Source organism: Micropterus salmoides, unplaced genomic scaffold (assembly GCF_014851395.1).
Source record: "Micropterus salmoides isolate LMB-PRFRI ecotype aquatic unplaced genomic scaffold, ASM1485139v1 Ms_hic_scaffold_9, whole genome shotgun sequence".
Lineage (NCBI taxonomy): Eukaryota > Metazoa > Chordata > Actinopteri > Centrarchiformes > Centrarchidae > Micropterus > Micropterus salmoides.
Window position 1 is genome coordinate 26,261,830 of NW_024044681.1, and position 110,762 is coordinate 26,372,591.

A 110,762-nucleotide genomic window follows, 5' to 3' on the forward strand; every position below is an offset into this window, starting at 1 on the left:
ACAGAAACAATTTCTTTCTGAAATAAAGCACGAATGTTCTTATTATTTCGAGGAAGTTGGGAAAAACAGATTTTACCTACTGGTGATTCAGCCACATCGGGGAGAGAGACAGAAGTAGGTGGAAGTCTGCCAGTATGTCTAAAAAGCATGATTGTGCCTGATGGAATGGCGTCAAATACAATTGCAAATTCTCTTGGCGTAACTGGAATGTTGTATGTTGATAAAAATTCTCTATAGGAGAAAAGTCGCCCCTCTCCATTAAATAGCTGGTCCACCAGCAGAATCTGGTTGAGTACCCAATTCTCAAAAAAGAGTGACTTGTTTTTATATATCTCTATTATTCCTAATTAGATACCTGTGAGGTGAGAAGTTATGCTTATAAATTAGAGACCATGCTAAAAGGACCTGCTTGTGAAAGGTGGACATTTTAACAGGGAGAAGCCTGCACGGACGGTTCCATGTAGGCCCAAAAATGGTCAACATCCTGTGACACCTCGTCGCGCACGTTAGACGTAAGCGTATTGCTTAGATTATAAACTCTCGAAGAATCTAAAGTCAGTGACACTACATTGGTGTTTGGGAAGTGAGTCTAGGTGGGATAATTAAACAGAGTTTTGATTAACAGATGTCAACATGCCTTCTTGTGTGGCAAACAATCATCAAAGACTCCTCATTTTTTCAGGCAAGTTTAATGGAATCACAATTAAGACTATGCCTAGATAAATGAATTAATTAAGAGTCACAAGATATTTATTGTGTAAGATTATACCTGCATTAGCTATGGCATACACACCTAGTTATTTAACCATAATCTGTATATAAAAAACATTTAACCTTGATTTATCAGAACTCTTGGTAACACGTGTACAGGACGGCTGTGAGAATTTATGTTAGCATTGGTACTTCATCATTGTTCCATTTTGATCATTTGAAATGTATTTAATCCATATAAGTAAAATGGTTTTCTTACAAATGTTGCAAACCAAGTTGTTCTTATCATACTAAATCTATAAATAATTACAGATATAATTACTGAACACACATGCACTTGGGTTTTTATTCAAGATTTCTTTCCCTTGAAATAAGGTGAACAGGGTGCAATATGAAATCAGCACATTGTACCTTAATTGTCCTGTATCTAACCATGCTTTACTGTAAAATACTATCAACCACATCTCAAAAAAACAATTTCACAGTACATTCACAAAATGATGAAAGCTAAACTATGCATATATTTGTTGTAAAAATAGGAAATCATCTTCATGACAAAACAAATTTGTCACGTTGTGATGTGTATTTGTCTTTTTTCCTTTCAGGTTCCCTTTCAGTGACAAAGACAGGTTGCAGCAGTGAATACACAACATTAACACAAAGGACTGGACACCAAACCAACATTCTCGCCTGTGCTCCCTTCACTTTAAGCAGGACAGTTTTGTACATCGTTGGAATAGAGTTTGTCTTACTGCTGATGCAGTTTTTTCTACCCACATTGCCATTTCAAGCCCAAAGTGCGGCGCACCAGAGCGGGGCAGAACACAAAGGCCAGTGCTGACACACAAGCTATTGCACTCACTGTTCTCACGAATGACCACCACCATAGTGACCATAACTACGCTCGCAGTGACCATAATCGTGCTTGCAGTGACCATAACCAGGCTCACAGTGACCACAACTACGCTCACCATCAAGAGCCAATGATTATTGAGATGGATGGAGCCAGTCACCATAACCATGTTCCCAGTGACCATAACTACGCTCATAGTAAGTGGAAGTGGAAAACTCCCCTAGACATCTTAAGAGGAAGGTCTCACTTGTTCAAAATAAATTGTTTTCTTGCAGGAGGGGACTGAGGCTTCGACACCAGAGAGTAAGAAGACTGAAAAAGAAGGTAAAATCTCTCTCTTCAGTTATTGCTGATATCAAAAAACAGTTGCTTGTTTCCACTAGCTGTGGAGTTATGCTGGAGGCTTCGTTTGAAGGAGTTGCAAAAGAAATCCTTACTAGGGCAAAGTGCAGGAGTAAATCTGCCAGAATCTCAGATCATCTAAGGTCTTTTGCTATGCCTTTCCATTTCTACTCTGCCAAAGCCTACCAGTTTGTCTGTGAAAGCTTTAATTGTGTTCCTCATCCTCAAACAATCAGATGATGGTACAGCAGCATTCCTGCAGAGCCTGGCTTTACGGAGGCATCATTTTCTGCCCTCCAATCCCACATGGAGGAAGGAAGATAGGTAAGGAGACCATTTGTGCTCTCATGATGGATGAGATGGCTATTAAAGCATGTGGAATATGCTGAAGGAAAATTTTATGGTTATTTAGATTTAGGCTGTGGTAAAGTGGATGACTCATTGCCAGTAGCCAAGGATGCATTGGTCCTTATGGTAGTAGCTATCAATGCGTCTTGGAAAATCCCTATTGCTTATTTTCTAGTGGATGGTTTAAGTGGAGAAGAGCGAGCTAACATCATCTCTCAGTGTCTTCATAAGCTGCATGACATTGGAGTGCGTGTCGTTACACTCACATGTGATGGACCGTCTTGCCACTTTGCCATGATGCAGGCTCTTGGAGCCAATCTCAAAGTTGACAACATGAGACCATCATTTCCTCACCCTGCAGACCTAATGCAGGTTGTGCATGTAGTTTTTGATGTCTGTCACATGCTCAAACTCTTGAGGAATACTTTTGCAGATGGATGCATTTTCCAGATAGGCAGTGGCAAAGAAATTAAGTGGCAGTACCTTGAGGACCTAAACAAACTCCAGGAGATAGAGGGCTTGAAGCTTGGCAATAAACTGAAGATGGCCCACGTTAAATGGAGAAACCAGAAGATGAAGGTCAATCTTGCTGCTCAAGTTTTTAGCAGCAGTGTCGCTGATGCTCTTGAATACTGTAACAAGGAACTTCACTTGCCTCAGTTTCAGGGTTCGAAGGAGACCGTTGAATTCCTGAGAACAATAGATTTAGCATTTGATGTTCTCAACAGCAGAAACCCTGTGGCAAAGGGTTCCAAAGCTCCTCTAAAGAGTTCAAATAGACTTCACACTCACAGTCTCTTGGAGAGAGCTGAAAATTTCCTCTTACAGCTCAGAGACAGCACAGGGAAACATGTGCACACAGGTCCCAGGAAAACAGGCTTGATTGGGTTTATTGCCAGCTGTAGAAGCATTTCAAACATCTTTCAAGAGCTGGTTGAAACACAGGGTGCACCTTGCAGGTACCTCCTCAACTACAAATTCAGCCAAGATCATCTCAAGCTTTTCTTTTCTGCTGTTCGGGCCTGTGGAGGCTATAACGACAACCCAACAGCCAGACAGTTTGAAAGCAGCTTACAAACGTCTTCTGGTGAGGCATCAGGTGAAGAATGGCACTGGAAACTGTCTCATAAGAGATGGCACCAACATGTTGGCAGTGATGGTTGGGTCAGCTTCTTGGAAATTTGACATTACACCAGTACCACCCCTGGATTCTGACCATAACTACAGTGTCTACCAATATGTGGACTGCATCTCGGAATTTAAAGACGCCGCTATACATTATATTGCTGGCTTTGTCGTGAGAAAGATGAAGGAGAACATCTTGTGCATGCCTTGTAGTCTTGCACTAGGTTCGGATGCTAACATTCATGCTTTTGTAGCCTTGAAGAACAGAGGAGGCTTAACAAATCCATCAACAAGCATTGTTGAGGTCTGCAAAGCTACTGAACGTTGCTTCCAAAGACTACTTAACAACAGTGGTGGAAAGCTTCCTCAGGGAAAAGGAGTCACATCGTCCATTGTCATTCAAGTTCAGTGTGATTGTGCAGAAAAGAATCTGTTCTCTGAGTTGCACAACCACATGTTTGAAACCAGTGTTGTGGACAATCATGTTCACATTTTGGTTAAGATGGCAGCCTCCATGTACTGCAAAATATGCCTGCATCATTTGGCAAAAAGAGAAACCGAAACAATCACTGGAGCTCTTGTAAGAAGGAGGATGAGCAAATTAATACTTTTCCATCATTAGTAGTGCTGTTTCCTTATCTTCCTTATCTATTATGTTTACATATTAAGTAAAAGTGACATTTGTTCATTATGCTATAGTTGATTTCTGTTTACCTTTTTATGGACTACTTCTGCCACATAGCAGAACGGAGTTGCAAGCACCATTTTGGTTTACAACTAGACAAGACAATTAGAAATATCCTTGTGTCCTTCTGCGTGTCTTGTCCTATGTCCCCACTCCCTGCCTGCACCTTGACGTGGTGAGTGGGCTTGAAACTAAGCCAGGCCAGATGTTGAGAGTTTATTAGAGTCAAGATGATATTAATAATTTTTTCTGTGTTTCAGATATGCTTCGATTGTTATCATTGTTGCCAGACATCTTCGTAGTTACAACCCTGACTTCATAACCTTTTATTGTTTAACAGTGTTATGTCAAACAATCTTATAATGAATTAAAATAAATATAAAATTTGACCACTGCTGGAGTTTAAGACTCTCATACATACAGCAAATTGTTTTTCAACCATCATTACCCAAGGGGGAAAAATGAACTTCATCAGAAAGAAACAGTAGAGTACTGTGCAATTCAATGTGAGTGTCAAGTACTGGACACCCCATCATAACAAAGACAAAGGTAGCCATCCCACTTTTCACCCAGAAGGCCAGATCTCCACCAGCGTGTCTGGTTGATTGCAGACAGGTCAGTGAAACAGGACACCCCGGCTGCTATTCCTGACAAGAAGGAAAGAAGAGCATGCCATCTAAGTTTACCCCAGCCAAACCACTGGATCTGGGCCTACAAACCAAGATTGGTCCCCAAGGTCTTGCCCACTCTCTCCCCCATGACGAATATAGCTGTCCCTAACTATCCAAACAGTTGGACCTGTTAAGATGGTGAATTACATAGATCTCCTAATATATAACAGCAATGTTGACAACACAAGAACACAAGAATAGGATACGGTTATGGAATTATTTATTTCTACCATATCTGATGCTTTATTTAATTTCTTTAGTCTTCATATTTTAAATGAGATGCATACTTTTCTAATACTTTTCTACAGATTTGGTTTGGAAGTGCCTTACCTGTGAAATGCAGCTGCATTGTGTTATGTGTGATTCCAAACATCTGCGACGAAAGCAGAATTAATAAAAAGATAAGTTCATAAAATCATAAAAATTATCCACCAAAATATCTCTGATTACAGAAATTTAAGATGGTCACTTATCTTGTGATTAGCAACAACTTGCTTTGACCTTGACACCACAAGTTAAACACTTGTTACTGTCTTTGGTGACATAACATTATTTTATATGAGAAAAACAACTGAAATATGTATATAATGACAGGGATACTGTCATCTTGTTATGTTATCTGGCAATATGTGCATCTGCTGAACATTGCCGTTTAGAGCAATCTAATGTTTACAGACTGACATCGCTATCTGCATAATGTCACTATGCTGCACTTGTCATGCGTGGACTTCCAGTGCTCAAGTAATTACTATGCGCTACTTAAAATTGTGTATTTCACAGAGTATTCCCAGCTTATTCTACCACTGATCCGTAACATTACTGACAATTTATTAAGTTAAATAATGATTATATAATTATATAACGTTATCACTTTATAACATGACTTATAAACTGCATTTATCTAATATGTTGTACTGCCCTTAGATTAGTTTAAATTAACTATACCAAAAGCAATAACTCTTAACAGCTCAGTGAATCAGAACACAACTGGAAGCACTCAAAGTTGCTAGTTGCTCTACGTCATTTAACTGCGTCTTATGCTGCGCGATCATGCACGGTAGACACTGGTGCCAACAGGAAGTAGCCCTGTAGTAGTATTTTATTGGTCCAAAACTGGCTGCACTGCTCTCCATCATACAGTCTATGCTCTCCATTCAAACCAGCGGGGTGGCTTCGTCCAGTAATATACTGTCAATGCTTCCGCCTTTTAGCGAGCAACGGACGAGAGTTTACTGGACAGCACTGGAAGCGAAAAAACATTTACTTTGTTCTTGTAAGTATCTGTGTCTTTGTTTGACATGTCTTCATTACTTATCTACATTATTAACGTGTAGGAACCTATGGTAGGAACCGTGACATTTCAGCGGGTAACAGTGTAGAGTAAAGGCCCATTTACACTCCTGCGTAGGGTCTATGTGCGTACCTACGCCGTAGGCTACGCACGTAGCCATGCATTTACATGTGCGTAGGTGTGTCCGTCATTCTGCAACTACATCCCCAAACGCTAGCGCTGCAGCGTCCACCGTGTTGACTTTTGCCGGCCGAGCAGGCTAACTTCCGGTTTAGCCCTCCGCTAACGTAAATGGGGGTAAAATTGTATACGTGCGGCTGGTGTAGCCTTTTCAAATGTTGTCGACCGACATGTAGTGACATTTTTGAGGAGGTGCACGTCAGGTGATGGCGTAGCCTCTTGCCTACGCCATCACCTATGCCATTGATTCGACACAGAAGTATAAATTACGCTTAAGGCATGTTGTGGTTAGCTTAACATGCTGCATGCAAGTGTAACTTAACGTTACTCCATGATACCCACCACGTGTTTACTCGTGCCCTTAAAACTCATACATTATATTATCTGAATTCAGAGGGGGTGAACATGAAACATGTGCAACCTTACCTATTATAATTAGTTATGAAAGCCACACATATTTTACTCACTAGATCATTATGATATGAAAAAAGAGTTACAGAGAGAGTTTTTTTAGTTTTGACACTAAATATTTATTGCAAATTAACCAGCATACAGTCAGCAAAACACAACAATAAATATTCAGAACAGAACACTTACATTCACAGCACATAGCACTCTCAAAAGAATAAAAGTAGTTTTCCCAATTGTCTATTTGGTTGTTCTAATGCAACATGATGGCTAAAACATGTGATCTGTTCCATAGAGATAAATGGGTCAGTAATAAATAAGGGCTTTTAAATTAAAAAGGAAAAAAAATATATAAATGGAAATTTTTTTTTACCTTCATTAGAATGATAATTAGAAATAAACTGTATGTTTTCATTTAAAATAATTTTTTGATAGTAGTCATGTCTTAACAAAACAGTGAACATGGTCATTTATAATACTTACTTATATTCATATTCTTACATATTCAACAGTTATGGATCCCATTTACCCGAGAGACCAGCGCAAACTGAGAGACCCGTCTGTTGCTCTTGCTGCATCAAGTAGAAGCTTAGATGAATATCTAGGTTTGGATGTAGGACCCCATTTTTTTGGTCATTATTTATGTTTTTATTACCGCATGTTGTTAAACTGTCTTGTATTTATAATGAGATTTTATTAATAATTCCTTTATATTTTCATCAGGTTGTATTATGTTAAGTTGTCTACTTTGTAATCATTTTTCTTAATAAAATCTTTGTATTTAATTTGTTTGGACAGATTACCATTTATGAGATCCTGTTATGTTTGAGTAAAAAAAATCCTTTAGCCACTATTCTGTTGTCTATTAGAGGTAGATATGTAGTCATTCAAAAGCTTTGTATTTGGTCTATTCTTGGGCTATGGTTAGACATCTGTTAACTTTTCACTAACAGCCCAAATTCAACCTTGTTTTAGCCTCAACCCATTTTCACCATCTCATACACATCTATATGTAGCTGTTCAATGGTGGTCTAATTGATGACCAGACTATTTTTGGGATATGGTGAGACGTCTACCAAACTTTCAGTGACAGCTCAAATTCAGCCCTGTTTTAGCCTAGACGTCTGGGCTATGTTTAGACGTCTATCAGACGTTTTTTAACCCTTCAATTGCTTGCTGGGATATCTCGCCATGCGATAGGCTCGCATAAAGGCAATACGTAATAGCACTGCTTCGTGCACTTGAGCAGTTATGGTCTGGCAGGACGCACTGAGAGCAGGAGCTAATCCATCCACGTCATCCTTTGACATGTCCCCCGTGAAGCTCGACAGTTCAGGTACGCCTCCACAATTTTGCGGATGTTACACTGCCAGCCTACAGTGAAAACCGAGCCGTTTATTCACCTGTTGATGCTTTTAGGGCGCAGTTAGCCTATTAGGTAACTGCAGGCGGTCGTATCGTTAAAACTGTAATTTCGCATTTGTTTCCATATTCATAAAACAAAGGTTGCTGTAAACTGTCGGTTTATATCTGATTTGCCTGCGGCTGTGGAGTTGACAGCGCAGATTAGCGATCAAGCTTGATCTAGACCGTGTGGGTTACAGGACAGCCTGTTCTTCCAGCTTTACCCTGTTTAACCCGTGTCCGATTTCATTATTACAGGCGGCCGTCTATTCAGTAGGGACAAGAAAGCAGTTTTTACGTTTTTATTAAGTAAACCAAGTATTAATAGACTGTAGGAAATAGTTGAGCTCCAGTCAAAACGCCATGACTGTCAAAAAGGCCAACAGCTAGGCTGCCTGTCCTGGGAGACTTTTGTTGGATCATTCATATAGGCCTATGCATTTACCGGTCTTCATGTAGGCTAGTGTAATTATTTATGCTGTCAAAAAATGTTATTGTAGCAAACCAAAGATTTCATAAATAAAATACTCTTTTGCTTCAGGAATAATTTCCATCACTAGATCTCCAAAATAAATTATTATATGCGAGCACTATATATGCCCTGAGAAATACTGTATATTAATTTTACACTCCAAAAGACCAAGCCACTCCCTGGCAGTACTGGGGTGAAGGGGCGGTATGGCTTCAATCCGTGGTAACAGTGGAGCTGACTTTTAAACAGTAATTTTAGTCACATGTCTTTGTTAACACTGGAATCTGCCATAATGAGTAGCCATCATTCAGTGGAGTTTTGTGTTAAAGGTTGTTGAAGAGGAACTTCAGCAGACTCAAACTTTTCCCCAAATGCAACAAGCGGCATGTTTACTGCTGCTTCTCTGTCACATGCACCACAATGAAGCAGTCGGTGGTATTTAAATTCTTAGATCTCAGGCTCCCTCCAACAGTGCTCTTAGATATATATAATATTACATAATCACGAGAAAAATCTAATTACATTCTAACACATGAAATAATGCAGCAGCTCAAATATTGGAATATAATATAAAGTATAATACTGTGTCAGAGGTAGGTGAGAATTTGTGCGTGTGATTTGTGCACATTACTTGTCATTTTCATTATGTTTATTGGATTCTTTCATCTTTAGTCAAACGTATACCGAGTACCCCATTGTTTTTATTATGTTTTCATTCCAAATGTTTTTTTTACTTCAAGTTCATGCTATAGTTTGTGTCATTTTGACCAATTAGCAGCTAGTACAGTAACTTTCACTAATTCTTAGGCAAAGGAGAGAGGAAAAGGTTCATTTTAATACCTATTAATCATAGTTGTTACTGTAAATATATACAGTGGGGAGAACAAGTATTTGATACACTGTTGATTTTGCAGGTTTTTTATCATAGGTACACTTCAACTGTGAGAGACGAAATCTAAAAGAAAAATCTAGAAAATCACATTGTATGATTTTTAAATAATGAATTTGGCTGCAAGTGGTGCCAAAGGGAAGGACCTGCCATTGGTACACTGAAGGTAGACCATCGTTGTTCATATCACGCTATAGGAACCGAAGGAGGGGCTTGTCTTGTGGCAGCAGACAGATCTGGTGAAACATACCTTTAATGTCCCCACTTATTGCTACAACATGTTGCCTGAAGCGTAGCAATACCCCAAGGAGTGATGGCCCGAGGATTGGTCCTGGTAATAGATACTTATTGAGGCATTGTCCTTGGAAGTGAATGAGCAGTCAAATACAATGCGATCGTTGTTGTTATGCGTTACCATATGATGGTACATTCAACACTCAACATTGTAGCGTAGGGGAACTGAAGGATGTGAACAGGCATTGGACAGGCTGTGAGGATTTCTCAGACTGAAAGTCTCTGATGGGGCACTGGAGTATCCATCCTAGCAGGGTTTTGACAGCTGCAGGTGATCCAGAAGGGCCCAGTCTGACTGGAGCAGTAGGAGTGCGGAGGTGGATGTGAGCCTATGAGCAGTAGTGGTGATGCTCTTTTAAAGGATGGTAATGGGATGACTTGTAGATGCCTGTATTTTCTTTGAAGAGATATTACAGGATAAGTGTGGTCTAAAAGCGCTAATTAGCTTGCAGTAAAGGCATGATTGCTGGTGAAAGTCTTCTCAGGGTATGCGACAGGAGAGATCTGAAAGCTGACAGATGAGCCATGAAGATTCATCCTGGCGGACTGCTCTGAGTGACAGTTTGTCAGCTTCATCATCCAGACAGAGATTTTGAGCAGCTGACTGCAGAAGAATGGTACGTTGAGAACCATCATCAAGTACAGCATGTGTTTCTAAGATTTTCGTTCCATTATGGAGAAGTACCTTTACAACTTTCAGGAGTACACTATTGCAGTCACTGGGTTGGTCAAGATACAGTGTCCTCACAGCAGGACTAGTATGATTGTTGGATCTTTGATTTACCTCACACAGTATTTGCAGAAGTCTTCCTTTAAAGGTGGCACAGGATTTCTTCAGGTCACACCAAGAACATTTGTTGTCCTTCATCCAGTGTACCTTTTGATCCTTTGTCATATCTGTAAACTCAGGACATTTGCTGATATTATGTTCAGGTGATCTGCAGTATGCACAAGTTGCTCTGGACTTTGGAAAATGTTCTGAGGATAGCAAGGGTTCACTGGGATTTTATGTTGCATGTGGAATTGTTGTCAAAGCAGGTATAGACATACGTGGGTGTTTTTGCTGAGTGGAAGATGAGATGGGAATTTCGATCCTTGTTTGACACCGTTTCAGTTTGTAACCAAGATGAGAATATAAGCAGATCATATTTCAAGGCACCTTGGCTCCTGTAGACATGCCGTTTAAAGCGACTGTGTTCTGCAGGGAGCTTCTCCAGGAGACGATCCACATGAGAGCCACAGAGGATTTCTGCATGTCCTGCATTTTACATTGTACTAAGCAGACCAACAAGTGCTTGTACACGAGGGGGGAAGTTATCAAGAGCATGAACATCACCTGCTCTGATAAGGGGAAGATCCATTATATTCCTAAGCTCCTTCAAAGCCAGTTGGAGAGGGTGCCCATAACATTCATCAAGAGCATTGATAGCTTGGGTGTATGGGTCAGAAGCATAGGAGAAGGCAAGAGCTAATTGCTTGGCTTGATCGACATGCAGATGGTCAAGGAGAAGGTGATATTTAAATTGCTCCGTCTCATTAGGGTCAAGTAGATTACTGAGTGCCATTCGTAACATCGTAACAGAAAGAAGGGCCCTCAAGCTTGTATATATGGATTCTACCAGTAGGTAGTGCTAAAGGTGGCTGTTCACAGTGGTCAGAGAGGCTTAGGCAGACCAGGGAATTGCAGCATCAAGGATTGATAACTAAATAGGTCACAGCAGAGGAAACAGCAACAGGATGGCGGCTGACCTCTGATGGACAAGAGGATGACTGATGTGGTGGTTTAACCCTTGGAAATGGAAAGCCTTGCTTAATTACTGGTGGGTTACACAGAGTGTCTGCTACCTGCAGATGACGCAGACTTGGATGAATGTTTAGATGAATAAGGAGTAGATGGTCTATTCATGAAAATATCCCTCATTGTCACTAGAATCTCCTTCATGATTTCAACCTGATCACTAGGTACAGGTTCATCAAAATCAGTTAAAGCCTCACTGTCAGGCTTCTGTCTCCGTTGATCATCTAGGTCATTCTGCAACCCATGTGTGTCTGTAGTATGCAACATGCATTCTGTTTTACATGCAGCATGCAGGTGGTCAGCTTTCATGACCTGAACGTCAAAGGGCCCCATCTAATGACTGTGAATCCATGACAATAGTCTATCTCTGGCTCAAAGGACCATGTAAAGTAGGAGGTTCAAAAGGTACATTTACTGTCATCATTGGGGACATTGGTCAGAATGCATAGAAATAAGCCAGGAAACTTGGGAAATCCTTAAAGGTTACATTTGTCAACATAATCAGGGAAAAAAGACACATAAATTGTTAAGTCTGAAAGAAAACAATCATGAGATTAGAAACTAAACTCACATGTCCATCTCAAGGAAATAAGGAAAGATAAACACCTAAGCTACGTTTTCATAAACATGGGCACTGGCTAAAACTAAAGAGTAAAATAAATTTCTCTTACCAGAACTGCCGCTCTATGTGAAAGTGAAAGTAAAGTGTGAACAGGTGAACTCAATCAGGTCAATGAGGAGGAATGAAAGGTGAAAGCAAGAGCCAATCAGTGATGAAAAGTAAGTAAGTGGAAGTAAGGTAAAGGAAGTGAGGAAACGAAAAAAAGAAAAACTAGAAATAAATAGCGGGTCTTTACTACAACCTGGTTCCAGATTATATTTGGATCTTTTAACTCCTTATAAGCCATTGAGATCTTTGGGCAGGGGTATTCTGTCTATTTTTACAGTGAGGTATTAGTATTTTTATTTTTTTTTAAATGATCTGAATAGGCCTAATTTGCTTACCACTAGCTAATAAAGCCAAAGCTTCTGGGTGCAAAGGGGTTGGAGAGTTTTTGACTGCATCTATTATCCATTACACATCAAATGTTAATCATCCGTTAATCATCCTCTTGAACAGCAATAATTATCATCTAGCAAACTTGAACCGGCGCACACACCACATCCACTCTCAACAAATGGGGACAGTATGGGTGCTTGGTGCTTGAGTACAGCTGACACATGGTCTACATTAATTTAAATTGACATGGCCATGGTAACAAGTTGTATACAAAGGACTTTAATATAACTCAGCTCCGCCGCTGTAAGGGCCCATGTTCACCAAAGCGTTTTTTGCCATCTGAAAACGCCAGCTGCTCTTCTGAAAACACCCAGCAGGGAGCGCTAGCGAGCGTTTTTAAGGCACAGCGTTTTTTCCGGCTGCTTTGGTTGCTATGATACATTTGTTGCAAGTAGTTCTACCTAACTTTACTGGATGTAAAAATGTCAATACAGAGTAGAGTACTTGATCTGGCTCTTGATCTGTATGAAGAGAAGGCTGAAGCTGTAGAGAGAGAGGACGGACTCCCCGTATGTGCGTTGTAGCAGACCTAAAATTTATAGTTATGCATTTTAATAAATTTATGAGAATTGATACCCAATTATGAATTTTTTATAATTGAATATGAATTTTTAATAATTGAATATGAATTTTCATAAAATCTAGAAATAGGCCACACACACAGCTCTTGATTATATTACAGTGAATTTATTCTCTAACTAAGGTGATAAAAAGATGGTTGGATACAGGGAACATAAACATTTGCTGAACAATGAGCCTGGAGGTTCGATTGTGGGGAGCCTTTGACTCATACGGCATAGAAGTGCTAATGAAAGTAAACTAATGCTATAATTTAGGAGTTAAAATGGACATCTGATCACAGAACGTGTGTTAAGTCTTACTGCTTGTCGACAGCCTGCTTTTGGCCTGTTGCACGGGTCCCACGCTAGCTGCCCGATCCTGGCTTTTTGCCAGGGTTCTCCGTGTCTGATTGAAAACGCCTCCTCCGTCTGGCAATTCGGCTGTTTTCAGGTTTCCTTCGTTGTAGCTGGCGAGACCACGTGGCTTGGTCTGACCTCGGTGAAGTTGGCTCGACGGAAAAGGCTTAAAATGGAACTTGGTCGTTCCTGAATTAGTCCAGTGTAACTTAACGGACTGATAACTTTAACAAACAAAAGAAATAAAGAAATTAAAAACAAACTGAAGGGCAGATCGATGTCGCGGCACTTCAGGTGTGTAGCTTCAGGCGAACAAAAAGCCTGTCTCGCTGGCCGAGTCTGGGCATTGCCTGGCGAGGCACGCCAAACGCGTGCCGAAGCGTCCAGCGAGCAGAGCAGAGTGGAAGAAAGGCGTCTCAGGTTTCCCAAGGGACTGCCTCTCTAAACTTAATGTCTAAAAAGAAATCTATTTGCACGTATTATAATCAAATATTTTCCACAATCGAACCTCAATGGTTGAACGGTTGTACTGTTCTAAGCATTTGGTAACAGGAAACAATTGTCACATTATTGGTCAGGATATTTATACATTTAACGGCATTTCCAATGAGGGCATGTAATACTTATTTCGTCCATTTGGGGGAGATCAGGTTACATGAGGAAAGCTTGGATTACATTAGATGAAGGAGTGTCTTGCTGAAAATAAAAACACTGCACAAGTAACATTCTTTTCAGCACTAATATCAACAACGGATAGCAACAACAATTAACATAACTACTCAAATAGAGGCAAACATAATCAGGTAACTAAAGATTTAATTAAACTTAATTAAATGCTTTGAGCCTTTGGAGACTGCGGTCTTTGGCCATTCAAAGTTCAGTGTCTGGACCATGTCACACTTGGGTGAGACAGGGGTTTTCCTTTTTGATTAACAGTCAGGCCCCGCGTTATCAGCTTCGGAATCAAAAAGGTGCCAGTTTTATGGTCGGGCTAGCACTTAGAGAAAGCAACTTTGACCCTCCCCTTCTTCTCTATCTATCTAGCTGCTGAGAAGCTTGAGTGAAGATAAATCAACGTTGTAATCCCAAAAACTAAAGTAAAAAGCTAATTTAATAAAAGCAGTTCACCCACGAGCTCCTCCCGCGAGTAAACGGCGTAGTTGTCAGAGCAGAATCCAGTCCAACTACGGGTGTTTATTTGTCCAAAAGCTGGAGTGCTGCTCCCTGCTCCTCTAGCCCAAGTTTAGCAGCTCTCAGCCAGCCTGCAGATTTTCAATCGCCCACTCTGCCTGGCCCTCTCCACACAACGCTCTGAAGCTGTCGGTGACGTACAGACAATCTCAATGTTGATAGGCTATCGTGACTCAGCATCATGTGAATTTCTCGCTTGAGTTGAAAATATTTAACTCATGTGAATTCCTTCTTGTTGCCTTCGCGTTGCTGGCACCGCCCCTTTTGCATCACTTCGCGCCGCCCATCAGGAAATTGTGGCTCTACGCGCCTTTGCATTGACTTTGTATGTAAACTCACCGCCCTGAACGGTCGCTTCGCTTTTGGTGTGAAAGCACCATTATGGTAAAGAAAGCAAGGGCAAAACAACAGAGCAACACCGCGACTCCCCCGTAGAGACGCCGCAAAAGCAGTCAAATTTTATTTGGATCACCTTTCAACTTAAGAAAAAAAAAATATGAACACAAGTGTTGGGCATATCTGATCCATATACGTTACAGCATCCGCTGCCGCATTTCTGCCATTAAAAACCGCCAGGTCCCTGCTGCTGCTCGACTGTGGTAACGTTAATGTTTACTTTTACCTTCTGAGGAATCCCTCACCTAACACAGCCCAGGCTTGTCTCCTCGATTAGTAAATCCAAAAGCACAACAACCATCATTTTGGCTACGCAAAAAGTAACAGTGTATCACTTGCATATTGGTTAGCAGGCAGCGGAAAATCTTTTTTGCCCTCCAAGGGAATGCAACGTCACATGAAAACTATGAATACAGCCAATGGGAAGGCGTGACATTGCAGGGTCCATTAGAACCTTTTCCCAAAGTAGCATAGCTGTATCAGCGTTCTCTTATCAGCTATGCGTATGCTGCAAGCTGCAGTGATGTTAGATAGGCCTACGAGTCCTGCGCTTTTATACATTCTATCTCTTTATATTATATTATATTCTATCTCTATACATTCTCTCTCTCTCTCTGACGCATTCAAATGCGAAAGGACCTCACCTATTTATTTCCGTTATTATGCTAAATTTACATTGTGTACAACAAATCCATGTTGAAATCACAGAAACCCTGCTTTCCAAGATCCCATGATTACTCAAGTTCCCCACAACTATGTTCCCTACTGTAAGTGCAAAAAAACCCTTTGGGAGTTAGAAATGTATAAAAATGAATTATTGAATACTTTTATTTTTTATGTCCCGATGAATTACTAATTAACATGTAGGCCTATAGGCTACGTTTGTGCATTTATTTATTTATTGTACCATTTTTTCATGTTGTTTACTATTATATTTTAAAACGTTGTCATCCTCCATGGAAGTTAATGAGCAAAAGCTAATCATCTAAAGCTATGTTAGTTAATATTCTATTAAGCTACATTAGCCGTTTAACAGGTTTATATTTAGATAATACAAAATATAATTAAACTAATAAATTATAATAAGCTATTAGTAGGCCTTAACCAGCAATATAAAATGTAGCCTAGTTAAAATTTGCCTCAGCTTTAGATATGATATTCTGAAATGGACCATGAGTAGGCTACTTTTACATTTAAGTATATGCTAATTAATAGACTACTTTCGTAAGTAAGAGTTTCAATGCAGGGCCTTTTAACATAACTTTAGTATTTTTACAGGGTTAGTGCTACTCAGATTCAAATTGTTTACTGAGGTTAGGTGACCTAGTTAAACAATCTCAATACTTCCTCTTTCACAGTGTGTGTCTCACCAATTACACAACACAGCAGAAAAGTAAACCCTCCCTCTCTCGCACAAACGTACGGAAGCGCATTGCATTCACCAAAGGAAAAAAAAAAAATAGACACCTTATCTCATAATTAGGAGATCAGGATCTCCAAATTATGAGAAAAGATGTCATAATTACGAGATAAGATAGAGAAAAGATAGAGAAAAGATATGGAAATTACGAGATCCGGATCTCGTAATTAGATGATGGTAAAGTTGGAAATAGCCTATATTCACAGATTCTAGCTTCCGGGATCAATAGCTCTTAAGAAAAATGTGTTTAAAACACAAACGACGCCTCTTTAGTATCGTAGTTCAGTAGACAACAAGCTACAAGTACATTTTCACATAAATGAGTCTTAGGAGCGGCATAAATAATATTGGTCTCTACATGCAGCAGGCTGTGAGACGAGTGCGCAGGGACCGTCTACAAAGTGCAACACCGAAAACACATTCTGCAGAGATATTCAATAACTAAGTGTTGTAGTATCACAGGCAGGATATCATTAATGTGTAAGGTGATTTTGGGGGCACTACATTGTATATGTGTGAAGTTATTGAATATCACTGCAGAATGTGTTTTCGGTGTTGCACTTTGTAGACAGTCCCTGCGCACTCGTCTCACAGCCTGCTGCACGTAGAGACCACTGTTATGTGCCGATCCTAGGAAGACTCATTTATGTGAAAATGTACTTATAGCTTGTTGTCTACTGAACTACGATAATAAAGAGGCCTCGTTTGTGTTTTAAACACATTTTGCTTACGAGTTATTAATCCTGGAAGTTCGAATCTGTGAATATATTTCCGACTTTACTGAACTCAGTAATAAATGGCACCTTTCCAGTTATCTCTAATTACGAGATCCGGATCTAAAAGTAAACCCTTTATGACATCTTTTCTCATAATTACGAGAGATCCTGATCTCGTAATTATGAGATAAGGCTTACAATTTTTTTTTGTTTGGTGAATGCAATGCGCTTCCGTACAAACGCATTATGTAACGTGAGCAGTGAAATGGTCCAGCAGGACGCAGATACAGAGAGCAGGAGCTGCATCCACGTCCACCTTCCGACATGTCCCCTGTGAAGCTGGACAGTTCAGGTACGTCTCCATAATTTTAGTTCGCGTTGCCATGTTCATAAAGCAAAGGTTGCTGTGTACTGTGTCAGTTTTTCTCTGAGTTACCTGTGTCTATGTGGCGTTGACAGCGCGATGATGGGCAGTCAAGCTTGATCTATACGGTACAGTACAGCCTGTTCTTCCAGCTATATCTTGTTTAACCCGTATCCGATTCCATTTTTAGAGGCGGCAGTCTATTGAAGAGGGACAGAAACGCAGTTGCTATTAAGTAAACCTAGTAGGCCTATAGATAATAGACATGTAGGAAAAACCGTTGAGCTACAGTCAAAACGCCATGAGTGTCACATAGTCCTATGCTGCCTGTCCTGGGAGACTTGCTTGATCTGTAGATTATGAAGTAGATCAAATATCTGTGGAGTAAATATAGCCTAATGTACATTCGTATAAGTCTATTCATTTATTCATACATGTATATACGTATATATGTATATATACAAGCCACTCCCTGGCAGTACTGGGGTGAAGGGGCGGTATGGCTTCAATCCGTGGTAACAGTGGAGCTGACTTTTAAACAGTAATTTTAGTCACATGTTTTTGTTAACACTGGAATCTGCCATAATGAGTAGCCATCATTCAGTGGGGTTTTGTGTTAAAGGTTGTTGAAGAGGAACTTCAGCAGACTCAGACTTTTCCCCAAATGCAAGAAGCAGCATGTTTACTAAATTACTAAATACGCAAAACAAATTAAATAGGCAGAGTCTGTAGTTTAAGTTCAAGTTCCTTATTGTCATATGCACAACAATGAAACAGTTGGTGGTATTTTATATGTATGTGTGTGTGTATATGTGTATATATGTATATATATATATATATATGTATATATATATGTATATATATATGTATATATATGTATATATATATATGTATATATATGTATATATATATATATATGTATATATGTATATATATATATGTATATATATATGTATATATATATATATGTATATATATATATATATATATATATGTATATGTATATATGTATATATGTATATGTATATATGTATATATGTATATGTATATATGTATATATATATATATATATATATATGTATATGTATATATATGTATATGTATATATATGTATATGTATATATATGTATATATATAAGTTAAAAAACACATAATCACGAGAAAAATCTAATTACATTCTAACACATGAAATAGTGCAGCAGCTCAAATATTGGAATATAATATAAAGTATAATACTGTGGTAGAGGTAGGAGAGAAATAGTAAACAGTAGTGAGCAGTATAATGTAGTAAATATATATACATAATGAGAACAGTTGTAGACATGTATCATACAAGTACTATGATGGATAAAAAGCATTTAACAGGTAGCAAAATAAATATATAGAATGTGAGGTGCACAGGTTCTAACAGGTAGTAATAAAATGAACTAAGATGTAAACAGGTTTGTAAATAGTAAGTAACCTGGTTAGTAAGCAGGTGGAGCCCGTGCAGTGGAATATGTATGTACAGTACCATTAAGTATGGCAGTAGTGTAAAGTAGGGAAGTGTAAAGTTACATCCATTTATCAGTACAGTGAGAGTAAAGTGAAATAGTGGCGAGCTCACAAGTTCAGAAGTCTTATGGCACATTTCCAGCAGGATTTCACAGTTATTACTTATTTGACTGACAACACTGGTAGATGTAGGCCTTTCACTCACCTACTGTTCCTCATGAACAACAAAGGGATCATATTTACTTTCAAATACGTGTAATTGTAGTGCTAATGTGCAGGCATTTCACTGTTATTGACCTTTGAGACATGTTACAATAAGAAAAGTATAACCATGACAGTTTAACAGGCAGAACAATAGTGTTTCTAATGTTTTGTAACCAGGCACAAAATCTGTGAGGTTGAAGTTGAAGGAGTTATCACAATTTCATGTGCACATGTGTGATTTGTGCACATTACTCGTCATTTTTATTTTCATTATGTTTTTTGGATTCTTTCATCTTAAGTCAAACGTATACAGAGTACCCCATTGTTTTTATTATGTTTTCATTCCAAAGGTTTTTTTTACTTCAAGTTCATGCCACATTTTTTTGTGTCATTTCGACCAATTAAGTACAGTAACTTCCACTAATTTTAAGGCAAAGGAGAGACGGAAAGGTTCATTTTAATACCCATTAATAAAAGTTAAATACAGTAAATATATAAACACAGAGCAAGGTGAATGTGGAATTTTAGCACCACTTTTGTACCAAGATATGCACCAGTTTATTTTATTTTTTATGTTGTTATGTCCAGACTTTTCCAGACCAAGAGTAGAGGTTTTAAGAATTTGCTGCTCACTCTGCGGTGTTGCTTTGTGAAGAAATTAATGTGGAGGCTATTCTAAAAGAGAAGTGATTGCTTAACTTACTCAAAGAAGGTTAAAGTCAAGGGCAACTGGTCGTGGTTGAACATACTAGAAGACGACGAGGTTTCGTCCCTCATCCAAGAGACTTCTTCAGTTGTGAAATGACCAGTAGGGAAACTCAGCTATTTAACCTCTGTGGACGTCGTTTGCCAAGATCATCGATACATCACCCGCAGTCAAGTCTGAACAACCATCACTGGCATCTTCACCTGAGGCCAAGAGGTAACAGCAATATCCTCCTGAGCTCCACATCCCTGTGTTTTTTAAACCTAAGAACATGCTAAGATAGATACTGGGACCACCCTAAAGACACATATTGTATGCTCCAATGCAGTGAGGAATGCACAGAACTGTATATTGGGGAAACTAGACAACCACTACACAAACACATGGCTCAACATAGCAGGGCCAACTCCTCAGGTAGCATCTGAAGGATAAATGGTATGATAAATGTTACCTCTTGGCCTCAGATGCCAACAATGGTCGTTCAGAATTGGGTCATTTTAACGACCATAATCACTGTCGTTACAACAGCCAGGAGCACTAATGAACAAGCGGTATCGATGATCTTGGCAAACTACCCCACAGACGTTAAATAGGTGAGTTTCCCTACTGGTCATTTCAGAACTTAGGAAGTCTCTTGGATGAGGGACGAAACCTCTCATCTTCTAGTGTCTTCTACCAAGTCCAGTTGCCCCTAACTTTAACCTTCTTTGGATAACTATTACCTGGATGACTGAGAACCTTCACAGACAACCTGCTTAACTTACTTACTGTTAAGGCAGTCTGGACTGGTGCCCATGCTTATTCTGAAAATGCCTAGCTGTAAGGGGAACTCACAGTTGTATAGGTTGTATTTTACTATTTTGACAGATAAAGCTACAGCCATAGCCTATAGAATTATGTTTATATTATGTAGCCAAAGCTAATTGTATAACATTGTAAGGAGTTATATTTTATTATTTTCTACAATTTTGTATCTATGTTAATGTTCATATTCACTCATCTTAAGATTCTATAGATAATATTAAATGTAATACCTGTTTTTACCTCATTGTACTGTATAGGTCTACTTATACTTAGAGTTAAATTCACTGATAAACTCCCTTTAAATTGTAGTTGGAGCACTAGGGTGTCAGGTTTGACCTTGTGGCAATGGCAAAACAGTGGGAGCAGTGTTGAGTGAGTGAAATGCATTGTGTGTTGTCCGCTCACAAAAAAGAAATTGGGCCCCTATTCCTGATACAGTAAAACATCAATAAATAGTCTGGGCTTTTTATTTGCTTCAACTCAGTTCCCACAAAATTTTTGCTCAGCAAAGATGGGAAATACAGTAAATAACTATAAGTAAATTCCTTTATGACCACTTCAAAGATTCACCACTTTTTGCCCCTTTACCTCTTGTTTACCATGCTGGTAAAGCTGAATAAATTATAATTTGATGCTCTGCTAGACTGAACGATTAAATTGGGGAGAATCTAACTACAATGTGTAGCATGTCCACATTGACAAAAGAAAAAAAAAGACCTAAAGCCAACAGTTTGAATTGAACGCAACATCAGCAAAGATGGTCATCTCTTTAATGTCCATCTTGTTTAAAAACAATTATTATTAAAAACAATATGCGTACGATACTTTGTATGTTTGTGTTTCCTACAGATGATACAAAGCCTGGTCACAATCTCAAGGGGCTAGAGACAATTGCACCTCTGGTCCGCTCTGTAGAAGAGACCCCTGAGCCAATCTCCACTGAAGTACAAGGCACCATTCCCTCCTGGATCAATGGCATCCTCCTCCGCAACGGCCCAGGGAAGTTTGAGTTTGGAAACACACAGTGAGTGTCATGGTTTTGGGTTTGAGTGTTTTCATTTCCCATTATATTTTTAAAAGTATCCTTTCCCCTGTGTCTTTCTGTAGACATCTGTCTTTGTGTGTTTTCCTGCTTGATTGACTGTCTGCACTGCCCTAATGAGTTGCACCGGTGTCTTGGAATCTGCCCCTCTCCTCTGTATATATAGTCCTTGTGTTTCCCTTTTCTTTGGTAGTGTAGTGTGCTCCTAGTGTCCAGTCGGCGGTTGATAGCTGTATCAACCTCTTATTCCTCCTGAACTGCAACAATCCTGCTCCTTTTTGGATTGCTAATGACTCCAATTCAAGAGCTTCAGCAGTCTGTGGTTTACCTGGCTCCACAGGCACACCTGCCTATTACCAAGTTGTCACCAGTCTCCGGTTCTGCACTCCAGTCCTGCTGTTGCCGGCGTCTGGTTCCTCACTAAACCTACTTACTCCTCTCCAGCACAAGTTCCTCTCTTCAGCTCCCTGGATAACTTGCCCCTGAAACCCTCCTCCAGAACCCCTCCACCCACCTGGTTCAACTTTGTTTGCCTTGTGTTTGACAGCTAACCTGTTTTTGCTCCTTGCCTTCCCTGTTTTTCCTGTATCTGCGCTTGGCTCAAAAAGACAGTGAGTTGCTGCACAAAACAACTGAAAAGGTATTCAAATCGATGAGATTAAGCCTTACCTCTGAATTTCATCACAGCTACAACCACTGGTTTGACGGGATGGCTATGCTACACCAGTTCAAGATCAACAAAGGCCAGGTGACATACATGAGTCGGTTCCTGCACAGCAATGCCTACAAGAAGAATAGTGAAAGGGACCGCATCGTGATGTCAGAATTTGGTACCCTCTCCATGCCCGACCCATGTAAAAACTTCTTCCAGCGCTTCTTGTCTTGCTTTGAGATGATGGGTGAGTAGGCTGAATAAGAAGGAATGGAATAAAGAATAAATAGATAATATGTGGAATGTGCTATCTTGCTCGGGGGGTTAAATGAAACAACAAGCACAAACCCAGTGAAACCAGCTTGGAGGACTATAGGGGGGGAAAAAGGACAGTTTGTTCAGTATCAGTGTTTGCTTTGCTATATCTCTGGTGAGGCCAGGGGTGAAGTCTGTAAAGTACTCTGTACACAACTAGTACATAACATGTTATAGTGGGGAAGCAAATAGGGTAGTGGGAATTTCCTTGTACTTTACACTGCAGCAAACTATGTAGCAGATTGATTTACTAAGATTTCTATAAAAGTAGGAACGCTTTCATTAATTTACAAGGCCTCAGTAATCCTGTGTTTTTCTCTGCTACAGAGCCCACGGACAATGCAAGTGTGAGCTTTGTGAAATACAAAGGGGACTACTATGTCAGCACGGAGACAAATTTCATGCACAAAGTAAACACAGAGAACCTAGAAACATTGGAAAAGGTACTTTCATTATTGTCATGGAGTGATAGATGTTAATATTAATACCAGTTTATATTTAATTTTAATGCAACATAAAGACATGTTTTATTCTATTTAGTTGACCAATTATATCAGCCATAATCATCATCTACTACACACTCATCCTTCTCATTATCCAATATGTTTTGTAGGTGGACTGGAGCAAGTTCATTGCTGTAAATGGAGCCACTGCCCACCCACACTGTGACCCTGACGGTACTACCTACAATATGGGCAACTCCTATGGAAGAAAAGGTTAGTACCATTGTCCACAAAACCCACATTAAGGTTTACATAAATCAACAGCTGAATATTTTTTTCCTCATCCTCCTTTATGTTAAAAACTAAATCGTGATAACAGAATTGCCTGCACACATCTCGTATTTTATCTAAAAGATGCCAGGGCAAATGTGTGTAAAAGATTCTACAAGGTACATTATTATCCCGGCTATTCCAGGAGCCCTATATAACATCATCAGAGTACCTCCTGAGAAGACAGATGCCAAAGACACCCTTCATGGAGCCAGTATACTCTGTTCTATTGTGCCTACAGACAAGTCCCATCCCTCGTACTACCACAGCTTTGGTAAGCCAGCACTCCGGGATTTAATTCATTACAGATGACTGTATATTTCACACTACTACACTCGGCTACAAAGCTCAGTGATACCCGTCTCCTGCTTCCAGGCATGTCTGAGAACTACGTGGTGTTCATTGAACAGCCAATTAAGATGGACCTGCTAAAGATAGTCACATGCAAGCTAAGGGGGAAGGCTTTGAGCGAGGGCATCTACTGGGATCCCAAGCAGGAAACTGTCTTCCATCTTGTTGACAAGCACACAGGCAAGGTAAGATGTGGCTGTGATAGTTAGGTGTGAGGACTTACTTGAACTTTAAGAAACTTGATGAAAATTGAATTCTGCTTTAGATTCTGGATCATCTAATTGTATATTCCTTACCGCAGGTCAGCTCAGTGAAGTACCACACCAAAGCCATCTCAACCTTCCATCAGATCAACGCCTTTGAGGAGGATGGATTCTTGATGCTTGACATGTGCTGTGCAGACGACGGCCAAGCCATCAACAACTACCTTATCCAGAATTTACGCAAGTCAGGAGACGCACTAGATGAGGTCAGCATATAATTACGCACATGCAGTTACTGAAGGAAAAATCTACCCCCAGATGGTGTTAAACTGTCTTGCAATTCAGAATGTTTTTTTTCATCAGTTTTTTTGTTTTCAGTTGTACTGCTGCTTTTTACATCACATTTTTTCAGTCTGTTTGCATGAGGAGACAAAAGGAAAGCACGGTAAGAGATGAATCCCTATACTGCATTGTCCCTGTACTGTGTCCCTTCCCAGGTGTACAACACCATGTGCAGGGCTTTCCCTCGGCGTTTTGTTCTGCCCCTTCATGTGACCAGTGAAACCCCAACAGGCCAGAACATGAACACTCGACCCTCCAGTAGCGCTACGTGTGTCAAAATCAGCAAAGATAAGGTGAGTTTGAAACTGAATTTTATTCTTAAGTATGTATTTCTAAATTTACATTCCTTATTAGTGGACATACTGGATGTATTGCTCAGAAACATGTCTTGACAGCTCATATTGTGCTGTACAAAACAGACCACACTCCAAGGGATTAATAGTGGTGGAAGAACTATCCATCTTCTTTACTTGAGTAAAGGTAGCAATGTCATGATGTCAAAATATTCATTTTATGTAAAAAGGTCCTGCCGTCAAAATCTTACTTAGGTAAAAATACAGTAGTGTTATCAAAAAGGTATTATACTATTGATTATTTCTGTAGTTAATTCCACTTAATAAAGGCAGCAATTGGCAGGAATTTCCTAGAGGTTGTTACTAAGTTCTTGACTCGTAAACAGTGACTGTAACATTTCATACACACAACCAATGGGAGTTCTTTGCAAATTAAAAGTTATGCATAATTTAAGATGGCTGCTTTGAGTGACAGGTGGTTGCCCTCTAATGATGTGTCGGTTTCGAACAAGTATCTTTTAAGTGAATGATGGGAGCCGATTAAAATTTCAACATATTGCAGATGAAGAAGCTTGCATATTTATTTCTTGCAACAAATACGAATGTTACGTAGGCAGTGATCAACAGAATCGGTACTAAATGAAGTGTGGGAGCTGAAAGAGCCGGCCCTCGGAAAGGAACGGTGCCATAAGTGTCCTCTCAGGTGCCGAGACGCTAGGTGGTTCAGCAACAAGGCTTCATTCAGTCGCGCATCAGCTCCTATCCATCTATCAAATTCAAATAATTTAAATAAGATCCAGTTTATGAAACCAATGTCACTCAACAAAGAAACAGTTACGTGGTTGGATTTCAAGTCAAACCAAAATTCTTCCTTTACACATGAGCATCCCAAACTGAAGCTAATGCTCAGTGAACTGATGGAGACCTTCCTTGCATGACCATAGCAAAAACTCTTACGTTGACTATATGTAACAATAGACGGTTGATCCTCTCTTTGTCAACAGGTATTCTGCCAACACGAGAATCTGCATGGAGATGACCTCCACGAGTACGGTGGCCTGGAGTTCCCCCAGATCAACTATGGCAGATATAACACACAACCATACCGTTATTTCTATGGCTGTGGCTTCAGACACCTGGTGGGAGACTCTCTGCTCAAGATGGACCTGAAGGACAAGACGCTCAAGGTGTGTGTGTGTATACATTCTGGGAGAATGGCTTTATTTACAAGTACATAAAGTCTTCCTCTTCATGGTGTATATTGTAAGTTGTAAACTGTATGCTTAAATCATGCACAATTCTCCCATTAACAAACAGAAGTAGAATTCAGAACTTCTATTTTGGTACGATATTGTAGAGGTCAGTATGAACAGCTGCTACAGTTATTGTGGAAATTGTATGCAAATGCTTAGCACATAAAGCAATAAGCACAAAACACAGAAGAGTTGAAGTTATTAATTGTAATTACAAGGAGAGTGTAACCTTACCACAAGGCATGTGTATATTATGAGCTGAACACGCAGTGGTCACGTGCTGACATAACTCAAACTCTTGTACAACCTCTGGTTTCTTCCTAACATGGTATTCTCTCCTATGGGACTCTCATTGAAAGCATGACCAAACATGGAAAAATAACACATGCTGTTACTCAAATGCCACACCTTAAATGGAGAAGAAGCACATGGCAGAGTTTCATGGTTAATAGAATGAAAACATGAGAAAACCAGTAGTTTTACTGTTATTTTTTGTTTAATTTAAGAATAATGGTTCAAGAACAAGTTTTTGTTTTGTCAGAATGAATCGTCATCCTTTACGTAGCTTTGTCTTGTCCAAAATACAACACAACTTTAAGCACCATAGCAGAAATGTGTCTATGTCACTGACCACATCTAGTCAGGTATATCATACAAATGTTAGGGAAATCTGTATATCCGTTTTCATGCTGAGAGTTTGATGAGAATATCTTCTTATCGGTTTCCTAAAATATCAAACCAGGTGAAAACTTCTTTTTCCTGGTTTACTATGCAAAAGGTAAAGAACAATATACATCAATGCTGTTCATTTTGTCTGATGGAAGAATAAGGTTCCAGAACAATAATATATCTTACGCTATCATGGTGCATGAGTGCAGACCCAAATACTGACAGACTAGTACCGTTAATGACTTATTGCCACAGTGAAGACAGTTAATCTCTCCTTCTGGTTCACTACACAACCACAATCATGGGGAAGAGTGTCTTCTGACTTGACAGTTGTCCAGAAGACACTCATTGACACGCTCCACAAGGACAGTAAGCCATAGAAGGTCATTGCTGAAAGCGCTGGCTGTTCGCAGAGTGCTGTACCAAAGCATATTCATGGTAAGGTGACTGGAAGGTTAAAGTGTGGTAGGAAAAGGTGCACAAGCAACAGGGATGACGGCAGCCTTGAGAGGATTGTCAAGCAAAGCCAATTCAAGAACTTGGGGGAGATTCACAAGGAGTGGACTGAGGCTGGAGTCAGTGCATCAAGAGCCACCAGGCACAGATGTGTCCAGGAAAATAGTGTCACATTTCTAGTGTTAAGCCACTCCTGAACCAGAGACAACATCATAAGAGTTTAACCAGGGCTAGGGAGAAACAGAACTCCAAAGTCCTCTTTTTAGATAAAGTAAATTTTGTTATTCATTGGGAAATCATGGTACCAGAGTCTACATCAGTCCACAGTCAGGGATGATTTTGGGGTACCATGTCATCTGCTGGTGTTGGTCCACTGTGTTTTATCAAGTCCAGAGTCAATGCAGTCCTATGGATTTTTGATTTCCATGAGCTGTAATCAAGATTAAAACAAAAAAGGCCTGAAATACTTCACTTTATGTGTAATCAATCTAGAATACACAAAAGTTTCACTTTTTGACTTAAATTACAGGGAAACAATAACCTTTTCACAATATTCTAATGTTCTGAGATGCATTTATATGGGTAGAAAATATCAATATACTGTACATGTGCACCAGTACCTCTCGCTTCACTAGCACCTGACAAGACCTCTGCGATCTGACCAACCTCTGATATTACACCTACAATTTCCATATCAAGGCATAGGCGCACAGTGCATTTCGTTATCCAATGAAGGTTAAAATCAAGGCCAACTGGACTTGGTTGAAGATACTGGAAGACGTTTCCTCCCCTCATCCAAAGGACTTCTTCAGTTCTGACTGACTGGTAGGGAAACTCAGCTATTTAACCTCAGTGGGGTTGTTTGCCAGGATCGTCAATACTGCTGGTTCCTTAGTGTTCCTGGCTGGCGTAATGACAGTCGTTATGGTCGTTAGGACTACCCCAGGCCAAGACTGAACGACCATCGTTGGCATCTTCACCTGAGGCCAATAGGTTACGTTTGTTGAGTTTCCTGGGAAGTGATGAAAGGACAGCATTGTAAGTGGGGGATAAGTGGTGGCGTAGACTTTAATCTTCATTGGATAACTATGACCTGGATGATTGACAATCTTCACAGACAGTGCATTTCATTGATATGTTCCACCCCTAATATTCAGTTTCTGGTGGCTTGAAAGCAAAGGTACAAAGCACATGGCAACAGAAACTTCAAAGATCAAGTACAAAAATTTACACTAAACATTTAAATTTAGTAAACAATGACTGTACTGAAATAATAATCTTCTGTTGGTGAATATGATATACTTGTGTGCGTGTATGTGCGTGTGCCTCAGGTCTGGTACCAGAAGGGTTTCTTCCCGTCAGAGCCCGTGTTTGTGCCGTCACCGGATGCCATGGAGGAGGACGATGGCATCATCCTCTCTGTGGTTCTCACCCCCTCACAGGTATTATTCTGTTTATGACGAGTAAAGATAAAGGCTTGATTAGCAAAAAAAGCTATCTCCATTTTTATTTAATTTCTTAAATCATGTTTTTTGTGGACTTCTGGGAATTTCAATCAAACTGGTGTTGATTTATTGATTCGTACTTAATACTCTTCAGATGTAGACAAATCATAGGAGAGCCCACGAGATGGGAAGTTTAATATTTTTTCGAAGGTTTAGTGGTAAAAGTGCTGATCCTTCTGGAGTTACGTCACTGTTTGCCACTGGGTTTCTTGAGTTGTATCTACCCCCGGGCAGCAGGCCTGCTAGTCGACCTCTGAGCTTGATTCATTTTCTTTTGCAAGTCTGTTATTAGACAGACACATAATCCATCATAAATATTCATATATATATAATAGGGAGATGAGCAGAGTCATCAATATTCTATACAAAGTTCATTTCAATAGTTCAATAAAACAGAAAACAAAACTTTCTAAAGCATAGACCCACAATGCCAGAAAATTAATTTTCTGGCCATAGTAGTGGTACCAGTAATATTAAGTTAATACTTAATAATATGGTATTAAGTCTGCAGAGAGAGGGGGGGGGGATTACAGTTACATATGAAATAATTAGAATTTGCAAAGATTTCGGTCACTGGGTCACTTTTGTTGGAAATTGCTGCAGAAATAAATGTTACTTAGGGTTTGCGACTAATGTATGAACTGAACTACAGTGTTTGCAGATATTGGTCCATCTGAAAGATAAAAACAGCAAATGAGTTAGCTCTACATATTCCAAACTTTTAATTGAAAGTTAAATCCTATTATATAAGAGGCATGTAGACGAGCGTGAACCATCCCAAGGTGTTGGTGCTGTGCTCTTTTCCGACAGCATGTCTGGTGGCTTGAATCATCGCGCTACAGCGTATTATTAATCTCCTCCCTTCTCTTAACTATGCATCAGGCAGTAAGCAAGTTTATTTATATAGTACCTTTCAAGAGCAGACATCCCAAAGAACTTCACAACAAAAGACAGAAAAAAGCAACTAAAATACAGAGCAACAGACATGAAATGCTGACATAAAGCAAATCAAATGCTGAAGCACAACTGAAGCTAAAATTAAACTGTCATGATCATCAGCAGTTTGATAGTCTGTCAATCAGCACTGTGGAAGACTTTAAGAGCATGCAATGCAAATGGAAAATATTTCTAAACTGATATTTTTAATTATTCGTGTAATTATCCCTTTAAAGAACAGCGTGTTCCTAAGCAATTCTAATTTAATTGCCTCATTGAGCCACTTGTGTCAAAAATTCACCCCAAATTGTTCTAAGAATTTGTAGCCAGATTTTAATGTAGTATACAGGATGTTTGGGTGCTTTAGGCAATCGGAGCTGCACACAGAAATGTAACTCTGGGACAGGGTTCGTAAGTTCAAACTAGCTGAACAATATTGGCTGGTGGAAAAACATCATGCTTTACATGTACTGTTACTGTCATTATTCTGATAATAAGCTCTCTCTGGTTCTTAATGTAACTCCACTAAACTCTTCTCTCCAGGATAAAGGAACATTTCTCCTGGTTTTGGACGCGAAGACATTTGAAGAGCTGGCAAGAGCCAACGTGCCTGTTAACATGCCTTATGGCTTCCACGGTACCTTCAACTGCTCGGCATAAACCAGTTTCTGTCATGGTGAAAGTGTATCTGATATTCAATATCAAGACAAAGAATAGTAAATTCACTGTTGATCATTATAACCACTGTATTCCTGATGGTACTGAGTTACTGCTGCACTATATGCTGAAGATGGATGCAGTGTTCTCTTACTGGCTGAATGCTGATTAAGTATTTTACTGAACTGATTTCTGGTTTGTAAGAACATCCAACAGTAATGCCATTAAGACTGTTTGAGCCTTTAATGAATCCAAAGATACTTATAATATTATAATCAATTATATTCCTTTTGTATCACCCTAAAACTGACATTGAGTTATTATACTGTAGACTACAGCCACCAGGCCACCCAAGTGCCAAAATAACAATTTTTAAAAACACATTCTTTGTAATTTTATTTCAATTAAACAATAGTTTTTACAAGTTGGATTACTTTTATGCTCTTTATACACTATAATAAATGTTTACTTCTGTGAACGGTCAAAGTTGTGGATCGTCTTTGCATCCTAAACACACAGAGCCTCTGCCAAGATAATGTAAATGTACAGCTGTTTCATGTGCAAACAGGATTGTACTAGTAGCTCTTATTTATGCTGCATCAATATATTACATAGACAGAAAAGGGATAGCAATTTATCATGTTTTTTAAGGTCAGGGTAGCCCAATATGGCAGTTTTTGTAGAATCCCACTTTCCCAGGTTATTTTTGATGCTACAATTTATTTTTTGCTTAAAAGTTGTTTAAATAATGCCAGATATTGCTAAAGCCATCAACCTTACCCTAGATTTAAAATCCCAGCATGGACATTCTGGCTTCCTTGTTCTTAAAGTCTTTGTTTTTTTTATGCTTTTCCTCATTCAGCTTTCTCCTCAATTTCACACTATTTTTAAATCAGATTGGTCTATGAAATTTCAACACTCAGGGCAAAAAAAACAGCTCTTCATTATTAACTTAAAAATAAAGCACAAACAATTCAAGTTTACCCATAGTAAGCCTAAAAACGGACTAACTGGCTCTGCAGCAGATGTAAATATTATCTTAACATTAGAGGCTCACAGGGGTTGCTGAGAATTTTTCTTTTTGCCAATATACTGTCAGTGCACACATGGACATGGCATAGGTTCTGAATTTTAGTCAATGCATAACAGTTTATTAGTAAAAGTATATAGCTATGGATACATATTATTATTTAGAATGATTTTTAGCAGGTTTTAAATAATACACATTTCAAACAATACATTTAATACTGGTGCTTGAATATGGTGTGGCTACTCTTTAGATACATTTTTAATTATAAACATTTTAACCAGACTATCAAACTAAATGTTATTATTGTTATTAATTATGTTGTTATATTAGTAATTACCTTTAGTATTTGTTGAGGTTAAGATTTGAGAAACACTTTACAGGGTGAAGAATACCCTCTGATGGTATGAAATAAGTTGAAACACAGTATGGCTAACAAGAAGACTGATACAAGTGCAGTACAGTGGTCACTACTTTTCAAAACCTGATTACTTTAAACTCTTGAGTCCAGAACTGAATTTGTGTTATTTGAAACACCAAGAAAGACCAAACCAATATGTGTGTGCATCATGGATGAGTTTTTTTTTTTTCTGAAGTAATTTCTACATCCACTAGGTGTCAGCATGTGATGCCATTTCAGGTGCCGTCAATTATACTCTGTAATCTGCAGAATCAGAACCTAAACTAACTACTGGACCAAGATTTGTTAATACAAATTTTACAGGAAAGACAAACGTTTGCATGTTGCTTTATGTTGTTTGTTTGTGTTGTGTGCAACTTGACAACATGAAGACATTGGGTTTTTGAGCAACAATAATGCAACCTCCCCCTTCAGTGACCGTGTTGCACTTTCTGTATTGTAAGCCTCGTGGAAAGCAGCCCTTTCTGCCTTCAGCTGTATGATTGTGAATGGATCTACTTTCTGCCTCATACAACTGTTGCAACAAAGAGGGTGAGGAAGGAGCATATCTCTGAGGGAGGTGGGCTCAACATGGGCACACCGGCTATTAGAGGGATCAAACCTGCGACCTTCTGACAATTGGACAGTCTGTAACTGCCAGCGCACCCTGCCACACCAAAACATACTGCAAACACTGAAGCAGCCTGGCATTAAACCTCAGAGGGGCTATTTCCAAGTCTGTGACCTTAATAGCTGCATTTACAGGACACTTGAGACAATGTGCCTTAACTGGGGAAATAAAAACAAACACAAGACAAGATGCATGAAAATAAAAAAATAAAAATGAATATATCAAAATTAAAACAATGGATTAAAGCAGAAGACTAACTGCAGCTTTCCAATTCACTTTTCAGGCTGCGTGTGTGGCCGGAGAACAGATGCACATTTCCATAGAGGAGTGAACAAAAGGGAAAAGGGAAAAAAATACTCTGTGTTGTTGACAGCCGGTTAGAGCAACAGGAACCAAACTCTTAAAAGGAAACCTAAATCCAACAGTTTTTTTCCCAGTCAATTTAAGTTTTATAAGTTTCAGCGATGCTTCTTGAGTACAGAACATGCATTACTGATTGTTACAGCTAGGACTGAAGACAGTACATTAAGTTAGAACAATGGTGATATTTAAAAGTCAAAAATGATTTCAAGAATAATATGTTTCACATCAAGTCCTCTGAGTGTGCATTATTCTCTAATATACTAATATACTTTGTATAACCAACTGAAGGAATGGGGCATGACAAAACAAAATGAACCTATCAAAAATACAGACAGTGATGAATCACAGATTTGATGTTGATCCACTTTAGATCAACTTATTGAACAGGAATCCAACAGCTGCTTCTTTTGATTTATTCTGCGAGCAGAAGTGCTGAAAGATAATTTCCTTGTAGCAAATACCTGTTATTATAAATTCAAACTATGATGGTTTTGTATGCCATATATAACAACAGATGTTTTGCTAAAAGCATTTGACAAAATCCTTTGGTCATCACAGAATAAACATGTACCAGGGTGCAAGTAGCTGCAAGTCGAATGAACAATAATTTTCAACTCAGCGTTGGTTTGATTTTCTTATTTAGCACAGAGTGACTGCACTACAGGAAGTGGGCTCAGTGGCAGCAGTTTTGTAAAGTCTATTGAAGCAGTCAGTTACGTCTCAGGTCAGGAATAATGGTTTTCTGGCAGAGTAGTAGTTTGTGATCAGCTGTGGCATAAGAAGCACAGCATTTATTTTTAGCTTGAATCTCCTTTGTGATATGAATAGCAGTGAAAGCTGCTGCCTGTTGTGTAAACTCAAGAAATGTTTGAAGTCAGACACCACTGACAGCATCTGTGCTGCCACAGTCAGGACCCTGTTAAGACATATTATATTGTGGTGAAATTTATTTATTTATGAATGGAATTAAACATCCTGTGGAGATGTCCAACTAGTGAAAGTGAAAACACTAGTGCAGCTGTAGCACAGGAGTGTCGAAAATCTACTGTGCATACAATAATAACCTTCATTTATAGCATGCAAAAGCATCTTGTGCCTCATTCTGCAAGAGGCTATTTAAATATTTATTGTGTAATATTTCAGAGGATCTATTGACAGAAATGCAATATAATATCCATAACTGTTGATATTATATTGTGTTTTCAGTGGTGACCTTACATATTAAGTCATTTATATCTACATAACCCTGGGTCCCCCTTACATGGAAGTCTGCATGTTGCATCACCATGTTTCTACAGTAACCCAAAAGGATAAACTGCTCTAAAGAGTGCGTTTTGTCACTTTGTTGAATACGTACAAAGAAGAAGAAGAAGTAGTAGTAGTAGTTGTAGTAGTCCTCTAGTTTGTTAGAAGTAAAAAAGACGTGAAAGACGTAAAGAGCCGACAGAGCGTGTTGGCCACCATAGCTTCTCCTATGTGCATGCAAAGGGAGGGGGGAGCAGTGGCTGAGCCATTGGTTGCAATTCGCAACCCTCACCACTAGATGCCACCTAAACCTACACATATTTAGCACGAGCCGACAGAGCGTGAATCTCATCAAAGTAGGGGAAGACATGAAGCCAGACGAAGTAGGGACACATGCAGACAGATAATGGCAGAAATCAAGGATTTAATCGATGTGGATTTTCCTAGATGGAAGGCTCTGATTTGGGACAAATATTTTCAAAGGGGTGCTGAAGTTGCCTGTTTTCTGCTGAACAGGTAATTAAGTTAGTCCAACTTTAGCAATGCAAATGAAAACTGTTGTTTGATAGTTTAGCTAAAAGATGGGCATAATCACTGATAGAAGTGACGTGTTTCCCTTGTCAACATTGTAAAATATCTAGTTGAAAAATGCAACACTCACCACTTGATGTCAGTAAAACTTACACACTGAACCTTTAATAGCACAGATGCTGAAATAAAGTTTGATAAACTCACTCTACAGCAAAATTTAACCAGAAGTGACTGTGTTTCACAGACGGAAAAGACACAATTATATTGCAATTCAAATCAGCATATTTGTGGTAAAGAAGACATACTGGCCTGGTAAGATAAACTCTCCTCTGATTATTTTTTATTTCATACTTCATCCACTGTTCTTATTCACAGTTTAGACAGACATGTTGTCTACTGGTGAATGCTAGCCTTGACTGCAGCTTAGCTCAAACTTAAGGATGAATGATTATAAGAGATCAATTCCAATGTCCACAGGTGTAAATAATCAAATGAATGGCAGCTGAATTCCATTTAGCTGCTTCATCAGTGTCAGCAACCTGTTATTGTGCATATTGGCTGACTGTCATGACTTACTGGGACACTTGAAGAACGGGGCCATTGTTAATGTTATTAGTAACAACAGTGCTTTTCCTGCTATGGCAAGTCAAAACGTGCTGTAAAAGAGACCTATCCCTTCCAGGTATATTACAGTACAGCAGCTATAGGTCTAGTTTGGACAGGCCAGGAATACATGTTATACAAGCTATTTCAAGAGTCCTTGTTTTAAAGTTTTTGCAGTTCTATTTCTGCTCAAATTAAACAAACAAGCTGCAACATGTTTGTTAGTGAGCTTTAGAGGTGCTGGCTATTTTTGGCCTACAGAAAGAGCCAGGCTAGATTTCCTCCCTCCGCTTCCAGTCTTTATGCTAAGCTAGGTTAAGCTAATCAACACCCCACTGTAGCTTGGTAGTTAAAAGACGGATGTGTAAAACTTGATCTTCTCATGTAATGTAAGTCAACCTATCAACCTATCATTTCCCCAAACTATTTAAAGCAGTTAGCTTATTCCTAGACCATAACACATTGTTATAACTCTAAACAAAACTAAGGTGAGCCTGGACTGTACTGGTGACCCGCTTGCTAGCTTAAATGATACAGCATGAAAGACACTTTTGGAATATTTGGAAGATATTTTTTTTCCACTTTTGACAATTTAGCAGTTTCCGCGTTTAATTTTTTTGTGCTAAGCTGGACTAAACAAGTCCTGGACTTAAGTATCTCTACACTGGACAAAAAGTGATGGAACTGATGTCAATCTTCTCATTTGGCAGCATACAAGTTTATTTCTCAAAAATGTTGGTTTAAAACTCCAGTTCTGCTTTTAGATGACAGAGAGTCAGGCTATTACAGGAACAACTTTTGAAAACATGCAGAAAATGTTGACTCACTGAGGTAACCCTGTCAGAGGAAATAAAAAAATGTAAGATTTTTTTCCTGACAGGTAAAAAACCTATCAAAATTCCTTGACAGATTTTTTTGAGATCAATAGCATGTTAACAACTGTACAGTGTGTTTTAAATATACTACAGCACATGAGCCTTCTTTCAAGAAACATCAGACTACAACAGAGTTAAGTTTTTCACTTCTGTTTCTCTTTTGTGCGCTGCATTCTCGTGATAATCATGTACATGTGAGGAATCCTATTTCTATTTCCACTCTACACTAGTCTGTTTTGAGTTAGTTCATTACTACAGTGAGTGCGCTGTGTATGTGAACATTTTTCATATTCAAGATCACTGCTTGAACTCGAAGTACTGTGTGTGATATGTCAGTGTTGCATGTTCCCCTGGCACACACTGTGTATGGACTTACACACACATATCCACACACTAAAACCCTGCTGCAGTCTTTTCAATACATCCAGCCTGATTCACATTAACCCATAAAACATGTCTGACATATTAATCAGGTCTGCATGTGGAGGTAGCTCTACTATTGCACTGCTGTTAGGAAGAGGGCTCTCATTGGGCCATCTTACACATCCTAGCGGCCAATAAGAGAAGGCTGAATCCCTCCTCTCCTAGCAACAAGACTCCTTTTCTCTGAGTGGTGCAATCAGCAAACTGACACCCATAATTTTACAATATGAATAATTGCAACGGCTTTGCAGCAGAAGCTTGGAAACACACATTTATCCATTTCCACATCACTAGAAGATCTCTGTTTTCTGTTCTCCAAATTTCTTCGTCTCCCTCCTCTCCATCTTGGCTGCAGCTCTGTCTCCGAGTGCATTCAGGCAGCTCCTGTCTTACCATCTTAAAGGAACAGCCCTGCATATTTAAGTGTTTTTTTTTCTGTTGAGGGGCATTGTGGGTAATGGTCTGTACTTGTTGACCTCACAGCGCTGAATGGCGGGGCCTCTCTCAGGAGGGAGAAGAAATACCTTGGCACAGAGCTATCATTTCCCCAAGACACTACCAACCTCTCAGCTACGAGCTTCTCTTTCTGTACAGATGTTACACTCAAAGCTCGGCTCGTTTAACAGTTTCAACAAAAAACTGTGATAAAAAAGAAGGCCGACTATTTTGAGATACAGTATTCTTCTAAAACAGAGGTTACAAAAACAACAGATGGAGTGTATGTAATACACTGTAATGTATTACATGTAATGTCCTCTTAGATAAAGAAGAAATGGTTGAAGGTTTGCTGCAGTCTTAAATGACTTAGCTGTGGCTCTTGCACAGCACCTGTTGCCAGGCTACAGCAGTGCACGTGCACATGGCTGTCCGACCCCTGACCCTGAATGCATTCCTGTCCTTGCCCCTCTGGGAGTTGGGGAGAGCAGAGCACACGTTACATGTCTGCACAAAGGCCTCCTACAACCAGAAATACGTTGAATTTTTCGGCTATCATATTGCTTGTGGCGAGCTCAGGTATGGATCACAGTTTGCTGTGCTAAAAGAAAACCCCCAGCAAGTTTGCATGTGCTTTTTATCAGTTTTATTTTGCAAGCTGCTGAGCAAAACTAGCTAGCCATCCCACTCTTTGGATATTAGTGTATTCAAAATAGAGTAGGAAGCTGCAGGGTTGGATATGTGAAGAGAAATGCCTCAAGTACAAAGTCTCTGTCTCATAGCTGTGTGAAATTTGACATGTGGCAATTGTAGGAACAGTCTGACCTTACACTTGCTAGACTTCTCAAATTTAGCAGAACAATATCTCATGGTCATTATAGGTCAATTGGGGTGGCATGCAGAAAGCGTCTGGCAGGTTGAGAAGGAGATAATTAACTACCCATATGACCTCCTGTCCTTTTCAGCATCTTCCGTCCAGTCTCTGAATTTTCTAACAGCAGGAACAAAAGCCCCCACAAAGCTCATTTAGCCCAGTTTCAATGAGGATAGACAAGGAAAAAACGCTCTCCCTTTGAAGTGTGTTCCCTCCGTCCTGCTCCGGCCCCACCTCCTGTCCAGTGGATCAGACCGTTACAGTACGAGCGGCCCTTAACACACAACCACCGTTCAACCTTAGGTGACCCGTCCTCTCATCAGACCCGCCCTCCTCCGGAGGAATGCTGCTGATGGGAGTTTTTAATATTCCCCGGCCCTGTGTGCCCTCAAATTTGGCGGTGCGGCGTTAACACAAGCTGACACCACAGATTAGCCACAGACATCAGGAATGCCGCTGCCTTTTTGTGCCACGTGGACTTAGGCCAAAAGAGCCTTTGGTTGCAAAGCCACAGAGACCTGCGAAAAACAGGTCCATGGCAGAAAGACGGACACTTCTCGGCGTGGCCGTCTTAATGTGGACACTTTTGGACACCTACTTTCAGGTGCTGTAATCCTACTTAACGGGCCATGTATTCATGTTGCTGCAAACTGTTTGTAAATCTCTACACAAGGATCTCTATGGCTACGTTCAGACTGCAGGCTCAATTCAATTTTTTTGTTTGACAGTTCACATTATTGCTTCAACGTGACCCATATCAGCCTCCAGTGTGAATTGCCCGCTGCCTGAAAGTGACCCGCATGCACAGAAGAATAAAACGACATCACACGCAGCTCGCTGTCATACAGAAGTAAACAAGCCACACAGGTTAGCTATTGTCAGCTCCAGTTAGCTCATACTTGTTAACCCTCCCGAATATCACGGAAGACTCCCGTATTTCATTGCCCTCTCCCAGTTTATTCCTGGGGTCACATCTCTCCCGAATTATGACAAATGTTCACAACTTTCTGTCTTGTCCATGAAATTTTATTACGATTATATTTATTTATATATATATATATATATATATATATTTATTACGGTTTCGGGCACACAAATGCCCCACAACTCTCTCTCTCTCTCTCTCTCTCTTGCTCTACTCTGTCCGCTCGGATTAGCTGCATGCATGTAACTCAGAAGAGAGCTTGCGACCCGGTGGATTTCAGGTGCAAGAAAGGGACTTTGTGAGCAGCTGATGGCAATATACAGGAGGAAGAGAGCCACATGTTTAATAATGGCTTTTGGGGAGCTTTCTCGTTCATTGCGGCTCCGTCTGGCTCTGTCTGACGGGGGAACAGTTGCTGTAGAATGACGTCGAAGTAATATCAGTTCTCACAAAACTTTGCATACATGTCAGGAGTGGTGAACATTTGTCATAAGGATCTCGTGGGCATAGCAAAATGGCTCCATAGTGCCACCTACAAAATTATAAAGAATCAGCCCCGGTGCCACGTATCCTATCAAGACACACAAAAAAGCCTCAACGAACCAGACCCTAAACACAACAGGAAGTCAGCCATTTTGAATTCAAAGTGTACTTTCACAAATTCCTGCTAGAAAATTAGTCTGACTGACTTCAAATTTTTGCTGTGCAATCTAAAGGCAATGACGATGAAAAGTTGTGCTATCTGTAAGTTTTCGTCGATGGGCGTGCCCGTGGCGTGGCGTCAAAAATCGTTGATTTGCCATGACACAGGAAATTTTTATAACTTCAGTGTACATGCTCAAATCTGCACCAAATGTTACATGTATAATAAGAGTCCCACCATGAACACATCCATATGCCAACATTCACTCAAAGTCATAGAGCCCCCCACTGGTGGTGGGGGGAAGTTTCAGGTTTTACGCTGTCATGTACTACTCCTAGCAGGTTGGCCACATCCACCTTAAAACAGTCTCAAAACAGCCTTAAGACACTGATGATGCTCAAGTTTGTGAGTTTTCACATAACGGCGTACCTGTGGCATGGCAGAGAAGTTTAATGCTTTGCCATGAAACACAGGAAGTTGTTATAACTTCACTGTACATGCTCATGTTTGATAAGAGTCATGCCCTGAATACATCTACAGGTGAAAATTCCCTCATACTCATATCGCTACCTACCAGGAAGTGACCCTTCAACAAAGCAGCCCCCGCGTCCTTTTTCACATAGATGCACGAAACCTTTGTGGCACATGTGTCATCCCAAGACGCACATAGAAGCCTCTTGGAGCCATAGTCTAAACCCAGCAGGAAGTCAGCCATTTTGATTTGAATGTGCAATTTCAGGCTATTTTTTCACCTTTTACAGGGTCCATACTTTAACAAACTCCTCCTACAGAATTATTTGGATCGTCTTCAAATTTTGGCTGTGCAATCTAAAGGCAATGACAATGACAAGTTGTTATATCTGTGATTTTTTGTCAAAGGGGTTGTCCGTGGCGTGGCGTTGAATAACAATGATTCGCCATGAAACAGGAAGTTGTTATAACTTCAGTGTACATACTCATCTGTATGAGTCACATCCCGAACACATCTATAAGCCAATATTCACTTAATGCTATAACACCACCTACTGGCAACAGGAAGTAAGCCCTTTGTGACAAAAATAATTTGATCTACATCGCATTTTCAGTGTGATCCACATCTACACCATATATAATTAGCAGGTGTAGTCTAGCGCCACCTAGGGGACACAGAAAGTGATGACAAACACGCAATAATTCAGGGCTGCAACTCCCAACCTCCAGCCACTGCGCCGTAGCTGCGACATGTCCGACATGCGTCACGACGCGAGGGCCCATCCAACGCTGCTTGCAGCGTTTATTACTGATTGTATTACTGAGTATGACAGCAAATACATTCTTAGGGAAGCAATCATGGCTAGTTGAATAAAAAACATGCAGTGGGCACTGGAAGTTTCCACCAACAGAATAACATTGAATTTAATTGATTTGATTTAACTTAATTCCCTGATTTTCATCTACTGTAGCTTGTGAATAAAAACATGCACCAGAGTTTATCAAGAAGTGCCAAACTATCAAAGAGATGAACTAGGACCTAAATCTGAGAGGTACTTTCACTTTGGTTGAGTCTGAATATGATGATGATATCAGGTGGTGTCATTATGCTCAGTAAAGCTACAGTAAAGGTAATTTTCTATAGAGAGAGAAGATCTATGTGGTACAGCAGCTACTTTTACTGCAGAACTGCAGCCTGCTTACAGAAATCTACTCCCACAAACCAATTGTCGTGGTAAACCTCTGTGTTTTCGTTGTAGGTTTACAGCAAATGTATATTTTCAAACACAGATCAATTATGTGGCAAACTTGTGGTTGTTATCTGGCGAGCCTCATAAACATAAACTTGCATGTTCTGGTTTCTAGTGATTTCTACATGTTTGCATCCAGATGCTTTTAATTTCTGCAATTACAGTCCAGTAAAACACTACATTTTTAGAATTATTTTTAGTAGATTGTAGAGGTAAAATAAAATAATGTTTCTGTCCAACCTGCCATTTTTTTAGCCTTAAATTCCTGAACACTGCTGTTGGCCAACATCCAATACTGTCAGTCAATCACTGCTTTCAGGCATTAATATTAAAACTAAACATTTCACTAAAATGATAAGACTAGTTAGAAATAATTATAATTATTTTGTTGAGGCTTTTTTTCTGGCATTATCGCTTGTTTTGATAGTGATAGTAAAGAGACACGGGAAATGCAGGAGAGAGAGGGGATGCCATGCAGCAAAAGGCCAGGGCTGGATTTGAACCCAGGACACCTTGCTACTGTATTGAATAACCAAATTACCAAATGAAAATCAAAAAAGGAAGGAAGGGAGTACTCAGGGGAAAGTGAAGGAGCCTGACCCTGTGAAAACAGGCATAACAAGAGGCTGAAGAACTGACTATACAGTGCACCGGTGACAGATGTGAGGATCTTTTTCTTAAAAGTGTGACAGGAGAATCATCTGGGCGCCAGTTGCTGCAGCTGCTGTCACACAATATGATCTCTCCAGAGGCAGGAATCAATGTGACACTTTCTGCTGAAAAACTATAGAATCAATGTATTGCATTGGCTTTTCACAAATGAGAGACGCAGGATGATAAACAACTGACATGTGAAGGTGATTTAAATGTGATTGTTGTAATGACATGAAAACCTAAAAATAGGCTAAACTATTGTGTAATGGTGTAAACATAATACAAAATGGTAAAATACCAAAATGAAATGCTATTCATGATATCTTGATCTAAATGCACAACAATGCCTACAGTTGACCATTTTCCCCACATTTCATTAATAAATTATGCATTGGCCAGTTGTCGACTACAGCACTAACTGGCCTCCAACTCTACAGTACTTTAACTACGAGGAGGCCGGGAGAGCTCAGAGACAATTAAGAAACACAGTCACCAATTTGACAATACATGTACATAGCATAAAGAAAAGCATTGCAGATACAGAAAACTCAAACAGACATACTCTCCAAGTCACACAGAACAAAATAGAACTCTAAACACAAACGTTCCCAGAGAACACCAACAACTGATGAGCAAGCCCGGTGTTCATGATTTGGTGTTGGAAAATGAGCAATGTTGATTTTAGTTTTAATATTCATTAACATTTGTATTTCTTATTTAAATCTTTTATTTGTTTAACTTTTTTTTAACCAGCGAGTATCTTGAGGTACAATATCTCTTTTACAAGAGAGACCGGGCCAAAATGCCAATTTAGTAGCGTGTTCCAGGTTTAGTGTCCTGTGGAAAACTGTTTTTCCTTGCTTGTTAAATGTTAAATTAAAATGTTAAATGTGTTTATTAATTTGCTTGTATTTAATTTTTTTACAGTGTTTCCTGTGTGTCACAAAGTAGTGAAGGTGTTTTATTGTGTTTACTGTCAATCAAATCTGATCAAACCAGACAGTAATGATGAAACAGATAAGCTGAGTTTTGGGGTATTACGCTAAGCTAAAGGTGTCACCAAAAGGTGTTTTATAGCGTGGATTGTGACTTATTTTGTGATAAATAAGTAATGTTACAGAGATGTACTAAAGCAGGGGTTTTCAAAGTCTGAGATTGCGGGCCTCCCTGCAGACAAAGCTTGTTAAACAGCGCCCCATCCCCCACCACATCTTTAGTTTACTTGGTAAGTTTTGCTCAATTCCTGGGTGCCTGTGGAATCATGATTATATTATTTGATCCCATTGACACTCAACATTTGAGCCAAAATATCCTAATACTGCTGTTTGACATAAAGACTGACTACACCAAATAGTTTTAAAAAAAGATCTGTCCTAAGGCATTTATTAGTTTCTGACTCTGATGGGGGAAAACACTTCCCTAAAACTACTGAACTCTCACACATGTAGGCTATACTATGTGATCTCCTTTTGATAACTAATGCAATAGCCTAACTAATGTAATATTGTTTCACTTCCATTCATGAGCCTCCCCTGAAACTGTTTGGAGCCCCCCCTAGGGAGGCCCGCCTCACACTTTGAAAACCTCTGCACTAAAGAACTAAAAGGCAAGAATTTCGACACTCTTGGCGAATATGAAAGAGGCTGTCAGGGCTGCAACAATTAGTAGTCTTAATATTAACATATTTCACATGCATTTTAAGCCTGCACCTAACAATTGTTTTTATCATTGGTTGATCTGTTGTTTTTTTTTTCAACTGAATGATTATTCGTTGACTCTATTAAAAGTTAGAAAATAATTCAAGATGCAGAAGCACAAGGTCACATCTTCAAATCCTTTGTTTTGTCCAACCAAAATTCCAATCCAAATAAATCCAATTTAAATTGCTATAAAAAAGGTAAAAGAAAATAAATCCTCACATTTTAGAAACCAGAACCAGCGAATACGTTTTGCGTGATAAACCCCAAATTTATAACATATCTTCAGCACTGAACTTTGTGTTCATTTTGACAACATATTGTAATTTCCAACTGCGACTGAAAACCGTGGATAGCTGGAGGCTCTCTTTTCACACAGGTTCAGCTTGACTGTATGACATGCTGCATGGATTGTGGGTAATGTAATGTACCTGTAGTCATTTTTGCATTTGCAGGATTTTATTATATGAGCTGTTGGTCAAAATTAACTTTGGCTTAAAGTTCTTTGCTGCCCTTTGATGATTTATGAAGCTTATGGCCAATCAAAAGTCTGTTATACATCATATCTTCGCCCACAGGCCTGTCAAATCCATTACATGTACACATATAGAGTCTAATGGAGGCACATGCATTAGCAGTTATAACTCATCACACCACAAACATGACACAAACATATCAGAGATCATCTCCATACTCTAGATACAAGAGTGTGAAAAAGACTGGATCAATAATTTGTTTAGCTTTAGAGCAGCTGTTGGTGGGGAACTGAGATCACAAGAGCTCAGTTTCAACAGCCACGCTAGCAGCTGCACTGAGATGCTTGATGCGGGGAGGAGACCCGAGTTGGGCGGACGCCTCGTGTGGTAAAAAAGGCTCCATCTGCTCCCTCGAGTCTTGGATCATTCTTCAGCATCAGACTCATTCTGAAAACCTGCCCGGGCGTTTGTGATCTAAGTGTGCATGGACCGGCCACAGATCACCTCAGGACCTGTGTATAAAAACTGTCTGGACTGTTGAGCGTTGTGTGAATAAACATTGTCGCATAGTGGAGGGCTGAAATTATTCTCAAACATTTTCTGTTGAATTCATTGCAGCTTAAACACTTTCATGATTCTTATATTAATGCATCAAATCCGGTGAGGTGGAAACAGGCCTAGGACAAAGAAGAAATGCTGATTAAGAAAAGATGTGAGAGGACGAAAAGATGGAAGCAAAGTGCGGAGCTGCCTGTGAGGGTGGGGAAAAAGAGTTTCCCTCAGAGTCCTCTGTCATTTATGCTTGGGGGGGGGGGGGGGGGGGGGGGGGGGGGGATCACATACAGGGCCCCTGTCTCATTTCTATGGCAACCTGAAGGCTATTATCGTACCTTGCCATTCATTATGAAAGGACTTCAGTTGACAGGGAGCAAGACGGGGTGGGGAGAGGGGAGGACAGTGCGGTGCATTTTCCCTGCTCACAGCTGCAAAACAGAAGGAATAGAAATGAATGAGTGAAAGAAAAACGCCACTATGCAGTGTAGTGCAGGAGAGTCCATTGATACAGTATAGCACTTTATTAATGCAAGGGGTTTTCTGTTTTGACTGCATGTTAAACCTACAGTAGGGCAGTATTTTGTGGCTAGTACTTTTAATTTAACGTGTGCTTCACGGTTATTGGGAAATAAGAGAATCCTGGCCCACTGTCTGCTAATGAAGACAGTCAAAAGCTCCAGAACAAGAAAGTGGACCTTGATTTGATGTAAATGTAGATGTAAATAAATGTACTTGCCCCACAGCTACAGATATACAGTACAATACAGTAAATGTGCAGTTAATTCAGAACTCAAACAGGCAGTTTTTCCTGTTACTATTATGTTAAATTCAGTGGTGGAATGTACATTTACTCAAGTACTGTACTTAAGTTCAAATCTGAGGTATTCATCCTTGGGTATTTTCATTTCGATACTTCTACTCCACTACATCACAGAGGCAAATACTGTACGTTTCACTCTGCTACATGACATGTCTGACAGCTTTAATGACTAGTTACTTTTCAGATTACAATTTTTCATGCCTTACCTGTGCAGTGAAAACCATGTATCTCCAAATTTGGTGATTTTGAGTTTGAATTTTAAAATGTAACATACACATTAATGCACTGGTAATATTAATCCAAATACTTAATATATAATAGTAAAGGAGTGAGAGGGACCATCTTTCATGAGCAAAAGTGAAAAAAGATTTGGTACTTACTTAATAGCATTTGTTTTGATACGTGCCGATAATACTTACTTTTACTTAAGCAAGCTTTTGAATGCAGAACTTTTACTTGTAGTGGAGTATTTTCACAGTGTGGTATTGCTACTTTTACTCAAGTAAAGGATTTGAAAATCTGAAATATTAAAGACAAACACCAGTGTCCACTAATCATCAAAGCAGTTCGGTTTAATCCCTCTAAGAACATTTTGCCATAATTTATGACTGATTATAGTGTGAGTGAGTTGACTGACCATGATTAAAACATGTTTATTAGATAACCAACTTAAAGATGAAAACAGGAAAAGACAGATGAGGAAATCTTGAAATCTGGTTTTGTTGTTTTGTTTTCCATTTTCTGGCCTGAATGGATTAAGCGAATCAACAGATGATACATGGACCAGTTTGGTTGGGTAAATGGGCTACATTTGCCTTCAACTCTTGAGATCACGGTTCAAGTAGAAGGATTTCTAGTGGAAAGTTTTGTTGAAATTTGAACCACAGGCAAAAATACTTGCCAAATATAGTAAAGGTAGTAAATGTAGCTCAATATTCTATGTTTGTGAGGACGTTGTTTAATATAATCCATTAATTCATAGTGGAGGAACAAATTGCCGGTACAGTAATGTCTCTACAAAAACTTATGACATCTTAATTGGTGCTAATAAAACTAACTGAACATACACAAAAAGCTCACCTGGCATAAAAATGCATGCAATTTTGAGCATCTCTTAATGACTCTTTAAGTTGTGAGGGTGGTTATACCTTTCAGAGCCTGCAGTAGTGCTGCTGTTGCTAACAGCGTGAGAAGAGTGAGCAGGGTTAGTGTGACAGTGCATTAGCAGCTAGAGTCCATTCTCTGCGTCCCCAGAGAGACCAGAGCGGGCATATTAACATTCTCCTCAGAAGGGCCACAGGATCTGCCTTCATTGCCATCTGAATCCAAACAAAAGAGGGTGTGTGTGTGTGTGTGTGTGTGTGTGTGTGTGTGTGTGTGTGTGTGTGTGTGTGTGTGTGTGTGTGTGTGTGTGTGTGTGTGTGTGTGCATGCACGAGGCACAGAGACAGGCTGGGGGTGTGTGTAACTGTGTGTAAGACGAGGAGTAAAAAGCACGGAGAAGGAGCGAGAGAAAAGGGCTACAGTACGAGGAGGAGATGAGTTTCAGAACGTATGTACGTGTGTATATGTGCATACTGTAACCACCGGGCGCAAAATCAAAAATCTAACTTTTGTAAGAATTCAGCAGTAGATTGATTTTCCTGTCACTCTTCTTGGCTGAAAACCATGTTTGTCAAAGGAAAACTTTCAGGAAAAACGGCCTTATTTTTCCCATGATCCTCAGCTTGTACGGCTGGCTTTGAAGAGATGGCGGCTCCCATGGAGGCACGTGTAACGCATGAATAAGTCAAAAACAAAAAAATCACAATCTGACTCCTGATCTTCTGGCTCAACAGTAGTGATATTATATCTCTAATTTCAGCTTTTGACCACTCATTGTGATCACACCCTTGTCAACCTTCTCTGACTCTGCTAAGGTTTAGTTTTGCTTCATGACAAACAGGATTAGTTGCTATGCAAACTGTAACCTGGGAATTCATGAGCAACTCCTCTTACTTACTTACTCATGTACTGTTTCTATTTTTATTTATGCACTTCTGTTTATGTGACTTTCTTTGAAGACTGTTTTTCAAACCGAGCACATGTATTGGTTCTATAAAAACCATAATACGTGAGGGGGCCTTCTTAAATGTGATTATACAGTAGATACCTCTGCTGGTGCCTGGCTGCACCACTGTCATACCCAGTAGCCACTGCAGACAATTGACTTCCTATGCATAACTCAAACATCTGGCCTTCATCACCGACTGCCTGAAATCTTTCTACATTCCATGTGCAAACTGCACCGTGTCATGCAACCTATGTCCCCTCTGCTGCCGTGAATGTAATTTGCGACACCCTTATTTGTGACTGTAAATGACCGTAATGCAGCTTGCTAACACTTGCAGCAAGAGTAAGGACAGCAGCTACTAATCAATTTGATAATCGATAGCCTGCTGAACTTAATGTGATTTATTCATACTGCTGGAACCAGTCAGATAGCTGATCAGAGTGTGATTATAGGTTAATCTTCCATGTTGCACCTGCTCTGCTTCATAATAAAATCTTTGTTTTGATTGATTAGCTTTATTATCCCCAAGGAGAAAGCCATATGCAGTATGGGATTAAACCAGAAACTGCACAACCTTTCACATAAACGTGACAATATACAGGTAAAACAATACAGTAATTAACAAAATAAAACAACAATAACTTACAGTACTTTCAGTCTGAAATCAAATGTTGTTGGTCAGCGGAGTTCAGTTTCCTTTCCATTAAGGAAACAAGACTACAGTAATGCTAGCGGCTCTGTGAGTCTGTACTTACAATAGGCACAGCAGTGCTTTGAGACATATGCTAACACCAGCATGCTATCATGCTGACAATGACAATGCTGGAAATAATGTTTACCATGTTAACCACCTTAGTTTAGCTTGTTAGCATGCTAACTTGTGCTGATTAGCACTCAACAGAAAGTACAGCTGAGGCTGACGTCATTAGCTTTATGTGTGTAAACCTAAGTATTGGACAAACTGGAATTTTGACCTGAAGACAATCATTAGATAAATCATTATCTAGATAAAAAAGTTAAGGGTCTGCACCAGATTTCATGGCAATCCATTCAGTAGATGTTGAGACATTTACCTTAAAACTGCAAATGTCAACCTCATGGTGGCTTTGAAAGAAAAATCAGGGGGTCACTTAAGTCGTAAGGATATATCGTCAGGGAACCGTTAATGTCTGTACAAAATTCTTCGCCAAACCAGCTGATAGATGTGGAGAAATTTCACTGGGTAAGTGTATGTTTTACCTGCTGGTGGCATTGGGGTAAAAGTTAGGGGAACACCAAAGTCATTAGGATTCATCCTCTGGGCACCATGGATAACTGTAAAAAAGTTGATCAAAAGTAGTTGAGATATTTCAGTCTGGACCAAAGTAGTGGACCGACTGACCCACAGACTGACATTGTCATCCCTGAAAACAGCTGACGTGAAAATAATGGCACTCTCTGCCCATTATGACACACTCTGAACAGCAGGGAGTTGACAAAAACAGCAACATTTTACAGTACAGTTTAAAGCAATCAAAAGCTGAAGCCTGACAATATAGATTTGTGAATTTGAAAATGTTATTAAATTTTGAGGCCCTAAATTGCAGCGTTGTCTTACCATTGCTTGCTTTACTGTTATGTGTACTGCCTCAACAGCATGTCCAACATTATTTCAGTTGTCAGTAAAATATAACTGTATATCATCTATTAATAATGACAAATACTTGCTGATGGTAGCACAGAATAAGGGTTTAAACTGTAAGAACACCTTTTTCACAGGAATCATACAATTTGGGAGTTTCCAGAGCAAACATTTACATATATATACTAGCCATGTATTCATTTCTTTCTGCTTTCTCTTGAACCACATCACATTCAGACTAAATATGACTAGTCGCTGTGATTGAACAGCTGTTTGATTGACTCACAGCTGTTGGGACAGAGGGCTGCCTCCACTGACCTGTCAAGGGGAACGTCAGATGAAAGCTGACAACATTTTAACCCTGAAGCAAGGCAGTCTTCAGCCTTCCATATACAGTATAACTGCAAAGCTACAGTGCATGTACAGGATGTTCACACGCACAAGTAAACAAATAAAACTGGCAACCTCGGATGTATGGATGTATTCTCGAGAGACAGCTTGTTTTCTTCATCCTCTTTATGAGTTCATTAGTATAGTTTCTTCTTGGCAGAGTGTCTGAGAGGATCGAAGATCTTCTGAACTCACTGCTGTATCACTACCACCTACGCACAGGTCAACACAGCAATACAGTTTCCATACTGTGAGCTTAAATATGCTTCCTGGATTTGTACTTTGCTTTAATAAATGTGTATTTCACCCATATTCTGTAAAAAAAGAAAAGTACAATATACTGTGTAGTGCTTTTGTAGTATTACAAAAAAGTACAGTTAGAATTGAGAATGCATTTGTGTAATTTAGGGCATTTATCTATACAATCTAATTAGGTCCAGATTTGCTCTGTGAAAATATGGTGTTTACGAGTGAATGTGAGCATACAGACATATTATGATGGAAGTCTGCTCAGTGCACATATGGTGAAACAGAGGACTCTCTTACCACCACTCTCTCTCCCTCTCCAACACACACACACACACACAAAGATATATATATGTGCGTATGTGCTCAGCATACACTAGACTCTATAAACACAAATGCCTGCAGAATCAGGGATAGATGGTGATGCATATTTTTCTTTCAAAAAACAACAATTATCTCACAAAAAGGAGATAGCACTATTTTTACTACATGATTTGTAAATAAGTAAAATGGCCATTAGTTCACGCCTATTCGGCTAAGTCATGGTTTGGTTATTGTTATGTTTAATTGTGTTTGGTTATGGAAAGTTATTCTAGTTAAGAGTTAAGTTATTTTGGGGACATTCACAGTAAGGTTTTGATCACTGGTTTGCTAACTCAACCAGGTTGAGACCCAGAATCTCTATTTGAATATATCTTACCGATGACATGCTTTCCACTCTGTCACAATCATTCAGGTGTAATGCAACATGGAACAAAACAACAGCGGCAGGAGTGGGACGCTGGCAAACACTTGAGGCTGGGTTCGACGATTTGGTCTGAGTGCAGCAGAGGCAGGCAGACCAGCAGCACAAGCCGTAACAAGATGGCGGCGGTCTGCAGCAGAGAGTGTAGTGATCTCTGTCCAGGGAGAAAAGAGACAGAAAGCTGTAAGCGTAACCTGCTCAGGGCACCTAGGTGCCAAGTATTACAATGATTTGGAGTCAGTCCCTTCTACAGGGTGGGGCAGGCAGAGCGGAGCCAGTACCCACAGGAGCACTGATAGGTGAAGGGGGCGCGAGAACAATGGAATGGCTGCCTCCCAAACAGAGCTGCCGTACTGCAGTGATAAAGAAACAGGAAACGGGGTGGGGGGTGGGCGGGGGGTAGACACACCTGCTCCTGCTGCTGGAGCACGAGCAGCTACTGTAACAAGCAGCAGACAGAACACGACTGAGCCGGATTCAAACGTGAGTCCAGCCTCTCATCCAGCAATCAGAGGGCACCTCAGGACTCATGTGAGAGCATGAGTGAGATTACAGCACTGGGGAAGAGCTGGGAATGACAGATGAAGGGAGACGTAAAGCTGACAAAACCATACTTTCCAACATATGCTGTGCCACTCACATAACAGATGTTTTTATTCATGCATTTAGACATGAAAAATAAAAATTTTACACCCAGTGTATGCAATAGAAAATCACTGATGGCTTCTCTGTGATTTACAGTATAACATTTATTTAGTGCATTCAAACATAATCTCAACTCCTGGACATGTTATCTGCTGTTATACTGTTAAGTTTTCTGATGAATTTTGAACAGATTTTAGAAAAGCTTTCATGAAACCTCTTTAAAGCTGTTTTTCATTAAATGACAGGGCCACACCTAACTGACAGCAATAAAGAACTCTACTTAAACTGTACAGGTATGAGGTAAATGTATCTAAATATCATATACTGTTAACGGAAATAGTGACAATCATGTAATGCAGTCTACTTTTTCCTTCATCCCTAAATATGGAAGCACAGCATCTGCTTCCTTACTGACAGAAGCTTCCCCCTATCATTTGCTTTGTTTCCATGTCAATCCATTTCCACCACTGCAGGTCCAGCGGTGTGCACTATACCTGCCTGTACAGAGTAATACTGTAAAAACATTCACACCAAGCAAGATGTCAGAGAGACACTAAAAGATCAGTAGTCTTGTCAGTGGTCGGCCATTTTACAAGCTGGAAGAAAATACTAGCCGAGGCTGGGGGAGGAGGTCTTAATAATGATAATTAAGTCATGTGCACACATGCAGAATGATAAAAGTACAGTCTGAATGCTTGCACACTGCATACCTGGAAGTTAGCTGCTTTTATTTCCCCCCGCAATTACTTTTTTTGTCATATTATAGGATGATATTTGAAAACCAAACAGAAATCATACCTACAAATATTCAGTTTCTTGTTCCTTTCCTTCCTTACTGTCTGGATTCACTTTTTCTCTGCATGTTTCTGCTGAACAAAGCAAATACTGACTCCAAGACCTATCTGCTGAAGAAGCAGACCCCGCTGAACTGAGATGTCACATGACTTCATTTACATTTTACCACCAAATGCCTGAATGTCAAAAAACAATGAATTTTGCACTCTGTGTATGTAAACACATGGGAGATAAGAAATGTTCAGATAATGTAATTATACTCCCATTTTTCACCCATTCTCTGTAAGTTAGAAATCTCAAAGAGATTAAAAGATGGCATTACAATAATGCAGACAAACATTAAACCCGTGCATCTAAAACATCTCTAAAACATCCCTGATCTCAACAGGTCAGACATCCTACAGCAGTCAGATTCTACTGTACAAAATCATTTTTTGTCTATTGTTAAGCTCTGTTGCAGAATCAGGAGGTTTAGAGATGGTTTAAGATACCATATGCTTGTGTACGCTTAAAGAAATCTGACTTACATGCCACTGGAGTCATTCTGAGGCAACCTTTCTTACAACTGCATCCTTTCACAAAATAAACTGCAACCAGGCTGCAGAGAAAAACTCTATATGAAGTGCGTGGCAATGCGAATGAGTTGCAGATTCAAAGAAGTCATTGCTCATTAGAAGAGTTTGACCGCATGTAGTAAAAACGCCTATTTAATGGACCTCTAAAGTCCTTAAGCATGGGAGGATTGTACCCAAAATGGCAGCTGTTTCTTCAACCGTTCATCTGACTTGGCTAAAATGCCTTCAAATCAAAGCTGAAACTACAATCAAGAGTTCAAAGCTACCTGTCCTTCAACCATGTAATCACTGCATCATATCCCATCCAAACTAATGAAAGAATGAGGACAAAACATCAAACAGTATCACTGTTCAAACGCTGCCGAAGCTCTCTGAAAGACTGAGAGCGACTTCAGAGTGGCTGAAGAAAGAGAAGAATAAGAAGAAGGAGAAGTGGAAGAAGAAGGAGAGGAAGAAGGAGAAGGAGACGCGTAAAGGGGTTACATCCTGTAGGTGTGGAGAAAGGGAGGGAAGAGCTGGAAATGAAGCTGTTAGCGACCAATTATAGAAACAGACGTTTGCCTCCAGACACATTTCGACACTCTGAACGGTAGTTTTAGGAGAACTGTGAGCACTGAGCCAACAGTCCTTGGCATGAAACGCTGAAGACCTGAAGTGGCCCCACATACAGCACTGCATCAAAATCCTGGACCGCATACTGTCTCACTTCTTCAACCCTCCAATAACATCTGTAAAACACAGTACACACTATATCAGCCTTTTTACTGTAATTTTGCATCTTACTCCCATGAGGGTGGCACCCTGCTGCACACAATTATCAGTATAATCTGTATCCTACAATTCTTTCAATTCAACCATGCCTTTCCCTATTCAGCATCCTCATTTCATGTGTAACAAACAAAGGCGAATGCAGAGGTAGGTGCACCAGGCAGAGAAAAAGAAAGATGAGAATTTTCATGAGGTCAAACACAAGTGTACTGAGCTTTCAGGGTCACGCTCTCAACAGTACTTTGTGCTGCTCTCAAGACATGAAGTACACAAGTTCAGTAGTGGAAATAGGAAGAGCCATGATGGATTTTTGTCTTTTGTGTATTATATAGTATAATACAGTATAGCCCTGAGTACCATTATATTCGAAATGGGATTTGCACTTTGCAGCCAAAGTGATATTATTAGTGCTACAATATTTTCCTGCTGCACATAAATGAATACATGTTCACTGATTGTTTCTGCAAATGTATGACTGTGTCTACACAGTATACAGTACATTGTCTACAGCTGTCTTTTACAGACTGAGTAAGGTTCTTTTGCTGTTTGTCTATGTGTAACATTAGTCACTGTGGGTGTAACCTTAGTCACACATTCCTCATTCATTCACTGTACCTGTCCCCCCCCCCCCCGAAAAATAAAGACGCATACTGTAAATGAGACAGCGTTTTGCCGTCTCACCCCACCTTGTCTGGACATCCCTCCATCCCAGTCACATGTCCTTCATACCCACATTCCTGTATCCATCTCTCCCTCTCCCCCACCCAACGCCCTACATGCTGAGCCTGCCTCTGGGTCTAAACCCCTCCATATCCTGAATGAGACCCAATGTTCTTCCTCTTCGTTCTCTATTTTTCACTCGTGTGGGTGGATCAAAGGAACATTCCCTGTCACCGTGCCTCGCTAAAAAAATGAAGCCGTCCTTTCTTTGCTGCGCTTTGTGTCTTTCCGCCATTTCCCTTTTTTATTTTGTTTTAGGTTCCAGAGATGTGTGAGCGCCCCTCGCAGCTCCCAAGAACCCAACCCGTGCACATCACAGCAAAACGTCACAAGTTAGGGTCTCAGGGAATGAGAGAGGTACAGATTGCTTTTTGGCAGGCCTTTCCTATGCGACATACAGTAGATCATCTGCTGCACGAGGGCTATGGCTGAGACTGGAGCAGACAATGGCTTCTAGCTTCCTCTCTCCCTGGCTTTGTGCTGTGCTGTACCCTAAGTCTCAGTTTTGCCGGTCTGGTCTCAGTAAGTCGAGGTCTGCACAACCCCACCCCCGCCTTAGTTCATCCATATTGCTTTTATATTGTATAAGACAATAAGAATCATGGTATTCTGCGCATGAGTCAAATACCAATACACACCGTAAATGACAAGCAAATCACATCACACATAAAGACTCGAAACACGAAACTGAGCACATATCATCTTACTGAAAGCGAACACACATGTACTGTACACACTTGTGTTGTAGTCACCACCGAATGGCCATACACACCCAGACAGACAGGACTTTATTATCACATGACGTTCATAAGAATGGCTCTGCCTCAGCGTATATTGGCCTCACTGTCGCTGCCCCAGCCTGGCTCAGCCGAACCACGGTACAATAATCTTTGATGTCTCACATAAAATGCCAAAATCCTGCAGCATGCACACACGCAGCAGTACCAGTCAGACAACAAGGACAGCAGCAGAGACCAAAAATGGTCTGCCAGGGTCTTACTCAGATCAAAATCCCTCCCCATTATTAAAAAAGCCAAAGCTCCTTACCACCTTACATTCTCCCCATGAGATATCCCATCTCCAGACACGCCAGGCTTGTCAGTCCTCTGAGACCACACCTGTCAATCATGCAGCTCTGACTTTGTGGAGGGAAAGCTCATTCGTCAGATAGACAGAATGAGATCCGACTGCCCGCTGACGAGATGAAGAGGAGGAGGAATAGGAGGTTGGGAGGGAAAAGAGATGAGATGCGAGGAAGGAGAGAAGGGAAGAAGAAAACTCACCCAGCCGACCGTGGTGGCGGAGGCTGCCGCAGTCCTCTCTGCATGTCTGCGCCGGTCAGCCTAGCAGAGGAACAGAGGATGTGGCCAGACAAAATGGAAAGAGAGAGATCTGTGAGAAAAAGAGAAAGCTGGAGAGAGAAGTAGAGGAAGAGATTTTATTGCCGCTAGCTCAAGCTTTGTTGAATGGATCATTCGGACTAGCACACGAGGCTGCTGTAGCAGATTGCTGCTGTCTAGCCGTCTGCTGCTCAGACATGCAAGACTATACCATGCGCAGCCAGAGAGAGAGAGAGAAAGAGAGATACAAGGGAGGGCAGGTGTAAGGTTAAAGGGTTAAAGTAGGTGAACAAGAAATATAGCAGAGTTTAAATAGAAAAGTAGTAAGAAAGACTGACACCACAGTAAATTTACAAACTACTAAGGAAAGAAGCCACTATATAAGGAAATAAAGCAGCATCAGAAATGTCTTCACAAAATAAGAATACGAGAAGATGCATCGCAGTGGGCAGAAGTAGAAAAATGGCACGCGCATGGAAAAAAAAGAGTAGATCAATGGGCCTGTGCCGCATGCTTACTAGTAAAAGAGAGTAAGAACAAATGACAAATGAGCAAAAGAATGAGAAAGAAAGACAGGAAGGAAAGACCAGAAGAAAAGCAGTATTAAGGTACAGTAAGATACCAAACTGACCACTTGAATAAAAATAAATGCAAATGCACCAAACTAAGACACACATGCATGCCACATACAATCCAATAAAGAACACGTGTCCACAATCTCAGCATTCCCTGAAGTTTAACATATAAATCACAGCTTTACGTCGGACATTAAATAAATCTAAATAAAAATCAAACTGAAGTTCTTGTTATAATATGAGTTTTGCAGATATGGTTCAAAGTTGTGAAAATAGGTTCAGGCACAGAGCGCCAAAACAACCACAGTAATGAATAATAGGAAAAAATGCATAACGCCTGTTGCTGTAATGCCTCTGCCCGCAGCTACTCACCCCTCTTTCTCCATGTGACACCACTGCCCATCTTTTCTTCCACTGTCTGTCTGTCTGTCTGTCTGTCTCCTGGCTCCATCTGTGTCACATTTTCTATCTGCTCTTGCTCAGCGCTTTAGTCTCGCTACATCACACCTCTCTGTCTGTGCCTCTGTATTTTCTTTCCCTCCTGTGCCTTGCATGCTTCTTGGATTGCAGGCTCAAGTCCCCAGGGCAGAGAAACTGTAGAGCCTCTGCTTGCCCCTTCTGCCTGTTACATACAGCACCGAAACAGCAGAGGGGGGAAAGAGAAATAAATATCATCCATTCATTTCCTCCCACAGCTGAAATCACAGACTCCAAAGGCCTGCTATATGCAGAGAAGGAGAGATAAGAAAAGCTAGAGAAGGAGGGAGAAAGTGGTAAGGAGAAAAAGAGCATTCAGTAGCAGAGGAGACAAAGAAAGAAGAAAGGAAAAGATAGACAATCACATATTTATCTTACAATGTCTCTTTTCAAGCTCCTTTTCATTTAAGAAAAGAAAAAAAATCCCTCTCCAGTCGGCAAGTCCGGTATTCTGTTCCTGTCTCTCTCTCCCTCTGTGTCTGCGAGAGTGACTGGGTGTTACAGCATGCGTTTCATGGAGAAAAAGGAGGGTGGGAACAAGAGATTGAAGATTGAAAGAGAAAAGGAGGGAGCAAGGGAGAGAAAACGCACAAGTTCAGGGAGCGGTAAAGGAAATGTAACTGGAAGCCGTGTGGTGTGGTAGTCTTATATTTTATCAGTATTAGCTGCTGTAAAGCAGCAGAAAAGGCTTGTGAAAAGGGACGGGAGACAAGATGGTAAGAAAGCGAGACGAATGGGGAGAACAGGGAATTACCGGAACAGGGTTTCTCTGACGGACAACACACAATGGGCTGAGATCAGCGACAGCAGGAAAATAGCCTGTGTGGTCCCACACTATCACCATCTTTCCCTCTACTGGTTTAAATGGATGTCTTTGAGAGCAAAGTCTATTTCATTTCAAGTTCAATAAGAAAATCATAAACAAAACTCGTTTTATCTACATTTTCCATTATTTCTTACTTGAGTATTATCAGTGACTTCTCGTTTTTTGACTCAATTCCAGCACTTTTTTTAAGCAAATGCATCTCTCTGGGTCACAGACATCACATGCTGTGGTGTCTCAACACATCACATGCACTCCAGCGCAGTGAAGGGTCCGTTCATATAATCTCAGTTTTACAAAGTGCCTTTCTTTACTTCCACTTCCTCTCCAGCGACGGTGACGCTTCGAGTCGGCCACACACAGAACTAACATTAGAACAGCTAAACGGGACTATTTATAGAAATTTTCAATGAAGAGAAAAACCTACACTTAGATTCCACAAGGAGGGCGGGTGTGTGTGCTGCGGGGGGTGGGGTCACAAGGGAGAGCTGCTGTATGCCTCCTGCTGTATACTGTAACATACAGTACTACCCCATGGCCACAACAAGACATCTCACACACACAGGCATGCAAAGGATACTTTGCCAATGCCACGAAAAATCCAGTCTAGGCAGGGTAATTATGCACTAAGAAAAACACCCAATACAGAAGTGTCATGTTGTATCTACTGTAAATGACTGCCCGCTCTCTCGTACTGCAGAAGCTGCCCTGCAACCAAGGGCCCCCGCTTCATTCTGGCCCAGAGAGCTCCTTACTCCACCTCCATCAAACCCGGTGGCCTTGAGACAGAGAGCGAAGAGTTTAAGTGGAAACAGTCTTTCATCATCATGCAACTCGCTGCTCTACACATCTGCACACAGCAGCACACTGTACTACGGGGATAGCATCTCTTCCAAACAGGACTGCATCCACTGTCACATTTCATATATTAGATTAGTTCAGACTAAAAGCTGTATAAGGAACACACTTTTATAGCAGCACAAATAAAGAAGGAGAATAATTTTTCACAACTGTGTTACTCAGGGAAATCAGGAGGAAATCCTGCAACTATGATACAATTTACAGGAAAATGCTCATGATGATCCATATAATTTGGTAAATAATACAATCTTTTTTTATTATCAGCATTTTGCTTAACCTTGATTTTATTTGTATGTCACATTAGGAGGGAGCATCTACTGATAGGAGCCCATAACTGAAATCCGAACACCTTAAACTGGGAGTTTAGAAAATGTAGTCTCCAACAGAGATCCACTCTATGCATATAAAAGAAGCCTATGCAGCTAAACGTCATACGAATATGCCACAAATAAAGCAATAAATCAGCGTATTTTACATTGCTGTCAGGGACTTAGATGATTTCAGGGGTCTGTGGTTTTCTTGGTTTGAAGCAGTGAAAGTTGTTACTGGCTGTTTTGATCACAGCAGTGTCTTTCCCATATAGCTGCGAAGAGGAAATATACCGTTTTGGTTAAGTGAAACTGAACTTTGTACATAATTGGATGCCAAGACCGTGCTCTTCCCCCTGCGGCTGTATGGTGTTTCCCTTCAGTGGCATCTCTTTCATTAGAGCGGCCCACAGACCTCGCTGTAGCAGCATGTTGGTGCGTTTTCCCCTCAAATGTTCTCTTCCTCATTCTCCTCTGCTCTGATTGTTTTCATTTTGTCTTCCTGCCACAAATAATGTCACACGAGAGGCAATTTCTTTTCTTTCTTTTTTTTTGCCACATTCATGCTAGTCTGTGCAACACATATTCTCATCTCTTCCTGTGGCCTATAAAAAATGTGAAACATTAAATGAAAAATAAATTGTCAAAATTCAAAATGAATATTTCAGAGCCAGACAAGAAACCACCTGATATAAAGACAACGTATTTACAACCAACTGATAAACCCAGTGCCCTGTTTAAAATCACACAAAAGTTGGCGTTTGGTAAAAGAAGTCATCAGTGTCCAGAGCGTGTGGTGTTTCCTCAGGGAAAGCTAGGAGGCTGTACAGTTATCTCCTGTGGTGTCACTCTGAACTATACAACCTACTACCTCAACCTGCGGAACACTGGAGGAAACTGCCGGATGGCTGCGTTGTAAGTGTTGGCGAAACGGACCCAATCTATCCAGGTAAAAGTAAATCTATAATATATTCTGATAGCGAACTACATATGATTTGGGCTGCCATTATGATGTCTGGACATTTTTAAGACAATTTAGGAAAGAGTCTATAGCTAAAATAACCAGATGGGAATGTCAGTTTCTTGCTAATCCATCAAATGACATACCTGACAAATCAGATTTATGCAAACACCCCGTGTAGCCAATATAGCTATAAAGCAGTCCTGTTAATGGATTTGCAGCACTGACCCAACGGCCTAATTCAGCCAGAGATGATTTATAATGTTGTGTCATGTCGTCATATAGTCCTACCCTCCTACTTTGGGTGGGGTCACCGCATAAAAGATGGGACACGTGGTTTGTTAGTTTGTTAGAGAGTATCCTGTCCTGACAGGGTCGGCGTTTTTCACGGGCAAGGAGAGATTGGTGTTATAAATGACTTACTGTATAAACAAGAGGCTAATGAAGTCTGACAATTCCCATCTTTATGACTATCCAATCAAAACCAGCTTGGAAGATAATTACACTGAAATAGTTGTTTTTCTTTCAAGCACAGGGGCAGGCGCTGTATTTGCCAGGAAGACACATACCTATAGATACGAGCTTGTGCAGCCAGTCACCACAAGTTCGGATCTACGGGTTTGTGGCAGCTGGCGTACCCCTTCAAGAGCAAATAAGGAAGACGAAACCCACAAAACATGGAACCAGCAAGTCGTTCTACTATCTGAACCTGTAAACCCCATTTATTGAACACATCACCCTCTCAGTGGGCGCACAAACAAATGTGCCATGATGAACAACAAAGTATTTATCAAGAACCAGAGTTCAAATGTTGATGACTTTGTACATCTTCATCGTATAGCTTCCAATGTATGTAAAATAAAAAAAAATTAAAATATTGTTCCTTTCATGTATTTTTCATGTTTTATATTTAATTTATATTTATGGCCTTTTCAGTGTGGCCATAAAACACATTTCCTGTTTGTGTATCTTACAGAAAAGAGACTTGAAATTAAACCATAGTACAGTGAACAGGCCAGAGCACATGACTGTGAGATGGACGTGGTGTTTGTGTAACCTTCTGATCAAATTCCTCTCAGGTCAACATTTATTTCTGAAATGTCAGACAGAATAATATACTGTATTATACATGGGCATAAAAATGTGAAATGCCAGCAACTAATGAATGATCTGAATTCAGAAAACACATTTGTGCTGTATAAAATGCCATTTTAGGCTGCGTGAGTATTTCGTGACACACCATGAAATTAATAAAATGTCCATAACACACTCCTTTGTATTCTTAGCAAAAGTATACCTACAATCGCCAAAAGACAACAAATCCAACATCTCTAGGTAAATATTCAAAACTAAAATGAATTAAGACTGTGAAATCATATTAAATCGCACCTGTCAGAACACAAAATATGATGCCAGTTTTATTTTTGAAAAGACACCGGTAATTAATAAATGCCTTCTGTGCCAATATCTGTTAAATTATCCTTTTTTATAATGTGTCATAACACTATTTCTCTTGACCTTACTTCCATACCACCATGCACTGTGAACAGATCATCAGCTACGCATCATATGGTGCAGATTAGAAACTATACTAAACCAAGCTAACAGAAAGAAAACTATAGGTATTATAAATCGCCAACATACCAGTAGGGCACATGCTGGAACTGATGGTCAGACATCCTCTGGAATCAGGTGGAGTCAGGCTTGAGGAGTAGTGTAGGCCAATGCTTCAGGGTAAATCAAGAAACCTATAAAAACAGATACACAAATGATCAAAAACTGATGTGAACAGCACAGAAGCATTGACAGATAAGAGACCCCTGCACATGCATTCCTAAAACCACACACCTACAAACACGTGGTAATCCAAGCACACCCTTAAAACACATAAAAGATTAAAAACTACAAGCACAACAGCGATTCAATAACCGTAACAATAAAAAAAAAGGCTAAATAAAAAGCAAAAGTAAGACGATAACATCCCCTCGTTCTCTCCCTGTTACGCCCTCCTAACCCGTTGTCCAGTGCCCATTTTCCGGGTACAAAAACCTCAAATCGCCTTTAAAAAAAACGTACGGCAAGAGAGAAATGGCAAAAGGTTGAATGCGGTAAGACGTGGACGAGGAGGAGTTGCAGCACAGGGCTGGCTAAAGAAAAAGTGGAATTAGTGACCAAGCAAAGGAAAGGGTGGTGTTTTCTTTTTTTTCTTTTTTTTGGTGCTTCATTCTGCTTGGCTTTTTTGGATCCCAGCAGGATCCTTGGCTGCAGCTCTGCCTCTTCTTAGTGCTGCCAAAATTTGGACATATCCCTTTGTCTTAAACTCTGTTGCATAAAATCAAATTGAGAGATGAGAAAAGATATAACTTAAAAGAGACAAGGGGAAAGGACCGGCCAACAAAACTAGAGCGCAAGTTATTAAAGAAAAGGACACAGCATGAGTGAAAGTGCACAGCAAAGAGGAGAGAGGCTTAGCAGCTGAACGCAAGGGAAACAAAAAATCATAAAAAAAAGTCAAGATGGAAGAAGGTTTCGCGTCAGAATTTTTTCTCTGCAAACATATTATCTCCCAAGAGCGAGCTACAAAAAGTGTCTTCTGCAGCCGAAGCCTTTCCAAAGCTATGCCACGTAGTGAGAGAGGGAGAGAGCAAGCAGCCACTTTTTCCTCTCTCCAAAATGGCTGAGGGCCGGGGGAAAGCAGCTATGAGCAGAGAGGAAGAGTGGTGCTCCCCGTCCTGCTCAGGGGAGGGCTGGGCGATTCAGCGAGCATCTCTCCCTCGTTTCCCTCTCCTCACTCATGCCCTTTGTCCCATTAGCCGTCTTTCAGACCGGACGAATGGCGTACAGCTGTGTTGTCAGTCCATAAGTAACTCTACTCGGCCCACCATGCAGGGGAAGGCTACGACTGTAAACGAGTAAGGCTGATATGGCTTATTGTGTGTCTTTCACATGCCCACATACTAATGCTCCACACTGTTGTCCGTGTTAATGTGTCATCCTCCTGATGCTCTATGCTTAATGCTCTTTTTCAATGCCTCCTGAATGCTTCACAGGACAAGTGACTATTGTTTGATCACTATTTTCTATTTATAAAAAAGGAAAAAAGTATTTGGTAAATGTGGATTTATTATTTTATCTTTGTGGGGCTTATTGTTTTTAGCATTTCATCTTCGTAATTTCAAATTTCCTTTCAGAACATAATATCCTCACTTTCATTTCCTTTGCATAACCATATAGTCCTCAGTTTAAATACATGTAAACGTCTGTCAAAATCATTCTAAAATGTTTATCATGATTTACTTGAATTGACTCCTCTTGTCTTTTTTGCAGTACTTAACCTCAACACCACTTTCAGTACAAAATGTGTAGCCAGACTGCTGCAGTCAATAATACTTATCCCCCATCAGCGCATTTCTAGTGGAGTATCTCAAGGCTCTGTCCACGGGCCGATTCTGTTCATTGTCTCTTTGCTTCTGTGTTCCCCGTAAAGCTTTCCAGATTCAAGGTAAGGCCAACGACTACATCTAACTAAAAATAAAGCTTGTAATAAGGCACAAATTAGAAAAAGAACAAACGTAAGCAGACCTCAGATCATGTGCACGTGCTTAGCTTACACATCATTGATTGTAAAGACTGCACTGTATAGGGAAATTTAGTGTTTCAGCTCTAATGCTACCAGATTAATTCAACAACAATAGGCTAAAAGACAACTGGCAACATTATTTTCTCCCAGTTTAATGAAGAAATGAGCCCATCCTGGTTTTTCGCATTTAAAAAATCAGTGGGGGAAATCCACTTCCACAAATCCACTTCCACTTGTTTGTGTTGTTCTTCCTTTATTGCAACAGGCCTTCTGTTTAATACAGAGCAGTCGTTGTTCCTGGTATAATATACAGATGTGGATTTCCACTGTTTTCACACAAAACACATCTCATTTATAAAACATGTCCACCCTACATCTGAGAAATGAATCCACCAGTAAGGTAACCTGCACCAAGATTGGTGGCTCTATTTTCAGATTTTGAAGTAGCTGTTCGTGTGCATTTAGACTGTATGCACTGAAGTCCCATACCAGTAAGCAGCTGCCCTACAAAAGTGTCTTTAAGCAAGACACGATAACCCCCATCAGTGCAGTGCCCTACCTGACCCCGACTTCTGACCTCTGGAAGAACAATAAGCTAATGTGTTACAAAAAGCATTTACAAATTGTACAAGAAGCCAAGTGTGTGTGTGTGTGTGTAATATTTCACAAATAAAAGAAACACCTTAAAAAATGGATTTATGCGTGTATATCAGCTTGTTAGTGTTAAGGAAAAGGACAAATGTTGAGTTTAGGATATTAGGTGCCCTAGATACTAGTTTTGCCACAGCATGCCAATGGGCCGCTGTCTGCTCCATGGTCACCACTTGAATCTAAATGAACAGATTTGACTTTCAGGCTATTGCCAAGAACCCTGTCACAGTGCCGACACAGAAAAGGGCCTCTCCAAAACAGAAGGTTGAAGAAAACAGAGCAACCGACATGGGCATAACCCCAAACCTCTAACAAGGTAACCCCTTAAAGCCACTCTCAGAGCCTGGGAAAGAGGGAAAAAGAGAGTGGGCTGCCAACAACGGGGAAAAAATGAAATACCACATTTTTTTAATTCAGGGACATAACATCAGGGCAGAAAATGCAGTGACAATCGAACAAAAAAAAATTCAGGCCTGAGTAACATAGATTAACATTGTATTTGATTGTTCTAGGGTTTTTTTGTGATTTGTTTACTGTCGTTTTACTGTAAGTGTCATTACTGTCCATCTTGGGCCTATGTGAGCTGCTATAATGGTCTCACAGTGGCCTGTATGAGTGTTGCACATCTACCCAACTTTAAAAATGGATTATCCTCCTCCTTTCCCGTCTCACAAAATGTGTGTGAATTCCTTTGAATAGGACATAAATTAATAATTTACTTAAGGATTTACTAATGTTCAAGTGAAATATTTACTAATGCAGTGTCACAGGCGCCTTTTCGTCTGAGGAATGTGTTAGTGGCATGCTAGGAATCGTCCATTATTAGTAAAGGATGACCTTTTAAAGTAATACTCTCAGATACTATGCATAATGACAATAAAGATGAATCTAATTTATCTAACACATCTCCATATGTGTTGTATTTTCTTTAATTAAAAGGTCTTTGTTCTGCATTATCAGTGGGGCGTCACTACAGCATGTCCAGGACGCCCAACACGAAATGTTACCTTGGTGATCCTTCTGTAAGGCAGTCCCTGTTTTCAGGTTTTAATTCATGCCCTTATGTGGGTGTGTGCTGTCCTTTAGACAGATACATAACAGACTGCATGAGTTTAATCTCTTTAATCTCTACTGTACAGTATAAACCAAATTAAATAACTTAAAATGTCATACTTCTGTATCACAAGGTGTATTTATTATCGAGATCTTTTATAGCACTCAGGATTTTGGTGCACTCATGCAGTTCAGATGTTTTATGTTTTGTCGGTTTTTATACCCTCGACCTCAATTCTCATTGCAGCAGTAATTTATATTTTTTGGAGTGACAAGTACACGTGAATTTGAACAATACTACTACTACTACTACTACTACTTCTTCTCAATCTTCAATATAATAATGGATTAAAATCCATGGATATTATTTATAATTATATGTTTAAGCAATCACACACTGTATATTATTCTAATAATAATATATAGAAGATTCCTGGAAAGGCTACAACCGGCAAGTTTAATTACTTCTTTGGTAAATCTCTATTTGTGCATGTGTGCTGCAGGAAGTTTCTACAAAAACCTATACATGTCGACATTCAGGCTAGTCCTAGCTAGTACCAAGAGATGTCTGGGCAGCTGGTGCTTCCCAAAGTACAGGCTTGTCCAGTGATTTTCCACTTTCACGTGTGGTTCTTGTCTATTGGCATTTTAAAACAAAATCACAATCCTTTTCTGAGTAACTACAAGCAAAATGAAGTATCCCGGGGGCAGGCACTTCAAGCGGCTAATTTTAATTGTTTGGATACAGCAGTCAAAACATGAGATAGCCGCCCACAGTCCAGCCTGTCTGCTGTATTATTTCAGAAATGTGCAAAGTAATATAAACCTACAGTAACACCTCTGAAATGCACTGGTGCTGAGATTTCAGAAACATTAAGGCTGGATAAGATAACAGCTGTAAAAATGTATTTGGGTAGAGTATGATGGACATATTCAAATAACCTCTGAATAATGGGGCTATAATATCACAGTACTCAATCTGCTTAATCCCGACTCCAAATTACATGATCGTGAAGGTATTAAGATCAAAGTACTGGTTTGTATGTAAAGCCATTGGAGAATTTTGTTTATCAAAAATTGTTGCTGCTCACTGCAACCAAAAGCCGACATAAGGACATTAGTTGTACCCATCTGTCTGCCAGACACTTTGCTAGAAGAACAAAAAGACAAGACGTGTATACTTCATAAAATAACAAGTGATTGCACAATGATTACAGGTGTGCCTACAGTATGTCTAACGGGGACTTAAAGTCGTAAGTAAGTACAATAAGTTGTAAATGTAACCAAAGGCCTTGCATACTTGATAAAGCATACTTACCTAACCCTAACCTCAGCGTGTACTTACAAAAACATTTACTTGCTTTGATCATTCTCTTACCCGTTTTGTTTGTTTTGAACTGGACTGCGGTGTACATTTCAGCTGTCTGTGAAGGCCTTCGTGTAGATTTTATCCGCATGTTCAGTCCAGCACAACAGAATGAATGTCTAAAGCCTACACTGTACAGTGTAATCAGACAGGAGAGCAGGATAAAGCACCAGTGGGAGATTTGAGAAAGCCGCAGTATTTATAACTGGACATTTTCATTCACGCTCATACATCTTTGCTTCTTGATGTTTCAGTCCATTTTTATCTTTTTTCCCCTCTTTCATCTCACCCATCTCTTGCAGTTGCTTGTCCCTCACTGTTCCCTCCTCTCACTTCCCCCATCAAATATTCTGCTCACGCACAACTGCGGCACCCTTTCTCCAGTCCTCCCCATTAATCCACACCACAGACATCTTGGCCCACTGTCTCGTCTCTCTCTCAACGTGCACTCAAAACTCTCAAAGTCTGGGCCATTTCAGTAGAGTGCGCCTGAGCATTTTTCACAGGCCATGAGGCCCACTGTTGGACATGCTTTTTACTGTACAGACAGACTAGTAGTATATCACGCTCTCCATCCCACTGATTAGAAAAAGTAAGACGCCATCCTAGTCAAGGCAAAGGTCATATCAGGATAAGCACCACTCCGATCCTTACAGCATACACAGAGTATATATCCTCTATGTTCAGCCACACTTAACACTTTCACCATTGTAGGAAAAACATCACAAAACAAACCGATGACTTGCTTCAGCCTGGTCTGGCCAGCCTGTGCTATGTGGCTGGCTCTGCCCTGTTTGAGCCAGGTTTGGCCAGTTTCTAAAAGACAGTGGAGACGCTGGCTTTGAGTCAGAAAACAACTAAATCTTTGCCACTGGAGATAAAACTTTATCCTGAGCATGCTCCGCTTGCTTGACAAGTTTTTGATTACTAGAGATTAGCTTTTGGAAGGGAAAAAAAGTTTTCTTTCTTCATGTTTGATTTGATTGCTGATTATAGGTTGATCGTATCATTTTGTGAAACACACAAAATAATCAAGAACTTCAATAATCAACAAGTTGCCTTATCCACATCAATTAATCTTCTATTATTCTCTTCTATTAATTAACCATCTAAAGAAACATTTAAGTTCCCCTTGGCACACGTATATTAATTATATATTGAAAGTAAAAACTTTCCTTAACTTTTGAAATGTTACATTTTCTCTCTCAGCATTATTATAATATTAATTTAAGGTTTTGATAGAACAATTTTAAGTATTACTAATAATTGTTGGACTCTACCGCGGTGTTTGACAACATACTGGTAAATTGTATTCATCAAGCAGAGACAAAGTACAAAGTAAAACTGTCTATTATGGGTGGCACACTGCTTCTTAAGATGCTTTGCAGAAGGTTTTGAGAAAGGAGCGAGCACAATGACATAGCAGGGGTAAGGCTGTAGGAAGGAGAAAAAGATCTAATTACTGTATTAATTACTTAATTTCTATTCATCTGCAGGATCCACTGGCTTGTACTAATCACTTTAAGAATGCAGCCAAATGCTCAATATTAACACATCTTCCATGACAGGAGGAAGAGTGTGGGTCTATGGGGGGATGAAGAAACAAGATTTATAGGCAAATTAAAGCGACTAATGCCATCAGACTTGCAAAAGAAGCGGACATCAAGAATGAGAACTCAGGGAGGTCACATTTTTTCCCTTTCTTTGTAAAGAGCCCTTGTTCTTTGCTTAAATGCTGGCAGTGCACAGTTGCAAAATGCAGATGGTTAAAAAACGTATTTCCAGATATTCCAGAGTATAAAAATCCTGGGTGGATTGTGAGTTTACCCCCCTCCATCTTTCTCCTCTGAAATAAGGGCTCAAGTTAAATTTTCCAGCAATGCTTAGAAATAGCCCACAGTGCCTCATCAGCCACCCTCCTCTCCTGCCATTTCTTTCTTTCTATCAACCTCCACTCCTGCCCTCCATCCCTTCCATCCCCCCCTCTCTCATTCATTCAGTTTAATTTTGAACTCTGCACTGGTAGACAGGCAAAGAGGGTAGCTCCATGGTTACCTGGCACCAGGCCATCTCATTACACTGCCAATTGATTCTGGCCTGCCGCCACGTCCGCTGCCTGCCTCCCCCACACCCCAAACACCGCACCATCCACCATCTCTGCACCCCAGACTGTCTGCAGCAAAGGAGATTTCAGAACACACAGGAAGGAAAGAGGCCAACAGCTTCACTTGCGTACATCAAACTTAGCTGGCATTCATGCAGCGCTGCACGCATTAAGAGAACAAACACATAAATCCAACACTCACATAAATACAACATGAAAAGCTTAATTCAAGAGTAAAAATGCGCATTGTATTTAAGTACTCTCAAACCCTAGCGCCCATACTGCAACACCAGAATTGTATTAAAGGTAAGATGAACCAAAAAAAAAAACAAGTAAAACCTCCCAACAATACTCACTTCCACACTTATTGTCACCTATTTATTAATGGCATGTGTCTGGAGATTAAATAAGGATCTTATAAAGAGGAATAATTGAACCATCAATTGAATTTTCTTCAAAAGATTTCGAAAAATCATCTAAATTGTAGTGGATGTGGATGAATGTGCTTTTCAAGGATAAAGCTTGAGTTGTGAGCAGGTAGGAACCAAACTATTCAGTAAAAAAGTGAACACCGTCCCCACTGACAACACAAAAGTTAAAGAAATTAATATTTTTTAAACTTGCTTAATGAAGAGATATATTATAAATACTAGGAATTTATGTGATTTTTGTGCGTTCAAAAACAAAATAGACATATTTTTACATTTTTCTTGATAATCATCAAATCATGGTTGTTTGATTTCTAAGGTTATTGGACTTTTATTTGCATTTCATGATTATGGTTTCGAGATTTTTTTTCCAACATCTTTACAAAGTTCGACATGAAACAACAACATAAATGTGTACGCTGTAAACCAACAAAGACGCATTTCACGAGAGCAACTTTCAGCTCAGTTGTTACTGGCTTTTAAATGGCATCCCTTATTAGGCTACATTAAACAAACACTTCATATTAGACTTAAACACACACACACAACAGAATCCTTACAGAATATCTTAAGTGTCTGCTTCAAATAATTTTGCGTAGCTCGGAACCAAAGAAGTCAGGATTGATGTCTAATGACTCATCTCGCCCTATGAGACAATCATCCAGTGGCAGTGAATGCAGGGGCGGGTTCACTGCTGAGACTTCATCTTATAGAGCATCTGTCTAGGTGTGATTGAGACAGTCATAGTTTGCGTCTGCTGGCAGATGCTGGGGTCGTGGCCTCTAGGTCACCAGGGATTTGAGGGGATCAGGAGTTAAAGGGATCATAAAGCCACATGACTGTGTGTCTACTGTGCCTTCAGTATCCCCATATTCAACTGACATTCATTCATGCGGCAGTTAAAAGTGTACCATGGTAGTTTTTGTGTGGTGAAAACATTGTTCCAAACACCTGCAATGGTTCATCTGCAGTTCCAACAATGATGGATCTGCATCTTTAAATATTGGGGTAGCCATGTGAGCCAGTTCCAGCAGACAATATCTTACACTAGGTACTGCAACACATATCCAATGCACCCTTTTTTCCCCCATTCACACCACCGCTGCCATTACTGTAGCTGCTCAACATAGGATTTCCTAAGGCCTATTTCCACCCTGCCATGAATTTTTGCTTAGTTTAACGACTAGGTCAGAGCCTAAATAAACTATATTCTGTCATTAAATTAAATCCATTCCATATGAGTTGGCTGGCTGAGATATGTTAAAAATGAAGACATGCATGGTCTTCAACTATACTGGGAGGTGAATTTAAATAAGCTAGCCTATTTTATGGCATACGTATTCAACTATGAACAGAATATAAGATAAATGTACATTTTCACTGAATATGTTAAATGCTGCCATCCAGACAACATCCAGCTTCATGTATGCATGTATTACTAACCAAAAAGTAGGCTAAATCTAATCAATGCAAGTCTTGGAGGGCATCCCAACATCTGCAAATCAAACCCAATCAAAAGCTGCTCTTTTCTTAATTTTAGTAGGTTCACACACTTAATTTGAGAGTCAGCCTTGCTGGGAAATGACTGTAACTGTTTTCTTACAGCAGGAGAACTAAGAAGATACAAGATACAAGCATGTGCAACATTTATTGCCATTTAATCTCCCAGGTGTTTGTAGGACAATTAAAAAGCAGCCATGAAAAACATTATTGCTTCATCTTAGAAAATGAATTGTACAAAGCACTCAGACAGGCAACATACACCATTTCTATCTGCCTGCCACCGTTTTGGTAATTTCATGGCTCGCAGAGACATTACTCGGTGGAAATGGAAGGAGGAACTCCGTTAGAGAAGAATCCTCACAAATCAGGTGCACTGCGCATTGCATTATAAAATATGAAGCTTGTGCCTCCACTTATTTAGACCAGGTCTTACTACAAGCATCTAGATTATTCCCTACTTCCACATGGCACCTTTTACTTACAAATTCTTAACCAAATTAAATACTCTTCATTATTATTAATAATAACCATAGAATTTATGTAGAGACATCAACAAATAAATACATGTTTCAGTGTGTAAAGTGTATTTGTATCTTCAGACCTAAAACTGATGATGCATATCACTACCAAAATCATTAATTTAACTTCAAAACGGACGTCATCTGTCTGCTGTCAATTTTTTGGCCGCTGCACACTCATTCCTTGTGACTCTGCACTTTCAGAACAAGACCATCAATTTCAACCAAGCAGGTGCCACCCATCCATTCACCCATCCATCCATCTCAAAACAGTCAGGTGCACAGTACCTATGGAGAGATGGACAGGCGGCCCAAGTTATATATGAACTAAGTTAACTCAGCAATGTATCCAAATCAAAAGTGCCCTCAAAAACATTAAAATGGAACATTAATGTTAATCCATCATTTCCTCTGTTAATTGTTATAGATTCTGAAAAATGTGCTTTCAGAAGCCCATCTGTACTAAACATAAAAAGTCAGTACAAAAGCCAGCTATCAAAGCACCAGGGCCTTATAAGAATATAAGAAGTCTTTCAATAGTAATTATAAGGATAATCTTTCATGCTCAACCCGAAGCTTTTCACAAAGCATCACAAATGTTTTTATAATTAGACAAAGATTTCAGAATTCTGAACTTCACTACATTCTCTTAAACTTTTCAAAAAGCTTAAATATCCTAACAGATTGCATTCAGTAAAATCCTCCATTATCAAAGAATGTCAATATCAACAGCCTCAATTTCTATGCAGACTATTTGATGTGCTATACCGACAGGAACTTGCCTCTTTATTGCGCTAGTGCCCTTATTCAAACACAAGAGATTTGATAACCTGCATATCGGAAAGCATATATACTGAAAGATGAGATTATTATAAATATTGCCCAAATCACCAAACCTGTATGTCAGTTTAATAACCTTTAATAATCTTTACTTATTTTTTAAATGATTAAAATGTTACCTGAGAAGCTATCACACATGTTGTGCTTTAATCATATGTTTTAAGTATGTATGTCTATATATACACACACATTCAGATTATATATATATATATATATATATATATATATAAGTATGTACATACACTGTGTAAGTCTATATAATCAGATTACACTATTATTATAGTTGATGGTGACAGGGTTAATTAATAAAGAAAAGTCAGTGTAGAGATTTTCCAGTGCGAGTCGGTCTCTGCAAAAACTAAGGGTTAGAGATGGGCCTCCCCACTTTGGGGCCCCTTTCCTGTACATGCACACGGGTTGTTTAAGGACACAGTGAACCAGGCTACCCGATCTAGGGAAGGGGCCAGGCAGGGGGAACAGTGACGGGACGGCCAAGTGGAAGAAACTCTCATGGAATCCTAACAGCTCAAGCTGCTGGCTTAATGCTAGGGGGAGTAGTGAGTGCTGGAAGAGGGAGACAGGATTGGCTGATGTGAAAAGAGAGGGAGGAGCCCATTCCCCAGGAGGAGAGTCGGATAGATTTATGGACTCTGCCGGCAGCAAGGAGAAAAAAAGAATGAAGGTGGTGGTGAGTGTGGGGTGTGAAGGGTCTTCAAATGTGACAGTTTCTTAAAGTAAAGTTACAGGACAGATGAGAGGTACTGTAAAGCATCTATGTTATATCTCATGAGACGAGAATTTTTTTGAACATACTGTTTATAAAGACAAGGTCTCACTCAGCGACTTAATAAACAAGTGTCATTCAGATTTTCAAACTCCAGATTCTGGCTCAAAGCAAAGCAGGTTTGGGTTGGTCCAGTTTTACATGACAACGCATCACACCTGCAGTCTTGGGAGGAATAGCGAGCTGCCACACAGACCTTCTCCCACTGCCCCCTCCCTCCCCTTCTCCATTTTCTTTCTCCTTGTTACCTTGTCTCCCCCTCTCCTGTGTTCCTCTCCTTCTGTCGCTCCCCACTTTCTATGTGAGTGTGTCTGAGTCCTGCTGGAGAGGCTTTGTCTGTGAACAGTGGAGCCCGGACCGGCCCACGGGGGCCAGATCCATGAATACCCGCACTGTGAGAGCCGCTCTTTCTCTTCACACCACTTTCTCTACTGGAATGCCTGAGCAGTGAGGTAAGAAACGCATACACGCACCATTATGTGCGCGCACACACACACACACACACACACACACACACACACATATTCTCACTTTCTCTGCCTTACACTCATGCATACACTTCCACACAAACACCATACTTTACACACAAACTGAGTGAGTCATGCGGTGATGAAAAGCCAGTGTTTTGTGTGTGAACCCTCTCACCCTGGACTCACATCCTGAGAGCCTTTCTCCTCCCTCAGTCCCTGCCAAGCTCTCCCTCTAATTAAAGACCATTGGGTCCAATAGCATTGGCCCAGCTTCCCCCAGACCATGCCCCATCCCCAGCTCATAGAGGTCCTGAGCAGAGTAGAGTCTATGTGGAATGTGAATGACTGTGGTGATTAACAACTTCTCAGGGTTTCTAATTCCCCAGTTAATGGTGTGCTTGGCCCACAAGACACATGACAGCTTTACAGAGGCTGGCCCGATATATACTTCACTGACAAGGGATAGTCTACAAAAACCTCTCAAGAGATGTTTAAGTTGTTTGATCTCTTTGTTTGTTTGTAAAATGAACAATATTGCTGCACAGAATGATCAAATCCTACCCTGGAAAACCATTCAAAAATAATAAAAATTGATTTTCTTCTCATTGCACAATTTAACAAACTCATAGCCCATTCATGAGTACGGGCTGGCTACAACATAAATATAGTGACACTGTGCCTGCACCTGTATTTAATAATGACACTGAGTGAGGAGCTATGTGGGTCAAATGCTAGATATTCAGTCCCAACAAACTTTTTCAGCTCTGTCAGGTATTAAAGAAAAAGAAACATTTTTTAAAGGTGCAGATCATTCAAAAGACTGCGCAGTTGGCTCCATTTGGCCGTGATTATTGCTCCAAGACCTCTGCAGGCAAAGAAGCCAAGCATGTGAGGGAGAGGCTCTTCCATCTGTGTGCAAAGTATGCTCCCTAACTGTGACTGAATTTGGACTGGTCTGTTCGAGTACTGTTTTGGGTAGGGAGGGTATATTTGTGCCACAATATGATTTGCATCTCAGTGAATCAACCAGAAAGCTTGTGCAACTGAGCAGCAAACAATAAAGGGCAATTTGGGAAACTAGTAAACATAATAAAAACGAAAGAAATTAAAGAGGCAAAGGTAACAAAATAACAACACTTAATGCCACTTATCTACTGAATTTCATATTAGGGTGTTGAAACCTAGTATTATGTGGTTACATCAAATCACACTGTTAAAGTGAAAATGGTAAAATGATCACAGGAGGCACAAAATCATGGTTACAGGTAAAAAGCCTACTCAGCAACTAGCTCTGCTGAGTGGTGAAACCAATGTAGAATAGCATTAAGCTGCAATTTCATCAAATGGTTACTCAATACTGCTCCAAGAGGAGAACAAAATTAAAGTCAAGAATATTTGCCACAAAATGTTAAATATTAAACAGACAGCGTTTGTAGCGTGTTTGTTGGTATCAGCTATACAAAGCCCGAACAATTTCTGATCCTGTTTGTTTGTTCATACTGGATATGAACGGAGGTCGTATAAATCCTGCCTAAACCACAAATATTATACAGCAAATTACACCATTAGACACCCTCCAATATGTCAATCCAAGGAAAGGTGCGATGCAGGTTATATTTTCTAGTCACACATATTTAAAATGTGTTACTAATTTTAATAAAGGTCACTACAGGTTAAAATATGTATACAGTACTATCTATATAATTAAATACCAGACTGAATTTGGTATCAGCACAAACTATATTTAAAAAGTTAGATCATGTTCATGGGCAAAACATCCTGACCAATTCTTTAAAGAGTCTTGAATGACAGACCTCTCAGCCTCTCACTGTCCAGTCATGGTAGTTTAGTCTTGCTTGTCAAAGCAGGCTGCCTCCCCTTTGCCCAAATTTGGATTGGCAAACCCAAATGCAGGCTTGAAAACCGCCCTTCAGAAACTCGCTGGTGATGTCACAGACACTGCAGCCTTGTAGCGTCTGCAGTCTGTGGTCGCGCCTTTCACCTCTAACAAGTTACTCTTTTTCATCTTGGACATCACTCTCTGGAAGCTGCGTCACTGGGTCATTTCAATAAACAACAAGCGGAGCACTCTTGTTTGGAAACATTACACAGACATTACCAGACTGTTGACACATGTCTGCTGTTGAGGAGGAATAGGGCAGCCAATGATCTGGATCTATGAGGTAGCAGTAATTAGTCTGAAAGAACAAGAGTCGGCGTTGGTCTAGAACAAGAAACAAGTGGATATTAATTTTAACAACAAGCCTTTCTAAAGCAATAGCTGCTTCTTAACTGAAGGCTAAACTCGAGCAAGGATGTGACTTTAGCTACCTGCATCATGATAAATTATCAGTAGCAGATTCTTAGTCATCCCTTACTGGCATTCTTCATTTAACGATTAATGTCATTTGCTTGTTAGTTTTTAATTTGAAAAACGTATGTTTGTCTCAGCTTCTGACTCTTGATAAGATGAAGTAAAGGCCATTATCCCCTAAATCTATACCCATCAGGAGGTGTAGTAATTGAAGCAGGCCAGAAGAGGATTACCAAGCTTTGACATAATTTAGACTGCTGCCAGTCAACAAAGGAGATGGCGTCTGCAGCAACACTCATCTTCCTCTCTTTCCAACTACTTGTTCATGTTCCGCTTGTGAATTGTAAGATGTACTCTCTCCCATGCTGATGGCTTTTGTCTTTCTGGAGTCTCTAGGGATGTATTGCCAGTTTAGTAAATTTTTGTTTTCTTGATTTATTTTAGTTTGTAAGGTTAAGTAATTTGTTTTCTTTGATTTTGTTTGTTTGATTTTGTTAGGGTACATTTGTTACATTCCCAGTTCAGTTAGTTTTGTTGACCACCCTGAAGCCAATCCTTGCTCCATCTTTTTTTATCACATTATAAATAAACACCAAAGTCCCTGTTGCTGTTTGGAAGATCAGTCTATTTCCTATTGTTGCTTGGCCACCTCTAGACAGGGCACAGCATGAGCTACAGTTTCAACTGTTTTTCCTCATTGTCATTTGGGTTCAGTTTGGTAAGTAGTTGTTGTTTTCCCCTCTGTCTGGCAGTTGTATTTGGTGTGTAGGGATGTAATCTGGTGGTTCATTTGCTTCTGCAAAGTTTACAAACACTGAATAAGGATGTCTGATTTGATTTTTAATTGGTTTAACAAAGCTAAGAGCAGTAGTATGTACCACAAGAAATGATCCAGCAAGGACTAGACACATAGTTCACAACAAAATGTTAAACAAATAATAATTAGAACCACAAAAACAGTCAAAGAATAAGGAAAGTATTCAGAAACATAAATAAATGTTAACTCCTATTAAATAATTATAACAAACCCTAAGTATAATACCTTATTAATTAACCATAAAGCTGTTAAAATGTTAAAAATGTTGTTTAATGTTTTCTCTGCTATTGTGGTCTCATATTAAAGTATAATTAAAGCTTCACAATTTTATAAAACAAATAATATTTTTATCGAGTCTGTATTAAAAACAGAAACAAAGAAAAAGTAATAAACTTACAGCATGTGACTCCTGTTTTACTCACAATATGAACTTATTCTACTGGAATAATTTCCTTTGTATACATGTAGCCTATTCATTTAAAGTTAAACTACCAATGGAGTCACTGTACTCTTCTTCAACTGTAGGTCAGTAGTTCAGAGGAATGACTCAACATGGCCTCTATAGAACAACTGCTTTTGTTACAATAGCAATAGATCGCACAACTTTGTTGGGTGTGTCTTTCTAATATCATTTGAGACATGTTTCATGATTTCAAACAAGCACAAATATTCAATTTCGGCAATCAAATAACTCAAGTGTGAGTGTATGTGAGTGTGTGTGTGTGCTTACGGCACTAGGGTGTGTAGACACAACTGTGGTTTCCTGTACTATTGTGTCTGTGTTTGTCTAACGAGTCAGTTGCACTTTCACTTGTGGTGAGCACATGAAACAAACTGGTCATTCAACCACATTTCCACCAACAAAACTCAGACTGAATCATATCCTCGACCACACACACACACACACACACACACACACACACGTACAACAATTAAGCACATCTCTTTGTCATTGACTTGTGCGGTAGACAAGACGTGAGACACAGATCCATCTCAGTCTGCACTTCAGCTTTTCCAGTGCATGTAGACACACACACACACACACACACACACACTCCCCTGTGAGTCATGAACTATAGATGTGAGGCTGGGAGGGAAGGGCAGATACAGACAGTGGGCAGAGGGACTATGGACTGCATTGTCTCTCCTCCATGCAACACCAACACAATCCACCAATCGCATTCCTAAAACCCTCATAACACAATGACACAGTCAACTATCAAACTCCACCGCAGAGCGAGCAGTGTTAAAAAAAAAAAACATCATCAGTGATCAGTATGGTGTTTTCATAAACTACAACTAATAGGTGAAAGATTGTCTAAGAAAAAAGTAATTAATTCAGCTTTCAGCTCAGAATAATAAAGATCAGTAATATAAAATTAATATTCTAATACTGACATCAATTTGATGGATCTCCCAGCCTTATAGGCATCAATAGTGTGTTTCAGTTAGCCTTGTTCCATCCAGTCCTCTGAATCACTGCCCACATCTCCAATCATTTCAGTGACAGTTCAGTATGATTATCAGGCTATGTTTCAGTGACCTCTCAGTTTAACTTTGGTGAGAGGGAATATGTGGTTGGTTTTCGTCTTTGTCTCTTTCAGGTCCTCGTGAGCTGAGGTGGTGAGATGTTCATGTCACAGCCAGTAAAAATCAGTTAGAATCTCACTGATGTGGCTGCCATCCATGCACATTTCAAAGGTTGTTACAACTTTACCAACTAATGCACAAAACAGACAGAATGGCTTTGAATGGAAGCAGAGATATATATTATATGTACTGTATAGAAGCCATATATTCTTTAACTGTAAGATTTAAAGACAATTATGATGCTGTTACACATGCATTGTCTAGTTTTTATTATTAGTACACTTCGACTGGAACCTATCTCAAAGAATTTGGTTCACCTGGATCTCAAGCAAACTACACAACAACCCACTAAAATGTTGATGACATTTCACCATCATCGTAATCCAAGTATCTGAGAATCTTCAAAGGGAAAAGGGCAATTCAACTCTTTAAGTTTTAACAGAGCAATGGAGAGCTTATATATTTGACATCTTACAGTAAAAGCTTGAAGATTGTGTTTTGTTTTTATAGATTTAAAAGGTGTTTAGTTTGCTAGCCAAATATTTTATTATAAACACTAGAAGCTCTCAGAGGGAACATGTCTCTGCGCAATTTTAATTTATGTTTTATTTCAATAAAACTATGCTTAGAAAGGTTTAGAATGCATGCGGATCAGATTCTGAAATCTCAAAACTTTGAGAAATAATCTTGGGATATATCTGCCAGCCCCTTTTCCTTAGGCTTAGCAGTGTAATGTGTCATAATCTCAACATAAAATCCTTGACCTGCACCCTGATCCGCACCCACACAAAAAACTAATTACTTGTTTGTTGACCCAGAGTTGAACTTTCTACCATTGAAGTCCATTGAAATATTTCCAAAGTTTTGGAAATATCTTGTTAAAACAAAAAAATGTAACCTTCCTGTCAGAGGTAACAACTGAGTTACATTAATGAGGTCATTATTTAAACTGCTTACTATTTTTATGTCAAAATAGTAAGCAGTTTAGAAATGTGAGCATCCTATTAAAGCACTGAGTAGCTTTAGAAATTCTTTATTTTGTCATTCGTTAGCGTTATTCTCCGGTAGATCCAAAAGCTCCACTCACATCTAATCCAACTCAGATCATCTACTCTATGGGGTAAACTTGTGGCATAAATATGACGTATTTTCCATGTATTCCATTAATGAGTTATTACATTTACAAGAATGTGTCTACCCACAGGATGACAGAAAGACTGGTACCAACACTACAACATATTATCCTACCGTACATACCATGCCCAATGTTAGTGAAACATAACCTTGTATCCATCTAGTTACACAGGGGAAGCCAACACAGTGCCTTTTAATTACAATTGGAAAAAGGTCATTATGTTATGAGTACATATGAATCAGGAGGACTTCATTTTCTTGACTTCACAACCAATAATACGTAACCATACCACAACACTATGGATTTATTATTGATAATATTGACTCTGATTTTACTTTATGCCTATAGAGAATGTTTTGTCTTGGCAAACTTTCATTCATATCCGCAAATCCAAATTGAAGAAAACTCTCCCCTTATTATATTTGAAAATTAAAATGCAAGCAATACATAAATACCTTTTTCTCCTCCAAAAACAAAAGAGACAATAAGTTTGTGCACCTCCTTTATTGTATTTGAATGAATGAACAATGTGCTCTGCCTTTGTAAATGTTCACTGTCTCCTGGCATTTTATTTTGTTTATCTAGTATGTTTTTATCACTGATTGATGTCACCTGAATGTTTTCTGTAAGAACATACAACAAAACATTCTGAGGCAGCTAGCGAGCATAGCTATAATAATGAGCTAACTAGGCTTGTAAACAATGGCAGAAAAGTGGAAGAAAAAAGATTTCACAAGTAGTGAGAGGAAGAGTTGTTCTTCACAACAGTGAAAGAAAAGATTATATGTCTCAGTTGGAGCACAACTCTGTCGACAGCAAAGAGGCACAACATGGAGAGGCACTTCAGTAGATGTCACAAGACCTTCAATGCTAGCTACCCACCATTAAGGGTTCAAAAAGCCTGTGAGTTAAAGGCAGCTTTGGGCAAACGGCAATCTTTTTCCACTAGGCCGGAGAAAAAGTCCCAAGCAGCAGCAAAAACTTAATTTAGAGCTGCACACTTTTTTTTTGGTGCTGTACCTAAAAGGAACAATGATGGTGATCACAAATATCTCCGGCGTCCAAGTGGGGACAAATACGATCGCCAGAAGAGTGTCGGCTATGTCCAAGAACTTGACAGAACAGCTGGACGGAGATCTGAGTAGATCGATGAGTCAGTGTATACCAGCAATACGGAGTAGCTGATGGTGTTTGTACAAATGATATTCTGTGATTTCTTCACGAAAGAGAACCTCCTGACACTACTGTCCCTGACGACAACAACAAGGGGGGGTGAAGGGGTATTTTGAGGAGAAAAGGGCACTGTTGGAAAAGCTAGATTCAAGATTACAACTGCATCTTTCACCATGACATCACTGGGAAACCATATGAACTGTGAACTGGAAGGCACTGATCAATCACATGATCAGTGTTGGACACGCATTTAAAGCCAAGATGAACATTTTCCCTGTGCATTTGCAGAAAAAGAAATTGCAGCACTTTTCATCTATGCAGTCAGTGTTGAATGACAATGCTCCTGTATCTGGGGCCCTCGACAGGGCTGCAGAAAAGTACTCTCAACTCATAAATAGACTTGGGCAAGAGTTCGAAGACAGGTTCTGTGACTTTGATAAGCTGAAGCCATGTGTGTCATTCATTCCAAATCTTTTCATACAAGTGGACATGACATGCATTGCTGAACAACTAAGTGCAGCATTCAACTTAGATGCTGTGTATTAGAGATGGAAATTCTCATGTTGCAAAGTGACATTCACCCCACAGACCACCAGGGCTCACCAAACTTTTGGTGCCTTGTGGGCCCAGAAAAGTACAAAGACGTATGCACAGCAGCTAGTTGCGTTTTTTCACATTACTGATGCACATTCAGAAGACTCATTCAGAGTTGCAAGGTTAAGCCGATTATACACTAAAAGAACTTTACAGACCAATCTGGTCTTTACAGTACAAAAATGTGACAAATGTGATTTTGTGTGACTTTCAAATGTTGAAACAGATTAATTGTGATCACTTAGTAAAACATTCTTAATAATGATTGTAAAGAGTCATTAACAGTAATCAGTAAACATATACACACTGTCTCCTAATAAATGTAGTTTATTAAATGCATAATATTAATTTGTTCACAATTCGAAGGTAAACCAAGCAAATGTATATTATTTGGGAAGATTATACATTACAACCAACAAAGCAAAAATCTGAACAACCATTAACAACCGCAGCAGGGTAAAACCTTGAGACAGTAGAATAGTGACATGTACAGTAAAGTACACTGCTGGCTGACCACTGCTGTTTGGCATATGTCTGCAGCCATTAAGACAGTACTGCCACGCTGTGTCGGACGAGGAAATAGGCTTTTTTTCTGCTGTGACAGAGGTGACAGACACTAAAGCTGACAGGCCACATCCTTTAAGAATTGACAGAGGCCGAGTTTGGAGCGCAGTACAGTAACTAGGCATCCCACATACGAAGACGCTGTGAGAATATGTCCCTAATGGGATATATGGAGGTTTATGGCTCCATTGTATAGCAGGAAGACATCTACCCCTTTTAACAATGCCCTGACAAAACTCTTTTCTTCCTCTCCTCAATAAAAGGCACTGATTGCTGTTACATTGACCTTGTATGAACAAATGGTTGTCATCCATATTTATTATGCCAGACAATCATATGTCTCTGTTTCATCAAGGTGAGCTGGGAGGCAATCCAAAGTTGAAATTCAAAGGAGATGGAAATTAGGAAGTGAATAAGGGAGGAATAAAAAAAACTGGTATTCAGAGACCAAAAACCCCCTCTGTTTGTCTTCCTTTGTCTCTTCTCTGTGAAAAGAATAATACGTAATTTCAAGGCAACGGGGTCAGCCATACCATTAGCCATTGTTGTCAAGAGTAACAGTGTGATCAGGAGGTGGTGGGAGAGATGTTGCTGATTATGAGCCCAGTTGAATTGTAAATTTGTCATCTCTGTCATATGCAGAACACTGCCACTTGCGAAAGGTACAGAACTACAGCAGAGTAAAGATCCTTCCTCTCAATAAATTCTCACTGTATTTACTCTTGTTTTTTTGGGGGGTTTTTTTACTACTGCTGCTTCCTTTGCTGCAGTGCTCTGTGATTGGTTGAATCCATGTGTCAAGTCACTTCAGTGCTGTCAGGACAAGAAGTGTTATTGGCTGGTGCTCCAACCCCACTCCACCCCCGCCAACCACCCACCACAAAGCCGTGGTGTAGATGAGTGGGCAAGCAAATGTGTGCATCAGGTGGGGCTTCACTCCAAAAGAGGAGGAGGAGGCACTCTGGGCCACCCCAGGTAACAGAGTACCAGAATGGGGACAGTAGAGCAACTGGATGCTTTTCACCACCCTTGATATATTTTCATTCACAGAGGAGCGAGTGCAGCAGCAGAGGGCTAATGCACCGATGCTTTATTTTTGTAGTGCTTTTACCCAGAGTGATAAATTCATCACAGGAAACAGCATCAAAATGGTAAAACTAGGTCTGCAAATAAAAGTATTTTAAGAAAAAAAAAACAGTCTTAAAAAGATGCAAATTTGGGTTTACAGTGAGTTATTTGCCTTATGATGATCACCAACTAGCGGTCGTACCACTCCATAACAGGACAAGAGACCTGTTCTTTTTAATCTATAATCCACTTTTTTCAGATAAGTCAAAGTCATGGCCCTCTCTGAAGTCTCATTCTGACTGTACAGACTGAGTGACAAGCTCCAAGCTCACTTCAGGGCAGCACATCAAAGCTCAACAGCACTGGCTGTGACACGGACACACACACAATGACGCTGGGTAAAATAATTTAGGTCACGCCAGTGCTGTGAGTCACTTCATGTGGTCCTCCACCATACACCATTGACATAAATAGCACCAACACCGCAGAGACAAAACAAAAACACGTAGATTCTCGCTCACACAGCGTAGTTCTAAGGTGACGCGACCATCAACAATCGGTCGCTTTGTCACATCACACCAAACTTGGCAGACAGGAAAGGTAAAATGAGAGTGGAGATTTCCCCCCACCCCAACAGTGGTGCTGGTATTGTATGTACTGTGTGTAGAGCACACAGCAGCAGTGGGTGTGACTTCCACCTGCAGGCCAGCCCAGGAAGTGATGCTCAGTTAAGACTCAACTTACTGATGAAACATGGTTTCTGCTTTGGTTTTTGCTTTCCATCCACTACAGGAGTTCATACCGCCTCCCAAGGAAGAGAAAAACAATGAATAGATCATATGAGCAGCACATAGCTGTCCAAATCATCAAACATTGCCTAACAACAATGCTGTAACGTCTGACTTTTTGTCGTTCTCGGTGCTCCACAAACGTCAGTGCTGATACGGAGTCAAATTTTTTTTTATCAGAGCAAGAGCGGCTGTTTTGCAGATTGAGGTCAGGATTTGGCTCGGAGTGTTATGTAACCTGGTATATGGGCCAGAATAATAGTATTACATATGAGATTGCAGTTCAAACGGGAGTCACAGTGGTGAAAGGCAAGCTGATGCAGACTGCGGCAGTGTCTGTGTTTTCAGGCTGTGGCTCTGTGCTCATAACAAGACAGACATGCCCCAGAGAGCAGTCTAAGTCTTTTTCTTCTTGCCTCGTTTCATTTCTCCTACCCCATCAGTTTGTCTTCTCCCCTTTTCTCGCCCACGTTCTGTGCTATTCTGTTTCTTAAATTTCGTTTACTCAAATTCCCTGATGTCGCCATTGCTTCCACTTCCCCGTTTAGTCTCGCTGTGACAAACTGCAAGAAAGGACAGACAGACAGACAGACAGACAGACAGACAGACAGACAGACAGATAGATAGATAGATAGATAGATAGATAGATAGATAGATAGATAGATAGATAGATAGATAGATAGATAGATAGATAGATAGATAGATAGATAGATAGATAGATAGATAGATAGATAGATGCTTGTTAATCTCTGTATCTAAGATCTCATTAGGGTCTTGTCAATGTGTCATTGCCACTTCTGTTTTTCCCCCCTCTCTTGCTCTAGAAGGGTGGGATATCCGCATTGGTTGCTATGGCACCAGACAGCTCCATGTTTCCTCAGACAAAGGCTAACTAGGATTGTGTGTCTATGTGTGCATGTTTTCTGTGTGTGTGTGTGAATCCACATGTCTAATTGTGGGCACGAGCAATGCATGCATGTGTAAGGCCCCTTGCGTTTAATGTGATGAGGTGCAGCAAAGCAATAATCATCAATGTTTGGTTTACTGTGCCTTCACTGCAATCAATGATAAAATCCACTTAAGATTCATAATACATGACAGGTAAGCAGCTGCAACTCAACTCGGTGCTATGAATTAAATCTTCCACTTGATGACTTGCTTGATTTATTCATGAGGTGTGAATGGGGTTACAGCTGGCATGTAACAATTTGAGAAGTGCATTGAATATCTATCAGTCCTAGATTTCAGTGTCTCTGCCTTGCGTCTGTTTCTTGGTACTTTGTAAAAGCTGAAGTATGTGTGACTTCACAAACCCACATCTTCCATTATCCATCCCCATTGACCTGCCCTTTCTCTGTTTGCACTCCAGCAGAGGGCAGTGTCTGCCTGACACCATAGTATGCTTCTCCCAAACATTCCACTGACTGATTATTTTAAGCAGTGACATAGTTTAATATCACAGAAAACATGCACTGGCTGTTGCCTTATTTATACAAAAAGTGATTAAAAACCTGTGCTTTTATTTTCCACCCACAATCAAGCAGAGTACACCGCCACATCAAGAGGTTGGCAAATGTTCACTACTAACAAGAAGATTGAGTAAGCAGCTAGTGCCAGACACAAGTTAAATTACAATAAACTGAAATTCTGTGTTTTCACTGAAAACTAAAGCTCACAAAATATTTTCAACTACAATTCGCATAATTCTTTACAAGATGAGATGAAGGGTGAAGGGCTAAGTGCATTAAACTGATTTTCAAGACATCTTTAAATGACAATGGCTAGAAGCTGTCGAATTACAAAAGCTTGCTGCTCTGACAGCTGGGTGGTGGTAAAGAAAGGGAGCACTGGAGTATTTGTCTGTCTGTCTCTCTGTATGTGTGTGTTCATGTTTGCGTATGTGCATGTATGCGAGGAGGCCATGGTGTTGGGTAAAAGAGGTGTATTTTTTTTCCACCCTGTGGGGCCTCAGGCTGGGGTAGGGCGAGGCGGAGCTTTGGGGAGGCGCAGCATGGGGCGGGTTGTTTCAGCTGAACTCAGTGCACTGTAACAGCACTCGGGGCGGGAGGTCACAGAGTCCAGCATTCCTCTAGAGCGCTGTCTGTTTACACGACTGCCGCTGTGCTGGGGGGAGGTGGCAGCTCTGCATAACTACACCATCAGATAACACTCGTTGCTTGTATTGATGTTCATCATCTGCCAGGGAGATAAAAATCCTTTAGTCATTGTTTCAAATGTTGAAAACACTTTTTACTTCATTTAACCCCTTCATTCTCACTGTACATAAACTCACAGTCACAATGGCTTCACAGCAGACTTAACCAAAGAAACGGTATTTTTGTATCTGTGTATATAAAGTCAACCCAGTTATTCACCTTCGTGTTTTACATGTGCAGAGATAATGAGGAAACACATGTTATATGACTGTATGACCTATACATAGCGTTCAATATAACGCACACACAGAACCATTTGTATGCCTCTCCTTTCTGCTGAACCCTTGTCAATATGTGTACCACAGACAACACTGTTAATGCAATAAACTGCATGTAACTTTAATTGTGGTGTTTTTTGTATTTGTGTAAAGATGCTATGAACATGTATTGCTTGTGTATACTCAAGGATATACAAACACAAATGTACTAATTATGTTTTTAGCCAAACAAAACATCTCAGTTGCTGCTCTTTGTACTGATGTAAATTTGCTTAGTAGATATAAATCTACTCAGTGAGATCATTATTCAGATACCAAAATATGCATATTGCTTCTACATAAATTTGATTTTGTGCTGTGTATGTACTGCACCATAGTGCATGTAAAAACACACTAATTCCAGCTACCACAGGCAGACAAAGTCAAAGTATTCCTGAGCAGGACTGAGGGACCAGACCAGAGCGGAGATTATCTGGGGTGGGTCAGACTAAAAAGGACCAGTTCAGCCTCCTCTCAAGTGGCCAAGCTTATCAAGTCATTTATGCAGGAATAGCTTGGATTTGACTGGGCTGAGTTGCTGCTGGCCTCTGGCTGCTGGGCTAATCTGGGCTGAACTTTGACTGTAGCTCCTCTGTGCTGCTGCTTTCACATCCCAGAGCCTAACAGCCAGCTGGTCAGCTCCAGGGGAGCACAACAGAGATGGGGAGTGACACTCAAACCCTAGAGAGACAGTGCTCTTACTGTACCGCGGACTAGGGGGGGGGGGGGGTATGACTGTCAAAGGCTCCATTGTTTGACAGGACAGCATGGTTTCACATGCAGCGTATGATTCTCACTGCGGGTCTGAACTATAGCCCAGTCTGACCTAAACTGTCCAGGAGGATGTAGCTGTGGCCTCCCTGGGCAGGTTAAAGTGTAACCATGTCCGTGTTTTCTCAGGAAAGTGTGTTTATCTAGAGGACCAACATGGAGGCCCTTTTGTTTAACTAAGTAGCATGGCTCGCCCTCAAAGTAAAGCGCTCTGAAACACACAGGAACCAGGTGGCCCTTCCCTGTTCCATTTACTGCTAGTTAGGTACAGTGTGCATGAGCACGTGTGCGCTCAAGGGTTTGTTTACATGTGTGGAGAACAAGCAGAATGCAGGTAGACAGACAGTATCTGGAAGAGAAACATAAGCTGAGATTTTTCATCCAGCACAGTGCAAAAAGCAAACAATGAAAGCCCACACAAATTCAGGATATGAAAGGGCATCTATGTTCTGTGGCGAGTGAAAAAGCTGCAATAAAAATTCCAGTATTTTTCAACCTGCATCTTGTTCTCATAACTCTGGCCATTGTGACTACAGGACATATCAAATTTGCACTTCCAAACTAACAAAAACAATGTATGAGGCCGTGGAGCACTGTCGATTTAACTAACAGTGAATAACAGAAGATTCAAGAAAACTAGGTGCAATAGCTGGATATCTAGTGGAGGAAAGACGGATGCTGGTGTCAGTATGCTGACATGCCTTCGATGACAATGTTTAGCAGGTGTAATTTTTAACCATCTTACATGTCTCACTTACTTAAGCATTACTTTAATAATGGTAACATTTGCTAATACGCGCTAAACAAAATGTACAGCTGGAGCTGATGGGAGTGTCACTGGTTTTGCAGGTATTTGCTCATAAATCAAAGTGCTGGACAAAGTTACATTTTGAGCTGATGATGGCACTGCTGTAGGTCTGTGTGTCTGTTTGACCGAGCTACACACACACACACACACACTCGCAGGATGCAGTGTGGCTACATTCACACAAAATCCAGCACCATGTGGTTCCTTCCAGCAGGGTTGTTCAGAGGCATGGCTGTGTTAATTTGCGCTTTAGAACATAACCACAGTGAAACAATCAGAAAATCACATTTTCTGATTGTTTCACTGCTTTATTTGCTCAGCAATTGACAAATCCTACTCGTTATGCCTTTAATGCAGTCTGGATTAGTGGTTTACACCACTACAAGTTCTGCCAAAGCAGGACAAAGTGGAAGAGAGTAATGTGAAAATATGCTCTTCAGGATATGTTTTCAGTTGATGTGTGTGGAACATTGCCCTTGGGCAGAAACTGTACAAAGCATTTGAGAATTTCTCCAAGATTTTACTTTGCATCTTTTTAAGACTGGTGCTTAATTTAGCATATTTTAGTTAAAAGCAGGCACAGACTTTCTAAATGTCTGAATAACATTTGCAATATCCACATTAAGCTGATAAAGTAAAATATGATTTTTTTGGCAAACTAGGAGATATCCGGTATCTGAAACCCTGAAAGAAAAAAAATCTTTTTTTGTCATCTACAGTTTCTGTAAAGGTACTATGATTATACCTTCTATAAAACCAAAAACAAGCTGTCTCATTTATATTTGACATAAGTTTCTGCAAAACACTCAAATATCCATCTTCCCCTGGTTAGAAGCCTTTAAAAGCTGCATGAATCACATTTGGGCTGTGAAGCAACACTCATCACATTACTAGCCCTCCATGGACACATTCATGCCAAAATTTCAGAGTTGGGTGTTGGCTGCTCAACTAAATGCTTTGTGGCAGCTGGACACGTTCATGCATCAAATACTTAGTCGTGCACAAAAACCCTAGAGCAACGACTAGGTCTACTTCATCAAAGACCTCACTGATAGGGAAAAGTGTTCACACATATGTGGTATCCACAGACGTCACCTAGAAAATACCTGTGCTTGCCACTGGTGTAATTAGGTTAACCATGCAGGTCTGACATTGCATGAGGGAACATAGGTTATTATAATAACTGCAGACTTAGGAGTGTCCTGATGGTGGAGTGGATAAGTCGTGTAGCCTATAACTGCAACGTCCCCTTTTAAATGAATGTTCTGAGCAATATGTAATTAAAAACTTACTAAATAAATCGCTTCAGACACAATATTAATTCCAGATTTATGACCAGAAAAACGTGACACACAGTGCTACATCTCATAAATCTTCAGGTTTCCAGCTTTCAGATGGTGTATAGCACTTATATGTGGCATATATTTTTCAGATCTGCCATCTCCCCCTAAAGTTCCCTCATGTTCCCCCCTAAAAAAACCCAAAAACAAGTCTATGGTAGGGAGGGGCTGAGTGGAAGAGGTATTAACTACACTGCAGACTGGAGACTCTGCTAACGAAGATAACCAGAAGTTTAGTTGTGAAATAAATCTCATGTGTCCAACGTGTGTTGAGCGTGCATTCAGTAGACCCACACTATACACGTGTCTAAAATGTGATGCATTAGCGACCTCATGTAATCAGACACTGTGTGATGTTCAAATATCATGTTTTGATATATCACCACTGCAACAAATAAGCAGCCATGTCGCTATTCTCTTCATTCCTTTTTACTCACTGATTCGTGTGCATCATTTGAGAAGCAGCTACATAACTATCAAGCTACAATTTAAGAAATTAGTCATTTACATTACATTTTACTCATGAGAGTAAATGGAAATATCCACTGGTGCTCTCCAAGATTAGGAGAAACTTCGTAAATGTACACTTCTGCCTTTTTGCCTCTAAAGAAAACGCACACTCAGCAAGGATATCCCACATACTGGAGGCACATATAATGCTTTTTCTCTGGCCCAAGGGTCTGCATTTTCACTCATGGTGCTGACTCAGCCCACGATAGGAAGACAGAAAGGAGTATGTTGGGCACTGTTGGCAGTAAGGGAAAAAGGGAAAATCTCAATTCATAACCTAGAGCATTGAAATATGAAGTTCATGGCAAAAGGTTTTAACTCCTAAGGACAGTAATGCTTAACATACTTTACAACATCGTCGACAAAGATGACTAATTAACTCATGATCATTGTTGTCCGCGTGTGTTCTTGAGGAAAAAGGGTAATTTTATGATTTAACTAATGTACTTAGTTTCCCAAATGTTCAAATGCAATTATGCAAACCACTTATTTTACAAATAATACTATTCAACAAATAAATAACCAGCAAATCCAAAAACTTTATACTTTTTAACCCCAAGTAATATCTGCTTCCACAAAGAGGCTGTATCCCATTTTCTTGGATAGACACACTTTGCACATTACAGCCACTATCAATGTTTGGTTTGGTTCCATCACATTTGAAGATGTCAATTCATTTTTCATTACCCACTTGGTTTGACCCGTGTTCTTAGGCAGTGTTGGATGTGCAGCAAGATCCATAAAGGCCACGACCAGAATTGGGATTAGAATGAGAAGTACCAGAGACTAAATGCAGAGGACGCATGGCGTGACTGTCGGAGAGGAAACATGGTGCTTGCACTGAAAGAAACTGGTCATTTGTCAGGAGGCAAGTTGGACAGTCACCTTCTAGATCTATCAGATCAATCAAAAAGTGTAGTGGGCCTCACTCTGACCCCCCTTTATTTAACTGAAACCATACTCAAATACTATACCGCAAATGTCGGATTTTCTGTCATTTAAATAATATACAATATTTAAGTACGCAGTTCCCTCTGCTTGGAATCACTTGCAAAATTACATGAATCTTCAGGAGCTGGTCTCACTGGATGCATTTAAAGTTATTTTAAATGACTTGGAGGTAGGCACATCTGGCTGTAGATGTTTTGACTGATTCATATTGCCCCTGTTTGATCCCTGATGTTGATGACTTCTGACGACTACTGATGATTAATTTAGATATTTTATGATTACTTTGTTAATTGTTATATGTTTTGGTGTCTGCAACAATTGTGCTGCTGCCTGTCTTGGCCAGGACGCTCTCGTAAAAGAGATTTTTAACCTCAGTGAGACTTTTGCTGGTTAAATAAAGGTTACAATAATAGTATTTAAAATATATTCTGCCATCTTTATTTGTACCTTTATTACCATATGTTTCACAGTTAACACAGCTGAAGTTTGTGTTACCACCAAATGCAAGTACAAGTGAAAAGCAGTGTTGAAGGGATAATTGAATGCAGGTTACCCAGAACCCAGTGTTTGGTTTCTGCACTCACATATGGTCATCCTTCATGCACAGATCCAACTGTTTCCATATTGTACTTTTTTATGCAACCACATGCGTTACAGTATAAAGCTTGACCAATTAATTAGTTGAGCCATACTTTATTTCATATACATTGTCTCAATGTATATGTGAACAAGAAATTGCAGAACTGAAATGACAAAGATATGTTTGATTACATCATTTGTACACTACAGTAGACGGACAAGATTATTTTTCAACTGCAAAATGTCCTATTCAGTACATATCTTGGTTTATATCCATATGGGTATGTGCCTCAAAGTATTGGTGGGGCTACAACACAGTATAAAACAACCAGAAGTGAAATGTCTGCTGTGAAAAAAGTAACAAAACAGCAGTCTGCGCTCTGGCATTAAAAGAGTACTCCACCAATTTAGCACTGCACTCCTATAACAGTGTCAGACTCTATTTATTTTTTAAAAATTATTAAAGAGGTGGTATTATGCTCATTTTCAAGTTCAAAATCTTATTTAGAGGTTGTACCAGAACAGGTTTACATGGTTTAATTTTCAAAAAACACCTCTTGTTTTTTTTTTTCAAAACTGCACATTGCCGCAGCTCCCCTTTTCACCCTGTGTTGAAGGCTTCGTTTTAGCAATGGAGTGATACATCTTGTCTCTAAATGATCTTTGTTGGGAGTTGCACATGCACAGTTCCTAGTTAAGGACTACTAGCCAATCAGAAGCAGAGAAGGGCGGGTCAGCAAAAAGCCGGTAATAGCCAATCAGAAGCAGAGAAGGGCGGGTCAGTGAGAAGCAAACACGGCTTTGTTTCAGCTGTACATGTCGCCGACCAGGGGTGCGTTTTCCCAAAGCATTGTTGCTAACTACGGTAGCAACTTCCTTGGTTGGAACTATGCAGGTGCGACGCATCTGTTTCCCAAAACACTAGTTAGAACTAAGGAGGTAACTAAGTTGATAACTTACATGGTACGAACCATCGTTAAGCGACGCAGGTGTTCCCCAAAACCATAGTTCTGACGATCGTTCGCAACCACTGTCGTTACTTTGCATATAACTATAGATCCTGACCTGTGGTTAGAAGCTTAGTTCACAGTGATTATACATCACAGCAGAAAATGCAGTGTTAGGAGGTGGATATAATGTGTTTTAAGCAGGGAATGTTAGATATTCCCGCTGTCCAAACATATTTAAGGTGAAGGTTTTTTTTTATGTAGTTATAAAAGTACTTTTAAATGTATTTGTCAGGTCATGGGTAGGGTTGCATTGATTCAGTACTAAGTACTTAGTGTAGACCATCTACAAACAAGCAGGTGTTTTTCTCGCAGATTACCCATCTATTCACAATAACATGATTTAATATTATTCACCAGTACAAAGATTAAAGGACAAAATGGAGAATGTAAAGACTTAACTTTTAATATTACCTTCATGTATACATTTCTAGGTCTCTGAGGACGATGGGTGTTCTCTAGTCTTCATTACAAACATAAATATAAAAAGGGACTGCATAAAATTCATGAAAGTACTGTAATGAATAAATCCGTGAGAGCTTTCATTGCCATTATAACAAAGATAAATAGAGAACTCACGGGATTCAAACCTGTGTCTGTCTCAATAGAGAATATTCACATGCTCAGCCCTTATCACACTGAGCTATTCTTAAGACCTTGATATCATTTGCGGCCAAGGGAATCATAGTGTTATGGATTTAACTTATTTCACTAAATGTCTTGTAATCATTTATAGTTCTTAATTTTTTCTTCTAAGTTATAGCCTATATTTAGGCTAAATAAAATGATTAGGTTATATAATAATTATATTGTTGATTTCATTAACACTATTGTTGATTTTCTCGTTATACTATACGTACGACTATAATATGAAAAGCCTAAATAATAAGTTAGCACAATAACGTCACTTAAAATCGGTCACAACTGACATGTTTAGGCAGAATATTAGTTCTTATAGTTAGTCCAAACCACGGTGGTACGACTGTTTTGGGAAACCGTCGTACTTCAGATGTTTGTTAGTTTAACGATGCATCGTACCAACATAGGTCAATGCTACCTTCCATAGTTGTTCGGGAAACGCACCCCAGCTTGGCTGGAGCAAGAGTTTCAGAGTGGTGAGTTATTAATCTGTAACAAAAGTATTTTTCATCCATAAAGTTTTAAATGAGCTCCGTCTCTACATCACAGTAACAATTTTATGTCCATTGACTGCCTGGAGAGTAGCTAGTGTTTGGAAGGAAGATGAGAGGTGTTTTGAGGGCGTGTCAAAGTAGCCGCTTGGCGAGCGTTATATGAGACACATTTAGCTTTCTTCCCTGTCTCGTCACAGGGATGAAAGGGAAGCGGCTGGACTACAAACGAGCTGTTTTCAAGCGGTTCAGAGCAGAGTTTTCTGTGGGAGATGGGAACTCCCTTTGGGCTGGACTTTGGGCTTTTTTCACTTTGCAAACCTATTACATGCACAAAAAAGGTATATAACTAAATAAAGGAGAGGGAAAAAGCCAAAAAGCATAATACCACCTCTTTAAAATCGATTCTGCAGAACCAGATATATTATCTTTTTTATTCTGCGCCTACATTCCCTACAATGCAATTCAAACACTGCCAATTCAGTCGGAGCTGCAGGTGTGTTATGCTAGTAGTGGCTCGTGTAGCCTCCAGTGTTTCCCCTAGAATATTTTTGTTTGAATTTGCTGTTGTGCATCCATGAGCATGACACACTGTCCAGTATTCACACGCATAGAATAATGTCAGTGTTTTTCCTTTCCTTCCTCCTGTGGAAGACTGCAAGGTGCATGTATTTGGTGGGGGCTTTTGGAAGAAATAATGTATGTACCTAACATTTTGCTTATTGAGACAAAAAAGTTAGTGAAATTTAATGTATTTTTAACATGCTGCCAGGGTTGGGGTCAATCACAACATCTGCCTTCTTCAATTGAAATAAATATTGTGAACCATATGCAATCATCTTTAAACCATATGGGTAATTAGCAGACATAAGTTTAATATAACAATTTGGTTAGTCTGGTTGAAAAAGTCTGAGTAACAGAGAAATGCAAAAGTGAAGTACTGAAGCCCTGAAGCACAGGGGAGATGTCTGCTCGCAGCTTTCTAGCAGCTGGGAAACAACAGGCAAGACCGTACTCCATACATTTACTGCCAGTATGACAACTTACTGCTAACCTTTTCTTCTGCTCCGCTTACTTTCACCATCACATTCTGCTGCTCGCTCATTCAAACTCACTCAACCACGCAGTCGCTTTGTACACACATCAGGCACTGCCCTATTCCTTCAAGGAGTTACGCTACTCTTAACAGTACCTTTCAAGTAGATGAGTAGAGGGAGCTAGCCAGCCATTTTATTGTGTTTGCATAGTGTATGAGTGAAAATCAATAGTAGCCCATTGATATTAATGGTAATGTAAAATTTTTGCAGAGGCGATCATAATTTTGATAACTGTATATAAGTAAAAACACTAAGCCTTGAGCTGCGAACCTCAAGCAAAGATGAAGGAGTGAGATACAGAGGTCTGGTAAGCTCACTTCTTTCTAACGCCACACCCCCAGATTCAAACGTGTAATCTTCAGACCTAACTGACTCAAGTGAAACAGCTTGAGGAAATTTATCAGATTTCGCATAGCTCCCTCTGGAGCCACAATAAGCTTTATATGTTGTTCATATATACAGCAGTACTCCCCAACACCTTTAAGCAGACACTGCTTACAGCAGCTTTAAACTACTGATGATGTCTGTGTTTAATCCAGATTAAATACATTATTAAATGCTAGCTTTGAGCCATCTGACAGGGTTTTAAATCTTTACAAAACTACTGAAAATGTTTCTCAGCCAAACCTTTTTGCTAATCAAGGCATTATATTGCTCTGAGTCAGTCCACTAAGGGAGCACATTCTCTAAAACTGCAAAGAAACTACAAATCGCACTACCATCTCCAGGATTACCACACCCAAGCCCCATTATACATCTATAACCTAAGCCTAAACATAACAAGCTGAGCTACACAGCAGGGTGTGAGTGGAAATACTTTTTCTCATGCTTTTTCTCAGATACGCATATGCATCTGCACTATATCTAATTGTAGAGCAAATTAAATCACCAGTAAATCAGTAGTAAAAAAAAGTATGCAATGTTTTTTTTTTTACAACATTTTGGATATCACGTTGCTGATTTTCACTCTGGACATTTTATATGGAATGAAAAATGTATTTAAATGCACATTATCAGTGAGGCCTAGATTATGCCACAGTGGCTAAGTGATTTTATAGTCTCTGTATGATATTGTTTAATTACTCTTCTCTTTTTTCATTTTCCCATAAGATTTAGGTATAATTGTGTTCTAATAGAAGAGCGATTCATGTATTTAACAAGCAACCTTGCTGCTCCTTCTAAGCTTTGTAAGAAAATAAATCAATCACAGCTTCACCTGCATTTTTTCATTCTGTGTAAGAAGAAGCTTACAATGACTTCAAAGATGAAATAATAATAAAGTACACAGGTTACAGTTAATAACCTTTCTTTACAGTAGCCTCATTCTCTTGTGTTTTTCTCACTGGCTCAGTGGGATCAGCTGCAGACATAGGGCCAGCTCCATACTGTGAGACGCTCTGCCTTTCTAGCAGGTTGATCACACCAGCTGGAGTCCAGGATGGCAAAAAAAACGTTAAGAGGTTCACCCAGAGGGGTGCTCCTCATGAGCCACTCTCACCGCTCTTCACTCCTCTGCACACTACAGCTCTGTCATGTGTGTTACCTGAGGAGGATCAGGAAGGCAACATCTGGATATGTTCTGAGGGCTGTAATTTTAGAAGCTCTTCAACACTCTTAATCCCCTCACAGTGTGTTGTTTATTTTGGTCCAGTTCTCTGGTCAATAGCCAGATTTCTTAGAAGCAACCACCAGGTTACTGGGACTGACACAGTGAGGCCCTACAAAGCAGAAGGAGATCTGGCTGGCATGGCAGCACTCTTCAAATACAGTGAGCACAGCCATCTTTCCCATAGAAAGATACCAACCAGTCAATAGTTTTGTCAAAGTAATTAATGTCTGCTTCAAGAAACATCATGAGCTGGCATTTCTTTCTGTGAGACGTTGTTTTGTTTGCATCCTAGGAAAAGCAGCGTAGCTCAGTACAGCATCACAATGCATCCATTTTTCTTGTGATCATCACAAGAAATGTCTTGAAAAATTACTGTCACATAAATATGATTTATCCCCACTGCACAGGCTTTTACAGTGTGAAAACAAGTGTACATAAATAGGCAATAAGGTTTCTCTGAAGCAGGGCAGAGATGGAGACCAAAGTTCATTCTAAAACCTGATTTCATTACACAAGCTGTAGTTTCAATCTTCTTTCATCATTTAACTACGTTTGTTGTGGGGGGTTTTCAACTTTGCTACAAAATTGGGAATTCTGCTTTGCCCATGCAGAATGACCGACAGATTGGAGAAGGAAGTCGAAAACAGCTTTCTAGTGCAAAAGTCATCCCATTTATTGCTATTTGCCACCATTTTGATTGACTAAACAGAATATATTAAATACATCATTAGAAACATTACTACAAGGATGTAACAACTGTTACTCATTCAAGGTTTAAATTTTGCTGAGGTTTAAGGATTCAGCATAGGTTTAGACTGATCTCTGTTCTCCATTAGAATAAAAACTTAAGTTCAAATAAATACTTTTCTTGTATTCAACTTGCGCCAGTTAATAATAACAACCACAAGCTGAGATTAAACAAAGGGAAGAAGGTGAAACAGCCTATAATTAGAGGAGGCAAGTTGTTGACAAAGGCAGAGAGAGGCCTAATAGGAACAGACAGAAAAGGAAGAAAAAAGCACAAGATAAGGAGATAAAGACAGGAAAAATAAAGAGATTAGAAGGGGTCAAAAGGGCAGAGAGAGAGGAGAAAAAGGGATGCAGCATGGTCATATTTTACAGCCAACAGCAAGCGTGTGGTCTGGCAGGCACACCAGGAGTTAGTTTATTAGAGTTGTTTATTTTACAAGGGGCTGTCCTAAATAAAAAGAAATTGAAAATCAGCATGCCATCTCTGTACTGTCCTGACATGAGGTTATGGCTCCGTAAAGTACTATACTGTTTCTTTCCTTGTGTAACCAATCTATACGTAACCACAGATTCATATGAGCACAAGCCCATTGTATGCACAGATAGCCATTAATCCTGATAAATGTGACAGTATATCCAGGCATGTGATTTGTAAAGGGCAAAAAAATCAGGAAAATATACTGAGACCCCTCGACACCCCGATTAAACTGGCGTTGGCTTAATTATAACATGGATGGTAAAGCAGGACCCATGACAAAAAACTTATTTGGTGGATGTGTTGCAGTAGGAATCAAAGACAAGTGTCTAATCCACTGCCCCATCGCAACCTCTCTATAATAATTATTATTTTGTGTTCATTTTTTACCAAACTTCAACAGCTAAATGTCCAACATGAAATAATTGATTCTATAACTAAATAATATAACTACTAACTTTCAAATTAGTTCAGTAGAAGTTAATAGGTAATTTTTAATGAATAAGAGACAGCAGCAAAGGTTGTTGCCTATTTATGACCTGGTGGCCTAACTGTTAAAGAAACAGTTATATTATTCAGGAAACTCAGATCAAACAGCCAGCTCAGTCTCTGTCTATTGATAAACTGTATGAAAAAGTTGGACATTTCAACTCTGGCAGCGGGCAGGCGTGTGCGTGAGACAGAACGACCGCGACAGTTTCACGGGATCGCGCCAGTTACACAGAAGCCGTTGCCATGGTTACCTCGTGGAGCGCTAGTTTGCCTGTCTGTTGATGAGGAGCGCAGAGCGACCCCGTGGATCAAAGCAGTATGAAAAGGCTTTACAAACCCTGTCACAACAATTCACCTTTAACATAAGGACGACTTAAAAAGCAATCATTCATACAGCAAAGTGTAGGCTGTATACGCTATATGAGTGATCAATTGACAACAAAGTCAAAGTAAACATTAGATAGCCTATAACAAGCAATAATCAAAAAATACCAAATTTATCAAATCCTTATTGTCAACTCAGTGTTGGGCAAGTTACTCAGAAATAATATAATTATTACCTACTAGTTACTTAGCATATACTCCTTAAAAAAGTAATATTAGCTACCCTACTTACTACTGGGTGAGATAACAGCACTCTCTCCCGATGAGTCCAAGCATCAGTGGCAGCAGCGGCCGGAGTTTTACGTTGCTGTGTTGCTTTAGCTGATGCTTAAATTAGCCTAAGTATAAATGTAGAATTGTTCACGGTCAAAAACGTTTTGCTGGTCGCACAAAGTTTACTATGGATGACAATGTTCTTTGCATCTTAGACTGTGACACAATAATGGCAATAACGTCAATTACAGCTGTCAAAAATACCTCTCTCTCCCTGTTCTCCAGTCTTCCTTTAGCTTTTTCGCTGACTTGAACAACATAAGGTCCGGTCCCGCTGACCTGCAGTAGCGCAGCATTACTTGGATTAGTAACTGTAATAATATAACTGTTTTGGAAATAGTAATCCGTTACATTACTCTTTACTGGGAAAAGTAATACGTTACGTACCAATGATGCGCGGGAGCGACTGTGGTTCACACTGCGCAGGTGTGGAATGGGCTGCTGAACGTAAAGGAACATCCTTGTTGATATTTGGCAAGGAAGAAAACTTTACACACGTCAGTCTATAGATTTCCTCAAATCCTTTCCATTTTACTCGGCCAGCTCCTGTACACCTCCTTTTTTTTTTTTTATTACAGATCTGCATGATTCACGTGGGTCTGATTTCAGGTTAATCCGAATTAATCGGGAATTCCGGATTTTTCCGTAAAAATCACATCCCTGTATATCACAAGGCTGCAGGTGTCAGGTCTAGGACTACATATGAACAAGTAATCAACACGAATGTGTCTCTCTAATGTGTTAATGAGTCTCCAATTTCTCTCTACATTACATCAAATTAGCTATAATATTTATATATTTTACACCTAAACACTTCACAGCTCAATTATATAAAATGGTTGGATAAAAACCTTTTACTAATTCTAACAGGATTTCTGTAAACTTGTACTGCCACGCTGGGCTGGTAGCATGAAGTGAGCTAATCTAATCTGTAAGAATATAATAATAACTAAAATTATTACTTAATAAAGTTTTAAATTATGTTGCTTTAAGGGTAGAACTGCCCAATTTATATGAAATTAGACTGATTCCTCTCACTCAGTTGACTGAAGAACATGATTCTATTTTGGAAAATCAAATTTTTTCATAGCAATGTCTTTGGATGTATTTTGTATTTTAATATGAAGCATACCTCAAAAATACTACAGCCAAATCTCACATGTTAAGCCACTGCAAATGTGCACTTAAATGTGCGCATCACATTGTGTTATTAAGAGACACTGTGAGCAGGGACAGTGGAAAAAGTGGATGAAAGGTCATTAAGTAATATAATGGCCACAATAACTGCAAATATGAACTGACAGAAATAATGATTTAAGCTTAAATGTGTAGAACAAGAAGCATTACATTTTAAATATCTGCTCCCCATTTGTGCTCAGTATATGGTGGTGGAGAATACTAAAACGACTCTTTGCCTCTAACAATGACCTGGTAATACTTGGTATAAATGTGTACAAACATCAAGTCAATATTAAAATACATATGAGAGGATGCATATTCCCAAAATCCGATACTATTTGGGCTGAACGGGCCTCATCATGACAGTGGCATAGAGGCAAAAACGTGCTGTCAAAGAAGAACAGGGTTATTTTTATTCACAGATATTTCTTTAACAAGCAATCAGCCAAACAGAGGTTTTCACTGCCACTAATACTTTGTCCTTTGTTTTGGTTAGGGATTACTCTAAACCATTTACTGAAATGGTGTGCAATCACTGCCATGACACTGTCTTTTCAGCCCTAAGCCTCATGCTAGTTACTGCAGGGAAACTATTTTTCTGTCACATCCTTTCACCCGCTGCCTAAGCTTAACTTTGGCCTATGAAACTGTCCTCGCTACTTTAATTTTCCAAAGCATAATAAAGTGGGCCTTATTTCCTGACATCACAATTAAACATACAGAAATATTTCTGTAATGAATACCTTCTTCACTCTCTAACATATATTTCTCTTAACCCTGAATAGACCACATATTGATGAACAGATTTTATTAAAGGACAATAATCCACAATAACTTTGATCCAACTATAAATATATTAGCCCACACTATACATGCATGATATGGACATTTTAGAAGGGACATAAGTATCCTTAAACACCTCTTGAAGCCTTGAAGGCTAAAGCTAAGCAATGTGGAAAAAAATATGTTAACTTTAAAATTAAATGTCAAATTCAGTTTAATGTAAAATTTAAAAACAGATAATATAGAATAATAATAACAGAAGTTCGGTACCACTAACTAATCAGCCACTGGCCACAGCAGCGTGACCTTCAAGCCCGGCTGTTGTTATTTTCCATAGAGGTCAGCAGCTAAGAATGTGAAGCATGCAGAGCCTGAAACATGCCTTTCTCCCCCACCACTTTTTTGTAAATATTTTTTGCTGCTACTCCTACAGTATACAGAACCTCCATCTGTTTGTTTAAAATAGATGTACATTTTAAAACATACTCTAAAGTAACTCCATCATCCTATGTGTGTATGAACTATCATAGGTTTTGTAGCCGACAGCGTTGTGAGCAAGATCACTAAATATGGTGCCATAATGACGTTAGTCATCATTTCCAAGAGCAGTAATCACTGGAGAGACCTGTGAAAAAAATAGGAGAGCTATTTTGATCTGTTTCCCTGCAGGATAGCCTTGGACAGCATGTAGGTTTTCATATAGCCTAACTCACAACAGATACTAACTGGAGTTTATGGTCAGCCATTCTGAGTAAACCTAACTTTGCGGAAATTTGCTTCTTTAAACTGTAAATAATATTGTAAGATTGTGTCGCTGTCAGCTTGTTTTGGGTTCTTCTGTACACATATGGCTAAAAATGTATTACTGCCGCTTTAAGGTTGTTTATCAATGGTAGCCTTTTTATTTCAACTTCTTCTGTCATTCCTGAATGAATAATGCAGCCCAAATCATGACGGAAGGGTAGTTAAAGGACATTTTAATGCTATCCTGTTGCAATAGTAGTAGTAGTAGTAGTAGTAGTAGTAAATAATAGAGAAAACGTCTCCACGAGACAGTTGCTCTAAGTCATCGAGGCCCGAGTTGGGCTGGGTCTAAATTATTTTCAAATAAATGGGTTCTGTGGTATTGCCATGGGTTCCAGGTCTGTGTCAATATTTATGATGGTATATCCAAGTGGACTTGCTAGTGGCACTGGTCATGTGTTGAACATTACACATGATAATTTTTTACGTATGTTAAGAAAAAAATGTTTTTTAAAGCAAGACGGAGAGTTTGAACTGTGAAATTTCTGGGAAAATAAAATGTGCTACTACTCTTTTTGACGTGGCTGCTCAATGAGTTGTAGCGCATCATGCAGCTGCCAGTGTTGTTGTTCTCTGTTTAATTCAGTCTGTTCAGGTGGCGCTCATTTTAGTTTGGATGTAATTATCCTCAGGTCAATCCTTTTCTGAAATGTAATCTATGCATATCAGATTCAGATAGTTAACCATTCATCTATGTCTGACTGGGTCCGAAATTTTGTTATGTCTGTACTAGGGATGATAACGATTAATTGTATTAATTGATAACGCGTGAAATTGTATTAAATAAATATCTGAAATATAAACAGGTAGCTTCCTATTAAATTCTATACTCTAAGAATGGTGTATTTTCAATGCCTGTTTCAATGAACCACAAACAGAGGACGTAGCCGCTCGTTGGCTCTACTATTGGGGGAGCAGTCCTAAACAAGATCAAGATCAACTTTATTGACCCTGAGGGAAATTTGTCTTGGGCATCAGTGCCGTCCAAGGCTGCAGTAACAGTAACACATATTGAATTCACGATCCCACACATCATACAGTCCATACCATACATTTACGTTGCAATGCACAGGTATCAGTAACTGATCACTGAATTACTAAAAAACCTGAGTAATGGTGAAAGTTTTGGGCAGATTATTCATTAAGGAGAGCTCCGGAAGTAGGAATGAAGGACAGCTTATAGCGGTTACTTTTACATCTGCCAATATTATTGGCCGATATGAGCTAATTGCATTTATGCATATGACTATTAAAAAAGAAACATAGCGTAAGATCCTTCACTCAGTGTCATGGGTGTTGCATAGTTTGCCAACCCGAGGGTGTGCTGCAGCTCCCCTGTTAACTACACTGCCTGATAAACGTGATTTATTTCAAACAGTGTGGCAGTTCTAGTGAATGGTCCACATTTGTCCCTCATTCATCATTTCTAAATATTCTCTACAATCACGTACAGTGGCTAATTTAGCAATGCTACCCGTTGCTAAATTATCCACAAAGCTAATGCCATGTTTGTCAGTGGAGGAGCACTAACTGTAATGAGCTGTTAAACTCATAGTTTCTGGTGTATTCTAAATATATCTGCGAGCCGCCTGTCTGCAGTTATAGTTGGCGTGTCTGAATTGATTAAACCAGAGCGAACATGTACATAAACGTGAGTTGAACAAGAATCTAACAGTGCTTCCTGCAGCTCGTCTTTTTGTAACATTGTAGATGTGAAACATTGTAGTCAGACCTGTAATGGCTCTGGTTGTAGCTGTAACATTAGTTAAATGAAATCTCAAAGTTGCAAGTCCTCGTTGTAGAAAGTCATGCAGTATTAGATGCATTCAACAGCAACTCACTGTATCATAGAAGGCATGATTTATACAGATGCTGATTAAGAAAGGCTTTCTTGTTGCTTTGATTAGCTTGGTTATATGCAATATGTTGCAGTGGAAATAAAGTTTTGATTGAGGAAATAAGGCGTTTGGTATTGTTTGGTACAAGCAAATGGTTGTCTCTAATGAACAAAATCCATGCGCCCATATTTAACTATTAGCTGCCAACAATGTTTAATGTTGCTGCCCTTAAACAAGAAGCCACACTACTTGGAAGGTTAGCACGCTAGCTATTAACACATAACTCTATTGCATTCATCATGCACAGCACAATCCACCATGTGCTTTGGGCTTCTTTTCATACTGCAACGTTCACACATATACACTCAAAGAATTTTGTGAGAGAACAGCAGCTCCGACCACAAACAATAAAAACAGCATAAAGCAACAAGTTTACAGAATACAAATACATTCAATGACTACTGTGAAAAAATTGCCAGAATCAAATTAAATATGGTACTTTTTGTTACAAATACTGAGTGAACGTTTTTACCAAGCGTCAACCTCAGGGACTGAAAAATTAGGCCAAAGTGCCAAAAACTGCAGTTCATTGAATGGCCACTTGAGGCTGGCCCAAAAACCGAGTCCCCATAAATCCCCATTAAAATACCCACCTTTACAGCAGAAAACATGTCTTACTTACTTACCCATCAAATTATATTAAGGTTAAAATTATGCATAATTGAGGGTGTGGCCGCTTTGACTGACAGGTGGGTGCCTCTCAGGTGGCTAGCCACTAGGTGGTCCAGCAACCATTCTACATTCGGCCCACCTCAGCTCCACCACTTTGTCCATTCTTGGATTAGGACTGCCAAGATGGTGACAGCTGGAGCCGCCCACGTTGAGCTTGACAACGATTCTTTAGAAACCTATGGGTTACGTCACAGACACGGCGTCCACATTTTATACAATGTATGATTTCAACACAATAATGCTATTACAATTGGAGTAAGGGTACTGCAGATTATTGGTTTACAAGTAGGCTGCTGTTATTTTAACCAGCAGTAAATCCTGTCATCTCTGGAGTGAAGACATCACACTGTCTGGTTGCTTCCTGTGTGTGTGTGTGTGTGTGTGTGTGTGTGTGTGTGTGTGTGTGTGTGTGTGTGTATGTTTGTGTATGTGCATTTGTGAGCGTGTATATTTCTGGACTTGTGAGATGTCTGAAAAAATTAACAAGAGAAAACAAGACATACCCTGAGAGAACCAGGGCAGCTGAGTCTAATCCAAAAATGAAACAGCCAACACATCATAAAATTCAACAAACACAACACACGCCCCCACACGCATGTGCACACACACACACAAACATAAAGAGATCAATAACAGCTCATGTAAAGAAAAACTGTGTAAGTGCTAGATTATTGTACAGTTTACTGAAGGGTATAACAACAATTGTACAAGGAGTTAAAAACTTTTATATTGATCCAGGTTGAAACCAAACAAACTAGGTTAACTTCAGCTGTTTGTGAGTAACTTACCCTTTTCAACACAAGTCTGCTTGTTGTCACTCCTTCATTCCAGCTAGGCAAGTTTGTTCCTCGGATTTCTTTCGTCTCAAGATGGAGGCAGAAACTCTCCAAACACAATTCCTTTGCTCTGAGTTTTTGTTATTTTGAGTCTACCAGGTCCAGTTCTGCTTTTCTCCTGCTGATTGCTGCACAAGCTGCTAACATGACAGCATTGATAAACAACCATTTGGAATGAGAGAGACCAGTGAGTGCTGAGACACACAGGTGCATGCTGACTGCCAGCGAATACAAACAGAGGGAGGCATAGACAGCTCAGAGAAACACAGTATGAAACGGCTCCTTTGCCCGTGGTTCCCCTTATGTGGGACTCCAACCTTACTCCACCTCCCTCCCTCCTTCCTGCACCTCCCCTCCCTCCCTCCCTTCCTCCCACCCTCCCAAACAGCTCCAAGACAGAACAGAAAAGGACCCAGAAGTAGCTGTTTCTTGAGCTTTTTCCTGTGAATTTTTGCTTGCAAAATTCACACAAACAAGAACTTCTTGAATCAATGATCAATAAATCACTGATGTTTTACAGGTTTTTTTTCATTACACAAAACCTAATTTTAAAAAGCCAACACAAAAATACACTGAAACACATATCAAAGCCATATCTCTTGTATGCAATTCCTTGATTAACAGTAGCTGTATTATAACAAATGCATTACTTTAACAGACCCTCATTAAGAATTTATAAAATGGCATACTGGCTAGTAGTAGGGAATCCAGCAAAGCAGGCAAGAATGCTTATAATGATGGTGTTGAAATTTCACTTTTATAAAATCAGGCAAGGGGCAGGACCCATGGAGACTTTCTGAAACATCGCTAAATGCCCCCCTTGGGCAAAAGTTGGCCTTAACCAGCTCCTGCTAGCACTCACTTGTGTCACTTGTGTTTACAGGGGTCAAAGCAGAACTGAAATGTTTTCCCAATATCAAAAAAGTCAATCATGTATTTGTTAATACTTCTATAGATGAATATTTTTAAACAAGTTCATCCAGAGTCAAATAAATACGCACTTGTTTTATTTGACTTCCTTTTTGGAGGCAAACTCTACTAAAGAATGTATCTCTGTCTATGTGCCAGACTAGCTGGTAATTCCCCCTGTTCTTGTACTCTGAAGCTAGTTCAGCCCATCTTGAGAATATTTAGTGGCCTCACTAACTCCTGACAGCTGTGTCAAACCCTATCAGTTATCAGGATGACTAGCTCTGTTGTTCAAAAAAAACCTCCTTCAATTTGAAATTATTAGAGCCATCTCTACATATACTTATATTTGACTGCTACTAAGTAGACCTGTACCTCTTCTCATGAATAAGAACTATCACTTAATTCAGCCAATATAGCCTAATCCTACACTTTCTTACGCTTGTCAGTTGACTATTTGACAATTTGCTGTGCTGCCTCACTTCAGTGACAAGCTAATAGGACTTTGTGAGCCTGTCCTCCACAGAAAAATGTCCATAGAGGTCGTTTTAGCTACACAAAATAACGACTCATCTTTACGTTTATTGTGGCAGCAGCCTCTAGTGGCCGTACAGCGCAAACACATGACAGTTACGTATCATAAATAGCCATAAAGTTGTACTAAGGTGGTGGTGGGTTGGGTGGAAGGATAGTAGCTAAGTAGCTGCTTCCTTCACAGGGGTGCGTGCCTAAACCTAAGTCAGTGACTGTTGACCGGTAACCCAACAGCTGCAGAGCAGCCTCCTTTGTGTCGCTATTGTCTCTCCGTGCTTATGTCATGGACAAATGCTACCGGTAGAGGTGCAACTATACGCTCATGAGTCGTATTTGGAGGATGTTTAAACGCCACTGGTAGGGGCACTGTTTTAGGGTATGGTCATATGAGTCGTATTTGGAGGTTGGTTAAATCGACCTATGTTGTCGTTTAGGTTGGAGGACTTGTTGTACTTGTCATGTTATGTTAGTGTAACATCGTGTCTACACAGGAGGTGTAGCATTAGCAGCACGTTAGCAGAGCAGCATGTTCAGTGCTCTGTCTATGGCTGGTTCAATACCGTACTATTCATATTCGTTTGATGTCAAATTGAGTATTTAGTGCGTTCCAACTGCTTAGTAAGTGGATTTTGTGTATGCAAGAAATGCCCAGATGTAGAATAGATCAGCAAAATTTTCTGAATATGCGGTGTGAGCTTACTGGACATGCTCAACTGCCCTAAAATGCATTGTGTCTCTTACGACTGTCCAGTGGAGGACTGCGAGGCAGACGGTTCTAGGACAACACTGTAGTTTGTAGTACAATTTATATAAGCTATTTCATCTCTAAATTCACTTCTGAGAATTTCTGAAGCATGAAATCAATTGTGCAGATTTCAAATATTCAAGAATGTGCTCCAACATTATCAGAGTTGAGAAGCTCCACAAGCGCCTGCGGGGGTAGCCAGCAAGCCAGCTGGCCAGTCCTGCTCACAGACCCCACTGGCTCCACAGTCACACAGACCTCTGCAGCCTACTGTAGCATATTTATTCTGTTTAGTTAAGAGCTGCTTCAGATAAACTTTACAAGATAACATACATAGCTAGAGACAATCACTAAGATAGCACAGCCTTCCTTCCTCCTCCTGGCTCTTTTCACTTGCATTATCTGCTAACATTGCCTGGTCCATATTTTAATGTAATTATTTAATAGTGATGCACTGAATGTTAGGCCACCAAAATTGGCCGGAGAACAACAAGCACTTTCAGTGTTCAGCCTAATACGTCAAAAGACCGAATAAATGTTACCAAACAATTACGTTCACATGTCGGCAGTGTCGAAGCATTTTAAAGTGTCCAAGAAAGACGCAAAATTTGCTGTTTGCAGACACCATTCTGCTGAATTGTCTCCTTGCACATCTACACCATCTGTGGCTGACCTCTTAGAACAGGCAACAGTCTGACCCACTTGAATGTTTTTGTCACTCGCCGCACCAAAATTTGGAGTGCACACGTATTCAAGCCTTTATGGTAAATCCACTGAAACGGCCCAGTGCGAGCTGACGGGCAAGTTAGCGACTTTATCCTGTCAGTTTCTCTCTTTACAAAGACAAGTGTTGCAGTATGGGAGTCTGACCTGAAGAGAGGCTATAAAGTCTTCATGTTACGTGATACAAGAACCACATACAACATTATTTATCAAATTGACATGACTTGATGAATTTAGCGCAAGGATACACATGTGACAAAATAAGGTGTCTATGATGGAAATAAGATTAAGTGGATTATATTCACAAAAAACTAAAACATATTACACGTGTACATTAAAAGTAAATGAACACACACATAAACACATGTAATTTACTTTACCGGACCCACCCACCATAGTCTCTCCAAATTCTGTGGAAAATAATAATAATAATAATAATCTTTATTTGTAGAGCACTTTTCAAAAACAAGTTACAAAGTGCTTTAACAAGTGTAAAGACAATAATACCCAAGAGACAATAATACAAAAACAATACAAGATAAAAGCATGAAAACATTGAAAAGACTAAAATACACGTTTAAGATAAATATTAAATTAGTAAAATAGAATAAAATAAAAGGGATAAAAAAACACTGAGAACACTGAGGGAAACACTGAGTAAAAAGCACATTTTGACTTTTTACTCTCCTGTCTCCTTATGACGCACCTGTCTCTCGTTATGGAGGTGTTAGAAGTTATTTACTATTCTGACTATTTAATTTTGCAATTGTAAATGTGAATGTACTTGTTCAGTGTTCGGGAATTGTTTTCATTATATTTGGTTTCAGCTTCGGCCAAGAATTTTCATTTCGGTGCATCCCTATTATTTCACCTATATTCTTCATTCTTTGTGAACCACAAACAATAGCATTTACCATTTTCTTTAAATTGCGTTAACATAAAACTGGAAAATATTACACTCAGTGGAAGAGCTAATGTTGATTTACATATGTGATAAAGAATTGTTATTCAGTGGTAGCTCGGACCGATAATGTTGTGATTGATACAGTCATGTGATGCAGAGATGACTTATTGCTAGGAGTATACTTCAGTGTGAACAGTCAGCTGGTAATGGCATACTTAATCGTTCATTTAGTAGGCAGTATGCAGTACATGCTGACTGAGTATGTAGTAGACTGTAGCCTGTGTCTACAAAGGATGAGGTCAAATACAGTTCCAAGTGTAGGTCACCTGTGTTTTGGCTGGTTGAGTAATGAGTTAACCTCATGAACAACCTCTAGTCCACAACTATGGTGTGGTAAAACACTGATGAATGTTATTTTATTAATAACTTCCAAAGAAGCTACAAATAAGGTCATACATTGATTAATTAATCAACAAAAATGTGTAGATGAACAATAACCCTATATATCATATATATCGTATTTACACCTTCTCTAATTAATATGTTTATGTTAACTACAGATCAAATTATTATTACACTATGTGTACTGTAAAGCTGTTGCTTGTATTGATGAACCCACACAGAATTATCATCTCTGCAGTTCCCTTCAGCTCTACGAAGGGATATTTCAGATCACTGTTTTTGTTTTTTTACGTCCTGCAACTCCACTGTTTTGATTCACTGTAACTACTCTCATCAACCTTGTTTATTTCCAGACGAAGCGGGCAGAAGTTTTAATTCAAAAAGCTCTGATAAAAACACTTGTACTCTACCTGCCCAACACCAAACAGCAGACAGACAAAGTAAGGCTGCCTTCACTGGCTAGTGAACATAGTGGAGCATTGGGCAACTAAAGAGCCAGATATTTCCCACAGTGGATGGTGGAGACCAAAAAAAATCTAAAAGGAGAGTGAATGTTGGACTTAAGTTTGTCAGCTGGTCAGAAACACAACTCTAAATGAATGCTAATGTTGTTTTATGTCAGTTGGATGTGTAAATAGGTAACTGTTTGCAACTACAATCAACCTATGAACTTTATAAAGGTGATAATATGTCACTGTTGTGAAAAAATCTGTTAATGCAGGCTTAAGTAAAAAATACCAAACATTTGCTCTCAGCCTGTTCCATGCTACAACACAGCTGAGATACATTGGTTATTATCTATCATACTGTACAGCAGTAGCACAGCTGAGAGGGCCATGTTCCTGTACCAGTTTCTCTACTGAATCAAATCTATAACTGATAAGGTAACAAACCAGATTTAGAATATCTGTATCTGGTATGATAAAAATCCTACCTATGGGGCAACAACATATTCCCAAGTAGTAATACCAGTTCTAAATACAGCTCTTGGATAATCTCTGACTCAAAGCTCAAATCACAGTACATAGGAGGTTTCAGAGATAATTTAATTACTGGAAGGCTCAGATGATAGAAAATACAAAGTGGCAAAGTGCCTGTATAATTCAAATTTAAATGGAGGTGCATTTACATTTTAGTGTGAATAAAAGGGACTCTGTTAACAGTAAGAGAGATGGAGTATGATGAAAGAAGCATTAGTAAATTAACATTTTCAGAGCAAAAATTTAAAAGCTTTTTGAAAAAGTATTTTATGAATACATTCTTAAATAATAATTTATTTAGCCAGAATATTGAAACAGAAATTACAATTGAATTAATCAGTTAATAAATTGAGATTGGAAATTTATTAAGCAATTGATTATCATTTCTTTATGTAAGGGATCCCGCTTATACCATGGCCACTTGCCAATAAAATGCAATGGGCTATATCAAATAAAAAATAGAAGCTGTTCAGTACTTTAAATACATGACAAAAAATATTTGCAAATCACTAACACTGCTACTCCTTTTTTCAAATTTCCTAACTTTCATGAATAACAATGTAAACTGAGTCAAGAACCAATCTCAATCAAAGTGTTCACCAATGTACACGTCACTGAACACCTACCTACCTGCTTCCTGCAAGGATGTTGGTGTTCGCTGCACTCTAAGCCCTGCAAGGAAATGCATGGACAAAGTGTAAACTGGTAAGCACCAAGCTAACTTATTGTACTTATTTTATGAGGAATGCATGTAAATGTTTCAGATATCTTTTGGTATCAGCTGTTTGAGTGGGAGTAAATGCAGTAATCTCTGTCATTTGTCTCTCAATAGAATAATCCAAACTAGTTTATTATTATCTTTAATTAAAAATGAATTCTTATATGAATTATTAATATGAATTAGATAATTTTTCTGATGCTTTTATCTTTACAAATGCTTTGCAGTTTCCTCACAGTAGTCTCAAACATCACTCCTTACCAGGTTGGATGAAGAAAATCTTTTCACAGGGTGTTAAATACCATATCGACACTCTTTATAAGTTTAGAAATTGCTGGCCCTTACAGTTCAAATGTGCCTGTTTGTAGATTAATAATAAAAGACTGCTTACAGATATTGGTCATCAAATAGCACCATCTAGTGTTTGTCTCACACTTAGACTGTGTGAGTCTAGTCTTCTCTAGTGCGTTTGGTCATCATTTATTCGTCTGTTTTTATTTTTATAGTATTTTGAAACACGGGCCAACCTTACCAAGTAGGCCTAACCAAATATAATCATTTAACGTTATACTATCAGAGAACAAAGTTTTACCAGGAACATGTTGTATTGAGTTTAATGAGTAAAATTTCAGTTCACAGAAGGTTCGTTCATAATAAATTCTCATTGAATTATAGTGATGCCTCATATAACGTTAGTCACAACAGACTCTCATATTTCAGAATATTTATTACATGTTTACATATATTTTAATCAAGAAAGAAAGTATTTCAAATATAACATTAATGAATGTGGTCAAACTTAGTAACTTAAAAAAGTGATTTCGAAGTTTTAGATCAATGTTTGTACAGTTAAGGCTGTCAAGGGTCAATGTTGTCGTTGTCAACGTGTAATGTTAATATTCACTAATTGTTTTTGTTTTAATTACTCTGAAACTAACGTTACACTACAATTACCTGTAAGGCTGGCGTTTTGTTGATGCTTCCACAGACAAAAATTAAGGTGTCAAAGTTCACGTTTTCAGCAGACAACTGACAAGCACGTTAAAGTTACATGAACCAAAAAAAATGCCTCATGCGCGTTAGCAAGAGACGGAAAAACTCCACTGTTAGTTAACGGCGATGTTAATGTGGCTAGTTAGCTAAATGGAGTGTGCCCGAAGTAGTTGTCTGTTCAGTTATTGCAGAAGTTACTGCTTCGTACACCATATTTTGTAACCTATCTCTATTTTCCTGAAAGTATTTCAAGCTCATTAAAGGTAGCAGAGATTCATGTCAGGGCCCGAACTGTCCCCAAGTGCTTCTTCTTACAGAGAGTAGAGGGTTTAAATGGCCTGAAGAAAAGGCAAATTCCCAGAAAACAAGTAAGACTTTGCTTTGTTAAAAATCTGAGTAAGAAGTAAGAATTGTGAGAATAGAGCAAGTAACATTAAAAATAACAATTCTTGAATTTAATTTTTGTCTTTTCCAGAATCCAGAGTCTCAGAGCAAATTTAGACCCCTTTCAGCGCAGACATTTAGCACAGATACCATTTTAATATCATTAATGATGACTGCATTACACATAGGGCAAGTTGGGGGATGCCCAGGTATGGTGTATGCTGGCTCACCAACAGCTTACTGGGACACCTAATGGATCTGAGCCAGTCCTAATGTTTTTCATTCCACCTGTGCTTTTCCTGCTATGACAAGTCAAAAT

At 39.6% G+C, this 110,762-nt stretch overlaps 1 protein-coding gene and 1 long non-coding RNA gene across 4 annotated transcripts; one reads left to right on the top strand and one right to left on the bottom strand.

The window, feature by feature from the left end:
* The first annotated feature begins 7,819 nt into the window (after positions 1-7,819).
* Positions 7,820-30,676, top strand: LOC119895289 (beta,beta-carotene 9',10'-oxygenase-like). 2 transcript variants are annotated; one of them, XM_038708289.1, is made up of 12 exons: positions 7,820-7,950; positions 21,593-21,767; positions 22,473-22,684; positions 23,080-23,195; positions 23,366-23,468; positions 23,671-23,799; positions 23,901-24,061; positions 24,178-24,345; positions 24,577-24,714; positions 25,719-25,901; positions 28,424-28,534; positions 30,077-30,676. In XM_038708289.1, exons 1-12 carry the CDS (start codon positions 7,866-7,868, stop codon positions 30,191-30,193), a joined length of 1,698 nt encoding a protein of 565 aa, XP_038564217.1. In that variant the 5' UTR covers positions 7,820-7,865; the 3' UTR covers positions 30,194-30,676. The 2 variants fall into 2 exon arrangements, with proteins under 2 accessions (XP_038564217.1, XP_038564218.1); XM_038708290.1 differs by lacking the exon at positions 7,820-7,950 and adding an exon at positions 17,368-17,523.
* On the bottom strand, positions 28,044-103,436 carry LOC119895290. 2 transcript variants are annotated; one of them, XR_005443054.1, is made up of 4 exons: positions 103,104-103,435; positions 60,635-60,738; positions 28,433-28,542; positions 28,044-28,104 (listed from the first exon to the last, which is right to left on the bottom strand). It is a non-coding gene; the product is annotated as an uncharacterized LOC119895290 (long non-coding RNA). The 2 variants fall into 2 exon arrangements; XR_005443053.1 differs by having other exon boundaries at positions 28,061-28,104; positions 28,395-28,542; positions 103,104-103,436.
* Between the last annotated feature and the right edge of the window lie 7,326 nt (positions 103,437-110,762).

What these genes read in the sequence shown, in the direction of transcription:
- LOC119895289 (XM_038708289.1), top strand. Translation starts at nt 7,866, where the DNA reads ATGGTCTGGCAGGACGCACTGAGAGCAGGAGCTAATCCATCCACGTCA. An exon ending in CGTGAAGCTCGACAGTTCAG is followed by an intron (nt 7,951 to 21,592) that starts GTACGCCTCCAC and finishes TGTTTCCTACAG; the next exon opens with ATGATACAAAGCCTGGTCAC. An exon ending in CAACTCCTATGGAAGAAAAG is followed by an intron (nt 23,469 to 23,670) that starts GTTAGTACCATT and finishes CGGCTATTCCAG; the next exon opens with GAGCCCTATATAACATCATC.